A 123409-nucleotide genomic window follows, 5' to 3' on the forward strand; every position below is an offset into this window, starting at 1 on the left:
TTTTACTAGACCACCGCAAACCACATGCCCTGCATAAATGGTGTAACGCTGAACTCGTACCTAGGTCTTATCGCGCTGTGCAATTATTTTTGGTTTACATATAATACAGTGGGCTACCCTCCGGGAAATGGGGGGTGGTCGCTTAATAGGGGTTGGCCGCTTAATAGAGGTTGGTGTACCTTGAATATCTTTTAACTACCTGGTTATAAAATTTCTTAGTGAACATGGAGTCAATTTAAGACAATCATTATAGACGTCATCCTGAGAGACCCAGGAGCAGTTACTGAGAGCGGGGAAAAGTCTAAAAGGGTGAGAAAAAAGTTCGCGAAGACCCGTTTAGACTTTTTCCCCGCCCCCACTAACTGCCCCTGGGTCTCCGCTAAATTTCGTAGTAAACATGGAGTCAATTCAAGACAATCATGATAGACGTCATTCTCGGAGACCCAGGGGCAGTTAGTGGGGGTGGGGAAAAAGTCTAAACGGGTCTTCGCGAACTTTTTTCTCACCCGTTTAGACTTTTTCCCCCTCCCACTAACTGCTCCTGGGTCTCCCAGGATGACGGCTATAATGATTGTCTTCAATTGACTCCATGTTCACTAAGAAATTTATAACCCGATAGTGAAAAGATATTCAAGGTACACCAATCTCTATTAAGTGGCCAACCCCTATTAAGCGGCCACCTCCCATTTCCCCGGGGGTAGTCCACTGTATTATATGTAAACCAAAAATAATTGCACAGCGCGAAAAGACCTAGGTACGAGTTAAGCGTTACAGTATTTACGCAAGGCGTGTAGGTAGCGGTGGTCTTGTAAAAGATGACAACACAGGCAATGGTTAACTATTCATTCCTTTCATTGTTTAATTTAATCTCTTCCTGCTTAACAAGATTATGTGCTCCCTATGGTTCCAAGCCTTACGGAGCCTTACTTACTAGGATAGAATTGTCCTACCCCTACCCTCTAAAATAGAATGACAACATTGCGTGACGAACAAACGAGGAACCGCTGCAAGCAAAGATTCAAGCAGGAATAGATCAAACGATGATCAAACGTAATATTTTGGTGTAGTGCAAAGCAAGCAGCTATCAACAAATCACTCAGCCTTTTTTGACTTAGATGCAGTGGTGATCATATGTGTGGAAAGAGGGTCATAGATTCATGGTATTCGACCATTAAATAAGTTGACAGTTGGCGATGTACATCGGACGTTGCGTAAACAAAAGCAAACTTCTGCTTTATGTGCGAGGAATGCAGCAAATAAGGTTAGAACATTTCGAAATTATCAGCTCTGTGTCTATTTCAACTTAATATAGCTCAAGACATGTGGTGCGTGCTAAAACATATGTCTAACCCGTAAATTGACATTTGACGACGGATGGTCAAATATCTGCATTTTAAACATACTTTGAAAAGCTCTCGCGTCGCTCACAATCATTTGCCCAAAGCAATTTTTACAGGAATCTGTAGACCATCCTTCTGCGATTCAACCACAAGAAGCTTAAGCCATTTGAAGGTTTCGCACATAGTGAAAATCAATTATTTTTACGAAGTACTTTTAAGTGAATGAAATACATGTCTTCGAAATTTAATTATTTTGCACCCAATAAAAACCGCAACGTTCCGTAAAATCAACCTAGTACTCAATTAAACATTGCATAAAAATATTTGAGTGTTTTAAAGACGGAAGAATGATATGGTTTTGCATGCGAGGCTCTCAAACTTGTTTAATAAAATGGTGCGTCAGATGACGATTTTAACCGAATTTGGTAATTGGCATATTTCTTTGAAATAAAAGGATATATGGCAAAAAAAAACTATCCAGTAGTTTTTGTCATGCCCTAGCCTATCTACCGTAAAAACATAAGCGGAATCGAATTTTTGACCCTTGCCGAGTTATTTTCCATAATCCCATCCCCGTAACAACAGAACTTTTAATTATTATTATTATTATTATTATTTTTATTTTTTTGTTGTTGTTGTTGTTATTATACAAATTTCAGAAAGATCAATTCCTGTCTACGGCTATTTAACAATTATGAGCACGGGATTTCTATCGCGTTCACGCATAGAAATCAAGAGCGAAAAATCTAATTGTTTTAGTATAACTGTAGCAGTCGTTCAAAACTTTATCCAAAAACTCTTCACAGACACTTCGAAAACGCAAAGAAGCGGTCGCCAGTTTGTTAACAATCCTCCGTAAGAAAAAAGATGGCGACTACTACATTTACGCACAATTCTTAGAGCACGAAAACCTTAACAACGTTTTAAAAAACGTACAGAAACGTTATAAAACCTTCAAACCTGGCCTTCTCACTCTTCTTAGTACAGGAACAAATATTGTAAAAATTTGGCTTTCTTTGTGCCTTATAGGCTGTGCTAGGTTCGCAAGGCATCGTGATAAAATGTACCGCCGCCATCTTTTTTCCTATGGTGGATTAAGCGCTCATTGCTACGTTACTCAACAGAACAGAAATAGGCTGTGAATAACGTATTCAATAAGAGAACGCCATTCGTATTAAAACGCCAGTAGAATTCTACTAATCTATATTAGAAAGAGTGAAACCTTTTCCAAAGTAATTAAAGTGATCTATCGCTGAGATTGAGATACGCATCTATATTAATTTTTCGCGGGTTAGCCGAGATCGTAACTCAGTCTTGATCTTTGAATTCTTTGTTACATGTTTCACTTCGGTTGTCACAATATATGGATAGATTTGAATCAGAAGATAAATTTGTTTGTTGTAATATTTCTCTTCAGTTGTTAATTCTCTTTAGTCCTCATACAATATACTGACTCGAACAATATCTCGATTCTCAGATATAATAATTATAAGTTATTAACGTTTATTTAAATAGCGCCATTCATACGCTCATGGCTTGGCGCTCCACAAGGAAATGTGAAAAACTATGAAAGCTCTACTCGATTGAATCGAATTGAATACCGAACACGAATCGCTATGATAGAAAAAGTGAAAAGAAAAGGAACTGTTACGTTTCAAAGAAAACGCAAACGTTAAAGAACGTTGACGCTATAACAGGAATATATTGAGTTGCCTCGAGAACAATCAGTATATAGTATGTGCTCGTGTAGGCGGCGTGGACTTCTGGTTAGGGTACTGGAATTGTAATCCGGAGCGGCCCGGTGATTGGTGCTCCCAAATTCAACTGCTCCACGCTTGGTAAATAGTCAACTGTAACTGGCTGGTATTTTTAACAAGTTTCGGTTCAATTTAGAATCTTTGTTTGCTTGGTCACCAATTAGTGAAGCAGTGCTAACCGTTCCGACACTAAAATAAAGTGAATATTATTCATTTACATGTACTTCGACACGGATGGTGGGTGTTCTTTTGGCGGTCAAAGCATTTTGTTGCATGATTTGAAAACTACAACTAACACACAACGCAGCTGATTTCATTTTTTTATACATTTCTATCATTACTCGTATTGAGATACGCATTCGTGACTGTAGAAATAAAGGTCTATTCAGGTTGAAAAAATCTCGTTTCGTGTACTAAGAGCAGTTTCCGCTTCAGTTTCCGCTTATTTTCAAAACGCCTGAAATCTGGATTTCCGCTGCAATGCAGCAACAATAGAACGTTATGCTAAAAGAGTGATTTTAAACCAAACAAGGTGCTTTACTTAATCAATTAATCTGACATCTCTTTTCTGTGATACTCCCGATAAAGGGTATTTTGGCTGCCACGGCATGCGTTTTAACCAAATAAGGCGACGTTGTTTTCCAAGAAGCGCCTTCATCTCTGATAGCATCTTTATTATAACCGTCGGAGAGTTGTTCGAGAGCAAAAGTTGAAATCAAACGTCTTGAGGATGTGTTCTTCGCAAACTCAACTTCATTACAGTGTTGTATTTATTTATTCATTAAAAAACAATAGCATTTATTTTGTTGATTTTTATTGATCGATCACAATCAAATTTATACATTTTTGTTTGTTTCTAAACGATTATCCAACGTAACCGCAATTTTTTTTCTTCTTCTTCTTTCTTCCTGATAATATTCATTATTTCAACATCTGTAATGATTTAGACCTTAACAAATCCGGCGCTCTTCACTTAACCTGCGATCAGCCGTTCCTTTTTTGGCGCCAAAAAAAGAGAAAGGAAAAGAACGCCTGATCTTAGGTTACCCCTCACTTGTTTGTGTAGACAGTGGTTTAATTTGCAGTCAGTTAGTAAACACGATTTCACTGCGTAACATGAAAAGTCTAGACGACAAAGCTGCTTAACTGAACTCTCAAATTGAAACGGAAACTTTCAAGGGTGAAGGAGTTTCCGCCAGCAGGCAACTCCTGCCTTGTTTACTTTACGTGTTCATGGGGATTTAAATGTACCGCTGTCAAGTAACCTTTAGTACAGGCGTCACATTCTACTCTTGCCATGTCAACTTAAGCTCCTCATTCGTATGCGCCCTCGCAAACCAAACAAGCATCATGACACCCTAACCCAAAGGTACAACAATTTGTTAAAATCAGATTGGCATAAGTGGTAAAATGAGGTAGCGAGTTGATTTCCAGAACTCTTCTCTTCCATTGATTCGCGAGCTCGTTTTCCTTCAACACTTCCTTTAACTCATTTCTGGACGTCAGACTTTAGAAAGGTTCGTGAGCACAGTGAGAACTGATACCTACGGACATCCACTACGGTATTTATTGTTAAATGGCAGTCTTACTGATATAGTTAGTGTCAGCTTTTCTTTACTTCTCTCATTTAAATTTCCTTTCTTTTCTCTCCTTTAGTTTAGATTAGTGTTTCCAATTAGCTTGTCTCATTCTGTACAAATAAATACATATAGCACTGAAGTAAAGTTGTTTTCTTTATTAATTTACTTATTATTTTTCCTGAGTGGGAGCTTGTTCCGCTTAAGTTTCCGTAATTGGATAGAGTCTTCTGAAGTTGACCTGATGAATCAAAGCCGGTACATTAAGGTTACTTCCCACCTTCGCGGGTGCCCTTCGGGAAAAAAATCGGACGCGCGCCAGTTTCAATAAAACTTCAACAAACTATATATCATAAGAAAGCTTAATAAATGTACTTTACGAAAAAAATACAATTTCAGCAATGTTTTCTTTTAGGAAGTGTCAGGAGGCGGTAAGGCGTGAAACGACCCAGGCTTCTTCTATTGAATTTATCGGTTATCGGATTCCTCAGTACGAGCAAAATGGCTGCAGAGTCTTATTCACAAGGCATCAATCAAGAAACGTGTGTCGGGCTTTTTCGATATTCTGATTGGTTGTCTAGATATCCACTTCTAAAACTGGAGTAGCTAAAAATATGCGAGACGTGTTGCGTAAATGGACGCCACGGGAAAAATGTGTTAAATATCAAAATTTCCTGACACACTTTGGTTTGTCATTATCTCTGGAATGTTCTGGCGAAATTTCAGGAAAATCCGTCAAATCTGCATACCCTGTAAATTCGCTCAAAGTGGATGTATTCCTCCAAAACTCAAATGCGAGATTTTAGCTTGTTAAGGTTCGTAAACAACTCGCGCCACGCCCGGAGATTATCACGCCTCATAAAACCGCAAACCAATGGGACAACAGGACCTCCTAGTGTCTATGACAATAGCTCAAGATTTCCCGGGAAAAGCATCGCATTGCAACAGTGGAGTTCAATTCAGGATGGCAACGTAATATGGGCAAAGACGCCAAAGGCAAAGGCAAAGGCAAAACCCGCGCCAAAAAGGTTAAAGGCGGAAAATGTACCGCTGAAAAACAAGACGTTAAGGAATCGACGGACAGCTTGAGAAATACTCTTACTGCTAAAATGAGTTCCCTTGGGTACGTTTCATTTTCTTCATCACTTCCGCCAGATTCCGACGAAGAATCTTGTTCGCAGCCTGCACTGACGTTAACTTTGATTTTTAAGCTACTTGATCCAAGGATATTCGAACGCTCCGGATCTTCAGCAGATGCCGAGATTGTCGAAGGTGTTTGGCCAAACCAAGAGCCTTTGTCGCTTTTGGCAAGGTTTTTTTCCTTCCTTGACAATATGGAGCTTTTTCTGTCTTCTTTACGCCGGTTTGTTTCGTTTTCTTTACCCAAGGACTTTTTTCTGCTTTTGATTTTTCCATTTTTCCACGGGGGAATTTCTGTCAAGTGCGTGATGTAAATAAAAATATGCAAATGTCGTGAAATACGAGCGATGAGCGTTTGCCGCGAAAATTTCCCCAGGGTTCTCGCCCGTTGACAAGATTGTGACACCTTCCTAGTTTATTAACTTTATTTGAAAATACGCTTTTTCTAAATAACTCGGCCGCTTTTTGAGAATTTAAATGTTTTTGTTTTGGAAACACTAAATAAAATGACCAACTTAAATTTTGTCAAATAAAAGAAAAAACGATTTTTTTGGCCTCTGAAGGTGCGAAGTAACCTTACGCCCAAGAGACACTCGTTCACTGTTCATAACTTAAAGTACTGATCTAGTGCTATTACTAAAATCGATAAATAACAGCGACTCTGGAATATCTGTTATAACGGGTTACGCATTCACGAGGTGGTCATGTCAGATCGAAAATAGTTCACAAAGACAGACTTTTTCGCATTTTTTACCCCGAAAAATCCGCTAGATATACTTCTTCTTCATTGAACAATTGACGTAATATCTTAATTTATCATGGTCGGTATCCTAGAGTTGTAAAGCAAAGGAACTTAGTCATAATTCTAATCTCAAAACCAAAACTGTGCTAGTGCATTTGGAACGCTCGTGGATTGAAAGAATCAAAGTCAGTCGCAATGGCTACAACAAACGTGTGACTTACCTTAACTGCTTTTTTTAAGAGATTGTTTTACTTTTGTCATGACTTGTTGATTCAAACTACTGAATTCTTTAGATCAGTTTTGGCGATCGCTTTCTAAAAGCTTCGAGGAAACGCATCGTGGAGCAAATTCAGTATTGTAATTTATGTCTACGTAGAAAACACACTATCTTATTCCAAAGGGATAATCTATTTTTTTTTGCTCAAAAGGGATCCAAATATTGGAAGACCACAAAGCATGCCTTAAAGTAGCTGCCTTTCATCCTTAAAAAAAATACTGGCCCTCGCTTATCAAACGATGCCATATGGTATTTAACTGATAAATAACTAACCACTGAGCGATAGAGTGGTATGTTTTGTAGGAGGATATCGTTGTCCAAACCAAAACAAAGACATAAAAGGATTATGTTCAAAACATCCGTTATCAGGCTTCACCCAATCGTAAAACCAATAGACCCTGCAAAAAAATAACGATACTACCTACTTTATGTAATTTTCAGAATATGCTAAAATTTATGACGGAATGCGACATGTGAAAGACGAATTGGCCAACATCGCATGCGTTTTGGAGCAGGGATGCCACGGTGGCGAGAGCACTTGCTCCCACCAATGCGTCTAGGGATCGATTCCTGCCCGGGGCCATATGTGGGTTGAGTTTGTTGTTGGTTCTCGCCCTGCTCCGAGGGTTTTTCTGCGGGTCTCCGGTTTTCCTCCCGCCACAAAACCAACACCTAGCTCCAAATTCCAATTCCACCAAGAGAGAGGACCTGAACGAAAACCAGCTAAGCCTGATGTAGCTTTCTCTCCGAAATATTGTAAATTCTAATTACGTTAAGGTGTCCTTGCCATCGTTATTCTATGTGATTGGAAGATTTGAAGTTCCAAAAATTATCTTTCTCTTTCATAGGTAGAGCTACTGCGTTTTTATCTTTACGATAAGTCAAAAATGTGATAGAGATCTTTTTCGAGAGCTCTTTTCCACGCGAAACACGTATCCGGAAGGTGATAGATCTTCCATATTAGGCGAAAATAAACGAAATACGAAGAAAGTGGATCACCAACGCAAGCCGGAATGAAATTTAAGGATTCAGACATTTGCGGGCTGCTAAGGAACACCTACAAGTATGGACAAAAGTCTTGGGACAAATTTGCACTTTTGGCGCTTTTGCGTACACGCCAGGCGCGAATACAACTTCGAGCTTAAATAAAGTTTTTCTATGTATGTGTATGTATGTACCTGCCTAACCTCGCCCCCCACCTCCCATACAATGTTGAAAACTAGTACGTGCAATTTCAACTGATTGTCAACATTGTGTTGGGTAGGGAGGGGGGACAGCAACCCGTATATAAAGGATATAGCAGCGTTTTCTTCATACTTTAGTTCTAAAACACAGATAATCCGTTACATTACATAAGTGTCCCAAGGACTTTTGTCCACGATTGTAGCTATGAAACTGAACGTTCGCGGTTATTTACGAGGAAGACATAACTGGAGTGAGAAGGTGACTGGAGTAAATGAATTCGGCACGCAGTTTTCTAGTAAGTGAAAATAGTAATAGCATTCCCTATCCACGCCAAGTCATTTATGAAGACCTTCCTCAAATGACACGTTCTCTGGTGTTCCGCGATGTTGTAAGAACTGGCGTCAAGGGAGTTAATTTCTTGAGCTTTGCCCCACGCACAGGTTTTCCCGCGCTTCGCGTCAGCTACGTGTATTTGCTTCAAGGATTTGTTCATCAGATTTTCTGTGTCCTTTCTGGTTGGCTAAAGTGATCACTTTGGTTTTGGCTTAACGACGCTCTATTGCAAATTGCTATATCACCTTCTTCTTAAATGTATGCCATTTAAGCAACGAGCATGGCGTACAGGGAGCTGAATAGCCTTTAAGTTTTTCAGTGAAGTCTTAGAAAAATTTGAAAGTCTAACAAAGTTAAAAAATCCAAATATGTTACTATAGACCGGATAGGAAGAACGAGGTCTACGAAAAAGAAAATAGATTCAGTCATCTTCGAACATACAAGTAAGATGCTCGAATCATGACGTGGCCCCTTAACTGTGATTCCCTACTATTACACTGCGCACTATCAGTAACTATAAATTAAAAACATGCTAATTATTCTTCGAGTCACTTTATAAATCCATGCGGAAAATTGAAAAAGAAAAAAACTTTAAAACCAGCAGCAATTTCAAAATAGTCTCTTTTACCAACAATCTCCCTTGCATGTCACCGTCTATTAAAAAAAATAAACTATTAATGACAGTCTACCCCAAAATACTGAATAATTCTTACTGGATTCAGAAACTTCCATAAACACAAATAACGTGTCACAAACGATGAACATAAAATAAAAGAACAAAATTTAATTTGTCAATGTTCCGTACATGGCATAGAAAGAATTAGCGTTTCATCGCTTTAACGTGCAGTTTTCTGACCTCTCCTCTCTCAGGCATAACCCGAGTTTAACACCAGAAGGTTAACAACCAATATCTTTGCATATCCCACTAATCCGAGAGGTGTCTTAGATAACAGTAAAAGATAACGTGCAATATAGACGGTTGTGATATCAACATCACGGTATTTTTTAGTTATTTTGGCTGTTTATAAAATTACCTTAAAAATTGAAGAGAACTTGAAAAAGGAACTAGCATGGTTGATGATGTAGAAGATTAATACAGATTACAAACGACGAACTTGAAAAATTTAGGCTTAACTTTTTAAGAAGCGCAAACTGAGTGGGAGGGAGTCTATTTAAAATGACCTGAGTTTAACTCTGGGCTAATGAAGTTTAAACAAACAACTTTTTAGCTTCCTGTCAATTCTTAACGATCATAATTATATCTGCATTTTTTAAAACATTTGTTTCACGTCAGAGTTCATATACGTATGCCCGCGATCATGCAAACTGCAAGATTTTGGAGTCAATGGTGTATAACAACGGTGGTTTAATTACCTTCCCGGTCATAACCTAGGATGATCACTGAATTAGCTTTCACTGAAATCAAACCGATCGACAAGTTCTTTCTGAACCTTTCTGCGAGAGTCGATACTTTTTTTGAACACATTGTGTTGCGCTTTGGAAATATGTAACAACTTTGCAGATGATTTTTGTTCAATTTCCCTTTCCCATAGTTTGCTTTGCTACGGCTGTCGATTACAAATTAGCAACTTTAGGAACTTTCAGAAATAGAAAGGTCATAGAGCACTATGGCAATGCTAAATATCTTTCAACACGTCGGAAACAGTTACGATTATACCGACAGCTATTCTATAGTGATACTACAGCAATTACCATTAGATTTGTCGAAGAGGCTTTCAGGTCTGTTTCACGTTCTTATGACATAAGTGCATTCATTTGAAATTCCGAGAACAAATCTCCCAGACTACTGCATCGCTATAGCTAATTACGTGACACGTGCTCGCCCACGCGACAACATGAAATATGGACACACTCGTCAAGGTTCGTTTCTGGCTCAAACGAAAACAGTCTGGCATAAAAATAGGCGGTTATTGTAGTATCATTATATCCTAAACAAAGGTGACAACAATAAAGGAAAATGATTAAATAACAAAGTGTAAACAAGGCATAAATGTAAGTTGCCAACTACCCGATGGGAACTTCTCTTTAACTTCCCCCTTTTTGCACACACCCTCGTCAATTGGCTGGGGTCCATATCCTGGACGTTATACGGTACGTGGGTTGAGTCTGTTATTGGTTCTCTTCCTTTCCAGGAGTTTTCCTCTCTCTCCTCAAAATTCAATCAATCTCAAGAATGTTGTGTGTTACCCTTGAAAAACAAAATTAAAAATCAGTAAAAAGCAAACAGGAACTTCAAGCTAACCGCATGCAATGAACTGGAAATATACAATAAGTAAAGATTAATCACCGACTGAACGTTTTTGCCTTTTCTTCGCATGCAGTGAACTGGAGTTCTTCAATAAGTAAAGAATAGTCACCGACTGAAAGTTATTGCCACTTTTTCGTTGTCTTTTTTTGTGTTTCGGGGTGGTCCAAAATGGTTCGTGTTCGCGGTTTTTTTAACACTACCAAATGAACCTCTCCCAAAACTTCACGTACATGTGATAACCGGATGGAAGTCTAACTGAGCTGTGTAGGTGTACGTGCGTAGCGAATGACTAAGTTAATGGTTCTTTAAAAGAAATACAAATCAACACTCACTGTCCAGCAATTTCTAACACGACGTCACTATCATTGCGGGGTTGATTTTGCTACAAATGGTTACATGGTTTTGATTCAGGATTCCGTAGATTTTTAATAGGTGACATAGTGGAAATTCTCAAGCAAATTCTCAAGCACATGCCAAATTGACGCTTGACAACAGCTTCGTTCCTCAGTTCTGATTTTTAATCAAATAAGTGAACTAATTTTGACAATTCTTCAACCCACGCAATAAAGAAGGCCACAGTCCGGCACGTGTTCTATCGCAGTTACTTGTGGGAAGTTTAGCCACAAGTTGACAACGCGATATGGATTCTTGGCGAAGCTGATTAGGATAATTGAACAAGTTAAACCGGTAGTTTTTTAAGAACAGGCCAGAGCCTTCGTTGACGGAAAAGTAAATACGGTAACTAGCGATCCCTAGTATCCACCCTAAAATCGCTTTGTTTCAGTGACGGAAAACGCCGGAAGTTGCGTTCTGACACAAATACAAACAAACAATATAGAGTGGATATATATTGACACATTATTGAGCTGTTACAATTGGCAATCAAAGAACGCGGTTTCGACAGCACGATTTAACGTAACCATGTCTCAGTCTTGTTTCACGAGAAAAGGAGAAAAACAAAGGCCTGCACATGGCCCACGTTTAGAAAGTGCTTTGTAATCACGACTGAAACAAATACAACCCTTAATTGACACAGATTACGGATCGTTGCTTGCGGTTGCGCCCGATTACCCACGATATTGTTTGATTTTCAAAGTTACTGAACTAGAAAGACCGTGGTTGAAATCTTATGTACTCACTTGCCACTGATTCATTTCAGGGTTGGAAGGGGCATTAAGACCTAATCCCACCCCCGTAACAACGGAACTTTTAATTATTATTATTATTATTATTATTATTATTATTGTAATTATATAAATTTCAGAAAGATCAATTCCTGTCCAAGGCTATTTAACAATTATGAGCACGGGATTTCCATCGCGTTCACGCATAGAAATCAAGAGCGAAAAATCTAATTGTTTTAGTTTTTAACTGTAGCAATCGTTCAAAACTTTATCCAAAAACTCTTCACAGACACTTCGAAAACGCAAAGAAGCGGTCACCAGTTTGTTAACAATCCTCCGTAGGAAAAAAGATGGCGACTACTACATTTACCCACAATTCTTAGAGCACGAAAACCTTAACAACGTTTTAAAAAACGTACAGAAACGTTATAAAACCTTCAAACCTGGGCTTCTCACTGTTCTTAGTACAGGAACAAATATTGTAAAAATTTGGCTTTCTTTGTGCCTTATAGGCTGTGTTAGGTTCGCAAGGCATCGTGATAAAATGTACCGCCGCCATCTTTTTTCCTATGGTGGATTAAGCGCTCATTGCCACGTTACTCAACAGAACAGAAATAGACTGTGAATAACGTCTTCAATAAGAGAACGCCATTCGCATTAAAACGCCAGTAGAATTCTACTAATCTATATTACAAAGAGTGAAACCTTTTCCATCGCTGAGATTGAGATACGCATCTATATTAATTTTTCGCGGGTTAGCCGAGATCGTAACTCAGTCTTGATCTTTGAATTCTTTGTTACATGTTTCACTTCGGTTGTCACAATATATAGATAGATTTGAATCAGAAGATAAATTTGTTTGTTGTAATATTTCTCTTCAGTTGTCAATTCTCTTTAGTCCTCATACAATATACTGAATCAAACAATATCTCGATTCTCAGATATAATAATTATAACTAATTAACGTTTATTTAAATAGCGCCATTCATACGCTCATGGCTTGGCGCTCCACAAGGAAATATGAAAAACTATGAAAGCTCTACTAGATTGAATCCACTGGAATACCGAACACGAATCGCTATGATAGAAAAAGTGAAAAGAAAAGGAACTGTTACGTTTCAAAGAAAACGCAAACGTTAAAGAACGTTGACGCTATAACAGGAATATGTTGAGTTGCTTCGGGAACAATCAGTATATAGTATGTGCTCGTGTAGGCGGCGTGGACTTCTGGTTAGGGTACTGGAATTGTAATCCGGAGCGGCCCGGTGATTGGTGCTCCCAAATTCAACTGCTCCACGCTTGGTAAATAGTCAGCCGTAACTAACTGGTATTTTTAACAAGTTTCGGTTCAATTTAGAATGTTTCTTTGCTCGGTCACCAATTAGTGAACCAGTGCTAAGCACTCCGACACTAAAATAAAGTGAATATTATTCATTTACATGTACTTCGACATGGATGGTGGGTGTTCTTTTGGCGGTCAAAGCATTTTGTTGCATGATTTGAAAACTACAACTAACACACAACGCAGCTGATTTCATTTTTTTATACATTTCTATCATTACTCGTATTGAGATACGCATTCGTGACTGTAGAAGTAAAGGTCTATTCAGGTTGAAAAAATCTCGTTTCGTGTACTAAGAGCAGTTTCCGCTTCAGTTTCCGCTTATTTTCAAAACGCCTGAAATCTGGATTTCCGCTGCAATGCAGCAACAATAGAACGTTATGCTAAAAGAGTGATTTTAAACCAAACAAGGTGCTTTACTTAATCAATTAATCTGCGATCTCTTTTCTGTGATACTTCAGATAAAGGGTATTTTGGCTGCCAAGTTATCCTAAACTACGGCATGCGTTTTAACCAAATAAGGCGACGTTGTTTTCCAAGAAGCGCCTTCATCTCTGATAGCATCTTTATTATAACCGTCGGAGAGTTGTTCGAGCAAAAGTTGAAATCAAACGGCTTGAGGATGTGTTCTTCGCAAACTCAACTTCATTACAGTGTTGTATTTATTTATTCATTAAAAAACAGTAGCATTTATTTTGTTGATTTTTATTGATCGATCACAATCAAATTTATACATTTTTGTTTGTTTCTAAACGATTATCCAACGTAACCGCAATTTTTTTTTCTTCTTCTTCTTTCTTCCTGATAATATTCATTATTTCAACATCTGTAACGATTTAGACCTTAACAAATCCGGCGCTCTTCACTTAACCTGCGATCAGCCGTTCCTTTTTTGGCGCCAGAAAAAGAGAAAGGAAAAGAACGCCTGATCTTAGGTTACCCCTCACTTGTTTGTGTAGACTGTGGTTTAATTTGCAGTCAGTTAGTAAACACGATTGCACTGCGTAACATAAAAAGTCTAGACGACAAAGCTGCTTAACTGAATTCTCAAATTGATATAGTTAGTGTCAGCTTTTCTTTACTTCTCTCATTTAGATTTCCTTTCTTTTCTCTCCTTTAGTTTAGATTAGTGTTTCCAATTAACTTGTCTCATTCTGTACAAAGAAATACATATAGCACTGAAGTAAAGTTGTTTTCTTTATTAATTTACTTATTATTTTTCCTGAGTGGGAGCTTGTTCCGCTTAAGTTTCCGTAATTGGATAGAGCCTTCTGAAGTTGACCTGATGAATCAAAGCCGGTACATTAAGGTTACTTATCTCTTATAACGGGTTGCGCATTCACGAGGTGGTGATGTCAGATCGAAAATAGTTCACAAAGACAGACTTTTTCGCATTTTTTACCTCGAAAAAACCGCTAGATATACTTCTTCTTCATTGAGCAATTGACGTAATATCTTAATTTATCATGGTCGGTATACTAGAGTTGTAAAGCAAAGGAACTTAGTCATAATTCTTATCTCATAATTTTAATACTGTTTTGGCCAAAACTGTGCTAGTGCATTTGGAACGCTCGTGGATTGAAAGAATCAAAGTCGTAATAGCTACAACAAACGTGTGATTTACCTTAACTGCTTTTTTTAAGAGATTGTTTTACTTTTGTCATGACTTGTTGATTCAAACTACTGAATTCTTTAGATGAATTTTGGCGATCGCTTTCTAAAAGCTTCGAGGAAACGCATCGTGGAGCAAATTCAGTATTGTAATTTATGTCTACGTAGAAAACACACTATCTTATTCCAAAAAGCGCAATCTATTTATTTTTGCTCAAAAGGGATCCAAATATTGGAAGACCACAAAGCATGCCTTAAAGTAGCTGCCTTTCATCCTTAAAAAAAAATACTGGCCCTCGCTTATCAAACGATGCCATATGGTATTTAACTGATAAATAAATCCCACTGAGGGATAGAGTGGTATGTTTTGTAGGAGGATATCGTTGTCCAAACCAAAACAAAGACATAAAAGGATTATGTGCAAAACATCGTTATCAGGCTTCACCCAATCGCAAAACCAATAGACCCTGCAAAAAAATAACGATACTACCTACTTTATGTAATTTTCAGAATATGCTAAAATTTATGACGGAATGCGACATGTGAAAGACGAATTGGCCAACATCGCATGCGTTTTGGAGCAGGGATGCCACAGTGGCGAGAGCACTTGCTCCCACCAATGCGTCTAGGGATCGATTCCTGCCCGGGGCCATATGTGGGTTGAGTTTGTTGTTGGTTCTCGCCCTGCTCCGAGGGTTTTTCTGCGGGTCTCCGGTTTTCCTCCCGCCACAAAACCAACACCTAGCTCCAAATTCCAATTCCACCAAGAGAGAGGACCTGAACGAAAACCAGCTAAGCCTGATGTAGCTTTCTCTCCGAAATATTGTAAATTCTAATTACGTTAAGGTGTCCTTGCCATCGTTATTCTATGTGATTGGAAGATTTGAAGTTCCAAAAATTATCTTTCTCTTTCATAGGTAGAGCTACTGCGTTTTTATCTTTACGATAAGTCAAAAATGTTATAGAGATCTTTTTCGAGGGCTCTTTTCCACGCGAAACACGTATCCGGAAGATGATAGATCTAAACGCGTCAAGAAACCGAACCAGCCTGCTTGGATGACTAAAGAGATCTTGTCGTCTATGAAAACAAGAGACAAACTGTTGAAAACGGCGCGAATTTCAAATCTGCCTGCAGACTGGGAACGCTATACGCATGCAAAGGGTAAAACTACAAGTCTCATCAAAAAAACAAAGAGAAGTTTCTTCCGCAAGAAAATCGACGAAAACAAAGGAAATCCAAAAGGAGTTTGGCAAGCACTCAAAACATTAAGTGGGACTAGTAAACCTCGAGTTCGCATCGATGAATTAAACACAGGAAACAACATCATTAGTGACGAAGCTTCCATTGCAAATGAGCTTAATCAGTACTTCGTAAACATCCTAGATCAAATTGGCAAGGAAAACGACGCTGGCGTAGAGTTTGATGACACCAAGCTGAAAAATTTTGTCTCTTCGCGATTGAATGATAATGTGGCTTTCAACATCCCTCCAATAACGCCTAAGCAGATCATTGACACCATAGGGAAAATCGCTTGTAACAAGGCCTCTGGGCACGATGGCATAAGTATTCGTGTACTCAAAATTATTGCACCAGCGTTTGCAAGTCCATTATGCAAATTGCTGAACCTTTCAATATCGACAAACAGTTTTCCAGACCGTTGGAAAGTAGCAAAAGTTACACCATTGCACAAGGGTGGCGCACGAAACGATATCAACAATTACCGCCCGATATCAGTTTTACCTGTCTTTTCGAAGATTATCGAAAAACACGTAGCCAGCTGTCTTCTTAAGTTTTTACATGACAACAACATGTTATATGAGTATCAATGAGCCTTCAGGTCAGGTCACTCTACAGAAACAGCTCTAATCAGACTTACGGATCACATCCTGAAAAACATGGACAATGACGAAGTGACCGGTCTGGTATTTATAGATTTTCGTAAAGCTTTTGATGTTATAAATCACGAACTTCTTCTAAAAAAGCTGTCTATTTACGGTGCAAGCCCTCCGTCTGTTGCCTGGTTTCAATCGTACCTGTCTCAGAGAAAGCAATTTATTACATTAGGGAAAACCACATCTGAACAGCTGACTATCAGACAGGGCGTTCCCCAAGTATCAATATTGGGACCGGTGCTCTTCCTCCTGTTTGTCAATGACATGCCTCTAAACGTTCACAAGTCAAATATGGATATCTATGCAGACGATACCACCTTGTCTTTAAGCTCAGACTGGAAAGATATTCCTGCACTAAACAAATCATTAACAAAGGACTTGACAGAAGTTGAGAAATGGGCTAGTGAAAACAAAATGTTTATAAATACCAAGAAAACCAAAGCGTTGTTGGCTACGGGAAAGCGTCTGCGCAGACGTATAACCCATGACGCAGGAAAATTTGAAGCTAGGATGCAAAATGCAGAAATTGAACAAGTTGGTAGCCATAAACTTCTTGGAGTGATAATCGACGAGAACCTAACTTACGAAGCACATGTTGACGAACTATGTGACAAACTTTCAAAACGAATTGGTCTTCTACGCCATATAAGCTGCTACTTGAAAAAGAATCAAAAATTGATCTACTATAACGCAGTAATCAAACCACTCTTCATGTATGCAAGCACAGTATGGACATCGTGTAACAAAGAGGCACTCGAGAGAGTTCTCCGTATGCAAAAACGGGCTGCGCGTATTATTCTTGCTGCACAACGTACTAGTCGAACTGTCACTTTATTCAATAAGTTAAACTGGATCCCCTTTTACAAAGAAGCTTATATAAATCGATGTGCACTGGCCTACAAAAGGATAAACAGAACTTTACCTGAATACATGAACACATCTTTAAGGAAAAACTCTGACGTCCATTCGAGAAGTACTAGAAATTGTAATTTAAATTTATTATGCCCCTCTCACAGAAACGCCTCTGAGGGAGGACGCACTTTCGCCGTCAGAACTATTACAGATTGGAACAGTTTACCCCGGTCTTTAAAAACAGAGAAGTCCGTTAAATCGTTTAAGGCTAAATTATGTAATACTATTCTTAACTCTCAGAAAACTAATGGAATTTTTTAACTCTTATTATTCGTAGTATGTTTGAAATTGTAAGTCCAGTTTATTATTTGTAACCATTTTAAATAGTAACTTAATTAAGTATTTTATTGTAAATAATATCGTATTTTAGCATTTTATTGTAAATAATATATTTTTAGCATTTTAATTATTTTAAGCTGAGGGCCCCAAGTTTATCAGTAACTTAAGTTACTGTCACGGGTCACCCTCATTAAATAAAGTCTTTCACTTCACTTCACTTCACTCCATATTAGGCGAAAATAAACGAAATGCGAAGAAAGTGGATCACCAACGCAAACCGGAATGAAATTTAAGGATTCAGACATTTGCGGGCTGCTAAGGAACACCTACAAGTATGGACAAAAGTCTTGGGACAAATTTGCACTTTTGGCGCTTTTGCGTACACGCCAGGCGCGAATACAACTTCGAGCTTAAATAAAGTTTTTCTATGTATGTGTATGTATGTACCTGCCTAACCTCGCCCCCCACCTCCCATACAATGTTGAAAACTAGTACGTGCAATTTCAACTGATTGTCAACATTGTGTTGGGTAGGGAGGGGGGACAGCAACCCGTATATAAAGGATATAGCAGCGTTTTCTTCATACTTCAGTTCTAAAACACAGATAATCCGTTACATTACATAAGTGTCCCAAGGACTCTTGTCCACGATTGTAGCTATGAAACTGAACGTTCGCGGTTATTTACGAGGAAGACATAACTGGAGTGAGAAGGTGACTGGAGTAAATGAATTCGGCACGCAGTTTTCTAGTAAGTGAAAATAGTAATAGCATTCCCTGTCCACGCCAAGTCATTTATGAAGACCTTCCTCAAATGACACGTTCTCTGGTGTTCCGCGATGTTTTAAGAACTGGCGTCAAGGGAGTTAATTTCTTGAGCTTTGCCCCACGCACAGGTTTTCCCGCGCTTCGCGTCAGCTACGTGTATTTGCTTCAAGGATTTGTTCATCAGATTTTCTGTGTCCTTTCTGGTTGGCTAAAGTGATCACTTTGGTTTTGGCTTAACGACGCTCTATTGCAAATTGCTATATCACCTTCTTCTTAAATGTATGCCATTTAAGCAACGAGCATGGCGTACAGGGAGCTGAATAGCCTTTAAGTTTTTCAGTGAAGTCTTAGAAAAATTTGAAAGTCTAACAAAGTTAAAAAATCCAAATATGTTACTATAGACCGGATAGGAAGAACGAGGTCTACGAAAAAGAAAATAGATTCAGTCATCTTCGAACATACAAGTAAGATGCTCGAATCATGACGTGGCCCCTTAACTGTGATTCCCTACTATTACACTGCGCACTATCAGTAACTATAAATTAAAAACATGCTAATTATTCTTCGAGTCACTTTATAAATCCATGCGAAAAATTGAAAAAGAAAAAAACTTTAAAACCAGCAGCAATTTCAAAATAGTCTCTTTTACCAACAATCTCCCTTGCATGTCACCGTCTATTAAAAAAAATAAACTATTAATGACAGTCTACCCCAAAATACTGAATAATTCTTACTGGATTCAGAAACTTCCATAAACACAAATAACGTGTCACAAACGATGAACATAAAATAAAAGAACAAAATTTAATTTGTCAATGTTCCGTACATGGCATAGAAAGAATTAGCGTTTCATCGCTTTAACGTGCAGTTTTCTGACCTCTCCTCTCTCAGGCATAACCCGAGTTTAACACCAGAAGGTTAACAACCAATATCTTTGCATATCCCACTAATCCGAGAGGTGTCTTAGATAACAGTAAAAGATAACGTGCAATATAGACGGTTGTGATATCAACATCACGGTATTTTTTAGTTATTTTGGCTGTTTATAAAATTACCTTAAAAATTGAAGAGAACTTGAAAAAGGAACTAGCATGGTTGATGATGTAGAAGATTAATACAGATTACAAACGACGAACTTGAAAAATTTAGGCTTAACTTTTTAAGAAGCGCAAACTGAGTGGGAGGGAGTCTATTTAAAATGACCTGAGTTTAACTCTGGGCTAATGAAGTTTAAACAAACAACTTTTTAGCTTCCTGTCAATTCTTAACGATCATAATTATATCTGCATTTTTTAAAACATTTGTTTCACGTCAGAGTTCATATACGTATGCCCGCGATCATGCAAACTGCAAGATTTTGGAGTCAATGGTGTATAACAACGGTGGTTTAATTACCTTCCCGGTCATAACCTAGGATGATCACTGAATTAGCTTTCACTGAAATCAAACCGATCGACAAGTTCTTTCTGAACCTTTCTGCGAGAGTCGATACTTTTTTTGAACACATTGTGTTGCGCTTTGGAAATATGTAACAACTTTGCAGATGATTTTTGTTCAATTTCCCTTTCCCATAGTTTGCTTTGCTACGGCTGTCGATTACAAATTAGCAACTTTAGGAACTTTCAGAAATAGAAAGGTCATAGAGCACTATGGCAATGCTAAATATCTTTCAACACGTCGGAAACAGTTACGATTATACCGACAGCTATTCTATAGTGATACTACAGCAATTACCATTAGATTTGTCGAAGAGGCTTTCAGGTCTGTTTCACGTTCTTATGACATAAGTGCATTCATTTGAAATTCCGAGAACAAATCTCCCAGACTACTGCATCGCTATAGCTAATTACGTGACACGTGCTCGCCCACGCGACAACATGAAATATGGACACACTCGTCAAGGTTCGTTTCTGGCTCAAACGAAAACAGTCTGGCATAAAAATAGGCGGTTATTGTAGTATCATTATATCCTAAACAAAGGTGACAACAATAAAGGAAAATGATTAAATAACAAAGTGTAAACAAGGCATAAATGTAAGTTGCCAACTACCCGATGGGAACTTCTCTTTAACTTCCCCCTTTTTGCACACACCCTCGTCAATTGGCTGGGGTCCATATCCTGGACGTTATACGGTACGTGGGTTGAGTCTGTTATTGGTTCTCTTCCTTTCCAGGAGTTTTCCTCTCTCTCCTCAAAATTCAATCAATCTCAAGAATGTTGTGTGTTACCCTTGAAAAACAAAATTAAAAATCAGTAAAAAGCAAACAGGAACTTCAAGCTAACCGCATGCAATGAACTGGAAATATACAATAAGTAAAGATTAATCACCGACTGAACGTTTTTGCCTTTTCTTCGCATGCAGTGAACTGGAGTTCTTCAATAAGTAAAGAATAGTCACCGACTGAAAGTTATTGCCACTTTTTCGTTGTCTTTTTTTGTGTTTCGGGATGGTCCAAAATGGTTCGTGTTCGCGGTTTTTTTAACACTACCAAATGAACCTCTCCCAAAACTTCACGTACATGTGATAACCGGATGGAAGTCTAACTGAGCTGTGTAGGTGTACGTGCGTAGCGAATGACTAAGTTAATGGTTCTTTAAAAGAAATACAAATCAACACTCACTGTCCAGCAATTTCTAACACGACGTCACTATCATTGCGGGGTTGATTTTGCTACAAATGGTTACATGGTTTTGATTCAGGATTCCGTAGATTTTTAATAGGTGACATAGTGGAAATTCTCAAGCAAATTCTCAAGCACATGCCAAATTGACGCTTGACAACAGCTTCGTTCCTCAGTTCTGATTTTTAATCAAATAAGTGAACTAATTTTGACAATTCTTCAACCCACGCAATAAAGAAGGCCACAGTCCGGCACGTGTTCTATCGCAGTTACTTGTGGGAAGTTTAGCCACAAGTTGACAACGCGATATGGATTCTTGGCGAAGCTGATTAGGATAATTGAACAAGTTAAACCGGTAGTTTTTTAAGAACAGGCCAGAGCCTTCGTTGACGGAAAAGTAAATACGGTAACTAGCGATCCCTAGTATCCACCCTAAAATCGCTTTGTTTCAGTGACGGAAAACGCCGGAAGTTGCGTTCTGACACAAATACAAACAAACAATATAGAGTGGATATATATTGACACATTATTGAGCTGTTACAATTGGCAATCAAAGAACGCGGTTTCGACAGCACGATTTAACGTAACCATGTCTCAGTCTTGTTTCACGAGAAAAGGAGAAAAACAAAGGCCTGCACATGGCCCACGTTTAGAAAGTGCTTTGTAATCACGACTGAAACAAATACAACCCTTAATTGACACAGATTACGGATCGTTGCTTGCGGTTGCGCCCGATTACCCACGATATTGTTTGATTTTCAAAGTTACTGAACTAGAAAGACCGTGGTTGAAATCTTATGTACTCACTTGCCACTGATTCATTTCAGGGTTGGAAGGGGCATTAAGACCTAATCCCACCCCCGTAACAACGGAACTTTTAATTATTATTATTATTATTATTATTATTATTATTGTAATTATATAAATTTCAGAAAGATCAATTCCTGTCCAAGGCTATTTAACAATTATGAGCACGGGATTTCCATCGCGTTCACGCATAGAAATCAAGAGCGAAAAATCTAATTGTTTTAGTTTTTAACTGTAGCAGTCGTTCAAAACTTTATCCAAAAACTCTTCACAGACACTTCGAAAACGCAAAGAAGCGGTCACCAGTTTGTTAACAATCCTCCGTAGGAAAAAAGATGGCGACTACTACATTTACCCACAATTCTTAGAGCACGAAAACCTTAACAACGTTTTAAAAAACGTACAGAAACGTTATAAAACCTTCAAACCTGGGCTTCTCACTGTTCTTAGTACAGGAACAAATATTGTAAAAATTTGGCTTTCTTTGTGCCTTATAGGCTGTGTTAGGTTCGCAAGGCATCGTGATAAAATGTACCGCCGCCATCTTTTTTCCTATGGTGGATTAAGCGCTCATTGCCACGTTACTCAACAGAACAGAAATAGACTGTGAATAACGTCTTCAATAAGAGAACGCCATTCGCATTAAAACGCCAGTAGAATTCTACTAATCTATATTACAAAGAGTGAAACCTTTTCCATCGCTGAGATTGAGATACGCATCTATATTAATTTTTCGCGGGTTAGCCGAGATCGTAACTCAGTCTTGATCTTTGAATTCTTTGTTACATGTTTCACTTCGGTTGTCACAATATATAGATAGATTTGAATCAGAAGATAAATTTGTTTGTTGTAATATTTCTCTTCAGTTGTCAATTCTCTTTAGTCCTCATACAATATACTGAATCAAACAATATCTCGATTCTCAGATATAATAATTATAACTAATTAACGTTTATTTAAATAGCGCCATTCATACGCTCATGGCTTGGCGCTCCACAAGGAAATATGAAAAACTATGAAAGCTCTACTAGATTGAATCCACTGGAATACCGAACACGAATCGCTATGATAGAAAAAGTGAAAAGAAAAGGAACTGTTACGTTTCAAAGAAAACGCAAACGTTAAAGAACGTTAACGCTATAACAGGAATATGTTGAGTTGCTTCGGGAACAATCAGTATATAGTATGTGCTCGTGTAGGCGGCGTGGACTTCTGGTTAGGGTACTGGAATTGTAATCCGGAGCGGCCCGGTGATTGGTGCTCCCAAATTCAACTGCTCCACGCTTGGTAAATAGTCAGCCGTAACTAACTGGTATTTTTAACAAGTTTCGGTTCAATTTAGAATGTTTCTTTGCTCGGTCACCAATTAGTGAACCAGTGCTAAGCACTCCGACACTAAAATAAAGTGAATATTATTCATTTACATGTACTTCGACATGGATGGTGGGTGTTCTTTTGGCGGTCAAAGCATTTTGTTGCATGATTTGAAAACTACAACTAACACACAACGCAGCTGATTTCATTTTTTTATACATTTCTATCATTACTCGTATTGAGATACGCATTCGTGACTGTAGAAGTAAAGGTCTATTCAGGTTGAAAAAATCTCGTTTCGTGTACTAAGAGCAGTTTCCGCTTCAGTTTCCGCTTATTTTCAAAACGCCTGAAATCTGGATTTCCGCTGCAATGCAGCAACAATAGAACGTTATGCTAAAAGAGTGATTTTAAACCAAACAAGGTACTTTACTTAATCAATTAATCTGAGATCTCTTTTCTGTGATACTTCCGATAAAGGGTATTTTGGCTGCCAAGTTATCCTAAACTACGGCATGCGTTTTAACCAAATAAGGCGACGTTGTTTTCCAAGAAGCGCCTTCATCTCTGATAGCATCTTTATTATAACCGTCGGAGAGTTGTTCGAGCAAAAGTTGAAATCAAACGGCTTGAGGATGTGTTCTTCGCAAACTCAACTTCATTACAGTGTTGTATTTATTTATTCATTAAAAAACACTAGCATTTATTTTGTTAATTATTGATCGATCACAATCAAATTTATACATTTTTGTTTGTTTCTAAACGATTATCCAACGTAACCGCAATTTTTTTTCTTCTTCTTCTTCTTTCTTCCTGATAGTATTCATTATTTCAACATCTGTAACGATTTAGACCTTAACAAATCCGGCGCTCTTCACTTAACCTGCGATCAGCCGTTCCTTTTTTGGCGCCAGAAAAAGAGAAAGGAAAAGAACGCCTGATCTTAGGTTACCCCTCACTTGTTTGTGTAGACTGTGGTTTAATTTGCAGTCAGTTAGTAAACACGATTGCACTGCGTAACATAAAAAGTCTAGACGACAAAGCTGCTTAACTGAACTCTCAAATTGATATAGTTAGTGTCAGCTTTTCTTTACTTCTCTCATTTAGATTTCCTTTCTTTTCTCTCCTTTAGTTTAGATTAGTGTTTCCAATTAACTTGTCTCATTCTGTACAAAGAAATACATATAGCACTGAAGTAAAGTTGTTTTCTTTATTAATTTACTTATTATTTTTCCTGAGTGGGAGCTTGTTCCGCTTAAGTTTCCGTAATTGGATAGAGCCTTCTGAAGTTGACCTGATGAATCAAAGCCGGTACATTAAGGTTACTTATCTCTTATAACGGGTTGCGCATTCACGAGGTGGTGATGTCAGATCGAAAATAGTTCACAAAGACAGACTTTTTCGCATTTTTTACCTCGAAAGCAAATTCAGTATTGTAATTTATGTCTACGTAGAAAACACACTATCTTATTCCAAAAAGCGCAATCTATTTATTTTTGCTCAAAAGGGATCCAAATATTGGAAGACCACAAAGCATGCCTTAAAGTAGCTGCCTTTCATCCTTAAAAAAAATACTGGCCCTCGCTTATCAAACGATGCCATATGGTATTTAACGGATAAAAAAATCCCACTGAGGGATAGAGTGGTATGTTTTGTAGGAGCATATCATTGTCCAAACCAAAACAAGACATAAAAGGATTATGTTCAAAACATCGTTATCAGGCTTCACCCAATCGTAAAACCAATAGACCCTGCAAAAAAATAACGATACTACCTACTTTATGTAATTTTCAGAATATGCTAAAATTTATGACGGAATGCGACATGTGAAAGACGAATTGGCCAACATCGCATGCGTTTTGGAGCAGGGATGCCGCAGTGGCGAGAGTGCTTGCTCCCACCAATGCGTCTAGGGATCGATTCCTGCCCGGGGCCATATGTGGGTTGAGTTTGTTGTTGGTTCTCGCCCTGCTCCGAGGGTTTTTCTGCGGGTCTCCGGTTTTCCTCCCGCCACAAAAACCAACACCTAGCTCCAAATTAAAATTCTACCAAGTTAGAGGACCTGAACGAAAACCAGCTAAGCCTGATGTAGCTTTCTCTCCGAAATATTGTAAATTCTAATTACGTTAAGGTGTCCTTGCCATCGTTATTCTATGTGATTGGAAGATTGGAAGTTCCAAAAATTATCTTTCTCTTTCATAGGTAGAGCTACTGCGTTTTTATCTTTACGATAAGTCAAAAATGTGATAGAGATCTTTTTCGAGAGCTCTCGTCCATGTGAAACACGTATCCGGAAGGTGATAGATCTTCCATATTAGGCGAAAATAAACGAAATACGAAGAAAGTGGATCACCAACGCAAGCCGGAATGAAATTTAAGGATTCAGACATTTGCGGGCTACTAAGGAACACCTAGCTATGAAACTGAACGTTCGCGGTTATTGGCGAGGAAGACATAACTGGAGTGAGAAGGTGACTGGAGTAAATGAATTCGGCACGCAGTTTTCTAGTAAGTGAAAATAGTAATAGCATTTCCTATGCACGCCAAGTCATTTATGTAGAGCTTCCTCAAATGACACGTTCTCTGGTGTTCCGCGATGTTTTAAGAATTGGCATCAAGGGAGTTAATTTCTTGAGCTTTGCGTTAGTTAAGGAAGTTTTAACTTGAACGTCGAAAGATATCAGTATTTGATATAGTTTTGCATTAGTACACTACACGATACTTTTTCATCCAATCAGAAGTAAAGCCACTCGTGAAACCCCACGCACAGGTTTTCCCGCGCTTCGCGTCAGCTACGTGTATTTGCTTCAAGGATTTGTTCATCAGATTTTCTGTGTCCTTTCTGGTTGGCTAAAGTGATCACTTTGGTTTTGGCTTAACGACACTATTGCAAACTGCTATATTACCTTCTTTTTAAATGTATGCCATTTAAGCAACGAGCATGGCGTAGAGGGAGCTGAATAGCCTTTAAGTTTTTCAGTGAAATCTTAGTAAAACTTGAAAGTCTAACAAAGTTAAAAAAGTCTAAATATGTTACTATAAACCAGATAGGAAGAACGATGTCAAAGATCGAGGTCTACGAAAAAGAAAATAAATTCGGTCATCTCGAACATACAAGTAAGATGCTCGGATCATGACGTGGCCCCTTAACTGTGAATCCTTACTATTACACGGCGCACTATCAGTAACGATAAATTAAAAACATGCTAATTATTCTTCGAGTCACTTGATATATCCATGCGAAAAATTGAAAAAGAAAAAACTTTAAAACCAGCAGCAATTTCAAAATAGTCTCTTTTACCAACAATCTTCCTTGCATGTCATTGTCCATTAAAAAGAAATAAACTATTAATCACAGTCTACCCCAAAATACTGAATAACTCTTACTGGATTCAGAAACTTCCATAAACACAAATAACGTATCACAAACGATGAACATAAAATAAAAGAACAAAATTTAATTTTTCGATGATCCGTACATGCCATAGAAAAAATTAGCGTTTCATCGCTTAAACGTGCAGTTTTCTGACCTCTCCTCTCTAAGGCATAACCCGAGTTTAACACCAGAAGGTTAACAACCAATATCTTTGCATATCCCATTAATCCGAGAGGTGTCTGTGATAACAGTAAAAAAATAAGACGCAGAATAGACGGTTGATGATGTAAAGAAAGAAGCCTTCTTAGAGCCGGAGGGTTTCAGCATTCTTCTAAAATAGTGACACCTCTCTAAATAAAAAGCTACATTTGCCGCGTTTCTTAGTACACTCAGCGTGTTATATAGATTTTCCCCGAGACCTGACTGGCTCTCACGCTTAGTGCTTAAATGACAATATGATATAGTGCCCGTGCTGCTCTTCAAAGAGAGAAATATTCTTCAATTTTGTCTTTAATATACTGAAAATTGTATGGTTTGGAAACAAGAGTGTGGCAAATATGGACAACCCGTAGCGCATAAACAATGCGCGTGCCCTATTCTATGGTTCACAAATATTATCACTCACTCGTCTCCCCGCCCGAGACAACAGTGTTGTTATTTGGCAAGCCAAGGACTCCTTTATTTAACACCGCTTGCATAGAAAACTGATTATACAATCTTACTTATCCGTGACTAATCGACAGACAAACATCCCTCGGAAGAAAATAGTCTGTGCCTGAGTCACTTCGCTGGTTCGCGTGAGTTATGTAAAGTTTCATGACTTTCGATTCACGGCCTTGGAAGAAGTGGGTTAGTGGGCTGGAAAAACTAATTTCAACGTTATCCAATACACAAACTAAGTAAGAAACGAGATTGACTTAAAGAAACTCAAAACAATTTATTCTGTATTGATTGATTCTGTAGGAAACTTTGCATGGCTATTGAATCATTCAGTCAATGTTCTCGGCAAGAATGTTCACGCCATGTCTAAGGTGTGGTTTTACGGGGGTGTAGCAATGAAAAAGGAACAAATTGATATACCATCCTACGTGATTTGTTGTCTACGGCGTTTGAAATTTGATATCAACAGAGAAATCCGTAAAATTATTGTGACCCAAATGGACCAGATATGTTTGTTTTGCCACTTTGTTTACATTATGACCACGATCGAGTCCCAGTATTGGATGTTTAGCTAGCTTTATGCGCAACCTCTCTATTGGCCTTCGTATTAAAAATACACCCTCTTCGTCGAACGATCTGTGAGGTAAAAAGTACTTAAGACCCTTAATTATTTTCGCCCACGTACCTATGTATGTGGGGGCTGATGGGTCAGTTCTTCGTCGCGTCGCTTTGGTTTTAACATAGACTGATACTTTTTTCATTAGTAATCTATTTTATTTCAGCTACATGCAGGATGAAATTCTTTTCATTTTTAATCAATTACATGTGCAAGAGCGGTTAAAATAAATCGTACATACATTAAAACCTAACCGTATAAATAGACACGCTCTAAGCGTTAAGACCATCGTAACTTCGATCTAAAAGAACAAGCTTATTACAAAGAGGGCAACATGGATTTAACACATATCTTTCTAGTAAGGAAAATAAGCATCAATGACTAAGTCATTAGTTGCAACTTTTGATACTTTGATTAGGGATTCTTTTTATGTCTGAAGTCGACGAAAGTATCGTCTGATTTTGCCAGCATTGTTTTTCATCCCTGTCTGCAATAGCTGTTTCGTTTTTAAAAAAAGGATGTGCTTTAGCCTTCCTAATTTTACGACAGTATTTTCCCTGCACTACAAATGTCCTTGTCAAGCACATAAAAACTAAATATATATAGCAATGCTTTCTGAGGCTCTTCCAGTAGATATTAAAGTTTTGTTTCTTAATTTACTAGACTGTGAAAAAATTAACTTTCATGGTAATTAATTTTATTTGCAACCTCTTACTTGAAGAAAAGTAATCAATTTTATCCAGACATTGTTACCACTGTACGTGTACTGTATGCAAAATCAACTAGCAAAACTGGCATCAGTTGATTGGTTACCTTGGTTACTGTACATGTTAATATATGGGGTGTATTTTTATATCCGTAGACCGTGGTAGTATTCTTGTTGGCCAATGTAGAAGTCGGATCAACGTATACAGTATACAAACCACGCGCACGCCCTATGCAATCATTTTTCAGACTAAATGAGAACTGCAGAGGAGGAAATCTCCTTAAGATTCACACTAATAAATGTACCAACGGACAGTGTGAGGCAAAGTTAGATGGGGCGTCGACAAAAGAAAGTACAGCAAGTAAGTGTTGCTATAATGCTACCGTCCGCGTTAACACAGGCTACGAAATTGCCGAACGCTGATTGATCAGATAGTCACATAGCAGAGGAAAATTACAGCAAGTTGAATTAAGTCCAGACTGAACGAATTGGGATGGATGCAAGGATCATTAGATTTAGTTTTCGCTGATTTGAGATTGCTTTGAGTTATACGCTACTGAGCTCCTATGAATTTGACAGCAAGATTAATTAAAATTTATCTGCTTTAAAAAAAGTAACGACCCGATCTCTGCTTTTGGAGAAGGAAGGAAGAGGGAGGGACTGAGGGAGGGACTGAGGGGGGCGTCGGTAAAATATTCTATTAAAATCACCAGACAAGGGCCTTGGGCAGATAAGTTCACGGCAGAAATATTTAACAGGGAATTCAGAACCATTTCCGTTTATTGTATTTGCATACAACAGAAATTTTGTCAGCTTTCAAGATTAAATTTGTGTCAGCTTTTCGCTAATAATGTATTTTTTATTATTTTTTATAAGAAGTTAGGATCAAGACTATCAGTGCTACAATCAGTGCTACAGGAAAGAAGTGCATTGAGTTTCGTGGTCATAAATACACTTACGCACTAAAGGCGGCCGTCAACAGCAACAATGTTACTTTCATAGAGGTGAGCGTGACAAAAACTAGTTTCAGCTAATCAGTTTAAAGTGGTTTTCAAATGAGTGTCACAAAACTAGGGAAATTACTACGCTGAGCGAGTGCCTTCAAATACTCGCGCTACTTTGTCATAGAATCAGTAGTAAAATCAAAAGGAATTGTGATTCACTCGATTACGTTTCCCGGGATTTATGATTGGTTCTCTGGATTGTCTGAGTCCTATGTGATTGGCCAGAATTGTATCTGATGATTATTAAAACTCAAAACAGAATGCCAAACAATATACAGAAAACCTCACCGCAAAGTTACAAAACTCAAATCAAAATTCTACCTTTTCCTGGGTTAGCTTAACCGGGCTCTGAACAACCCGGCCCAGGAGCTACGCTTTTAGGCTGGCCTAAATTTTTATATTATACGGGATGGTTTGTCCAAAATGGTTCCCCGCGAGGTTGAACTGACAAGAATTTGGGTACCTATAGGACTGAGTTGGCACTTTGTGACTGCATGAGATTTATCGAGTTGTATGTTCATGTCAGTAAAGACGTGACAAACTGAAACGAAAAGAATACTAATAATACTAGACGCTCTGAGAGCGTTTGCTCAGGCTTCGTACCGCAAGTAAGCATATTGAACACAACAAAAACTTTACATTGTGTCTAGACACCCGGCAGCCGGGAGGGGTTTTCAGAAAACTAGTACTAGATACCCGGCAGTCTGAAATTATTATAGAATTAACTTATTTAACACCCTTTTAGATCAACGCCAAGTTCTTTGGGATCACGTGCACTAAATCAGCTTTTTCTATTGGCTACGTTTGTCGTACGTAGTGGTGACACACCTTTTCCGGGTACGATTGCGCAACTTGGCATTTAAAGCAAAACACCCTTTTAGATCAACGCCAAGTTCTTTGGGATCACGTGCACTAAATCAGCTTTTTCTATTGGCTACGTTTGTCGTACGTAGTGGTGACACACCTTTTCCGGGTACGATTGCGCAACTTGGCATTTAAAGCAAAACACCCTTTTAGATCAACGCCAAGTTCTTTGGGATCACGTGCACTAAATCAGCTTTTTCTATTGGCTACGTTTGTCGTACGTAGTGGTGACACACCTTTTCCGGGTACGATTGCGCAACTTGGCATTTAAAGCAAAACACTCTTTTAGATCAACGCCAAGTTCTTTGGGATCACGTGCACTAAATCAGCTTTTTCTGTTGGCTACGTTTGTCGCACGTAGTGGTGACACACCTTTTCCGGGTACGATTGCGCAACTTGGCATTTAAAGCAAAACACTCTTTTAGATCAACGCCAAGTTCTTTGGGATCACGTGCACTAAATCAGCTTTTTCTGTTGGCTACGTTTGTCGCACGTAGTGGTGACACACCTTTTCCGGGTACGATTGCGCAACTTGGCATTTAAAGGAAACATCCATTTTAGGTCAACGCCAAGTTCTTTGGGATCACGTGCACTAAATCAGCTTTTTCTGTTGGCTACGTTTGTCGCACGTAGTGCTGACACACCTTTTCCGGGTACGATTGCGCAACTTGGCATTTAAAGGAAACATCCATTTTAGATCAACGCCAAGTTCTTTGGGATCACGTGCACTAAATCAGCTTTTTCTGTTGGCTACGTTTGTCGTACGTAGTGGTGACACACCTTTTCCGGGTACGATTGCGCAACTTGGCATTTAAAGCAAAACACCCTTTTAGATCAACGCCAAGTTCTTTGGGATCACGTGCACTAAATCAGCTTTTTCTATTGGCTACGTTTGTCGTACGTAGTGGTGACACACCTTTTCCGGGTACGATTGCGCAACTTGGCATTTAAAGCAAAACATCCTTTTAGATCAACGCCAAGTTCTTTGGGATCACGTGCACTAAATCAGCTTTTTCTATTGGCTACGTTTGTCGTACGTAGTGGTGACACACCTTTTCCGGGTACGATTGCGCAACTTGGCATTTAAAGCAAAACATCCTTTTAGATCAACGCCAAGTTCTTTGGGATCACGTGCACTAAATCAGCTTTTTCTATTGGCTACGTTTGTCGTACGTAGTGGTGACACACCTTTTCCGGGTACGATTGCGCAACTTGGCATTTAAAGCAAAACACCCTTTTAGATCAACGCCAAGTTCTTTGGGATCACGTGCACTAAATCAGCTTTTTCTGTTGGCTACGTTTGTCGTACGTAGTGGTGACACCTTTTCCGGGTACGATTGCGCAACTTGGCATTTAAAGGAAACATCCATTTTAGATCAACGCCAAGTTCTTTGGGATCACGTGCACTAAATCAGCTTTTTCTATTGGCTACGTTTGTCGTACGTAGTGGTGACACACCTTTTCCGGGTACGATTGCGCAACTTGGCATTTAAAGCAAAACACCCTTTTAGATCAACGCCAAGTTCTTTGGGATCACGTGCACTAAATCAGCTTTTTCTATTGGCTACGTTTGTCGTACGTAGTTCTGACACACCTTTTCCGGGTACGATTGCGCAACTTGGCATTTAAAGCAAAACACCCTTTTAGATCAACGCCAAGTTCTTTGGGATCACGTGCACTAAATCAGCTTTTTCTATTGGCTACGTTTGTCGTACGTAGTTCTGACACACCTTTTCCGGGTACGATTGCGCAACTTGGCATTTAAAGGAAACATCCCTTTTAGGTCAACGCCAAGTTCTTTGGGATCACGTGCACTAAATCAGCTTTTTCTATTGGCTACGTTTGTCGTACGTAGTTCTGACACACCTTTTCCGGGTACGATTGCGCAACTTGGCATTTAAAGCAAAACACCCTTTTAGATCAACGCCAAGTTCTTTGGGATCACGTGCACTAAATCAGCTTTTTCTATTGGCTACGTTTGTCGTACGTAGTGGTGACACACCTTTTCCGGGTACGATTGCGCAACTTGGCATTTAAAGCAAAACACTCTTTTAGATCAACGCCAAGTTCTTTGGGATCACGTGCACTAAATCAGCTTTTTCTGTTGGCTACGTTTGTCGCACGTAGTGGTGACACACCTTTTCCGGGTACGATTGCGCAACTTGGCATTTAAAGCAAAACACTCTTTTAGATCAACGCCAAGTTCTTTGGGATCACGTGCACTAAATCAGCTTTTTCTGTTGGCTACGTTTGTCGCACGTAGTGGTGACACACCTTTTCCGGGTACGATTGCGCAACTTGGCATTTAAAGGAAACATCCATTTTAGGTCAACGCCAAGTTCTTTGGGATCACGTGCACTAAATCAGCTTTTTCTGTTGGCTACGTTTGTCGCACGTAGTGCTGACACACCTTTTCCGGGTACGATTGCGCAACTTGGCATTTAAAGGAAACATCCATTTTAGATCAACGCCAAGTTCTTTGGGATCACGTGCACTAAATCAGCTTTTTCTGTTGGCTACGTTTGTCGTACGTAGTGGTGACACACCTTTTCCGGGTACGATTGCGCAACTTGGCATTTAAAGCAAAACACCCTTTTAGATCAACGCCAAGTTCTTTGGGATCACGTGCACTAAATCAGCTTTTTCTATTGGCTACGTTTGTCGTACGTAGTGGTGACACACCTTTTCCGGGTACGATTGCGCAACTTGGCATTTAAAGCAAAACATCCTTTTAGATCAACGCCAAGTTCTTTGGGATCACGTGCACTAAATCAGCTTTTTCTATTGGCTACGTTTGTCGTACGTAGTGGTGACACACCTTTTCCGGGTACGATTGCGCAACTTGGCATTTAAAGCAAAACACCCTTTTAGATCAACGCCAAGTTCTTTGGGATCACGTGCACTAAATCAGCTTTTTCTATTGGCTACGTTTGTCGTACGTAGTGGTGACACACCTTTTCCGGGTACGATTGCGCAACTTGGCATTTAAAGGAAACATCCATTTTAGATCAACGCCAAGTTCTTTGGGATCACGTGCACTAAATCAGCTTTTTCTATTGGCTACGTTTGTCGTACGTAGTGGTGACACACCTTTTCCGGGTACGATTGCGCAACTTGGCATTTAAAGCAAAACACCCTTTTAGATCAACGCCAAGTTCTTTGGGATCACGTGCACTAAATCAGCTTTTTCTATTGGCTACGTTTGTCGTACGTAGTTCTGACACACCTTTTCCGGGTACGATTGCGCAACTTGGCATTTAAAGCAAAACACCCTTTTAGATCAACGCCAAGTTCTTTGGGATCACGTGCACTAAATCAGCTTTTTCTATTGGCTACGTTTGTCGTACGTAGTTCTGACACACCTTTTCCGGGTACGATTGCGCAACTTGGCATTTAAAGGAAACATCCATTTTAGGTCAACGCCAAGTTCTTTGGGATCACGTGCACTAAATCAGCTTTTTCTATTGGCTACGTTTGTCGTACGTAGTTCTGACACACCTTTTCCGGGTACGATTGCGCAACTTGGCATTTAAAGCAAAACACCCTTTTAGATCAACGCCAAGTTCTTTGGGATCACGTGCACTAAATCAGCTTTTTCTGTTGGCTACGTTTGTCGCACGTAGTGGTGACACACCTTTTCCGGGTACGATTGCGCAACTTGGCATTTAAAGGAAACATCCATTTTAGATCAACGCCAAGTTCTTTGGGATCACGTGCACTAAATCAGCTTTTTCTATTGGCTACGTTTGTCGCACGTAGTTCTGACACACCTTTTCCGGGTACGATTGCGCAACTTGGCATTTAAAGGAAACATCCATTTTAGGTCAACGCCAAGTTCTTTGGGATCACGTGCACTAAATCAGCTTTTTCTGTTGGCTACGTTTGTCGTACGTAGTGGTGACACACCTTTTCCGGGTACGATTGCGCAACTTGGCATTTAAAGGAAACATCCATTTTAGGTCAACGCCAAGTTCTTTGGGATCACGTGCACTAAATCAGCTTTTTCTGTTGGCTACGTTTGTCGTACGTAGTGGTGACACACCTTTTCCGGGTACGATTGCGCAACTTGGCATTTAAAGGAAACATCCATTTTAGGTCAACGCCAAGTTCTTTGGGATCACGTGCACTAAATCAGCTTTTTCTGTTGGCTACGTTTGTCGCACGTAGTGGTGACACACCTTTTCCGGGTACGATTGCGCAACTTGGCATTTAAAGGAAACATCCATTTTAGGTCAACGCCAAGTTCTTTGGGATCACGTGCACTAAATCAGCTTTTTCTGTTGGCTACGTTTGTCGTACGTAGTGCTGCACACCTTTTCCGGGTACGATTGCGCAACTTGGCATTTAAAGGAAACATCCATTTTAGGTCAACGCCAAGTTCTTTGGGATCACGTGCACTAAATCAGCTTTTTCTGTTGGCTACGTTTGTCGTACGTAGTGGTGACACACCTTTTCCGGGTACGATTGCGCAACTTGGCATTTAAAGGAAACATCCATTTTAGGTCAACGCCAAGTTCTTTGGGATCACGTGTACTAAATCAGCTTTTTCTGTTGGCTACGTTTGTCGCACGTAGTGGTGACACACCTTTTCCGGGTACGATTGCGCAACTTGGCATTTAAAGGAAACATCCATTTTAGGTCAACGCCAAGTTCTTTGGGATCACGTGCACTAAATCAGCTTTTTCTGTTGGCTACGTTTGTCGTACGTAGTGCTGACACACCTTTTCCGGGTACGATTGCGCAACTTGGCATTTAAAGGAAAACACCCTTTTAGATCAACGCCAAGTTCTTTGGGATCACGTGCACTAAATCAGCTTTTTCTGTTGGCTACGTTTGTCGCACGTAGTGGTGACACACCTTTTCCGGGTACGATTGCGCAACTTGGCATTTAAAGGAAACATCCATTTTAGGTCAACGCCAAGTTCTTTGGGATCACGTGCACTAAATCAGCTTTTTCTGTTGGCTACGTTTGTCGTACGTAGTGGTGACACACCTTTTCCGGGTACGATTGCGCAACTTGGCATTTAAAGCAAAACACCCTTTTAGATCAACGCCAAGTTCTTTGGGATCACGTGCACTAAATCAGCTTTTTCTGTTGGCTACGTTTGTCGCACGTAGTGCTGACACACCTTTTCCGGGTACGATTGCGCAACTTGGCATTTAAAGGAAACATCCATTTTAGGTCAACGCCAAGTTCTTTGGGATCACGTGCACTAAATCAGCTTTTTCTGTTGGCTACGTTTGTCGCACGTAGTTCTGACACACCTTTTCCGGGTACGATTGCGCAACTTGGCATTTAAAGCAAAACACCCTTTTAGATCAACGCCAAGTTCTTTGGGATCACGTGCACTAAATCAGCTTTTTCTGTTGGCTACGTTTGTCGTACGTAGTTCTGACACACCTTTTCCGGGTACGATTGCGCAACTTGGCATTTAAAGCAAAACACCCTTTTAGATCAACGCCAAGTTCTTTGGGATCACGTGCACTAAATCAGCTTTTTCTATTGGCTACGTTTGTCGTACGTAGTGGTGACACACCTTTTCCGGGTACGATTGCGCAACTTGGCATTTAAAGCAAAACACTCTTTTAGATCAACGCCAAGTTCTTTGGGATCACGTGCACTAAATCAGCTTTTTCTGTTGGCTACGTTTGTCGTACGTAGTGGTGACACACCTTTTCCGGGTACGATTGCGCAACTTGGCATTTAAAGCAAAACACTCTTTTAGATCAACGCCAAGTTCTTTGGGATCACGTGCACTAAATCAGCTTTTTCTATTGGCTACGTTTGTCGTACGTAGTGGTGACACACCTTTTCCGGGTACGATTGCGCAACTTGGCATTTAAAGCAAAACACCCTTTTAGATCAACGCCAAGTTCTTTGGGATCACGTGCACTAAATCAGCTTTTTCTGTTGGCTACGTTTGTCGCACGTAGTGCTGACACACCTTTTCCGGGTACGATTGCGCAACTTGGCATTTAAAGGAAACATCCATTTTAGATCAACGCCAAGTTCTTTGGGATCACGTGCACTAAATCAGCTTTTTCTGTTGGCTACGTTTGTCGTACGTAGTGGTGACACACCTTTTCCGGGTACGATTGCGCAACTTGGCATTTAAAGCAAAACACCCTTTTAGATCAACGCCAAGTTCTTTGGGATCACGTGCACTAAATCAGCTTTTTCTGTTGGCTACGTTTGTCGCACGTAGTGCTGACACACCTTTTCCGGGTACGATTGCGCAACTTGGCATTTAAAGGAAACATCCATTTTAGGTCAACGCCAAGTTCTTTGGGATCACGTGCACTAAATCAGCTTTTTCTGTTGGCTACGTTTGTCGCACGTAGTTCTGACACACCTTTTCCGGGTAGGATTGCGCAACTTGGCATTTAAAGCGAAACACCCTTTTAGATCAACGGCAAGTTCTTTGGGATCACGTGCACTAAATCAGCTTTTTCTATTGGCTACGTTTGTCGCACGTAGTTCTGACACACCTTTTCCGGGTACGATTGCGCAACTTGGCATTTAAAGCAAAACATCCTTTTAGATCAACGGCAAGTTCTTTGGGATCACGTGCACTAAATCAGCTTTTTCTATTGGCTACGTTTGTCGCACGTAGTGGTGACACACCTTTTCCGGGTACGATTGCGCAACTTGGCATTTAAAGCAAAACATCCTTTTATATCAACGCCAAGTTCTTTGGGATCACGTGCACTAAATCAGCTTTTTCTATTGGCTACGTTTGTCGTACGTAGTGGTGACACACCTTTTCCGGGTACGATTGCGCAACTTGGCATTTAAAGCAAAACATCCTTTTATATCAACGCCAAGTTCTTTGGGATCACGTGCACTAAATCAGCTTTTTCTATTGGCTACGTTTGTCGTACGTAGTGGTGACACACCTTTTCCGGGTACGATTGCGCAACTTGGCATTTAAAGCAAAACATCCTTTTATATCAACGCCAAGTTCTTTGGGATCACGTGCACTAAATCAGCTTTTTCTATTGGCTACGTTTGTCGTACGTAGTGGTGACACACCTTTTCCGGGTACGATTGCGCAACTTGGCATTTAAAGCAAAACATCCTTTTATATCAACGCCAAGTTCTTTGGGATCACGTGCACTAAATCAGCTTTTTCTATTGGCTACGTTTGTCGTACGTAGTGGTGACACACCTTTTCCGGGTACGATTGCGCAACTTGGCATTTAAAGCAAAACATCCTTTTATATCAACGCCAAGTTCTTTGGGATCACGTGCACTAAATCAGCTTTTTCTATTGGCTACGTTTGTCGTACGTAGTGGTGACACACCTTTTCCGGGTACGATTGCGCAACTTGGCATTTAAAGCAAAACATCCTTTTATATCAACGCCAAGTTCTTTGGGATCACGTGCACTAAATCAGCTTTTTCTATTGGCTACGTTTGTCGTACGTAGTGGTGACACACCTTTTCCGGGTACGATTGCGCAACTTGGCATTTAAAGCGAAACATGTTTTGCGTTGATCTAAAAGGGTGTTTTGCTTTAAATGCCAAGTTGCGCAATCGTACCCGGAAAAGGTGTGTCACCACTACGTACGACAAACGTAGCCAATAGAAAAAGCTGATTTAGTGCACGTGATCCCAAAGAACTTGGCGTTGACCTAAAATGGATGTTTCCTTTAAATGCCAAGTTGCGCAATCGTACCCGGAAAAGGTGTGTCAGAACTACGTGCGACAAACGTAGCCAATAGAAAAAGCTGATTTAGTGCACGTGATCCCAAAGAACTTGGCGTTGACCTAAAATGGATGTTTCCTTTAAATGCCAAGTTGCGCAATCGTACCCGGAAAAGGTGTGTCACCACTACGTACGACAAACGTAGCCAATAGAAAAAGCTGATTTAGTGCACGTGATCCCAAAGAACTTGGCGTTGATCTAAAATGGATGTTTCCTTTAAATGCCAAGTTGCGCAATCGTACCCGGAAAAGGTGTGTCACTACTACGTACGACAAACGTAGCCAACAGAAAAAGCTGATTTAGTGCACGTGATCCCAAAGAACTTGCCGTTGATCTAAAAGGGTGTTTTGCTTTAAATGCCAAGTTGCGCAATCGTACCCGGAAAAGGTGTGTCAGAACTACGTGCGACAAACGTAGCCAATAGAAAAAGCTGATTTAGTGCACGTGATCCCAAAGAACTTGCCGTTGATATTAAAGGATGTTTTGCTTTAAATGCCAAGTTGCGCAATCGTACCCGGAAAAGGTGTGTCACCACTACGTACGACAAACGTAGCCAACAGAAAAAGCTGATTTAGTGCACGTGATCCCAAAGAACTTGCCGTTGATATAAAAGGATGTTTTGCTTTAAATGCCAAGTTGCGCAATCGTACCCGGAAAAGAAATAACTTATTACTTAGAATAGCAGAGCTTTGTTTAGAAATGCCAAGCGATTTCAGGTATTATTTTTGTAGTTGAGGAAATTTTCCAGCTTGGACATACTATAAAATCTCGATTTTTTACATTTTGTCCACAATTCAATGAAAAAAAATATTTTGTCAGAAATGCCAAGCAACTCTAAATAACGTTTTGTTTTAGTAGTGGACGAATTCTCCCGGCCATACTACAAAAATCTTCACTCACGGGCAAGGTTGTTCAAAATACTAGTTACCCGGCGGTCAAAAATTCATAGATAATCAATTTCCGCGAAGATCATCGTTATTATTTGAAACCTCGCGAGAGTATATGAATATTTTGATCTTTGGTCATAAACACCACGCGATCATGTTATTCAATGATTTGAGTTTGCAAGTTGTCTGATGAACTTTGCGTGACTTACAGGCACGGATTTTCAAGAAAATAAATAAGCTATATATACCCGGCAGTCAGAAATTCTTTCCGCAAGTTCGAAATGTCCATTCGAACCTGCTGAGAATGCTCGATCTCTGTTTGGAAATGTCAAGCAATATAATTCGTGGGCCAAACCGTTCCGAAAACGATCGACATCTTCTTCGAGTCTTTCCCAACCTTTTTTCAGAAATCACAGCATTCTCACGAAGGGCGAGAGCTGTCACATTCTCATCCCCAGTTTCCTCGCACTACGCTAGGAACGCCTGGGACTATGTCCCCCCCATTGGGCGACCAAGTACGACGACGACGACGACGAACGGCTTGCATTTTTAGACTCAGGCTTTCCTACGGAACTCTGAGTAAAAAGCGCTGCTTACTGTAAGGTTTGGCCTGATTTAGAAGGTTGAATTTGTTAAATTTGTCTTTTTCGTTCTCTTTTGCATTTTCAGAATCAAAGATGTGTCGACACTATTAGCAATGAGTTCCAGTTTGAGGAGGATATAATATCTGGAAACCACAGTGTATACCGTGTATACAAATACAATATTGATAATAACATTAAGTGTCTAGGAGTGAAGGATGGCTGTGATGATGCGACCTTATATTTAATCAGCACAACGTCGACTGGTCACGATAGGCGTTGTTTCTTTCAAAAACCATGAACACCAACACGGTAGTTCTTTTTCTTGTATTTGCAATCATTTAAACAAAATAAAAACCAGCAGTTACGATAAAGATTTGTATTTTTTGTGGAATTCTCCCTACGTAATAAAATGTTTTTGATTCATACGTAAGTTTGGTGATACTGTCTTACTGACTTTCCATTTGTATTATCAAACCTTTTTAAACCACTCCTTCTGATTAACACACCACTTGACGCCGACCAGTTTTGGAGACTTTATTCTACATTATAAATGTGGTTGTACAAAACAGCGTCCCGGAACATTTTTGCGTATATTTTCTTGCGTTTGACCGGTATTCTAGTCATGTTATTAATTGAATTATTGTCTTATCTGGAGACCTGAAAGAAAATCATTAGTAGAAGAATCGAACCAAGTCGATGAGGTACAGCCGAGTTGAAAGTCAGGGCAATTAGGCAAAAGGTTTAGTACGCACTGCAAATGACTGCAGTTCAAAACCTACAATTTTCAATATTTTATTAACGGCAGAATTGAAGAACAATTTTGCATTTCATAAGCAGCACGTGCACCATTGACGGTAAGACAACGTGTCCGACTTTTCTATGAGCAGGAGAGCCAACCAGATTCGCCTTTCTAAAGAAACGAGATAAAAACTAAGAAAATTGTTTGTATAATCTTATTAAACAGCATTTCGCTAAGTGAGGCAAGAGTAACCAATCTAGGAGACATAAATTCGGTTACTTTCAACTATGGGATGTTGGGCATTCTGTCACATAAGTCCAAATGGGGATCGATATTTTACATTTACTTACATCTTCATGGTTATCCTTCATCACCCATGGGGGAGCATACAGTGCTTTGCCAATGCTTTGGCTCTCTCCTAGGAGTAGCTTACTCTTTCCAGCGGCTGCAGGATGGACAACTTACGACGGTGTCAAATTCTCAAGCACATGCCACATTTACGCTTGACAACAGCTTCGTTCCTCAGTTCTGATTTTTTATCAAATAAGTGAACTAATTTTGACAATTCTTCAACCCACGCAATAAAGAAGGCCACAGTCCGGCACGTGTTCTATCGCAGTTACTTGTGGGTAGTTTAGCCACAAGTTGACAACGCGATATGGATTTTCGGCGAAGCTGATTAGGATAGTTGAACAAGTTAATCCGGTAGTTTTTTAAGAACAGGCCAGAGCCTTCGTTGACGGAAAATTAAATACGGTAACTAGCGATCCCTAGTATCCACCCTAAAATCGCTTTGTTTCAGTAACGGAAAACGCCGGAAGTCGCGTTTTGACACAAATATAAACAAACAATATAGAGTGGATATATATTGACACATTATTGAGCTGTTACAATTGGAAATCAAAGAACGCAGTTTCGACAGCACGATTTAACGTAACCATGTTTCAGTCTTGTTTCACGAGAAAAGGAGAAAAACAAAGGACTGCACATGGCCCACGTTTAGAAAGTGCTTTGTAATCACGACTGAAACAAATACAACCCTTAATTGATACAGATTACGGATCGTTGCTTGCGGTTGCGCCCGATTACCCGCGATATTGTTTGATTTTCAAAATTACTGATCTATTTTTATTCCTACAGTAAACGGTCGTCGCTAAACAATTTCGGTATCAGTTGAACTGTCGTAGTTCATATCCATGTCTTTAGTCGGAACCGCCAACCGGAAACTCCTCGTAGCCAGAATTGATTATCTTATAATTTCTCTACACGGGAAGTCTGTTTGCTTTGAGTAGAGTTCTTAGTATTTCCTGCCTGCGTTTTAACTTCTCATTTAAGTTTTCTCACGTATGAAGACCGCAGTTATACAAAAAGTATCCTTTTAAACTATTACCTCATGTCAATTCAACGCAAGACATAGTCCTCTCTATCCGTGGTGGCAAACAAAGGTAAAGTCTGCATACGAGCCAAGTGGCCCATCAGGCCGGAGCTTATCCCGGTTTCTGTAGCATGAAGCGACTAGGAGTATTTCTACTCCTCCGTGGATAGGATGCTAGTCCATCGCAGGGTTACCCCCAGCATTAAGTTCGCCGGTACCCATTTATATACCTGGGTGGAGAGAGGCACTGTCAGAGTAAAGTGTCTTGCCCAAGAACACAACACAATGTCCCAGCCAGGGCTCGAACCCGGACCGCTCGATCCGGAGACGAGCGCGCTAACTATGAGGCCAGAGTGCCTCCCGTTTGCAAACAAACAAGCACAAAAATACAACATCAGGCTAACTTCATTTTGAATATTGGTCTGATACTGACTGTGATTTCTCAGTAGTACTGCACTTCGGGCACTCAAAATTGTCCCTGTACCCCAGCAGACATTGCAATACAAATGACTTGTAAAACAGTGTAATATTGCTGACAACATTCAGACAAAATTCAATGTCAAGTTCCACTCGTTCATAGAAAAGAGGGCCACCCTGTGTCCAAACAATGAAATAACCATGACTGGCACCAACAACCCACATCTGAGCCTGCATTTGGGTATAATATTTGTGGGTGCGTTTCAGGCGAGGTTTACCATTAAAATCTTCAAGGAAGTCAACACGGTCATATGTTTCCTTGACATGAAGGTTGTCATTTCTCACTGAGTAAGGGCACTTTGCTTCAATGATTGAAAGGCCATGGCATCTGCAGTAAAACAAGCCATCTGGTGAAGCAGCGAGGTAGGGGTAGTCAGGCTTTATAAACAATCCACACTGTTTAAAGCCCTGCAGTCCACCATCATGTTGTGAAGCAACATCAGACATAAAGGATTTGATTGCATCCTTCTCGTGGGAATTTCCCCAGTTGATCTGAGGCAGGTGAGAGACATCATCATTTTTGTTCAACAGGCTTGACACAAGTGAACTGTAAACCGGTTTCTTGTCACTGTGGCCTTTCCGGTTAAGAATGGTTTGTGCCTTTGTGTGGAATGTGTGGAAATTGGAAGCTGTTACTCTTCCAATCCTCTGCTGATACCACAGTTCATTTGTGCTCTGGCCACGGGTTTCAACTTCCACTCTTGCAACTTGGTCTTTTGTCATTTGGCAGTCTTTGAGAAATAGTGGAGCTGTCTGCTCTAGTGGCTTGCCTTTCATTTCCTCAGATGCCATAAAGGTTAGGGCTTTCTGAGGGAGAGGTTCGGGAAGACCATCATCTTTTGTGTGCTCTATGGAATAGAGGACGCATGCTGATGGAATATTTTCCATAACGCTAGTGACCAAGGCTGACACTCTTTCATTGGTCAACTGTCTGTCTTGAGGTTTCCTTGGGTCAAACTGGTTCTTTAACTTTAAACTCGCCTCTTGATCTCTCGCACTGTTCTCGTGAGTTTTCTGGTCTTTGCGAAAGAGAAGGTTCTTGATCTGGCTTGGCTGCACATCTTTCTTTGTTCCTCTGTGCCATCCCTGCGGAACACTTGTGCAAGCTGGGGAGATGTATGCTTTCTTATAAGCAAAGTTCACTTTGTACATCAAAGCAATAACATGATTGCAGACTTCTGCAGTACCAGCAGTGCATGTATACCATGAAGTGACAATTCTGCAGTCGCTTTTCGTGCCCTCCAAACAAATCCATACTTTGTGTGGGTCATCACGAAGCTTCTGGGAGGGAGAAACAGACCCCGTAAGAAAGATTTGTTTGCTGTCTACAGGGCATGTTGTAAACAACACAGTGTCAACAAAACCACTCATCCAATATGAGTAGGCTTTCTGATCCTTGTACTTTCCGATGTATTACACATCAACAGCTTTTGTTCGCAAAATGTAGCTGAACAGTTTACCGTCATCTATTTCTGGCCACTGTTTTACGTCATCAATCCAGGCGTCATGCGGTATGTTATTGGGGTCGCTCTTTATTTCATTTGACTTCAACCTTCGTGTATATTCTTCTTTGATCTGACGGTAGATTTGTTCTTGAGTGAACTTTATGGGTGCATTAAGTTCATAAGCTCCAAATGCTCTATTAACAAGCTCAGACTTACGGCCAGTTTGCTTCAGTCCTCTGAGGGAGAGAAAATCCTTGAGCGACGACACAGTCCAGCCGAGGAAGTCGTCATATTGCAGAACTTCTTCTGCTTGTCGAGGCATCTAAAAAGAATATTTCGCCAATTACACCAGAGCTGAAGTAGTGCAAATTAAAAATCAAAGTTTCGGCAAGATATTTCTCATATCAAGAGATACTGTAGTCTTTTTTTCCGCGGAAAGAATAGCGAAGCACTTCAGCTATTCTTCTACGTCATTTGCAATTTCAGGCTTGGCCGCGCGCTCGCCCCAGTAGTTTTGCACCCCCGGCAAAATGGCGTTGGTAACTTTGAAATGGTCTATTAGTCGCATTCCAGTGTATGAGTGTATTATCTGAAGTCCTCTTTGTAAAATCAGCCTGCCTAGCAGGGAGCACTAGATTCATTAGCAACATGATCTATTTTTATTCCTACAATAAACGGTGGTCGCTAAACAATTTCGGTATCAGTTGAACTGTCGTAATTCATATCCATGTCTTTAGTCGCAACCGCCAACCGCAAACTCCTCGTAGCCAGAATTGATTATCTTACGTTTTGTCTGCACCGGAAGTCTGTTTGCTTTGAGTAGTGTTCCTTAGTATTTCCTGCCTGCTTTTTAACTTCTCATTGAAGTTTTCTCTCGTATGAAGACCGCAGTTATACAAAAAGGATCTTTTTAAACTATTACCTCATGTCAGTTAAACGGCAAAACATAGTCCTCTCTATCCGCGTTTGCAAACAAACAAGCACAAAAATACAACACCAGGCCAACTTCATTTTGAATATTGGTCTGATACTCACTGTAATTTCTCAGAGTTTGCTTGTTTGCTTGTTTTATCGTTATTATATGTAGCCTAGATGAAGACGTCCGATTTCGTTAACGAGCGATTAAGGAATCGGGAAGTTGACATAACAACGCAAAATATTAAACTGTTTGTGGTCACAACAAGGCCATTTACTCAATATAGGAGGTAAATATCGATGAATAATGAAAGATGGTAAATTTGTAGCTCGATAATAAAATGGTAAAGATGAAATGTTCATTTGTCACGAGGGTAGGTCAAAAAAAGTCTGAGCCTCCGACAGGATTTGAACACAAAGAGTGACGTTTTCCTAGCAGTATACAGGACGCGTGTCGCTTGTGATCCTAGTAAATGGCATAGCTTTAAACTCTTTTTCTGGCTAACGGCTAACTCATTGAGTCCCTCACCGAGAGCAAGTAAAATTCTTTGCTATTTGAATCAGCCATATTTTCACATAATGTAGGATCTATATAAAGACCAAATATCACATAAAAATTTAAAGGAACGAGGAAAATAAACAATTAAATGAATAATCCAATGAATGAATGTTCCAAATAGCGATTTTAAGTTCTAAGGTAAGAGGTTGATCGATGTTTTATTGTTGTGGAATGTTCAAAGGAAACCGAAACCTCCCGGTTGTTGAGCCACCAAAGATAATAAATCGGAAACGTTACGTTGACTGTGAAGCTTGCATGACATTTTTTCAGTACCTTGGCTTTAAGGCGCTCGTTTTGAAAACAAATTATTGCCATTTTTGACCGGTTACATAGTGCAACTTCTCAAAAACACATTGGTATAAATAACGGTAACCTGATTAAAACAGTTTTTAAGAAAGTGGACTAAATGGATAAAGTACCGTACATTTTTCTCGTAAGTACATATTTTTCATCTTGGAATAGGAAATAATTTAAAACAATTTGTGTTATAATTTTCATTTCTAGTTTTCTTCTACCTTTTTTACCTTCGGTACAAATTTGATATTTTCCTTAGTTCTGCTGAAAGGAAAATACCAAATTGTACCAAGGGTTATATTGACCCACGACATTAACATTTATAGCCTGTTAGCCAGTTATTTCACTTGAGCAGTCCTTGATTAATGGTTTGTAGCTTAAGATGGGTAAGTGAGAAGGATTTCGGTCCTTGGCAGTGTCTCGAAACAAGTTTTCTCTTATCTATACCATGTTCTGAAAACACCCCTTTAGTAGCGCGTGGTTGACTGAAACATGTACATCCGTTTATTTGTAGATTGTAACCGGGTATACTTTCTCACTGAGCCCAGTGGAGACCAAGTCACGAAGTGCCTGCTTCAGCTCAGTTTTCAGATATAAAGAAGACTGTCGTGAAGGCTATCTTTTGAAGATTCACACAGGCAGACGTAGAATTTCTTGAGGTGTGAAGCGCCAATTTTTCAATTGACGTATCAGTAACTGAAACAACCACCTCGGACAAAAGGAATAGCAAGTTAATAAGAAGTATTAGTAAAATAGTGTGGAATTCCTTTTGGAGAAGTATTGTACGGGTCCGACAACAACGACTTACTACTAAGTATATCTGGTGACGAGGATGTCAATTACACAGTCCCAAGAACACCTTCTTACTGTCCTCCTACGGAACAACGAAGAAGACATGGCGGAGGACAAACAAAGTGATGCTTACGAAGATTCACTATCGCAACCCAGACCACTTTTGTCTGGGTTGTAATACAAAACCAGCCGTTGCTGAAAAGCATCTATACTAAACCTCCGATTTTATCATATAAGAGAGGCAAATCTCTAAAAGATACGCTCGTTAGAACGAAAATTTAATTGAAGGCTAAAATGCATCGCTATCGCAATTCACGAGGGGAGTCCGTGTAGGCCTGTCATATCTTTTGTTTTCAGCACTAAAATCGAACCATGAAGCAACTATTACAGAAGACGCTGTCACCCGAGTAGACCCACAAGCCTACAACGCTTCATCACTCTGTAAAACACCTAGTGTGTAGCACTGGAAACTTGAACAAATTTATTTTGTAATTTTTCTTTGGTCGTATTTTGGCTTTAATTCCTCGGAAATGACTACTTAATTATTCTAAGAAGCCAAAATTCCAAGCTATAGTTATGAAGTTCAGCTTCATGACCAAGCAAGGCCAAGGCTTGTGCTTCGTTTTGACAATTAGCTGTTTGATAGATGTTTGATACTATCGCAACCGGGATTTCGAGAATGTTTACAAGTATGTGTTTTTCTAAGACTTCTAATTCAATAGATCGTCTTCACGTGACGTTTTTTTATCCTCATCAGGCATAAGAGGCGGTATATTTATATCTGTTTTCAATTAGCTTGCTTCGTTCGGACTCCAGAGCATTTTGAATTTTAGGGTTATGGAGGTTGCGTGACACAAGGCTACGATCGAGTTTGTTGAAAAATATATACTTATCTCATGATTTTGAGCCTTTTTAGAAGTTAGAGAATTAGGAAAAGTGCTTATATAAATGCTTTTTTGTTTAGTACTGATAATCAGTCGCCTAGAAAGCATAAGTAAGTTCCAGAAGTTTACACTACATTCCGGCCGCCATATTGATGTTCCACGGATGTACACCAACATGGCGTTTTCTTACTGGGCTCTGTAAATTTCTGGGAAACATTTACGACGAATATCTGAAGTTTGGGGAAACGCACAGGCCTAAAACTTGGAGAAGTGTCTTATTTAGTTATCTTCTATAGCGTACATCACAATTTCTTAGTTTTTTCAATTGTTTGGTTTTCTATTTATTATTTTCTTTTATTGCGTGACAGTGAAAACGATCTGTACTCTTCGAAGAAAAACACAGCAGCTGTGGAATATTTTTTTGTAAAATGATAAAACATGTTTTTTAGTTCATAATTTTTGTACATGTTGTCACCTTCCTCTGATATAAATCCATGCCGTTCCTTATTTTTTGATCGGGATCGTTTGCGGTCCAATATGGGGATCATTTCCGGTCTGGGATCATTTGCGGTCCAATTTGGGGATCATTTGCGGTTCGGGATCATTTTCGTTCCTGGGATCATTTGCGAACCCGCACAGTAAACTACTAAAAGAATTGTTAGGAATAACCATCGTCCCTTTGACACAGTTGCAGGAGGCTGTAACGACGATGCCAATGCCGAGGACAACGTCGATTAAAAAAATGAATTTATATTTTACCCACGAATCTCACGATACTCTTAATTCATTTAGTTTGTTTCTCTTGTCTCGAAACTGAATATGGAATACACCGTAAGATTTGACATATGAATTTTAAAAATTATCCGCCGTAGTTCACTTTCTCCACACAACGCAGAATTTGATTATTTCACGTTGTTCTCTTGCAGAATGGCAAAGAAATGTACCAAGAGTTATAACATACGTGCACAGCCATAGTATTGCTCTTTAAACCTTTTGTACGTTTAGCGACGTTCTCTAGCCGTTGCCGTTGTGGTTTTCTTAAAACCCCTAATAAGTGGCCAAATTTTGCTTCGCGAACTTTGAAGCAAAACTGCCGCCAAGTGTAGCCAAAGCATTGTCTAGTTGTGAGAATTTCTTGGAATCATTCTGATGACTCTAAGGATAAATGGAAAGAATGTCAGCTGTGTTTCTTGTTTAAATTCAGACATGTTTAGTATAATTTTTCATTGCTAATCGGTTTTAGACCAATAACTGACTGATCAAATCATGTATGTTCTTCTTGTGGGGTTGGCGAATGGTCCTTTCGCCGAATTTCATGGGTGTCGCAATCTCGGTTATGTGCGTCTCGCAGTCTCGATTTTTTCACAAAGCTGTCACGCAATTTCGATTTTTTTTTTTTTTTTTTTCAAGGCTAAGAGAGCCGCGAAGCACCAATTTGTTTATTTATTTATTTATTTATTTATTTTTATGTAAGCTTAAATGACATCTTAGAACCTGCACGTCTCGAGCTCGCATTTAAAACACTTGGAAGTCTCGTTCTTTGAAGTCTCGGTCTTGCAAAGAAAAATGCTAGTCTCACATTTGCCATTCACTACTACTTCTTGTTGAACACGCCTATAGTCTATACGTGTTAAAAAGGTTGTCTAAGCATAGTAAAGCGTGCATTTAGCCTAGCAGATTAAGCCCTGGTCCAACGACACCTAACAATCAATAATAGTTGATGATGGTCAGTGATAGTTAAAAGTCGAGCTCACGTTTGACCACTAAATACCGTAAAATCCCATGTTAAAGCTCCCCGGTTATAAGCCCCACCGGATATAAGCCCTTCTATTTGCTAACAAAGATATTATTCCGGATATAAGCCCCCGCCCCGATATAAGCCCATCTAATGTGTAAGCGAGTTCCTTTTGCATTTCTTTAAAACATCAAAATTTTCAATCGAAAGTTCTAGGGTAATAAGGTAGTAGCTCTGAATGTAATAGTATGTTATCCTTAATTCGTTTCTCAAATATGTTTTATCTCGTCGTTTCGAAACATGTTTTTATTACGCTTATATGCCCCCCGTTTATAAGTTACATGAGCCCAGGGTCAGTTAATGTGGGATTTTACGGTTCCATGCTCTATCACTGACTATCTCAGTACCATACAGGTTCATCTTGTCCAATTTCTTCATGATATTCGGTGATAATCTTCCCGTTTGGCCACTCTCATAGGCATGAGTTCAAACTAAGCGCAACAAAACAAAACTGCCGTTTTCCTATAAGAAGAATAATTAACACTTGTTAACGCAACGTTATTTTACTTTGATAATTTACGCCGAGGGAGCATGGTAGGCAGCGTTCGCTTGTTGCAAACTATAGTCGACAATGGTCAATTCGCTTTATGAGACCGACCCTGCACGGAATCACGGTAGCTGTATTCATCACAACAAATGATATTATTATCTAATCCAAGATGATTAACAAAACTACCATGACTTCCTGCAAGTACATCTCATAGAGGGAATAGACCGTTTTCGATATATTAAAATTCAGCTTGGCAGCGAGGGCTGAAGGACACAAACAAAGGAAATCGAATGAACATGTTTATTCATTTCTTTTGTCTGTGTCCTTTAGGCCTCACTATCAAGCTGAATTTCAGTATATCGAAAGTGGCCTATTGGCGATTGCAAACGACTTCGCGCTGATTAATCAGGTGCACAATCATGTGTGTGATAGTTCAACTATAATTGTCTATCATGCTACGTTAGAATATCTGAATATTTATGGCCCTGAAATATACCCGATTCCCAGAATCTTATTTATCGGCTTAGATGTATGCATTATATGATGAATATAGGGTGGTCAGGATCAGAGGTATTTAACCGGACAATCCTCCATGTTTTTAAAAGATAAGTAAAAAAAAGAATTATTTATGTGATTTTCAACTTACAAAAGTAAACTTCCAACGGTTGCTTATAAGAGTATTGAAGATTCCAAAGGAAATGGTGAAAACTGTTTTGTGTCTATCATCAATATCATTTCCTTCCGGGTTGTAAATATCCAAGATTATTCACCTCCACTTAGTTGAATAAATGTTGAGTACAAAGATACAGCGATTTAACAAAAAAGGGATCCACTGCGGCCCATTATCCATCTCCTAAAGGTTATACCTTTATCGCTGTATTTTTTCCAGAAAGATCGTTACTAGGAAATGAGGTCGTCACTTGGAAATGAGAGGTTTGCTTTTAAGTACGTGTAAGTTTCCAAGCAAGTTACTAAGTTACTAATTCTACTGTTCATTGTAATGCTTCACTAATGTTGTTTTGTAAGCTTCCAGAACGTTGTACGATACATAATAACTGTATACAAGGACTCAGCTAGCTAGTGGAGGGGATTGTTGTTATATATCTGCAGAGACCGACTGTTTGGAAAAGCTATAATTAAGAGACCTGTAGAGCGATTTTGAGGCATATTCCACTGGAGACATCGATGCTTACTGTGAGTTTTGTCAATAGTGACTAAAGCCAGTTTAGTAGCAAGCTAAAACTAGTTTAACTGGAGTGAATTGATCGTCAGAAATCACTCTTTTGTAATTGTAATTTTCCCGCGTATCGTACTGATAAATCCATTGGGCTCTAATTACTTTATCAGGTCTCTTTTTAATGTATCAGTGTGGAGTGCTTTGTAGCGAATCCTTTTTATCGGTTAAATTATACCGTAACCATGCAATTATCGTACAAGTATATTGCACGACTGCTAAAATCACTGAGCTGTGGTGATGGAAACCGTAGATAAACAAAGTTTTTCTTTTTCTGTTTGTAAAATTACAATAATTCTCTCAGTTCCCAGACCCACTTACAGACCATCTACCTGTCAGCAAAAAATACACATTTCGGGTCTCCGTTAAAAAAAATAAAATAAAATAAAAAAATAAAAAAAAAAAACCACTTGCACAGAACACTTTATAACTTCAAATGGACTAGTGAGTGTACAATGCAAGTAGAACTCTGTATGCATGATAGCACGCGAAACAATATAATTTATATTACGCTGAAATATGTCTTAAATAACATTTCATCCGAAGAGTTATGAGCATCCCTTCAATGGGCCTCACCTTTTTGTAAAACGTTCAGAGAAGTTATAGGAGACTTATTTGATCGTATTTCCAGCGACATTCAACGTAAAGTTACAGCGCAAATCGATCTTAGCTTGTTTGAAATCACTATACTGTACGTGAAGAAACTTAGCCACACGCGATTGTGTTATGCATTTGCTGAGATGAAATCCGTAAGACAAAAGCTGGTTACGGTAATAGTTGTGGACCTATCCCGCTCTTTTCTCTCCTTGCTACTTCATGCCTCGTGCGGAACGCTTCCCTTTCCAGCGAGGTCACCCTTCGGACGAAGATAATCGTCGGCTCGTGTTATTGATCCAAAATTCAGAAATAACTTGGCACCCATGATATTGCAAACTAAATTCACCGGCAAATCGATCTTTGTAATTCAAATAATAATACGCGATCACACTTTGATCAAGATTTAAGTCAAGCGATCGATAATCTTACACGCGTCGATCTGCTGAAATCCAACAAAGAATTACAGATCAGAATTGCTATAGTAACGTCGTCTCCATACAATAAACCAGTCGCAGAGATTGTGGGCGCAATTTGTTTCCCATTATAGTAATACTGGTCGTAATTTGTTATTCATTATATTGAACGTAAAGGCTCGGAGATTATTAGAATTTGAACAAAACGCGCGGGAAATGATTTATTAATTTACGAGTATCCTATGCCATGGCCATTTAATTATCCACTTAAATACCGTCAAAAAACAAGGGGTCAGAGTTTCTACTAGCAACTTGTTTCGTATCATTCAGAACATAGTCAAACGCCTTTTCTATATGTACAGATCTTATACGCCCCTACAAACATGTATTTCCACCTATAATGGGAATCAAAATATCGTTTTGCCTAAGTTTTACTGTTTTACATTGACATTTTTAAACTTAAGAATTTTTCTCACACATTCGAAGTTGCTACTCGCTCCATAAATCAGCTAATCGTGATCGGCTGGTAACCAATCGTGCGATCGAGACATTCTCGTGTAATTCTGATTGGTCGGGACGAGTGCAACCCAGGAGCAGACAATGTTGCGAGATCACGGTTTTTCGAAACCTCAATTTTTGGAATCGCCAGATTATTCGAAGTAACGGTTTGTTCTTTTGGTTACAAGTAGTGAGAACGCACCCTCGATTTCTCAAACCTCCCGTTGTTTCAAACTAATTTCCGTTTCTGACTGCCCCGTGGCGGTTCGAAAAATCCTTCCTTTTACTGTAATTAAACTGCTGTTTACCTGAATAAATCTCGGCTATTGTTGCATAGACCGTTTCCAGTCATATATCTCTGAATATTATCGTTTTAGTCCCAAATGACGTTTTGAACGAGAAAAATCGGAGTTTCCATACCGTAATTCGAAACAAAGCGGGTAATTTTCAAATTTTCGAAACCCATTGATGTTCACATTGGTGGTGTGAAGAGGTCTCAATAAATTGAAATACGAACCGAACATTCACCAGTTGCCGTCAGAAATACTTACAACTCCTATAACCTTAATCACATATGTTTCAGCTGCTGGACTAAGACCGTTTTCAGTTGCAATTGGCGTTAAGTATGCATAAGACATTCCTGTGTTTCGACCCGATGTAAAATTTCTTCTACTAGGATATTTTCCTGGCCGACGGGAGCAATAAATCAAGCAATAGCTTGAGAGCAGCCGACAAGACCAGCCGCCTTAAGAGGAGCCGAGAATTATCGTGGCCCGAAGCTAAGGGTGAATTCGCTGGAAAGGGAAGCGTTTAATTGACTTTTAAAGACTCTTCGAATATATTACACCTTGAGATCGCGTCGTGAACATTCTCAGGTAGCCCACACAAGCGTTGGCCGCTTTATTTTCCCTAATTTGCTGGGCGGACTTAAGACTCCTGCTAAATTTAGATTCCCAAACATTTATTCACAATAATTTACCCAGATCAGAGGAAGGCTTAGGTGAATCTTGAGCAAACAGGGTCACAGGAAAAAAAAGAGTTCTTAGAATTCCTTTGCCCCGTTGGTTTTTCGGAAAGGGTTGCAATAGAACCGAATACAGCGGACCGTGTGGGTACGGTTCACATATACTACTTTGAGCCTTTGTCGGTAACTAAAGATGCTTATATATGGAAAATAAAATCTAGCCTAACGTGGAACTACCTTTAGCAAATTATGAATACTCTAATGGTGAGATTTAGTAAAGTAAAAAAACACGCATTGAACCTATAAGAGTGAAGCGGGCGGCCGGATGCTGAATACAAATGAATGTAGTTTTGTCTCTTTCTTGGCTAGTGTTGGACATTTTTTAACCAAAACGTTCCAAGAAATTACACATAACAGTGGTAGTTTGTTTGCTTGTTTGTTCAGTATTTTCTTTTAACCGGCCTTTTCTTATCTTGCCTACTATTTACTATTATTTCGCGGCGAGATCATCATGTATGCAATCTCGGACCGGATGCTTAAGTTTAAACGGGGCACTTAAACATGGGTGTAAAATATGCTAATTACATGGAACACGGTGCATGTCGCAATAGTTGAGTTATCTCGCCCAACATTGAGTCTTTTGAAGGGTAGCGTGGGTGGGTGGATATCAAAAGATAAACCTGTTGACTTATGACAAAACGTGCGAAAAATTCAATGCGCAGTATTTGCAAGGCCAGTCGAGCATGATAATTAATGATCACGTTCTCAGGACAAAGTTCTGAGAAGGGAGGAGTAACCATACACCATTCAAATGATCGGAATTACACGGCCCTTAAACATGCTTTACGTGACCGTAAACGGTGTTTACCTTGTTAAGATTGTAGACTGATGCAACACATCCGATCCGTCAGTCTTTCTAGACCCAACTTAGTGGCAATCGGTAAATGTTTACGTATTTCAAATATTTGAAAATAGGCGAGGCTTTATAGATGAATACCTTTGATGTCCGTTAATGATGTCCAATAAGATTTGGCCTCAGTTACCCCAGTTTTTAGTTGAAAGTGAAGAAACTCTTTTGTACGCAACATTTACACGAAAATTTAGTGAACTGTAACCGAGAAATACTTATATCAGTTTATCGCAACTAATGTAAAGTCTACAGGGGCAAAGAATTTTGGCCCAAGGTAGACAAATGGATTGTTATATCGGACAATGATGAATTCTAATTTTTTGAACTGGATGAAAACAGAACAATATTTCGATCGAAGACAACTTATCTGATAAACGCAGAAAACGCGATGACATATCGTTAAAAGACTACTGTGCTGTCAAGATATTAAAGTTAATATCAAGTGGTCAATAAACTACTATTGTGCTATCGTTACACTTCTGTCCACTTGACCTCAGAATGAAGGTATACTTTCTCATCCACGCGGGTTAGCGACACGCACGCGAGAACGGAAGTTTGCGCAAAGAGAAGACTTGAATATAATCTTTGATCCTTATGGCAGATTCACCTCACGCGCACGAACAGAATATCGGTAGAAAAAGATTAAAATGAACAGATAAAGAAACTGTATTTTTTAAGCTGTCATATTAGCTTTGAAAAACGCCATAACAAGAAGCCAAACAATGAACGCGGCAGTGCCGGTTTTTTCGTCATTGAAACATGTACCACCATATGTGTACAGGCAAACCGTGATCTATCTTCGCTCTGAATTAGAAACCTAAGACCTAAGCAATCCACTGCTGCTAATTTCTGTCCACTAAAGGCCGTTAGTAAACATACGGCCAGCAAAAGGAAACAAACAAACAAACGATATAAAAACAAGTTCAGTTTGATCCATGCGCGTTATTTGAGGTGCCTTGTTAGAATTTATCTGCGCCAAGTCTCGCAAAATCAGCAGGGACAGGTCTGAAAGGCGGTCCTTCAGCTGCTTTCACTTTTCGGATAAAAACGTACCATCTTAGAGGCAGCTTTTTGTATTTTTTCTAGCGAATGCACATCAATTGCGACGCTTCAGCCGATCGTTCTAAATAACTAAACTTTTCGGGCTGTGTTCAGGGTAGTCTCCTCCGCAGCCGTTTTTGGGATGTCACGCAACGCTCCCCCCAAAGAAACGGCTGCTCACATCCAAACAACATTCCTTTCACGAAATTAGCCAATCACCGCTTCCGTTCCATTTTCAAGAACGTTTTCGCGCCAAATTCGCCCTTTGAAACTTGTCCAATCAGGGAATGTTTTTTATCTTTGTATCCCGTCGTGGGAGATGTCACAAAGAAACATACAGATTTCCGGCTTTTGTTTAGGGACGCCGAAAAATACCGGCGACGCTTGAACGAGCTTTCTATGTAGCTGAAGACTCTTCAAACTTCAAGTTAATTATTAGAAGCTTTCAACTCAAAAAATTACTGTCGAGAAGGAAGATATCTATTTTAACCTAATAAAGGAACCAGGAAATCAAGTAGCTTCGCTCGATTTGTTGGCATCGAGTTCTGAATGCCGCTCTTTCCGGCCTGATTACAATCTGTAGGAAGCGTTTGGCCCTTGATTGACGCTTACAATTTGACATTTCGAGAAAATATATATTGTCTCATTTATAGCTGAACATAGCGATGAGCACATGAAGCACTTGTACTTAGGACTTTCATTTACAATTTTTTTCGTCCGTCATGATCGTAACCTGCGAACACCGCCTATTTTTGGCGACGTGCCGCGTGAAACAAAAGCCAGAAATCCCTCGCGTGTTCGCACCGCAGACCTTTCCGCGCGAAAGCTTACGTCATTCACACTTTGCTATTATGTGATTGGTCTGTTCAACGGAGCGCAAACAAACCACAAACACAAAAGGAAAAGAATGTGGTTCGGATGTGAGCAGCCCTTTCTTTGGGGGGAGCGTTGCGTGACATCCCAAAAAATGGCTGCGGAGGAGACTATGTTCAGGGGCGACTCTTTTTCTACTTGGTGTTAGTGGCACGGAACTTGCTGCTGCCTTTGTGTTTTTATTTTTGAAATTCTATGAGAACAGGGCTGTACTCCTCTAAGGCTGTGGGTGTAATTCGTAAAAACACTGAGTCGAGTTCTTATAAATCGTTTTGAAATTCTTCGTTCCAGTTCAAATTTATGTCGTTGGCGCATGGGTGGGCACTTTATATGTAGACCGTGATGTAAGTAGTCTGAATTCCAGCCGTCTCTTCCCTTGAGCAGTTAAATGTTTATAAGGCAGACTAACGTAGCAGTGCATCATGAACGGCAAAAAGGTATCTTACATCATAGTCTGAATTTCAGCCGTCTCTTCCCTTCACCCCGCGCCCCACTCGCGGTAAAGGGAAGAGGCGTTAATCATTCAGGACTAATATTTGTTCATCTGCTTGTCACAATCTCAGTGGAACCCATTCAATTCACCCCATCCACTATCAAACTCGATGTGTACCCTTATTTGACAACTTCGTAAACCTTTACCAAGTAACGTCTAAACCACTTTACATTAATAAAGGTAAATATAAATCACTAAACAGCAGGGAAAGAGTCCCTATTTTAAAAGGCTAAGTGAGAAATGAATTCCGGGCACATTCATTGTACATTTTTTCACGGTCTACTAAGGCCAGTTAAATAATAAACACTATGCTGTCAAATGTATAATTTTTCACTCATTTTCGTTTTCTATACTAAGTTTAATTTGGCTCGACGGTTAAAATTAGACAGCGACACAACATTGTGTTTCACCAGGTGGTCCGTCGTATGAACCGTTTACTTCGAATTGAATGATTGGGTTTAATTGTTGTTGACATCGTGATGGTTTAACAAACGACGCTAAATTAGCTTAAATTAACATAGACATGCAACTGGGGGCTCCACGTTCTGAAATCACGCAAAGGTCACGGTGATAAAACATGCATTATGCTACGATCTGCTACAATAAAGACAAAGTGGGTCTTGAAATCTCTTTGTCTTCTGTGATGTCTCAGTAACGACTGCGGATTTTGATTTAATACCCCATTACTTTTTGTAGAATTAGAACGATTATATTATTTAGATAACATTACGTCAGTGTGAGGTTTGTTAAATCTTAAATTGGTAATTACCTTAATTTTCCAGCACGTTGGACGCCATGTTCACGCCGCCTCACATGCAAGATTCAATTTCTAATAAAACTGGGTCGTGCAGTCCCACGAGCGCTAGTTTCTTAACTACAAAACTGTTATCGAGTTCAACTTTGAACGTAAAATTAAGTTCATTTTATTGAAGCAATAAAGTTACAATGTTTCTGTGCATTTACTTTAGTCTATAACGGAGTTTATACGCAGTTATAACGCGTTCAGTTTAAAAGTAAAGCCTCTTCTGTCTTTGCTTATCAAGCAGATCTCTATTTTATTTTTATTTTTCTTACAGCAGCTGATGATTTGTCGGCAAATCGATTTCTAGCCAGGACGGATAATTATTGTGTATTTTGGCATCAATCAAATGCAACAGACCGTGACATCAGAGTTTTTAGGAGTTTGAAATGAAAATATGTAAGACATTTGTAAGAAAACTTTTTTTCATAACACGAGCAGTACCGGGGGACAAATCGGTTACGAGCCGGCAAACTACATTGATAACAATTATCAAATTATCGTGTAACTGCTGTGTACAAAAGAGTTTCTTTACTTTCAGCTTAAAACTGGAGTAATTAAGGCCAAAATCTTATTGGACATCATTAACACACATCACTGAAGGTATGAATCGAAGCTTCGCCTATTTTCAAATATTTGAAATGCGTAAACACAATTTTACCGATTGCCACTAGGTACGGTCCAGAAAGACTGACGGATGTGTTACAAATACAAAACACTATTTACGGTCACTTAAAGGATGTTTAAGGGCTGCGTGATTCCAATCATTTCAACGGTGTGTGGTCACTCCTCCCTTCCCAGAACGTTGTCCTGATAACGTGATCATCCAGCTGACTGATGCTCGACTGGCCTAGCAAATACTGCACGTTGAAATTTTTGCACGTTTTGTCATAAGTCAAAAGGTTGATCTTTTCATATCCGCCCACCTACTCTACCCTTCTAGTGACTTCATGTCGGGCGAGATGCACAGGGTTCCATGTAATTATCATATTAACCACCATCCGGTCCGAGATTACATACATGTATAGGCGTGCGGATACCTTTGGGAGCTGTGACCTACTTGCCCGAAAAATTTACGCAATGCCCGAATGCAAAAGTGTTGAAATCGGGATGCAAACGAACCCAAATAACATAAAAAACAAAAAATGTTCACAATTCCCACATCTAACGAAACTACTAAAAATAGTTATATTCAAAGCTTACACAATCAATCAATCATACTCTGTCAGCAGTTTCAATCCGAGTAAAATCTACAACTTGTTAATAGAAAAATTCTAAAAAAGGTAACTAACTAGAAACTTTATTAACGAGTTTTGGAAATCACGCAAACAGCATTATTTTTTAATGTTTTCTCTCAATTGTCGTTGTCCCAATCATAAGCGTTTTGCCCGCAGTCCCCCTTACCTCCACCCCCCCCCCCCCTCGCTCGTGCGCCTATGCATATATGATCCCGCCTTAAAATAACAGTAAATAGTAGGCGATGTAAGAAAAGACCGGCCGCCCACTCCACTCATAGGTTCAGCATGTTTGTTTTACTTTATTAAATCCTCATTCTTGAGATTCACAGTAGTTCTCTATAAGTTACATTTTTATTTCCATAGGTATCTTCAGTTACCGACAGAAACTAAAACTAGAATATATGCCGACCGTACACACAGGCGCCGCCGTATTCGGCTCAAGCCTTTCCAAAAAACCAAAACGGCAAAGAAACTCCATTTTTTCCAGTAACCCTGTTTGCTCAAGATTCACCTGGGTGTTCCACTGATCTGGGTGAAATGCTCTGAGGAACTGTTTCAAAACTAAATTTGAGCAGCAGTCTTAAGTACGCCTAACAAATAAGGGAAAATACAGGAGCCAACGTTTCGTGGACTACGTACCTGATCACCTGAGAACGTTCACGACAATCTCAAGGTTTAAAATATTCGTATTGTCTTTGAAAGTCAATTAAACCATTAGAGGAAAATCAATGAAACGTCTGAAACGTGGAGATGATACGATATTTTCTCTACGTAACCACGGTCCTGCCGCCGACGCAATGCAAAAGATAAGCGGTAGAGTTGGTTACGTTGAAATCCACGTAAATGCAGCTTAAAGTAAAAGAGGACAACGGCCTCGGGATATAGAAGCTTTACGATAGATAATAAACAGAGAAAGTAACCAGTTCAATTCCAGTGTACTGAGCAAAGAAATTGTTTCGTGCCCTGTTTGAATATTTACAATTAGATGTTGCCAAGCGTGCAAAGTAAAGAAAGAAGCCTTCTCAGAGCCGGAGGGTTTCAGCATTCTTCTAAAATAGTAACGCCTCTCTAAACAGAAAGCTACTTTGCGGCGTTTCTCAGTACACTCAGCGTGTTATATAGATTTTCCCCGAGACCTGACTGGCTCTCACGCTTAGTGCTTAAATGACAATATGATATAGTGCCTGTGCTGCTCTTCAAAGAGAGAAATATTCTTCAATTTTGTCTTTAAAATACTGAAATTGTATGGTTTGGAAACAAGAGTGTGGCAAATATGGACAACCCGTAGCGCATAAACAATGCGCGTGCCCTATTCTATGGTTCACAAATATTATCACTCACTCGTCTCCCCGCCCGAGACAACAGTGTTGTTATTTGGCAAGCCAAGGACTCCTTTATTTAACACCGCTTGCATAGAAAACTGATTATACAATCTTACTTATCTGTGACTAATCGACAGACAAACATCCCTCAGAAGAAAATAATCTGTGCCTGAGTCACTTCGCTGGTTCGCGTGAGTTATGTAAAGTTTCGTGACTTTCGATTCACGGCCTTGGAAAAAGTGGGTTAGTGGGCTGGAAAAACCAATTTCAACGTTATCCAATACACAAACTAAGTAAGAAACGAGATTGACTTAAAGAAACTCAAAACAATTTATTCTGTATTGATTGATTCTGTAGGAAACTTTGCATGGCTATTCAATCATTCAGTCAATGTTCTCGGCAAGAATGTTCACGCCATGCCTAAGGTGTGGTTTTACGGGGGTGTAGCAATGAAAAAGAAACAAATTGATATACCATCCTACGTGATTTGTTGTCTACGGCGTTTGAAATTTGATATCAACAGAGAAATCCGTAAAATTATTGTGACCCAAATGGACCAGATATGTTTGTTTTGCCACGGCTTTGTTTACTTTATGACCACGATCGAGTCCCAGTATTGGATGTTTAGCTAGCTTTATGCGCAACCTCTCTATTGACCTTCATTTTAAAAATACACCCTCTTCGTCGAACGATTTGTGAGGTAAAAAGTACTTAAGACCCTTAATTATTTTCGCCCACGTACCTATGTATGTGGGGGCTGGTGGGTCAGTTCTTCGTCGCGTCTCTTTGGTTTTAACATAGACTGATACTTTTTTCATTAGTAATCTATTTTATTTTAGCTACATGCAGGATGAAATTCTTTTCATTTTTAATCAATTACATGTGCAAGAGCGGTTAAAATAAATCGTACATACATTAAAACCTAACCGTATAAATAGACACGCTCTAAGCGTTAAGACCATCGTAACTTCGATCTAAAAGAACAAGCTTATTACAAAGAGGGCAACATGGATTTAACACATATCTTTCTAGTAAGTAAAATAAGCATCAATGACTAAGTCATTAGTTGCAACTTTTGATACTTTGATTAGGGATTCTTTTTATGTATGAAGTCGACGAAACTATCGTTTGATTTTGCCAGCATTGTATTTCATCCCCGTGTGCAATAGCTGTTTCGTTTTAAAAAAAGGATGTGCTTTAGCCTTCCTAATTTTACGACAGTATTTTCCCTGCACTACAAATGTCCTTGTCAAGCACATAAAAACTAAATATATATAGCAATGCTTTCTGAGGCTCTTCCAGTAGATATTAAAGTTCTGTTTCTTAATTTACTAGATTGTGAAAAAATCAAATTTGATGGTAATTAATTTTAATTGCAACCTCTTACTTGAAGAAAAGTAATCAATTTTATCCAGACATTGTTTCCACTGTACGCGTACTGTATGCAAAATCAACTAGCAAAACTGGCATCAGTTGATTGGTTACCTTGGTTACTGTACATGTTAATATATGGGGTGTATTTTTATATCCGTAGACCTTGGTAGTATTCTTGTTGGCCCATGTAGAAGTCGGATCAACGTTGCAACTATACAGACCACGCGCACGCCCTATGCAATCATATTTCAGACTAGAGCGGGATTGCAGCGGAGGAAATCTCCTTAAGATTCACATTGATAAATGTACCAACGGACAGTGTGAGGCAAAGTTAGATGGGGCGTCCACAAAAGAAAGTACAGCAAGTAAGTGTTGCTTTAATAATACCGTCCACGTTAACACAGGCTACGAAATTGTCGAGCGCTGATTGGTCAGATTGTAACATAGCTGAGGAAAATTACAGCAAGTTGAATTAAGTCCAGACTGAACGAATTGGGATGGATGCAAGGATCATTAGATTTAGTTTTCGCTGATTTGAGATTGCTTTGAGTTATACGCTACTGAGCTCCTATGAATTTGACAGCAAGATTAATTAAAATTTATCTGCTTTAAAAAAAGTAACGACCCGATCTCTGCTTTTGGAGAAGGAAGGAAGAGGGAGGGACTGAGGGAGGGACTGAGGGGGGCGTCGGTAAAATATTCTATTAAAATCACCAGACAGGGACCTTGGGCAGATAGGTTCACAGCAGAAATATTGAACAGGGAATTCAGAACCATTTCCGTTTATTGTATTTGCCTACTACAGAAATTTTGTCAGCTTTCAAGATTAAATTTGTTTCAGGTTTTCGCTAATAATGTATTTTTTTATTATTTTTTATAAGACTTTACGATCAAGACTATCAATGCTACAGGAAACAAGTGCATTGAGTTTGGTGGTCATAAATACACTTACGCACTAAAGGCGGTCGTCAACAGCAACAATGTTACTTTTATAAAGGTGAGCGTGACAAAAACTATTTTCAACTGATCATTTTTAAAGTGGTTTTCAAATGAGTGTCACAAAACTAGAGAAATCACTACGCTGAGCGAGTGCCTTCAAATACTCGCGCTACTTTGTCATACAATCAGTAGTAAGATCAAAAGGAATTGGCATTCACTCGATTACGTTTCCCGGGATTTATGATTGGTTTTCTGGATTGTCTGCGTCCTATGTAATTGGCCAGAATGGTTTATGATGATTATTAAAACTCAAAACAGAAGGCCAAACAATATACAGAAAACCTCACCGCAAAGTTACAAAACTCAAATCAAAATTCTACCTTTTCCTGGGTTAACTTAACCGGGCTCTGAACAATCCGGCCCAGGCGCAACGCTTTTAGGCTGGCCTAAATCTTTATATTATACGGGATGGTTTGTCCAAAATGGTTCCCCGCGAGGCTGAACTGACAAGAATTTGGGTACCTATAGGACTGAGTTGGCACTTTGTGACTGCATGAGATTTATCGAGTTGTATATTCATGTCAGTAAAGACGTGACAAACTGAAACAAAAAGAATACTAATAAAACTAAACGCTCTAAGAGCGTTTGCTCAGGCTTCGTACCGCAAGTAAGCGTATCGAACACAACAAAAACTTTACATTGTGCATCGCGTAGAATGCCTATTGTTCTCGGGACATTTACTTGCAGTCGAATAAAAACAAGAAGATCTGTTAGATCTTATAACCGCGCTTTTAAAATTTAACTGTTTTCTTAGTACTACAGTCGCAACGCAGTGCATATTCCAAAGCAATCTTTGATGATTCATTGATTACTGTAGACATCACAGCACTTGATCAACACAAACTCCATTATCGCACCATCAGTCGTAGCCGTTGTGACATCTCCGATGACGTAATAGTCTTAATCTGGAACTTTCTTCGGGATATGTATGGGCATGAAGATACGAACACTATTACAAACCGCTTTCTTTCTTTAAAGTCACGATTAAATTTAACTGTTTTTTTCCCTTGAGTTAAGGGTTAGCAAAGAAGTCACACGAGTCACATAATTCAAGAATTGCGTTATCTACGGCTATCTTTAGTACGGTGGTTATTTCCCTATCAATGACGTAATCTTTGCACGTTCTGACACGTTCTTTGCTTGGCTTGCAAATATTTAATTTTTCTTCCGATCTATGAACTCGCTGCGATGAAACAGTCAAAGGATTTACTTCATTTGCCTAAAACCGCAAGAAATACTGGCAAAATTACAAATAAATTAATGACCATCGCTTCTGCCGAAATAAACTTGCTAAGTAAACACGATCTTATTTGTCACGTAGCGAAAGTGAAAGCTGCAACGTCAGCGCATTCCATGGCTGACGTAATACCTTTTTTCACCGTATTTATTATTCCCTTTAAATCCAACGCTTTGATAAAAAAAAAGAAAATATATTTTACCCACAAAAAAGAAAACAATATCCGTAAAATTGTCCGTGTATTTATGTTTTAACAGCTTCTGGCGGAAAAACATCACACGTTGCGTGACTCAAAGTTTGGCCGAGCGGAGGTCTGCGTCTGGTCACCGACAAAAAAAAAAAAAATAAACCACGGGTAAACCTAGAACCGCGCTCGGCCCATGGCCGCGCGGTTAATTATAGGTCTGTAATATTAGCAGCGAAGCGTAAACAGGGACGCTCTGATTGGTCAAAGATCACGTACGCTTTCCTCCGAAGGGAATACTGCCTTAGCTCATTAACTTGTCAAGGCGGGGCTAAGAAACAAAGGCCTCGAAAGTTATTCTTTATTCTATTGTTTCCGATATCGCGTATTTCAAGCTGGCTATTTCAAGCGTTGGACTTGTAATGGATATTTGCATCCGATTTTTACCGTAGGCCATTACATGTATCCGGGTTTTTCGTACCAACGTCTTTTCGTACCACCCATTTTCGTACCACCTACATACACGTTCGTACATGTTCGTACCACATAAACATACATTCCAAATAGCACAGATTTAGACTATCTGATAGTCTAAATGAGATTTTAGATGTATAGCATGGTTTTTGTGTGATTTCTTTACGTAAAGGATATCACAGAAGAAGTTCCGGAGAATAATTATCCACGGAATAACACTCTTATTTTCACGCGAGCGAATTATTCTGTGACAAAAACTTCGAAGATTGTTGTCACACAATAACTCGTTCGCCTCTTCGAAATTTTTCAGTAATTGGCGATGTTTCCCTTACTTTATTCGCCTTGAAATCCCCTAAAACTTTGCTAGGAATAAAAAGAATTGTTTCTTTGCTAAAGATCTGGTCTTGAAAGCCGAGCTTCTCAAAAATATCTGACTGATGACACCAGTCTTCACGCTGTTGTTGTCACATAATAACTCGCTGGCCTCTTTGAAGTTTTTCAGTAATTGGCGATGTTTACCTTACTTTATTCGCCTTGAAATCCCCTAAAACTTTGCTAGGAATAAAAAGAATTGTTTCTTTGCTAAAGATCTGGTCTTGAAAGCCGAGTTTCTCAAAAAAATCTGACCGATTGACACGAGTCTTCACGCTGTTGTTGTCACATAATAACTCGCTGGCCTCTTTGAAGTTTTTCAGTAATTGGCGATGTTTACCTTACTTTATTCGCCTTGAAATCCCCTAAAACTTTGCTAGGAATAAAAAGAATTGTTTCTTTGCTAAAGATCTGGTCTTGAAAGCCGAGTTTCTCAAAAAAATCTGACCGATTGACACGAGTCTTCACGCTGTTGTTGACAATAACTTGCTCGCCTCTTTGAAGTTTTTCAGTAATTGGCGATGTTTACCTTACTTTATTCGCCTTGAAATCCCCTAAAACTTTGCTAGGAATAAAAAGAATTGTTTCTTTGCTAAAGATCTGGTCTTGAAAGCCGAGTTTCTCAAAAAAATCTGACCGATTGACACGAGTCTTCACGCTGTTGTTGACAATAACTTGCTCGCCTCTTTGAAGTTTTTCAGTAATTGGCGATGTTTACCTTACTTTATTCGCCTTGAAAATCCCCTAAAACTTTGCTAGGAATAAAAAGAATTGTTTCTTTGCTAAAGATCTGGTCTTGAAAGCCGAGTTTCTCAAAAAAATCTGACCGATTGACACGAGTCTTCACGCTGTTGTTGTCACACAATAACTCGCTGGCCTCTTTGAAGTTTTTTAAAAGTAATTGGCGATGTTTACTTTACTTTATTCGCCTTGAAATCCCCTAAAACTTTGATAGGAATAAAAATAATTGGTTCTTTCGTTTAAGCAAAACAACTGCGCGCTGGTCGGTTCCCGTGCTGTTCTCTTTGTCTGCGTATCACAAGCTTTTCGTTCGCCTTTCTTCCTTGAAGAGAAGACGTCTGCTACGCAGGATTACAAAAAATATTGTCTTACGCTATACATTGTCTACCTCTGTCCTCGCGCTTTATATGCCTTTGCATTTCTTTAGTAGGCCAAAGGTAAAATTCTCATTGGTTACTCACTGTATTTGTGTCAATTGCCTGTATTGCTGCTTCTTTCCCACTTCTGTGTAGTCATTTCCAGAGTGGGCTAGTCTTTGCCGCATCTTATTGTAGAGATCGGCCGCCTTTTCCTCCACAGTCTCGCGAAGGTTGCTATTCTCTTCTATGAGGTGAGCCAAGACGTCTTTTGGTGATTCCGCGATCTCCTCCGGTTTCACTCCCAGCTTAATCCACGTCTCCGCTCGCATCTCTTTCCGTTTCGTCGTGCTTTTGACGTGTTGCGTCTTTCTCCAAAACCGCCTGATGCTTTCGGCCAACGCTTTTCCTACGCGCTCTCCAGCAGATTCTGTCAATCGATAGCCAAGAGACAGAATACTTAATTGCAGAGGCGCAAACACTGTGTTCGGCTGTCCACAAACTTCTCTCCATCTCCAAAGAGCTTCGCCATTCAGTTGAAATTGAAATATGCCATTGCTTTCATTGACGAACGGAGGTACTATGTTGATCAGCAGGGGATGGATCGGGGTTTCGAAGAGCTCTGAAAAGAGCTCCCGATCACTTACGATTTCGCTTTCGTTGTTCATTGAGCAACAGGTTTTCGAATGAATCAGCTGCGCCGACAGCATACTTTTGAAATTCGCGGTAATGAATATTTCAGTTACAGTCAAGTGGTTTTCTTGAATGGGTATTGTTTAGTTTTGACAGCCATTGTTATACAGACGTGTGCTTAAGACAATAGCTCTTCCATCGAAGACGCGCCATTTTCAAATGCAACTCCAAAGAAGTTTTCAAACTCAAAAAGCTACAGGTTCCTGTGGACCGATTTTCAAATTTGAAACGGGTTTTGTTTCAGTAAAAAGCCATCTTTCATTTGCCGTGCGTGAAAATTAGGAAGGCCGGTTTAGATGGTCTGAAAATTGCTTCTGAAAACGGTCCCCATACAAAAGATGGCCAATTTTTGCCCATTTTCAAGAGCAAAAAGCTACTCCTTATACCTCATATATCAACTTACTTAACGGCTTAAATTGAAGATTCAACCTTCTTCTTCAAAAAGCCGCGCGTGAAAGTTGAAGTTTTAACTCCTGGTAACCAGAACAGTAAGTTTTATCAACGCTATTGGGCCAATTTGGACCCTTTCTTCTCTTAATCAGGGCATTTCACGACACGCAAACATTCAAATTTGCCGCTTCGCCGGTCATGAATAATTAATAATGTCCAGGCATTCTACCCGATGGTCTAGACATCCCGCAGCCGGGAGGAGTTTTCAGAAAACTAGTACTAGATACCCGGCAATCTGAAATTATTATAGAATTTCCGCGAAATAACTCATTACTTAGAATAGCAGAACTTTGTTTAGACATGCCAAGCGATTTCAGGTATTATTTTTGTAGTTGAGGAAATTTTCCAGCTTGGACGTACTATAAAATCTCGATTTTTGGACATTTTCTCCACTATGAAAATAATATTTTGTCAGAAATGCCAAGCAACTCTAAATAACGTTTTGTTTCAGTTGGGGACGAATTCTCCCGGCCATACTACAAAAATCTTGACTCACGGGCAAGGTTGTTCAAAATACTAGTCACCCGGCGGTCAATAATTCATAGATAATCAATTTCCGCGAAGATCATCGTTATTATTTGAAACCTCCCGAGAGTATATGAGTATTGTGATCTCTGGTCATAAACACCACGCGATCATGTTATTCAATGATTTGAGTTTGCCAGTTGTCTGATGAACTTTGCGTGACTCACAGGCACGGATTTTCAAGAAAAAAAATAAGCTATATATACCCGGCAGTCAGAAATTCTTTCCGCAGGTTCGAAATGTCCATTCGAACCTGCTGAGAATGCTCGATCTCTGTGTGGAAATGTCAAGCAATATAATTCGTGGGCCAATCCGTTCCGAAAACGATCGACATCTTCTTCGAGTCTTTCCCAACCTTTTTTCACAAATCACAGCATTCTCACGAAGAGCGAGAGCTGTCACATTCTCATCCCCAGTTTCCTCGCACTACGCTAGGAACGCCTGGGACTATGTCCCCCCCATTGGGCGACCAAGTACGACGACGACGACGACGACGAACGGCTTGCATTTTTAGACTCAGGCTTTCCTACGGAACTCTGAGTAAAAAGCGCTGCTTACTGTAAGGTTTGGCCTGATTTAGAAGGTTGAATTTGTTAAATTTGTCTTTTTTGTTCTCTTTTGCATTTTCAGAATCAAAGATGTGTCGACACTATTAGCAATGAGTTCCAGTTTGAGGAGGATGTAATATCTGAAAACCACAGTGTATACCGTGTATACAAATACAATATTGATAATAACATTAAGTGTCTAGGAGTGAAGGATGGCTGTGATGATGCGACCTTATATTTAATCAGCACAACGTCGACTGGTCGCGATAGGCGTTGTTTCTTTGAAAAACTACGAACATCAACACCGTAGTTCTTTTTCTTGTATTTGCAATCATTTAAACAAAATAAAATCCAGCAGTTATGATAAAGATTTGTACTTTTTTTGTGGAATTCTCCTTACGTGGTAAAATGTTTTTCATTTATACGTAAAATTAGGTGATACTGTCTTACTGACTTTCCATTTGTATTATCAAACCTTTTTAAACCACTCCTTCTGATTAACACACCACTTGACGCCGACCAGTTTTGGAGACTTTATTCTACATTATAAATGTGGTTGTACAAAACAGCGTCCCGGAACATTTTTGCGTATATTTTCTTGCGTTTGACCGGTATTCTAGTCATGTTATTAATTGAATTATTGTCTTATCTGGAGACCTGAAAGAAAATCATTAGTAGAAGAATCGAACCAAGTCGATGAGGTACAGCCGAGTTGAAAGTCAGGGCAATTAGGCAAAAGGTTTAGTACGCACTGCAAATGACTGCAGTTCAAAACCTACAATTTTCAATATTTTATTAACGACAGAATTGAAGAACAATTTTGCATTTCATAAGCAGCACGTGCACCATTGACGGTAAGACAACGTGTCCGACTTTTCTATGAGCAGGAGAGCCAACCAGATTCACCTTTCTAAAGAAACGAGATAAAAACTGAGAAAATTGTTTGTATAATCTTATTAAACAGCATTTTGCTAAGTGAGGCAAGAGTAACCAATCTAGGAGACATAAATTCGGTTACTTTCAACTATGGGATGTTGGGCATTCTGTCACGTAAGTCCAAATGGGGATCGATATTTTATATTTACTTACATCTTCATAGTTATCCTTCATCACTCGTGGGGGAGCATACAGTGCTTTGCCAATGCTTTGGCTCTCTCCTAGGAGTAGCTTACTCTTTCCAGCGGCTGCAGCATGGACAACTTACGACGGTGTCAAATTCTCAAGCACATGCCAAATTGACGCTTGACAACAGCTTCGTTCCTGAGTTCTGATTTTTAATCAAATAAGTGAACTAATTTTGACAATTGTTCAACCCACGCAATAAAGAAGGCCACAGTCCGGCACGTTTTCTATCGCAGTTACTAATGGGTAGTTTAGCCACAAGTTGACAACGCGATATGGATTTTCGGCGAAGCTGATTAGGATAATTGAACAAGTTAAACCGGTAGTTTTTTAAGAACAGGCCAGACCCTTCGTTGACGGAAAAGTAAATACGGTAACTAGCGATCCCTAGTATCCACCCTAAAATCGCTTTGTTTCAGCGACGGAAAACGGCGGAAGTTGCGTTTTGACACAAATATAAACAAACAATATAGAGTGGATATATATTGACACATTATTGAGCTGCTACAATTGGCAATCAAAGAACGCAGTTTCGACAGCACGATTTAACGTAACCATGTCTCAGTCTTGTTTCACGAGAAAAGGAGAAAAACAAAGGACTGCACATGGCCCACGTTTAGAAAGTGCTTTGTAATCACGACTGAAACAAATACAACCCTTAATTGACACAGATTACGGATCGTTGCTTGCGGTTGCGCCCGATTACCCGCGATATTGTTTGATTTTCAAAATTACTGAACTAGAAAGGGCATGCGCTAAAACCCAGACGGTGGATTCTGGACGATAGACGATGGACGATGGACGATGGACGATGGACGATGGACGATATCTCTGACATTCATTTATTTCTCTCAGACAAAGTATAAAATTGTCACACAATCTTTTGCTCTTGTCACGCGATGTTAAAATATTGAACAGCGAAAATTCGTGCCCTCCCCCTCCCCCGAGAAAAAATCTAACTTATTTGAACTGGACAAAGTTATGATCGCGAATTGTTCGTCACGCAATTTCACGAATTCCTTCTTTTATCACGCGATGTCACCATGGAATTTTGAAATAGTGCACAGCGAAAATTCGTGCTCCCCAGCAAGAAAAAAAAAACAAACTGATTTTGACTGGACAAATTTTGACCGCGGATTCTTTGTCACACAATGTCAGTTATTCATTTATTAAATGCTGACAACAAAGTATAAATGTGTCACACAATCGTTTTCTTTTGTCCCGCAATCGATTGCTTTTTCACATGAATTATTCCAGACTGCACGCAGAAATGACGCAGGAGAATCGTATCCCATACGGCAAGCACGTGGTATGTTTTTGCATGAGTTGCCGTGGGGTGGGGGGGGGGGGGTAAATAAGCAGCCTCACCTTAGTTTTTAAGCTGTTTTGGTGAAGCTTTCCAGAAGCGGTCTGCCAGGATTATCGGTGCTTGCCATTACCAGTTTTCCCTTCCTTTCCTTACGTGTTTCAATTTCATTTTCGCCAGCTCTGAAAGTTTTTATTGCAAAATACCAGCGCTTACACTTGCCAAAAGGCCAGAAGATTTTTTTTTCGAAGCATGAACTTTTACACCAAGCGAACCCGAAAATGGGAATCGTGATAATTTGTCCATTCCCTTAAAGTTAGATTTTTGCTGGGGGAGGGGGAGGGCACGAATTTTTGCTGTTCAATATTTCAAAACTTCATGGTGACATCGCGTGACAAAAGCAAAAGATTGTGTGCAAAATTTATACATGTATATGTACTTTGGCTGAGAGAAATAAATGAATGCGTGACATTGCCTGACGAAAAATCCGCGATCAGAACTTCGTGATAATTTGTCTAGCTCAAATAAGTTATATTTTTGCTCGGGGGAGGGGAGGGTGGAGGGCACGAATTTTCGCTGTTCAATACTTTAACATCGCGTGACAAGATTGTGTGACAAGATTGTGTGAAAATTAAATGAGTGTCAGAGACATCGTCCATCGTCAATCGTCCATCGTCTATCGTCTATCGTCCAGAATCCACCGTCTGGGTTTTAGTACATGCCACTAGAAAGACCGCGGTTGAAATCTCATGTAATCGTTTGCCACTGATTCATTTCAGGGTTGGAAGCGGCATTAAGAGTGCCTGCCTGTAAAAATCAGACAAATTCTTAATTTCGCGGCAAGGGTCGAAAATTCGATTTCGCTCATATTCCTATGGTAGATAGGCTAGGGCATGACAAAAACTACTGGATAGCTTTTTTGGCAAAATATTCTTTTATTTCAAAGAAATATGCCAATTACCAAATTCGGTTAAAATCGTCATCTGACGCACCATTTTATTACACAAGTTTGAGAGCCTCGCATGCAAAACCATATCATTCTTCCGTCTTTAAAACACTCAAATATTTTTATGCAATGTTTAATTGTGTACTGGGTTAATTTTACGGAATGTTGCGGTTTTTGTTGGGTGCAAAATAATTAAATTTCGAAGACATGTATTTCATTCACTTAAAAGTACTTCGTAAAAATAATTGATTTTCACCATGTGCGAAACCTTCAAATGGCTTAAGCTTCTTGTGGTTGAATCGCAGAAGGATGGTCTACAGATTCCTGTAAAAATTGCTTTGGGCAAATGATTGTGAGCGACGCGAGAGCTTTTCAAAGTATGTTAAAAATGCAGATATTTGACCATCCGTCGTCAAATTTCAATTTACGGGTTAGAGATATATTTTAGCACCCGCCACATGTCTTGAGCTATATTAAGTTGAAATAGACACAGAGCTGATAATTTCGAAATGTTCTAACCTTATTTGCTGTAAAAGGCAGGTCCAAAAGCCGATTTGACGTGTTTCTGTCACCATTCCTCGCACATAAAGCAGAAGTTTGCTTTTGTTTACACAACGTCCGATGTACATCGCCAACTGTCAACTTATTTAATGGTCGAATACCATGAATCTATGACCCTCTTTCGACACATATGACCACCACTGCATCTAAGTCAAAAACGGCTAAGTGATTTGTTGATAGTTGCTTGCTTTGCACTACACCAAAATATTACGTTTGATCATCGTTTGATCTGTTGCTGCTTAAATCCTTGCTTGCAGCCGGCAGGTATATTTTGCAGGGTGCAGGGTGCAGGTTGCAGGTTGAAATGTAATTATAACTGGAAAACCGCTGGCACTTGAAAGAACGTACAGTTGGTAGAATTACCGTGACTGTTACATGACGCTGTTTACAGTCGCTCAGAAAGGTGGCTTCCACCTAAGTGCCAAACCGGCCGAAGCGATGGAAGGAGAGTACATTCCTATTATTTGAAGCCTGCAATGAATTATTGTTTTTGAAGAAACATCTGAAATATCATCTGAAATATCTGCTGAATTTGGTTTCTTCCCTGTGAGTACCAAAATGAAAGCACACTGAGCTTGCGTTAGTATATTCCATCGGTTAAAATCTTATATTATTTCATTTCAATCCTCTGTTGTAGAGGGAAGACTCGAGCCAAATCTGGAATCGATGGAGACATCTGTGGAGCGGCCATCCAGATGGCTTTGAAGAGATTTCACCAGTCTCTGCGTGTCGATCGATAAGTACTTATAGCGGATCGATCGTGTTTTCGATGGACATGAGAACATCGCTCAAACCAAGTGCGATCACAAACATGTTGAGAAGTGTACGAAGTCTCTGGTTTCTGTACACGGCGTAACAAGTTAGAAGATTGCCAAAGAAGGCCTAAATATTAATAACAGCGTGTTTTCACTACGTAAGAGGGCCACTACTTTATGTAAGAACCCCCGACGAGTATATAGGTTATTAATTATTTTTAGTGCCAGCGGTTTTTCAGTTATAATTAAATTTCAACCTGCAACCTGCACCCTGCACCCTGCAAAATATACCTGCCGGCTTGCAGCGGTTCCTCGTTTGTCCGTCACGCAATGCTGATATCCCATTTTAGAGGGTAAAGGTAGGACAATTTCTATCCTAATAAGTAGGGCTCCATAAGGCTTGGAACCACAGGTAGCACACAACCTTGTTGAGTAGGAAGAGATTCAATTAAGCAATGAAAAGAATGAATAGTTAACCATTGCCTGTGTTGTCATCTTTTACTAGACCACCGCAAACCACATGCCCTACATAAATGGTGTAACGCTAAACTCGTACCTAGGTCTTATCGCGCTGTGCAATTATTTTTGGTTTACATATAATACAGTGGGCTACCCTCGGGGAAATGGGGGGTGGTCGCTTAATAGGGGTTGGCCGCTTAATAGAGGTTGGTGTACCTTGAATATCTTTTAACTACCTGGTTATAAAATTTCTTAGTGAACATGGAGTCAATTTAAGACAATCATTATAGACGTCATCCTGGGAGACCCAGGAGCAGTTAGTGGGAGCGGGGAAAAGTCTAAACGGGTGAGAAAAAAGTTCACGAAGACCCGTTTAGACTTTTTCCCCGCCCCCACTAACTGCCCCTGGGTCTCCGCTAAATTTCGTAGTAAACATGGAGTCAATTCAAGACAATCATGATAGACGTCATTCTCGGAGACCCCGGGGCAGTTAGTGGGGGTGGGGAAAAAGTCTAAACGGGTCTTCGCGAACTTTTCTCTCACCCATTTAGACTTTTTCCCCCTCCCACTAACTGCTCCTGGGTCTCCCAGGATGACGTCTATAATGATTGTCTTGAATTGACTCCATGTTCACTAAGAAATTTATAACCCGATAGTGAAAAGATATTCAAGGTACACCAATCTCTATTAAGTGGCCAACCCCTATTAAGCGGCCACCTCCCATTTCCCCGGGGGTAGCCCACTGTATTATATGTAAACCAAAAATAATTGCACAGCGCGAAAGGACCTAGGTACGAGTTAAGCGTTACAGTATTTACGCAAGGCGTGTAGGTAGCGGTGGTCTTGTAAAAGATGACAACACAGGCAATGGTTAACTATTCATTCTTTTCATTGCTTAATTTAATCTCTTCCTGCTCAACAAGATTGTGTGCTCCCTATGGTTCCAAGCCTTACGGAGCCTTACTTACTAGGATAGAATTGTCCCACCCCTACCCTCTAAAATAGAATGACAGCATTGCGTGACGAACAAACGAGGAACCGCTGCAAGCAAGGATTCAAGCAGGAATAGATCAAACGATGATCAAACGTAATATTTTGGTGTAGTGCAAAGCAAGCAACTATCAACAAATCACTTAGCCTTTTTTGACTTAAATGCAGTGGTGATCATATGTGTGGAAAGAGGGTCATAGATTCATGGTATTCGACCATTAAATAAGTTGACAGTTGACGATGTACATCGGACGTTGTGTAAACAAAAGCAAACTTCTGCTTTCTGTGCGAGGAATGCAGCAAATAAGGTTAGAACATTTCGAAATTATCAGCTCTGTGTCTATTTCAACTTAATATAGCTCAAGACATGTGGTGCGTGCTAAAACATATGTCTAACCCGTAAATTGAAATTTGACGACGGATGGTCAAATATCTGCATTTTAAACATACTTTGAAAAGCTCTCGCGTCGCTCACAATCATTTGCCCAAAGCAATTTTTACAGGAATCTGTAGACCATCCTTCTGCGATTCAACCACAAGAAGCTTAAGCCATTTGAAGGTTTCGCACATGGTGAAAATCAATTATTTTTACGAAGTACTTTTAAGTGAATGAAATACATGTCTTCGAAATTTAATTATTTTGCACCCAATAAAAACCGCAACATTCCGTAAAATCAACTTAGTACTCAATTAAACATTGCACAAAAATATTTGAGTGTTTTAAAGACGGAAGAATGATATGGTTTTGCATGCGAGGCTCTCAAACTTGTGTAATAAAATGGTGCGTCAGATGACGATTTTAACCGAATTTGGTAATTTGCATATTTCTTTGAAATAAAAGGATATATGGCAAAAAAAACTATCCAGTAGTTTTTGTCATGTCCTAGCCTATCTACCGTAAAAACACGGAATCGAATTTTTGACCCTTGCCGAGTTATTTTCCATATTTATGGACAGGGACTCTTAAGACTTAATCCCACCCCCGTAACAACAGAACTTTTAATTATTATTATTTTTTATTATTATTATTATTTTTTATTTTATTTTTTTTGTTATTATACAAATTTCAGAAAGATCAATTCCTGTCCAAGGCTATTTAACAATTATGAGCACGGGATTTCTATCGCGTTGACGCATAGAAATCAAGAGCGAAAAATCCAATTGTTTTAGTATAACTGTAGCAGTCGTTCAAAACTTTATCCAAAAACTCTTCACAGACACTTCGAAAACGCAAAGAAGCGGTCGCCGGTTTGTTAACAATCCTCCGTAGGAAAAAAGATGGCGACTACTACATTTACCCACAATTCTTAGAGCACGAAAACCTTAACAACGTTTTAAAAAACGTACAGAAACGTTATAAAACCTTCAAACCTGGGCTTCTCACTGTTCTTAGTACAGGAACAAATATTGTAAAAATTTGGCTTTCTTACTGCCTTACAGGCTGTACTAGGTTCGCAAGGCATCGTGATAAAATGTACCGCCGCCATCTTTTTTCCTATGGTGGATTAAGCGCTCATTGCTACGTTACTCAACAGAACATAAATAGGCTGTGAATAACGTATTCAATAAGAGAACGCCATTCGCATTAAAACGCCAGTAGAATTCTACTAATCTATATTAGAAAGAGTGAAACCTTTTCCAAAGTAATTAAAGTGATCTATCGCTGAGATTGAGATACGCATCTATATTAATTTTTCGCGGCCGGGTTAGCCGAGATCGTAACTCAGTCTTGATCTTTGAATTCTTTGTTACATGTTTCACTTCGGTTGTCACAATATATAGATAGATTTGAATCAGAAGATAAATATGTTTGTTGTAATATTTCTCTTCAGTTGTCAATTCTCTTTAGTCCTCATACAATATACTGACTCGAACAATATCTCGATTCTCAGATATAATAATTATAACTTGTTAACGTTTATTTAAATAGCGCCATTCATACGCTCATGGCTTGGCGCTCCACAAGGAAATGTGAAAAACTATGAAAGCTCTACTCGATTGAATCGAATTGAATACCGAACACGAATCGCTATGATAGAAAAAGTGAAAAGAAAAGCAACTGTTGCGTTTCAAAGAAAACGCAAACGTTAAAGAACGTTAACGCTATAACAGGAATATATTGAGTTGCTTCGAGAACAATCAGTATATAGTATGTGCTCGTGTAGGCGGCGTGGACTTCTGATTAAGGTACTGGAATTGTAATCCGGAGCGGCCCGGTGATTGGTGCTCCCAAATTCAACTGCTCCACGCTTGGTAAATAGTCAACTGTAACTAGCTGGTATTTTTAACACGTTTCGGTTCAATTTAGAATCTTTGTTTGCTTGGTCACCAATTAGTGAAGCAGTGCTAACCGTTCCGACACTAAAATAAAGTGAATATTATTCATTTACATGTACTTCGACACGGATGGTGGGTGTTCTATTGGCGGTCAAAGCATTTTGTTGCATGATTTGAAAACTACAACTAACACACAACGCAGCTGATTTCATTTTTTTATACATTTCTATCATTACTCGTATTGAGATACGCATTCGTGACTGTAGAAGTAAAGGTCTATTCAGGTTGAAAAAATCTCGTTTCGTGTACCAAGAGCAGTTTCCGCTTCAGTTTCCGCTTATTTTCAAAACGCCTGAAATCTGGATTTCCGCTGCAATGCAGCAACAATAGAACATTATGCTAAAAGAGTGGTTTTAAACCAAACAAGGTGCTTTACTTAATCAATTAATCTGAGATCTCTTTTCTGTGATACTCCCGATAAAGGGTATTTTGGCTGCCAAGTTATCCTAAACTACGGCATGCGTTTTAACCAAATAAGGCGACGTTGTTTTCCAAGAAGCGCCTTCATCTCTGATAGCATCTTTATTATAACCGTCGGAGAGTTGTTCGAGAGCAAAAGTTGAAATCAAACGTCTTGAGGATGTGTTCTTCGCAAACTCAACTTCATTACAGTGTTATATTTATTTATTCATTAAAAAACAATAGCATTTATTTTGTTGATTTTTATTGATCAATCACAATCAAATTTATACATTTTTGTTTGTTTCTAAACGATTATCCAACGTAACCGCAATTTTTTTTCTTCTTCTTCTTCTTTCTTCCTGATAATATTCATTATTTCAACATCTGTAATGATTTAGACCTTAACAAATCCGGCGCTCTTCACTTAACCTGCGATCAGCCGTTCCTTTTTTGGCGCCAAGAAAAGAGAAAGGAAAAGAACGCCTGATCTTAGGTTACCCCTCACTTGTTTGTGTAGACCGTGGTTTAATTTGCAGTCAGTTAGTAAACACGATTGCACTGCGTAACATGAAAAGTCTAGACGACAAAGCTGCTTAACTGAACTCTCAAATTGAAACGGAAGCTTTCAAGGGTGAAGGAGTTTCCGCCAGCAGGCAACTCCTGCCTTGTTTACTTTACGTGTTCACGGGGATTTAAATGTACCGCTGTCACGTAACCTTTAGTACAGGCGTCACATTCTACTCTTGCCATGTCAACTTAAGCTCCTCATTCGTATGCGCCCTCGCAAACCAAACAAGCATCATGACACCCTAACCCAAAGGTACAACAATTTGTTAAAATCAGATTGGCATAAGTGGTAAAATGAGGCAGCGAGCTGATTTCCAGAACTCTTCTCTTCCATTGATTCGCGAGCTCGTTTTCCTTCAACACTTCCTTTAACTCATTTCTGGACGTCAGACTTTAGAAAGGTTCGTGAGCACAGTGAGAACTGATACCTACGGAAATCCACTACGGTATTTATTGTTAAATGGCAGTCTTACTGATATAGTTAGTGTCAGCTTTTCTTTACTTCTCTCATTTAGATTTCCTTTCTTTTCTCTCCTTTAGTTTAGATTAGTGTTTCCAATTAACTTGTCTCATTCTGTACAAAGAAATACATATAGCACTGAAGTAAAGTTGTTTTCTTTATTAATTTACTTATTATTTTTCCTGAGTGGGAGCTTGTTCCGCTTAAGTTTCCGTAATTGGATAGAGCCTTCTGAAGTTGACCTGATGAATCAAAGCCGGTACATTAAGCCCAAGAGACACTCGTTCACTGTTCATAACTTAAAGTACTGATCTAGTGCTATTACTAAAATCGATAAATAACTGTAACTATGGAATATCTGTTATAACGGCTTGCGCATTCACGAGGTGGTGATGTCAGATCGAAAATAGTTCACAAAGACAGACTTTTTCGCATTTTTTACCTCGAAAAAACCGCTAGATATACTTCTTCTTCATTGAACAATTGACGTAATATCTTAATTTATCATGGTCGGTATACTAGAGTTGTAAAGCAAAGGAACTTAGTCATAATTCTAATCTCATAATTTTAATACTGTTTTGGCCAAAACTGTGCTAGTGCATTTGGAACGTTCGTGGATTGAAAGAATCAAAGTCGTAATGGCTACAACAAACGTGTGATTTACCTTAACTGCTTTTTTTAAGAGATTGTTTTACTTTTGTCATGACTTGTTGATTCAAACTACTGAATTCTTTAGATGAATTTTGGCGATCGCTTTCTAAAAGCTTCGAGGAAACGCATCGTGGAGCAAATTCAGTATTGTAATTTATGTCTACGTAGAAAACACACTATCTTATTCCAAAGAGATAATCTATTTTTTTTGCTCAAAAGGGATCCAAATATTGGAAGACCACAAAGCATGCCTTAAAGTAGCTGCCTTTCATCCTTAAAAAAATACTGGCCCTGGCTTATCAAACGATGCCATATGGTATTTAACGGATAAATAACTATCCACTGAGGGATAGAGTGGTATGTTTTGTAGGTGGATATCGTTGTCCAAACCAAAACAAAGACATAAAAGGATTATGTTCAAAACATCCGTTATCAGGCTTCACCCAATCGCAAAACCAATAGACCCTGCAAAAAAATAACGATACTACCTACTTTATGTAATTTTCAGAATATGCTAAAATTTATGACGGAATGCGACCTGGGAAAGACGTATTGGCTAACATCGCGTGCGTTTTGGAGCAGGGATGCCGCAGTGGCGAGAGCGCTTGCTCCCACCAATGCGTCTAGGGATCGATTCCTGCCAGGTGCCATATGTGGGTTGAGTTTGTTGTTGGTTCTCGCCCTGCTCCGAGGGTTTTTCTGCGGGTCTCCGGTTTTCCTCCCGCCACAAAACCAACACCTAGCTCCAAATTCCAATTCCACCAAGATAGAGGACCTGAACGAAAACCAGCTAAGCCTGATGTAGCTTTCTCTCCGAAATATTATAAATTCTAATTACGTTAAGGTGTCCTTGCCATCGTCATTCTATGTGATTGGAAGATTGAAAGTTCCAAAAATTATGTTTCTCTTTCACAGGTAGAGCTACTGCGTTTTTGTCTTTACGATAAGTCAAAAATGTGATAGAGATCTTTTTCGAGAGCTCTTTTCCATGTGAAACACGTATCCGGAAAGCGATAGATCTTCCATATTAGGCGAAAATAAACGAAATACGAAGAAAGTGGATCACCAACGCAAGCCGGAATGAAATTTAAGGATTCAGACATTTGCGGGCTACTAAGGAACACCTAGCTATGAAACTGAACGTTCGCGGTTATTGGCGAGGAAGACATAACTGGAGTGAGAAGGTGACTAGAGTAAATGAATTCGGCACGCAGTTTTCTAGTAAGTAAAAATAGTAATAGCATTTCCTATCCACGCCAAGTCATTTATGTAGAGCTTCCTCAAATGACACGTTCTCTGGTGTTCCGCGATGTTTTAAGAATTGGCATCAAGGGAGTTAATTTCTTGAGCTTGCGTTAGTTAAGGAAGTTTTAACTTGAACGTCGAAAGATATCAGTATTTGATATAGTTTTGCATTAGTACACTACACGATACTTTTTCATCCAATCAGAAGTAAAGCCACTCATGAAACCCCACGCACAGGTTTTCCCGTGCTTCGCGTCAGCTACGTGTATTTGCTTCAAGCATTTGTTCGTCAGATTTTCTGTGTCCTTTATGGTTGGCTAAAGTGATCACTTTGGTTTTGGCTTAACGACACTTTGCAAACTGCTATATTACCTTCTTCTTAAATGTATGTCATTTAAGCAACGAGCATGGCGTAGAGGGAGCTGAATAGCCTTTAAGTTTTTCAGTGAAATCTTAGAAAAATTTGAAAGTCTAACAAAGTTAAAAATCCAAATATGTTACTATGAACCAGATAGGAAGAACGATGTCAAAGATCGAGGAAGAAAATAGATTCAGTCATCTTCGAACATACAAGTAAGATGCTCGAATCATGACGTGGCCCCTTAACTGTGATTCTCTACTATTACACGGCGCACTATCAGTAACTATAAATTAAAAACATGCTAATTATTCTTCGAGTCACTTGATATATCCAAGCGAAAAATTGAAAAAGAAAAAAACTTTAAAACCAGCAGCAATTTCAAAATAGTCTCTTTTACCAACAATCTTCCTTGCATGTCATTGTCTATTAAAAAGAAATAAACTATTAATCACAGTCTACCCCAAAATACTGAATGACTCTTACTGGATTCAGAAACTTCCATAAACACAAATAACGTATCACAAACGATGAACATAAAAAAAATAAAAGAACAAAATTTAATTTGTCAATATTCCGTACATGGCATAGAAAGAATTAGCGTTTCATCGCTTTAACGTGCAGTTTTCTGACCTCTCCTCTCTCAGGCATAACCCGAGTTTAACACCAGAAGGTTAACAACCAATATCTTTGCATATCCCACTAATCCGAGAGGAGTCTGTGATAACAGTAAAAAAATAACATGTAGTATAGACGGTTGTGATATCAACATCACGGTATTTTTTAGTTATTTTGGCTGTTTATAAAATTACCTTAAAAATTGAAGAGAACTTGAAAAAGGAACTAGCATGGTTGATGATGTAGAAGATTAATACAGATTACAAACGACGAACTTGAAAAATTTAGGCTTAACTTTTTAAGAAGTGCAAACTGAGTGGGAGGGAGTCTATTTAAAATGGCCTAAGTTTAACTCTGGGCTAATGAAGTTTAAACAAACAACTTTTTAGCTTCCTGTCAATTCTTAACGATCATAATTATATGTGCATTTTTTAAAACATTTGGTGTATAACAACGGTGGCTTAATTACCTTCCCGGTCATAACCTAGGATGATCACTGAATTAGCTTTCACTGAAATCAAACCGATCGACAAGTTCTGTCTGAACCTTTCTGCGAGAGTCGATACTTTTTCTGAACACATTGTGTTGCGCTTTGGAAATATGTAACAACTTTGCAGATGATTTCTATTCAATTTCCCTTTCCCATAGTTTGCTTTGCTACGGCTGTCGATTACAAATTAGCAACTTTAGGAACTTTCAGAAATATAAAGGTCATAGAGCACTATGGCAATGCTAAATATCTTTCAACACGTCGGAAACAGTTACGATTATACCGACAGCTATTCTATAGTGATACTACAGCAATTACCATTAGATTTGTCGAAGAGGCTTTCAGATCTGTTTCACATTCTTATGACATAAGTGCATTCATTTGAAATTCCGAGAACAAATCTCGCGCACTACTGCATCGCTATGGCTAATTACGTGACACGTGCTCGCCCACGCGACAACATGAAATATGGACACACTCGTCAAGGTTCGTTGCTGGCTCAAACGAAAACAGTCTGGTATAAAAATAGGCGGTTATTGTAGTATCATTATATCCTAAACAAAGGTGACCACAATAAAGGAAAATGATTAAATAACAAAGTGTAAACAAGGCATAAATGTAAGTTGCCAACTACCCGATGGGAACTTCTCTTTAACTTCCCCTTTTTGCACACACCCTCATCGATTAGCTGGGGTCCATATCCTGGACGTTATACGGTACGTGGGTTGAGTTTGTTATTGGTTCTCTTCCTTTCCAGGAGTTTTCCTCTCTCCTCAAAATTCAATCAATCTCAAGAATGTTGTGTGTTACCCTTGAAAAACAAAATTAAAAATCAGTAAAAAGCAAACAGGAACTTCAAGCTAACCGCATGCAATGAACTGGAAATATACAATAAGTAAAGATTAATCACCGACTGAACGTTTTTGCCTTTTCTTCGCATGCAGTGAACTGGAGTTCTTCAATAAGTAAAGAATAGTCACCGACTGAAAGTTATTGCCACTTTTTCGTTGTCTTTTTTTGTGTTTCGGGATGGTCCAAAATGGTTCGTGTTCGCGGTTTTCTTAACACCACCAAATGAACCTCTCCCAAAACTTCACGTACATGTGATAACCGGATGGAAGTCTAACTAAGCTGTGTAGGTGTACGTGCCTAGCGAATGACTAAGTTAACGGTTCTTTAAAAGCAATACAAATCAACACTCACTGTCCAGCAATTTCTAACACGACGTCACTATCACTGCGGGGTTGATTTTGCTACAAATGGTTACATAGTTTTGACTCGGGATTCCGTAGATTTTTAATGCGTGACATAGTGGAAATTTAATAAAGAACAAATCGTATAAATAAAGGCACTTATTCCTGAAATTTTATAACTTTGATCTCGAACTTAAATAGCCGATCACAGAGTTGACGAAATGGATTTAGCACGTATCTTTCTTGTAAGTGAAATTGGTCAGGTCATGACCTGATTTTAATTGTCTTTTTAACCATTTTCATTCATTTAATTGATGTGTAAAGCTTTTTTTTTATACTCGAACAATTTATAAGTATTGCTCAAGTCAGTTTCCACGTGTATTTTATTTTCTGTACGGAACAAGGGTTTACTTAAGAAAATTTTATTTTTCTGTATGGAGCAACTGTTTTCGTTATATGAAAACTGCATTTCCCCTGCCGCTAGAATTTTCCTTCTCGTCCATTTTCTTTGTAAAGTACCAAAGCAGGGGTTTCAAGGTTATTCAGGAAGATTTTGATACCGGTTGTATTTTAATAGATTAGAAAAAAAGTAGGAACAAGTTAGATGGCAATTCACATCGGTAAGTGCAAACCGTGATGTAGCTTCTTTAACGTGTCACATCATTTTCTTTATCTGTAGGCCCTGGCGCTATGCTTGTTGGTCCGTGTAGAATATGCATCATCACGTTTTCCCGTCACTCTTCAATCACATTACAGAGTGAAAGATGAAACGTGCAGCGGAGGGAATCTCCTAAAGATTCACATAGATCCACAGTGTAGAGTTTCCAACGGACTGTGTGATGTAAGATGTAATGGGGCCTCTACCAAAGATGTTAGAACAAGTAAGAAGGGTCGCAGTGCTACTTTGATCCAATTATATTACAGGCGAGGAAATTACTGGATAGATTGCTTGCTTAGGACGAGTTCTTAGCAAATAATGAAAAATTACAACATGACTGAACTGACTAAATTGAACAAACATTCACAAGAGATAGAGGCCCAATCATTGCACTGGATTGTCGATGCATGGGTTGTTTAAAATCGGTTATAACGATTGTCTAACAGAAATTTTTAAAAACGCAGTCCTCACTAAAACATTTTCGAAGCGATCCACTTTCGAGGGTTGTTTCGTTACGAAAACGTATCAAAAGTTTCGTTTTCACGCTTGTACCATTTTCGCAACGTTTTATCCGTCCGTCCAAACTAAAACGGACAGAAACGCTGATACGCCATGAGAAAACGCTAGAAGCCGTTATTTCCGCTCGCGCGACTTGACGTCCGCGTATTGGAAAAGCCTCCTTTTTCGTTGTCCACACTGACTAGACAGAACACCACGATAAAAAGGGCCCGGGTGCTTTTTCTCTCTTATTTGTTAGAAAAAACAATTAATGTTTGTGATAGAGAGTTTTGAAAGGCTTTCAACACGTTTTCGCTAATGGTGTATTTTATGTCTCAAAGGATTTAAGATAAAGAAAATAGGAGGAAAGAAGTGTATTCAGTTCACTGATACACAAGACGGTAGTAAATATGCGCTGAAAGTCACCAACGGAACAAATGTCGCATTTGAGGTGAGTTGAAAAACATAAAAATCAATTACTTACTTCTTATATTGATAGGCGCCAGCCGTTATTAAATCATGGCTCGCGCAATCATTCTTATGTATACTAATTAAATGTTACAAGCACACCTTTTTTTCGCCTCTTTAGAGACTTGAACGACTTCAGTTTGAATCAGAGACGAAATATACATAGAAAAATGATACTTCGAGACCCATCTTAAAGTGTCCCAAGCTTTTAGAACGAAAATCACTGTTAGGCACAGTCAGTGTAGTCTGTGGTTGCACGCTTGTAGAACGCGCGCGTACGTGGCGTGTTTGTGGCCTAACGTTAACAAAACGAAGAATGCACATACAAATATCATATATGGAATTTGGATATAGGGTATATGGTAGCTAACTGTGAGTAGGTTAAATTCGTGTTGGCGTACAAAACAGAGCTGTATTTTAAATTCCATATGTACTCAAGATCTGAGTAGTCTTCCAGCAAATTTGGTTAAATATAAACATCATGCATGTTTGTGGCGTGCAAAGAATACGCCATCACGATCTGCCTTTTGCTATATATCTGCGGGGTGGTTTTGGTCCCAGTCGTGTCATCACGATCCGTCAAAATATTCAAAAGTTATTTCCAGCTTTTAGCTTGGTAAGACTTCCAGACTCCTCACGCCCCTCAGGTCGGGTGTATATATATGTATTGTACATGGGTGGCACTTGTGACGATGTTTGTTATAGAATGATCATATAGGGATAAAAGGTGTTAGGCACACATCACTGATTTTTACTGGCTAGTTGGCCGGAGAAAAGGGGTTTATTTTTAATTACCTTTTCCTGTAGGAACATACTCTTAACTCACCACCTCCATTAGAGATAATGCTCGAAATTTAACCTTTATCCGCTCAGTTTAAGTTAACAACTACTAGGGTACGTGCTTTCTTGCCCGCATACACAACACAATAAATACTCAGTAATAACTTCATTTGGAAGGTTTTGATCTATTTGTTAAATCGCTGTTTTGTTTTGTTTTCTTGTATTTACAGAAACGGCCATGCGACAACACAGTTACTGATGAATTCCGGTTTGAAGAGGAACTGAAAAATGACGCGGGAAAGAGACTGTACATATACAAACACACAGTTAATAGTAACACTATGTGCTTAGGGGTATCTAGCAACTGTAACGATAAAACTATATCTTTAATCAGCTCTAACAGTAACGACAGGCGATGTTTCTTCGTTAAAAGACGACATTGAGCCCTTGGAATTTTTTGTATCTACAATTATGTAAACATAATAAAAAAGTTAAACAGTTGTGATAAATTTGTATACTCCGTGTTTGTTGTTTTGTTTCATTTTTTGTTCATTTGTACATTTTTTTTCCCCTTTAAAAATTACATTTCGCGCAGCACTTGAATGAATTCAAATGAGTCCTTTTATTAAGTAAAGAAACCTAAAATTTGGTTTTTCGACCTCGGCTGCAACATTCGACCCATTTTGGCCTTCTAATGACACAAAAAGTTATGTTAATTCCATTTTTAACCAAACTTAATTACCTTAATCCAAGGACCTGTAATTAATCTGTCTATTTTTCTAGAACTTCTTATTCACCCACTCTTGAGCCCCGGCCAAACGATCGTAACATTTCAACGTAACATATCGCAACATTGTTGGGGCGCAACATGTTGCGCACGTTTGGCCACAATGTTGCGACGTGTTGCGACATGTTGGATGTTGTTGGCTCAAGTTTGAAAATGGTCAAATTTGAGCTAACAACACCTAACTTGTCGCGACATGTTGTGCCTAACAATTTTGCGCTGTTGCTGCAACATAGGATTAAGGACCTATATTGACTTCTTTCAAGAAGATATGTGAGACTAAATCTGCTTAAATATGTCTTTCTTCCCAAGGTTAAAAAGTTATTTGAACCTGAGTAAAAGTTGGCTTAAGAATTTTAACAGTCTGAACCAATAACTAAAAGCGATGTCAGTTACAAAGTGACTCCTTAATTTGAATTTAGTCTTAGGTAATCATTACTTAGCACATTGTTGAATGAATCAACTTTACAAATAGCAAGGATAAACACTATACAATAAAACACTTGACTTTAGAGAATTGAGAACTTTTAAGAGTTTAGAAGTGGGTTGATGGCAATATTTCCGTACTGAGCCACACCCTGATTACCATAGTAACAAACTCTGACTGAGCACTCTCTAAGGTTACATAAAGCCATTTCGTCTCATCTTAAATTCCTTCTCTCGTCAAATAGCACCTTGATCAGTCGGGCACGTATAGCCAACCCAGTCTTTCAGACCTATTGGTGCCTCCACCGCCGAGTGAGTTCCCATGTTCACTCATACATCGCTGTCAAATTCTCTTGAACACCGGCTTAATTAATAAGTGGATTTTGTTGTACATCAGTAGTTAGCGAATGTCCTTCAGAGGAGTGAGAGAAGAATTAAACTGAAATCACCTTCGTTCAGTTCATTCAGTAATTTTGCAAATTGCAAAATGAGTCGGCGCAAAGACCACGCACTCTATTTATGATCCTCTTAACAACAACGCCTAATGTTTTTCTTAAGTATTCAATATTTTTTGGTCAACCGCCCTTAAAATGCGAGAATCTCAGCGGTGCCGGTTAAACGTACCTGCATTTGACAGTACTGAGATAGGAAATAAAAGGGCTATAAGGTCAGAGTAGACATTTTTAGACATTTTTGTTTATTTTTATCAACTAACAGTGCTTAACTTCAAATTGGATTATATCCACAAAACCTTGGCGGCAAATCAAAGAAATACGATTTCCGAGCATTGCAAATAACACTAATTCACACAAATCGATATAACGTGAAAAGTCAGGTCTTTGTTTTTCAGGTTTAACCTGATGCAATCCGTTTTAACCTTATACAATTTTGTCCACCCATGCCTATTTTTTGCTTCCCAGTGTTTCTTTTGGGTTCTTCTACAGTTTTAAGCCGTTACTGTGCTGTTTCGGTTAATTTCATGACCATTTGGTAAGAACTGGAATTGCCTTAATTTGGATGACGTTCGCTGACGGACGACGTAGAACCGCCATCACAAAAGATGGCTCACGCTTGTTGAATGACATGCACTGTTTGCCATAGCCGAGTCAAGACACATTTTTTCATCTGCACTTGGGTGACAACACAACCTGTGGTCTACCGATAACTGAAAGAGATGTTAACGGCCATTCAATTCACTAAATTATTTACGCTTCGATTCGGTTGGCAACTGGTAATTCTCGTATGCTGCATTTTGGGAAAATAAGAGAGAACAGCTACAGCTAAAAATAAAACCACTGAACAACGACTCTCATACAACGACAGTTACATATTTCTTGAAATGCACGACCATTGTGCGGTTACCGAAGGGTTAGCTTTTAATAATGCAAAACTAATATGACATTGACCGAGTTCCTAACCGATAGAGGCAAAAGTCCGTTAAAATCGAGTTTCGTTGAGTTTAGTTTAACAGTTTTTCCTCATATCACGTTAGATTGCTTTGCTCCAGGCAAATAGATGTACGCCCACGTGACTATAGGATATATGAAGCTCCCAAGTTCCGTTGTCGAGACTCCATTGTCCAAAAAAGAGAGCAGTAATTTAACGCATTTACAAAAACAGAATGATAAATGGCTTAACCCAGTTCTCGTTAAAGTAATTTTTTTTTTGTTGATCAGTAAACTCAAGACCTTTTTTTCTGTTTCGTGCAGTTCTAAGTTGCCGCTATTGGAAATCCTATTATCTTTAAAGTATTGTTTCCGTTTCTACTTAAAACGCAAGACGTGAGTTCTGTCTCGTTGTGAGGTCCTGATTAAACTTACCACAATTTTAAAAGTTGCCTAATCCTCAAAAGATCTCAAATATAAGCCTCACAAGTCTTAGATAATTTTTGCAATAAACTTCATGAATAATGTGACAGGTTTTTTTGCTTGGCACGGGAATTTGTCAAAATCAGATTGACGTAACTGCTGAACTGAGGAACGTTAGCATATGTCTACACAGATCCTTTGTTTTTTCCGGCCTGCTGAAATAGCACCGTTATCATTGATTCAAAAGTTCATTTCATTTACGTCCAGTATTTCCGGGCATCGGTCTTTGAAAACGTCCGTGAGAGATTGTGTTAGGGTTTATTGTATCCGTAGTATCACTCATGGGTGGAAACCATTTCCATTTTAAGTTTCCGTACTTTAAAATCGGATGAAGGCTGCCTGTTAGCACGTACCTGCCTAAACAAAGTGTCATAGGATGATGCGAAATTGTTCATCCATTGCACAGATTAAAAGGTGGGCAAACTGAGTCGAAATGGGAGCATGTTGAGAGCAATGGTATAATGAAACATATCGTGATAACTCGTCGATTATCGGTCCCACTATGATCAAAAGGAAGTGACTTTACGGAAATGATGCCGTCATACCGCTCCTAGTTCTTGATTTCAAAAGATCAAAAGCTGTGATCGATTATTTCAGCTCGTTATTGTGTTACGGCTTATTGATTCATATTACTGCATACTACAATTAAATTTTACTTGACCTTTTCGTTTGAGCACGTACGCACATTATTAAACAAATTATATTCAGGGTGGCATTGAACCTACATTCTACAAGTTTTATCCATTTGTTCAAAATTCAGCACTTTTGTGTCAGACTTTGTTGGGCAAACAATAGTATTTATTATCGTCCAAACGTCAAACGACGAAAAGCAGCCAAGAAAAAAATCAAAAATCTAAACTAATCTTATTTTCGTTTATTTCGTTTAATACACGGTTCGAATTTAAATTAGTTTACCTAGGTGTGAAAGATTGAAGAAAGATGTCAGCTATGAAAACAGTTTTGAACAAATGGATCCCGTATGACTTGAACATCTGCATTTGATAATTGTGCTGGAGACAAGATGACTTCAAAACGTCATGTATCAGCATTTATATTTCTTTTATAAGGTTTTTTCTTTATATCTTCCTTAATCAGTCAATCCGTGCATATTTATTATTGTAATTGGACGCCAGTTATATTCGGTTACGTAACGTTAAATATTGTCGTGTACATTTTGTATCCATTGTTTCTGAAAAGCGTCTTCTGCAGTTATTTTTTTAGTTGTCGTTGTCAGTGTGTTTTAGTCTTCTTAGTAGCCACACGAATTTTGTAAGTTTCGTTACCGTTCCGTTATTTTTCGCTTGCTTTACTTATATTTTGTTTTGTTTCTTGTTCTGCATGTTTAGCTTATTTTTATTTGTTTCAGCGAATCACTGGTTAAGGTGCGAATAAACCAGGTGTGTGGAGCTCGACTACAACCAGTGGACACTCCGTCGGACGAGGTCAATAGATTCGAACACTGTAGAGGTTAATTGGATGCAGCTCTTGCTGTGGATAAACAGTTCAATTTGAGATTTACAGGTGCGAAATGGCCTCAGTTCTGGGAGACGAACTGTGCCTCGTGTATGGTTGACGAGAGCTCGCAACTGGCCTTCCTAGCTCTTTTTGCCTCTGCTGCCAGGGTGAGGTGTTATTCTTCAAGTAGGAGTACCTTGCTCTTGCATCGCTGCTCCCAAGGTCTCTGTCACTAACCGGTACTTTCCACGTCGCTCTGTTCAAGCCGGTGGACTTCATGAAAATGTAAGCATTAGCTTCTTTTCAACAATTTAGTGACGTAGAAATTAGAAGGTAGCAGCTCTACCGTTGGAAGACAAGGATAATTTAGAGAACTTGCAGTTCCTTACTAAAACAGCGACAGCAGCGCCATTGCTGTTCTGTAATGTACCACGACGCATGCGTTTGCTATTGACGCACCCGGGTTTAGCGCGCTGATGGCCCTCGGGATGACGTAAGCGTTAGGGTCTTATTCCGTCATCAAAACTTCGCCGACTAATGTTCAGCACACAAGGGAAAACTAGTGCGGATGTGTACAAAGGAGACATGACACCTACGTTTTACAGAGCATTGCTTCATTTGAAACGAACGGGAATGGAAGCGAATTTCCAAATCAGGCCAATAGAAAATGATTATAAAAATTCTTGTTTTTCGGCCATTTCAATTTCGGGACATAGAAAAAACAAGCAGCGGTTACAAACATAGCAAACAGGTTTCGCATGGCATATTAAAGTTGACGTTTCGTATGCTACAACCATATATACATCTTCAGAAGTGACGGTTACAAAATATGACAAGATTTAAAAAGACTAAAACTAAAGCGAGGTATTGGTAACTAGCTAGACAACAATGAACAAAAGAAACTACATCCGGTGTGAATCAATAAAGAAAGAGTTTTTCAATACCGACGTTTTCATAGGGCGGGTTTTAAGTCCCGTATTAACAATGTTTCCTTGATAAATGTGGGAGTGAGGTACGTAACGGAAAAACAGACAAGCTGAAGCAGGCAGGCATTTCTGACCGCTCAGAAGCATTTAGTCGGTTTCAAACGTTCGTTGTCACCCATATTCAGAAGTGGATGATATAGCTGGAGAGAGAGAGCAAATTAAATGGATTTACCACGCAATTGCAATTTTCTCGTAAGTAAATATAAATTTTATATTATGTCAACGCTAAACCTTTAAAGTAGCCGGTTGCTAAAAACACTTCGTCATATGTTGCTTTTGAAATGTTTAAAGAGTTAACTTGTTTTAATTTTGCAATAAGTTTTGTTAAGCTCTAGCTTGTACAAAATTGGACTCACATCTAAAAAAAAACTTGATAGTTTTACTCAAGCAAAGTAGGAAAAAACTAATGAGGAGTAAGGATGGCTTAGATTGGGAGGTACTAAGGAGCTTAAGAAAACCACTCCGGCAACGCCGGGCAACGTCGCTAAACGAAAGGTTTAATGGGGATAACAATGGCTGTGCACGTGCGTTATAATTCTTGGTACATTTCTTTGCCGTCCTCTGCAAGACAACAACGTGAAATGACCAAATTCTGCGTTGTCTGGAGGACGTGAACCACGACGACTATTTTTTTAACTTTTATTTCAAATTTATCGCTGTGTCCTAGATTCAGTTTAGTGATAGCTTGACAGTGATAAACAAATTAAATGACTCTAGGGTATCGCAAGATTCGTAGGTAAAATATAAATTCATTTTTTAATCAACGTTGTCCTCGGCGTCGCCGTCGTGGTTTTTTAAGCTCCCTATTGAGACAGATAACGAAGGTCCACGAAGGTAGAATAAATCAAAGCAAAGTGTTTTAAAATCGGCACCAGCAATGCCTTCAGTGCAATTACCATTTCATGTACTTCACTGCATACCTTTACTGAGCAAACTTTCGCACGTTGCGGACGCGCACGTTCGGTTCTGATGGCATGGATAATTTTGGGCTAAATTTGACAGGGAGAAAAAAATCGTTCGTCACAGTTTCAGCTTTCAGAGTAGCTTACAGATCGAAACATGATGCTTATACCCCGAAATAGAGAAGTGTTTAAAACTAAGAGACTTAAACTGTTGATAAATCGATTAGTATGCTTACAATTAGTACTTTACAAATTTTATTATCACGATAAAAATTCATCACTTAATCATTCTTCCCAAGCCTAAGGAAGCCCCAAATCTGCAGGGAACTGTATTGGAATCCAAACCTTCCAGCAAACTTTCTTAAAGAAAACCGACAAGAACGTCCTTTAAGCTTCGTTTTTTTCTGCTATGTATCTCGGTTTAATTTTTCGACTGGATTCTGTATCCCACTTTTCGGTCCAAAATTATGCCTGCAGTGGAAACCTCAAGAGCACATGTACATGTCTTGAGAAAGAAGGGATAATTAATTCGAAAATTAAGTGCTTCACCTGTGACATATGCCTACTTCCTACTTAGCTTGAGGTCATTCTTTTCAAGGAGCACTTTCCGTTAAAAAGTTAATCTAATTTAAATTGTATTTTTACTGGTCTTAACAACAAGAAACGTCAGTGTAATTGCGCTTACTTTTCCTCGGGTCGCATCATTAATAAATTTATGCAAAAATAAAGCCAAATAGCACAATCTTTGCGATGAACACCAAAATGGTCTCTTTCACTCAGAAAACGGAAACAGTAATAATGCCATTAAAATTTTCTTCATAAAGGCCCCCCTAATATTTTTTCTGATTGCAACAGTGATGCTGTATACAAGAATGATTAGGGTGTGATGTGGCCGAGACGCGAATTACAAACGAAAAAGTGGAAACAAAACAAAGATTTAAAGACGTCTTTTCTGTTGCAAAGAATTTTTTTTTTACAAATTGAAGAAAAACACAAAACTGACAAGAAAGATAGTAAGCACGTAAAAAGAATTTAAGTCCGAGGGACTATACGAACTAAACCTGAAAGAAAGTGGATGACCATTTTTTCATGACGAGGCATCTACAGAGAAATTTTTTTCCTTGTTAAACGTCAAGTATGGTCAGCTCTTCTTCTTAAAATCAACAAAAACAACAACATCCAAATCGTCTCTATTACCCTAGCCTTTAATAAATTATTCACTCTTTCTATTACATAGATATAATTTTAAGAAACAAGGGTGCTGCAACCCGAAAGAGCCATTTGGTCAAAAATGCTAGGTTGTCAATTTGTTGGAAGTTAATTATACGGTTTGACAATCAGGAGACCACAAGACATTTCTTTGCATTTTCTACTAATTAATATGAGGATATTGTGGGATAATCCTATAAAATTGTCAAGTGATATTGACTCGTGTAATGCCGCCATTTAAAAACCCAAATCAATCTCAAGTACTTGAAATAACGCGATTTTAACTCCTCGCCTACGCACTCTTTAACCTTTCTGCCCGGATGAAATAGTACCCAATCCTTCGCGCAAAACCATTCCTATGAAAAATGTGTTTCCACTACAGGTTCTTTTTTCATATGAAATGTTTTGAAAGATGACTCGCTTTCAAACAGAGGCACGAGGTAACTCGGAAATGGCCTACTGTTTGGCTCCTATGGCAAACTTGTTGTCAAAGTGCGTTTTACGCGCATTCGGTGTTTGTAAGCTAAAAATTTTGATTACTTTTAATAGAATTTGGAATTTATGTAAAGGTTATGACTATGTACGCTCATTCTTGACCTTGGTGTATAAATAAACGAACAATTATTCTTGTCACAAGGTCTGAAAAATTTTTTGTAAACGAAGCTTTCGACTGTATCGCACAGTCTTCATTAGCTGATGAAGACTGTGCGATACAGTCGAAAGCTTCGTTTACAAACATTTTTCAGACCTTGTGACAAGAATAATTGTTCGTTTATGTAAAGGTTGTTCTAATTTCTTATATTCGTACACTGCATATTTTTCCGGAATTTCGGATCGGTTTTTTGTTCGTCTCCCTTATTCAAGTAATGCGTGAAATTCAAGAAGGTGCATCCGAGATAGCAGACGTTTTGAAATGTGTGACGTCATTTTGGAGCTTTGGGACATCCTGACTGACACGTGATTAACACTTAAGTAAAGAGTTTTTTTAAAAAATACTTTGCACATAATCAGATGAGTTTGATTAGCACCGATTTAATGGTTTTGGAGGTACATTGGGAAAAGTTCCCGCCTACCTAGGTGGAGAAGAGTTTTAAATGTTCTGCGTCCACAGTTAATGCTACATTCACGAGTCTGAAGAATAACGCCCGACAAAATTTTTCGTTTTCCGGTCGCGCGAGCAAATCAGTCAGTCAAACTTAGACAATAAAGTCTTTGATACATTGCCTAATGCTATTTCTCAGGTATCTGACAGCATATCTAATTCAGCCCTCAGAGCGAAATCTTCGAGCGCCTTTCACGGTGATAGTGGTAACGACGCACAATGGCAGGCACAAGGAAGACTATAACCAAGACTCGTGTAACATTATTCATTTCTTATAAGCACAAAAGTTAAATACTAGTTGAAGAACTGATGTATAACTTTTCAACTGAAAAGACAGTCAAGTAACAGCATGTCGAAAGACTTTGTCTATATTTATTTTTGTCCACATTCCTTTTATTATTTTGTTATTCTTACTGACTGAGCAACCAAGATAATCGAGTCGTTATTTCCGGAAGAGGCCGCGGTTACATGTTCTGTATAACATAAATCAAGAATTGAGCAGATTTGCACAAAAGCTCTTCGGGCATAAACTGACTGTTAATGTTTCGCAATTTAGATTAACTAATATGAAACGAAGTTCCAAGCTTATGATGCACTCCCTCCTGTGAAACCATTGTCTTTTGTTTCGTTAGAATTTCCTTGTCCTCGGCATGACCCATTGCACTTCTACCAGCTGCCGATATAGAAATTACAAAACAGTCCAAAGAAATATTCAACGAGGTATTAAAAACAGATAAAGTCAAGTGTATTAGGAAAGAATCAAGTTTCTGAAAAGCGTCCAAGGTAATTAGTCTTATTAAATTCTCAACCTCGGATAATGCAATTCTAGCTTTCTGATTGGTTCACTGGATCTCGGTTACCAGCCATTATACCTGCGTTTGACCTTATATGGAAATGATTGTAGCAAATTTCGCTTGGCATAAAAGAAATATTCAACAAGGTATTGAAAACAGATAAAGCCGAGTGTATTAGAAAAGAATCAAGTTTCTGTAAAGCGTCCAAGCTAATTGAGTCTTATTAAATTCTCAACCTCGGATAATGCAATTCTAGCTTTCTGATTGGTTCACTAGATCTCGGTTACCAGCCAGTGTAACTGCGTTTGACCTTATATGGAAATGAATGCAGCAAATGTCGCTCGGCATACAATTTTTCGCGGAAAGCCAAGTTTAGTCGACAAAAATAATGGATGAAAAAAGCAGATGCGGTGAGCTATCCACGGACCGGAAGAAATACAAGAAATTATGGACAAGGTCGTCCCAGAAACAACAAGAGAAGCCACAAAGTTCGGGATGAGATTATTTAACGGTGCGTATCTGTTCAAAGTTTCCCTTAAAAGTTGAAAAAATTTCAAATATGTCTGTTGAGATTTTACGCATTCGTGGAGGTTACGTAACAACAACAATATTTACCTTAACGTTACAGAATGGCGTGCTAGTCCTGGTGGCACCACATTTTCGAAACCAATAGAAGAAATGTCAAAAGAAGAACTGAATATTTGTTTGAAGTGTTTTTACACGTCTGCGAGGAAGAAAGATGGCACGTATAACAAAAGTTCATCCACGAAATCCATAAGAGCCGCCATTGATCGTTTCCATCGCTCGCCACCACAAAACAAACCGTTTTATTATCTCTGACCCGGCTTTTACTGAAGCAAATAAAGTTTTTGACGCTTTCGTGAAAGACCGAGGGAAAACGGGAAAAATAGCTGGCGTCGTCCAAAAAAAAGGCAATCTCGAAAGAGCAGGTGAAGAAACTATTTGTGAGCGGCGAACTCGGTCCGGTCGACAGCTTGAATCCTGCTCAGTTACAGAGGACCGCTCGCATGGTCCTAACTCGGCCTCTTTTTTGGAAGGCGGGGACGTGAAAACCAGCGACAGCTGACACTGGCAATTCTTTCTCTACGAAAAACTCCACAAGGGGTTGAATGCTACGAACTGAACAGAAGTCAGCCTGGTTCCTTTCCGCCAAAAAAATCACCAGGGCGGCCTCGCAGACGCTGAAGATAAATCGAATGCGAAGATATTTTCCGTACCGGGATCTGAAAGATGTCCAGTAAATACGCTCAAGAACTACTTAGGCCATCTCAATCCAACGTCAGGTGCTCTGTTTCAGAGACCAAGAGATAGTCAAAGCAAGAAAGACGACAAAATCTGGTTTTGCACCGCAGCTTTTGGTACAACTACGCACGGCAATTTGGTGAAAGAGGTGACAAAGGGAGAAGGTGTAGAGCCACATCTCACAAACCACTACCTCAGAGCTACATCTGTCACAGTGCTCTCCGACCATAATTGCGAGACGAGGCACATCAAGTCCATAACGGGACACAAGTCCGACCAGGCAGTTGAGTCCTACAACGAGCGGCCCTCAATGGAACAACAACAGTAGATGTCACTCGTTCTTAGTGATTTTATTGGAAATTCGTCTCCTAGTAATGCCACTTGGGTGCAGGGGAAAGAAAACGAAATCCAGTAGCAGTGCAGACCAGTCCCAGACGAATTTCCACATCAAAAACCAGGGAAAGCAGTTCTTGTCGAAAAAAATTTTTCAACCAGTTCAAAATCCGTTTCACGGCATGGCGATCAGAGAAGCTTCCCCAGTATTTTCACAACTGTAGTGTAGATGTCCACAATTATTACTCTTCCCGATGAGTTTGAACTTGGAACACTTGAGAACACTGCAGTAAGGTTTTACCCGTACAAAACAGTACCGAGAAGTTTGGATTAGTGTAGTTTCAGTTCAACTGTAATTTCAGTTCAGCTGTAATTTCCCTCGCTTTTGGTTTTTCATTCAACTGTTCGCACGACGGTGCGCCCATCATGTGATCGTGAGATCATGTGGTTTTGGCGCTCGGAAGTCACGTCACTTTCCGGTCGTTTGTTAAACTTAAACAAAATTTAACAAAACCAAAGGTTGAGAATTTACTAAAACAATTATTCCATTCGCGCCTGTTGGATATGAGATTGGTCGTAGGCAACTCGGCGTTTGCTATTTACCATCTCATATCCAACGCGCGCTCATAGAATAATTTTTGATTATCCCACACCCAATTTAAGTCATGTTCATAACGTCTTTATGACAATATAGAATAGAATAACTATTGCATTCAGCTTTAAATGATATCCCAAGATATCAGTTGGCCTCATGCAGATCAGGAGGGAGCTTCAGCAAAGACGACGGCGACCTCGAGGATAACGCCTAGTAAAAACTGAATATATACTTTATCATCGAATTTTGCAGTTCTGTAGATCTGTTCAGTGCACCTGACGGTATCAGAAATTGCTCAAGCTAAATATGCAAGGCCAGCGTTCAATTCCAAATGAAAATACAAAAAATTAGCTGTCGTCGTTCGCGTCAGCGAAAATCCGCAGAACTTATCTTTTGACGTTGTTGTTGTTTTTTGCTGAAGAATGTTAAGAAATGTACAAATATTTATAACGCTCGTGCACAGCCATAGCTCTTCTGTTCATCCTTTTGTTTTGTGGCGTTCTCGTTGCCGTTGCCATCCTGGTTTACTTAAGGTCCCTATAAAGTGTTATAAGCCTCCACTTAATTTCGACTGGCAGCTTCTCCAATCCTTGACTATCATGGATGGCTGAGAAAACGTTTTTTTTTTTTTTTTTTTGAGGCATTCTGAAGTTATGGTAAAAGGATTATTCACATCCAAATTAAGACGGAATCCACCAGAAGTTTGAGTAACGAGTGGATAAAAACCTACTTACCAAGATTATTTACATCGTACTGCAAACTTCTGTATGACTGTTTTAAATATCTTTTCAAAAAAATCATTTCCAGCAACACCAAACGTCGAAAACGAATGTTGAACTTGGTATGAAACACTTGAAAGTACTGGTGAAATGAAACCGATGATGAAATTTTGCTTGTGTTTGCACAAGTTCTCTGAACTTTGAAATTCATTTTCTCTCGTTCCCATGGGAAATTGTTTTCGGTGTTATTTCAGGCAATTATTTATGTATTTACCTTTAAGAAAATGTACAAATGACTGTAAAATACTTTAAATTATTCTGGTAACAGATTTTTGTCTACTAAAACCTGAAATTGCTCGATTTTTCATCGGATGTCGTCTTAAAGTCTTTCGAGATGAGATCTGGAAGGTTCTCTGCTCAGCATTGCGTCAGCATGATCATTTTAATTTCGTTGCCATCACGTTTAAACTTTGACCCTAGCACTAACATTAAACAAATCAATAGGAAAGCTTTGTTCAGTTCACCGGGATATTGGCCTAATTCGATCGTGCGGTCAGCTAACAGACGTAAGCCGCCTACATACACCAATCTAAATGCTTTAGTTCAGTGATCCTTCATGCGGGCAGAAACAGGAAATTAACAACCATAAATCTTCCTTTGACAGGCTTGTCAGGTTTAAGAAATAAAGAATCAAGTTCTAAACCATGTAATGGGCTTTTTAAAGAAACGAATGACGTTCTTACAAGGGCGGCTCTAAACGACACGCATGGGTGTGCGCAAGCCTGCTGCGTTATTCCTGAAATAAAAGTCTTTATTATGACTACGCTAGTTAGAAGAATTTGACTTTATAACAACGTAAACTATTGAAGCTAACTGCAATGGATGTTTAAGAGTGGTTTTAAACTAATTTTCTACCTGAAACCTATAAAACGCAACATTGGTCGAAATTGCACGCATACCCTTAGACATATCTGCTCTGTATTGTTATATATTTCCGTTTATTAACAGTCTAGAAGACGAAAGACGCTGAAATTTGGACAGTTCATGGCTTGGTAACAGCTGGTTGAACTGCAGCTGAAAGTCCTAACTGAAATGTGCCTTTTCAGCTCAGTTCTATTTAGAGATAAAAACGGTGTTTTGCTTGTTTCTATAGCGTTGTAGTTAGACAAACTTATAGATCACTTTCATGAAATAAAGACCCGGAAAATCTGTTGACATTATCAAAATGCCGTCAGCCTCATGTATAGATGCTGAATAGCGCCTGCTATGGTATCCGGCCTGCAAGCTAATTTGACACTGTTATTATCGTGGACAGAAAGACAATATGGCAGCATCCGGTTGAAATGATGGCAAAGTTAATTTTAGAGCAGCGTTTGAATAACTGACCAATGATTAAGTCAGCTTGTCAACGTTATCACTGATTGTGAGGATGAGGAGTTTCATGTGCCAATAATACTCATCTATAATCTATATAATCAATCCCTTTTCACCTAAGCAACGGCTCCAATGATGCAACTGTTTAAAAAGTCGCATAGCGACGGACAATTGATTTAATATATGAATAAACACAGGGAAATGGTTTTTTTGCACCATCATTTTCTTGCTTCAGTCTACTAATCATGGCGGTTGACGTAATGAGAGCGAACCGGAGGCGTGTGATCGACATTAGATTTATCTCGTTTGTACTCTCTATCGCTATGGATTATGTATATTAGATTATTTTACAATATGTGGTTTCTAAATTGTTGGAAAATCACGGAACGATCAGCACCCTGAAGGTTAAAGGTTGATAATTTCCAGCGTGTCCTACGTCAAGCAGGCTTTAATCTGAAGAGTGGTACAATTGTTATTACGCCCTTTATGCAGATGTGGATCTCACGCGTAATGCATAATAGTATAAATATAATAAGCAACTCAGAAACTTTCATGATGATTGACCTTACTACCAATTGCAATTGAAAGAACAGTGAACAGAATGGATTTGTCAAGTATTTTACAAGTACATGTACTTAAAACTAGTTACGCTGTTGCTTCATTGAATTTTTAGTTGTGTCAGATACACTCTCAGATACAATCATATATATTTTCTTCAACTAACATTTAATTTTTGCAATTATGTCTTCAATTTTCAATTTCTATTTGTTATCCTTAGATTGTAATGTCTTGCCTGCTGGTTTGTGTACAAGTTGGATCGACCTGCTGTCAAACGATACCTATCCGGTCCGAATACAGACGCGACAAGCACTGCAGTGGAGGAAATCTTATTCGGATTGACACTGACCAATGCAAAGTTTCTTCTGGGGTAAGGCGTCAGTGCAAAGCGAAATGCAACGGCTCATCTACAAAAGACCCAAATGCGAGTAAGTAAAAACTGAGAGAAAAGTCTTCTGTGCGCGTGTTATGCTTTGTGATTGAGGAATCTAGAGATGATCCGGAGACAGAAACACATGTACAGAGAAAATAGCGAGGAGTTGCACCTGTAATAGAGAGAAAAAGAACGAAAGATATATCCAAAAAGCTTGAAAGATGCAGAAGGTGATTTATTGCAATACATCCTTGCACGAAAATTATATGTCGATAACCGAACACTGATAATTAAAAGATGTTCAATTTGAATGTCCAATAATCACACTAAGAAAAATGAGAGAACGCAAAAACCAAACAAAAAAATAACTGTCGATAAAGCGCCTTCGAAAAGAAAAGGTTGACTTCTTTAGTGACTTACTCACAGCTACTGAATGACAATTACCAACGTTGATCTTTTCTGATCGCGGGAGAAATGCACCACAAAACTCAGACACACTTACGAGATCTTCTAATCTCAGTAGGGTCACACCCCTGCCCAATATTTTGTATCGGTATAAATCTACTATTGGGCGTTCTATTGGTTGCACTACTCACTATATACCTTGTTGTAGGTAGTGAGCAGTCTAGCAGTGTGCCGCTGTTAACAAAATGGCGACCCCTTCTTTGCGCTTTTGAAGTGTCAGAGGAGAAAATCTAGTTGAAGTTTTGAACGAGTAGCAGATTTGTTATATTGTAGTAATAATTAATTAATTAATTAATAGTATAATATTATTTCAATTATTCCCTCTCGATTTTTATGCGTGATAGTTAACTCGGGCAGCGCCCTCATCAACTATCACGCGCTAGAAATCTCGAGCTCATAATCTACTTGTTGAGTAAAGCAGGGTAACATATTGTCCAGCAACCGTTGAGACATATAGCTACAAATTTAGCTTACATGTAGCCCAACCGTAGCCTCTGGGACGAAGTGGTACACGAATTATACGGATTATATCGCCTTGCTGACGTAAATTTAATTTTTCACAAATATTTGTATTTTGAAAATTCTAAATGTATTCGCACTGTGTGTGCTTGTATCCAAAAATCTTCAAAAATATCTTAAGCGTGGGAGCTTTAACAGTACACACCGGGTGGAACAAAAGAAATTCTCTATAATAAGATGTCTGGCGGAAAAGGTGTATTATCAGAAGATTATAAAGTGCAACATTCGTCAACAATATAAACAAATAGCCACTTAAGTTTAACGATGAGGAAGGAAGTACTTATCATACTGGTCCCTACATTACTTTACTTTCATCGAAAATTTCGAGTATTTGTTCGATACAATAAAAAACGAGTAAGATACATCGGCGCCTAATATGGCAAAACATTACGTCTTGACTTGTTATATTGAAGACTCGACCTACCGAGTCCAATATCAAAATTCTCATTAACCCGACAATATACCTTCAACCGTGACAATACCCCTGGAATGGGTGACAATATCTAATAACCGTACCTTGTTTACAGGATTCTCGTTTGTTAAAATCAGAGGAAGAAAGTGTATACAATTCACTGACGACCGAGATGGTACCAATTATGCACTGAAGGTGATCAATGGGACGAATGTCGCGTTTGAGGTGAGTAATATAAACGACAACTCAACAACAATTCAAAATACAACTTAATGTGCAGTCGACCGACCCTGCGTCGATTTATTGCAAATGCACTTATGTAGAATTTTTAAAGCATTTAAAAACCTTTGTAAAATTACTGTTCATTTATTCATGTTAATGGCTCATAACTGACTAGTCAACTTTCTAGTTATCACATTTCCTAATAAAAGAAGCTTTTGTTTTCAAATTTGTTGAATTAGTATCAATATTTGTTTCATTTGCATTCGATCGCAGGTGCAGCGATGCGACAATACAACGGAAGACAGTTTCCTGTTTAAAGAAGAAAGAGTTAGCAAACTTTATCAATATAAACACACAGATATTAACAGGACTTTGAAACTGGGCGTACCTAAAAACTGCGATGAAAACTTATCCCTTATAAGTACAACCAAAATAGATAGACGATGCTTATTTAGAAAACTGAGAAGAAGAACTTCTAAGAATGGTTAAACAAATTGCCAGGTTTGTTGAAAGAAAAAACTTTTGAAGTGCTGAATAGTTTGTTTAAAACTCAGTTAATATAAGCCCGTCTGTGTTCACCAAATTGTTTCAATCTTGTATCGTACTCTCGTCACAGGCTTCACGCATAGATGAGTTTAGACTCTCATTTTATTGATTAATAAACATAACTGAATAGCCCGGTTACATGTAGTTATCACATTTCCTAATAAAGAAAGCCTTTATTTTCGACTTAATTGAATCTGTATCATTATTTCTTTAATTCGCATTCACAGGTGCAGAGATGCGGCAAAACTGACAGAAGTTAAATAAAATTTAAGACTAAATATCTTCTCTCATTTAAAAAGTAAAGAGTTCTTAACCTTGTAATAAACTTACTGGTTTAAACCAAGGACATGAATACAATCTTAAAGAGATTTGTTTACATTGCAAGCGTGGCTGTATAGAAGTCCTGCTCGCTGTTATAATCTTTGTCTCAGTGTAGTTCGTATATAGAGAAGTAGTTTTTCAAAAGATTGTTCAAGAGTTTTCCGAAGGCCACACGAACTTTCCGCACATTAGCAAAACATTCCTTAAGATTTCCGAAGATTGCCAAAGAGAAGAAGATGAAGTTGTTTCAATCATACACCAACAAATTTAAGTACAGTTAAAGGGTCAAACCTGACATCAAACTTTACGTCATCGATATCATCACAGTAAAATTATTGTCATATTACACGTGTTCAGTTACGACTTCAGTCCCAGGGATGGAAATCCTTGTAAAACACCCCAGTTTATAGAGCGGTTATGTAGTGTCCCAAACCAATCCCGTGTGAGTTTAAGATGATTTCCGCAGAACGTTCGAGCAACAACGGCAAAAATTAAGTTACTAAAAAAACCTCATGGCATGATAATATTTAAAATACGGTTAAGAAGAAGTTATCGAGAGAGAAAATTGAACTAGAAGTTATTCATATTTCAATTAAAACAGACGTTTCGCGTTAGTTAAAAACACAATAACACACCCTTTTAGCATTCTTACGAGGTTTGACTTTAACATTCTCGGGAATGCTTGGGAAATTAATCGCGGGGTCACTTAGAGAAATGAACTGAAGTGAGTTGTTTTAAATAGTATTTCAAAAGCTACCGATCTATGAGTACATTTTTAGTAAATAATTTTTGCACTTATTGCTCGAGCTTTGAACGGAATCGTTCTTAACCCTTTTTTAAAGCAAACACTTTGTTTTGTTCCGAATAATTTGAATGGTTATTGGCCACGTGAGTGAAAATACTCTATTTCTCGTTGAAAGTGACTCTAACAGTACAGTGGAGTCAACTTTGGAATTAATTTCTCTTTTAATCAAAATTGCCAAGCAAGACTTATCACTGTTATAGCTTGAAAACCATTCATGGCAGAGCAAAGTTTTAACCTTTACAAGTAAAATGAGGTAGAATATAACATGATCACGTGTCTCCGTCAATATCTTCTGCGGATGATAAATGGCTCATCAGTGTTGTGTCAGAGTAATTACAGGGTCATGATCTGCAGGCCATTTTGATACTTGGTTACCATATCAAAAGAGAAAATGTCCCAATATCCAGTTGTATTGATCGCAAAGTGTATTCTATAGCGAAGCGTATGAATGATTTGGTCAGCTTGTGGGAAAATGATAATAGTAGACAAGCTTCGCCTTCAATGAATTCGAACTAATCATTATCTTCAAACTTGTTCATGATCCGTCTCTTTCGAGATAAATTTGACAATTGAAAAGCTAGTTACATTTTATTTCAAAGCAACCGTTTTTGCGTGGTAGTACCGGATTATTGTTTTAAAAGTCGCTTAGCGACAGACAGTTTATCTACAGTGGAATCCAGATTTCTGGAACCCTCGATTTTTCGAACCCCTGATAGCCTGAACTGTCAGTGATCTTCCGCCATTGCAGGCTAATCCCTGATAACTCGAACTAAAAGTCGTTTCCCTCTGCTGAGTCGAACACTGAATTTTCTAGAAATGCAGCAGCTCTCGTAAGCTTGTAATTCTCTTCATTGTTAGCAACTGGTATTGTTTTGGGGCTAGGGGCATTGTTTCTGTTTTTTGCTCTATTGTTCTCCCAGAGAGTATCAAGCCATTCATGTGAGACCTTACGTGAGTTGCCACATCACCCGAATTTTCACCTGATCCCTCAAACTACCCGACTTTTCAAACCAATGTTCGTTTCCTTTGGAGGTTCAAGACACCTTTACGGATAACACCGTTACTTCATTTGCTTACTTATATTTCAGTTCCTCGTGGATTGTGCATACTATTATGTAACTTCATCTTTCACGCAGACATCTCAATTGTTGGAACATCGTTAAACGCTCAGAGGTTGTCTTATACTGTACTTCTAAGGTAGTCTTACTGATTTCTAGTGTCTTCCATGCCGTCAAACTGGTCTTGTATGTACGTGGGCGCAGATGTGTTTCAAATGCGTCAGCACAAATTAGGTAAAAGTCACGAATGGTATAAATGTGGTATACTACCCGGAACATTTCACAATGATTAACCTTGTTCCTAAATGCCATGAAATCAAAAGAGCAGTGGACAAAATGGATTTATCAAACATTTTCCAGGTATGCTATTACTTCACTGACCTTTTAATTGTAATAAATATTACACTATGATTTCTTCAAATGATATTTTATTTTTGTAATAGTTTCAACTTTCATAATTAGTTTTAATTTTACCCTCAGATTGTAATCGCGTACTTTTTGGCTTACATGGAAGTAGGATTAAACTGGCGTTTGTCGACTCCTATGCTACGGAGCATCCGCTCGCATTTTAGACACCACGAGCACTGCAGTGGAGGCAATCTTATTCGGATTGACACTGATCAGTGTGAAGTTTCTCCTACAGGGAGGCGGCAGTGTAAAGTTAAATGCAATGGCTCGTCTACCAGAGACCCTAGAGCGAGTAAGTGAATGCCGGAACGTGTAAATAAAATTTTTCGGTTGCGGAATTTACAGTTTATGAATAAATGATTTATGACTTTAAAAAAAAAAAAATTCGAAAAAAAGACAGAACAATATGGTAAGAATGGGAACACTATAATTATCAAAAAGACCAAAGGAACTCAAAACAGAAAGAAAGTGGTATCCAATACATCTATGCACAAAGGCATGCTTCAACTCTTCGGTCCTTTTCTTAAGATAATTAAGACGAAATCCGATTTAAAATCGAGCAATTTCGCGTTTTAGTGGACAAAAATCTGGTACCAGATTAATTTTAAGTATTTTACAGTCATTTTTACATTTTCTTAAAGCTAAAGATATAAATAATTGCCTGAAATAACACCGAAAACAATTTCCCATGGGAACGAGAGAAAATAAGTTTCAAAGTTCAGAGAACTTGTGCAAACGCAGGTAAAATTTCATCATCAGTTTCATTACACCAGTACTTTCAAGTGTTTGATACAAAGTTCAACATTTGTTTTCGACGTTTGGCGTTGCTAGAAATGATTTTTTTTTTTTTTTTTTTTTTTTGAGAAGATATTAAAACAGTCGTACAGAAGTTTGCAATACGATGTAAATAATGTTGGTACTAGGTTTTTGTCCTGTTGTTACTCGAACTTCTGGTGGATTCCGTCTTAATCCTTTTGAATTTTCCAATAACATGCAGAACTATTGATTTAAACTTTCTGATTTTGTCTTATCGAGTGTCGGTTACCGCGAATAAAATTCACAGTCACTTGAATGACAACGATAAAATATGACATGTTTTGACTACGGAAAGGCTGAGGGTTTCGCCGGCCGAGTACATATGGGTTTTTGACCAAATATGAGGTCAAGATGGCTGGATATTGACCAAGTTCTTTTTCTGCGTGTTTATGGACCAAGACGAGGGCACGAGTCTAACTGTTATTTTACATTATTGTGTGGTCGCGTCCCGCAAGGATTGGGATCTGCCAAATTCGCCAATATGATTGGCTAAATTAATAATGACCACGGTCTAAATTTTCTTATCAAGAACGGCATCTAGATCGCTCCACCTTCAGTTACTTTTTCAGTGAGAAAGTTGCAAACAAAAATTACAAAATCCTGTCTAACTGCTAAAAAAAAAATACTAAATAGAAGAGCCCCAAAAGAAGAAGAGAGAATGGTGCATAAAAAGAGTAAAATTTTTTAATGTAAGTTCAACTCAAGCAATCAAAACACCAATGGAAAACCGAGAAGTGTTTCATTTCCAGACAACGGTGCTCAATACAAGACTAAAAGCGACTTAAATACCTGCAAGAAATTTTGTTGATCAAAAAAAAAAAAAAAAAAAAAAGCTAGAGAAATTGAAAGCATACCCGTCAGTGAGTTCGACCCTCTCCTGACCAAAGTTCATGCCAATTCGCAAATGACTTTCAGCGAATTGTAGTTTTCTCGTTTGGCCATACAATAAGCATCTTATTAACTGATCGATCTGTATGGGAGAAAATTGATCTCAGTCGTGAGTACAGACCTCGGTCAAGTTTCTCCCCTACAGACCTGCTGCTTGGTTACTAAGAACTAAGTATGGGCGAGTAACTTTTGGCCATAAACAGAATATACCTAATGACCGTATCTTGTTTTCAGGATTTTCGTTTGTTAAAATCAGAGGAAGAAAGTGCATACAATTTACTGACGACCGAGACGGTACTAAATATGCTCTGAAGGTCGTCAGTGACATGAACATCGCTTTTAAGGTGAGTTGGATAATTAGAAACGGCAACTCAACAACAATGTTGACACGAACTTAATCGCACTCGACCGACCGTCGCTTTTTGTAGATTTACTCAATTGTAATGTGCAAATAATTTAAAACTCTTGTGAAATTTTTGTTCACTTTTCGCAATAGTCGGTGCTAACTGTCTAGTCAATTTATGATATTGTCTTATAGGGAGTGACTCAATATCGTTATTTGTTTCATTTGCACTCACAGGTGCAGCGATGCGACAATACAGCGGAGGACAGTTTCCTGTTTAAAGAAGAAAGAGTTGGAAAACTTTATCAATATAAACACAGATATATTAACAGGACTTTGAAACTGGGCGTACCTAAAAACTGCGATGAAAACCTATCCCTTATATGTGCAACTAAGCTAGATAGGCGTTGCTTATTTAGAAAACTGAGAAGAAGGACTTCCAAGAATGGTTAACAAATTGTAAGGTTTGGTCGAACGATATAAGGCATAAGGTTTCTTCTGTGTTATAAGGCCTCAGTTGATGGAATCAAAACTAGTGAGGGGGTGGTGAATGGTATAAGCGAGATTTGGCAAGAGGCGAGACAGTTGCATGGAACAGCCATGGGGTCGCCTGTTTCTGTTGTTGTCGCAGAAATTGTGATGAAATACGTAGAGGAACGCGCCCTCGCAGCTTGCCGACAAATGATACCGCTTTGGTTACGCTACGTTGACGACACTTTTACCGCCGTTCACAAGACGAAATTGACGCTTTCCACGACCACCTAAGCGAACAGAACGCCGACACCCAGTTTACTAAAGAAATCGAAGAAAATGGAAAACTTTCTTTTCTAGACTGTTTGTTAAGCCGCGACAACAACGAACTGCGAACGACAATGTCCAGAAAACCGACGCATACCGACAGATTACTTGACGAATCATCCTGCAACCAGACTTCACACAAAGCCACGACTATAAAGACTTTGACGAGACGAGCGCAACTAGATACCTTGAACGCGTTTTTCACAAATACAACCACAACGCTGACTTTATTAGACGAAGCATTTACCGACCCACTGAGGCTGACGCAACGAACAGGAACCCAACGCCTGTTACTACCGTGACTATACCTTACATTAAGGGCACTTCTGAGACCATCTCACGGATCCTACAGCCCTATAACATCCGTGTAGCCCACAAACCTACAACTACGTTACGACACTTACTGACCAACGTTAAAGACAGGGACGTACCTAACAGACAGGGAACAGTTTACAAGATCAAATGCCCTGACTGCCAGCCTTCCTACATTGGTGAGACTGGCAGAAACCTTAACACGAGCGAGACTGACTGAGCACAAACGAGCTACTAGAAATGGTGATGCCAACAATCACATTGCTGTACATCACCAACTGACAAACCACAACATTGACTGGGACTATGCTCAGTGCTTAACCTACAGTACAAACTATTTTCAACGACTGACTCTGGAAATCTGGTACACTAACCTAGAACAAACGCCTCTTAACAGATGTCAACAACTACCGGCGCCTTAGAAACGACTTATCCACGACTGAAACGAAACCGACAAACGGACTTCTAACAGACCGACTTTATTTGACGAACAATATAAGGACCAAAAACCGACCTATTTGACTAAAAATAGACGGATCGAAACCCACCAATTACTGATAACAAACTCTACACGAGTCTTTCAGCCAATACCATCATAGCTAGACTGATCAATCACTTTCCACGGACCAGACAAAAAAACATCATCGACTGACAAAACTATTCACTTGACTCTGAAGATGACTTCCGTTCAGGTTGTCGAAACGTCAGTCACCAACAACAGTTCTTTCAGGTTGTTCTTTTCAGAACTACCCTTACCCGGATGATCACACTATACAAACTACTGATACTCCTGGGTTCAAACCTTTTACTATGTTTCCTAGTCGTCTTGGTAAGGCAATAGCAATACCTATATAACTTCTATTGCAACTCTCAAGTCTGGTTCTAAATGTTTAGGAATGCAGATCTCATTTGTTTGTGTCCTGTGATACCCAACATAATTGTTGCACGTTTGAGATTATGGGCAGAAAGTTGGTTCTATTTCGAAATTCGAGAGCGTCAGGATGACGTCTGCTCAACTTGTTTTTGTTTATAGTTAAAGTGATTTGATAACAATGTGTACGTACATACATACCACATAACCAAATAGTAGGCTAAAATCCTCATCGGCTATTAAAGTGCTTACTATTTAGACATAGACTAGAGCAGTATAACAATAGAAGTAAAGAGCTGGATTGGTTGGTCGAAGACATTTACTTGAAAAAACGGTTACAGGGAAAGATATTGTAGTTGCCTGATGATTGCTTCGGAAGAAGCATGAAACTCCGAGTAGCAAGTAAATGTCTTGGACCAACTAATCCAGCTCTTTACTTCTATTGTTACATACCACATACATGTATATACGTGTGCCGCTCGTTATTATCAAACCATAGAAACACATTAAGACGAAATCCGATAGAAAATCGAGCAATTTTAGGTTTTAGTGGACAAAATTCTGGTACCAGAATAATTTTAAGTATTTTAAAGTCATTTTTACATTTTCTTAAAGCTAAATACATAAATAATTGCCTGAAATAACACCGAAAATACATTTCAAAGTTCAGAGAACTCGTGCAAACACAGGCAAAATTTCATTATCACTTTCATTTCACCAGTACTTTCAAGTGTTTCATATGAAGTTTAACATTCGTTTTCGACGTTTGGTGTTGCTAGAAATGATTTCTTTTTTGAGAAGATATTTAAAACAGTCGTACAGAAGTTTGCAATACGATGTAAATAATGTTGGCACTAGGTTTTTGTCTACTTGTTACTCGAACTTCTGGTGGATTCCGTCTTAAAATATTAAATACCAAAACTATCAAATGCAAACTATGCAATGCGTTAAATAGTATGACTTAAGCCTGCACCTTCCAGTTCGTCTTTTCACAATACTTCTACAGAGTATAGGCCGCTGATGAAATCCATACAGGTCTGACAGTCTTCAGATTGTTTTTAGCTGCTCTCTTTCCGCGCGCCGATTTCTCCATCATTCGTTCTTGGCGGTGTCTTCTTAGTCTCCTTTTCCATAAGTAATCTGTGTAACCCTTAAAATTCTTCGAGGAATAGCCCATTTCTGAGTTGCTTTTTGATTCTGTGTCAAAACGAGTTTTCGAGCGATGCCATTCATAAAAAAACGAGTTCATCCACAACGTTCATTTTCATGCAAATTAAACCTATTTTAATAAGAAAGCTTTTGCACGACACAATGTAACTCGGAAATGCCTATTCGCCATTGAGTGTCTGTTCAAGTTTTATAAGGGACTTAAAAGAGCCTTTTATGACTGTTTTCTAAATGACCTGTTTCCTTTATACCCTTTCCTATATTTAACTATGAGATCCCTACGCTTTCAAATAAAAAAGAAATCCATCTCGGGAGGGGCCTTTCCATATTGTCCGGAATTTAACGAGCTAGAAAAATCCCTCCTGCCGAGATTCTTTCACAGTCTAATATGACATTTTGACGTAAGGAGGAGTCAGACGCGTAGTCCAAGCTAGTTTCTAGAATCTCTGCGTTGCGATAACCTGTGTAGATAACAGGAATATCAATAGAACTTTAATTAGCAGTTGCTCATGTTTGCTATTTCTTTGATCTGTTGAAAGCTCTAAAATGGACAAACATTCCAGTATTTGGTAGATCACGTTTTCGCATCTTTTGAGTATATGAAATATGTCCGAATGGACTCACGGAAGGGTGAAATTTTACATATCTGGAAAAGACTTCGAAGAATTCGATTTTTATCAATGGCTAAGTAAATATGGCTTCCTGAGTTTTGTTTCAGCGTTTTACCAAACCTAAACAACCCACATATGTTCACCCAGGCAAGAAATTCTTCGCGTAAGCAAAAAAAAAACAAAAGCTAAACTTGAAGATCGAACTTTTCTTATAACAGACAATGAGTGATGAGGTGGCAAAATATCGGACCATAGCCTAAGCAAAGTCACGTTCCACGAAGATCTTTTCTTTTTTTCCTTAATCTTAACCTTCTCTGAAACAACAGTGCACACTGTTGTAATGTTACCTTGGTAGCAACAGCATTCGGGACATTCCCTGAGGACGGTTTTTCAGAGGAGTTCACGAGATTGCCGAAACTACTGTAAACTGCTCTTTCTAAGTCTTAGGCTTATATAACTCCGTAAGGGTTTTTAGATGGGCTTATAAACGGAGGGGCTTGTATCCGAGGGGGCCTATAACCGGAATAAAAAACAAGCGTTTCGAAACGAGCTATAGCTGCACATGTCAGTTGATCGAAATCGATTTTACATTTACTGGATTGAGCTTTAAAACATTATAATAAAACGAACTCAAAACAAGGAAAGCTAGAGGGGGGGTCTTATATCCGGAGGGGCTTATAACCGAAGTTATTTTTTGGCTTACAACCGGGGGTGCTTATAAGCTGGGGGGGGGGGCTTATAAGGGGCAGTTTACTGTATTTTTTCAAGGTTTATGTTTCTAGCATAAGGAAAATGGCGGTCTTGAATCTAAGTGGCCATTGGCCCCAATCGATACTTCGTTGCTATATGAACATTTTATTACCGACAAAGGGAATCATCTGCTTGAATAAATATTTCAATATGATGATCTCTAGCAACAATCATGAATTTCGGGTTTGAAATCAATGTCTCGAGGTTCTGAAAATTACTACGGTCTCGTAAATCGGATACCGTCGGAACCGTTTAGCCGACTCATGCTTCATTCACTTTTTGAAAATTTTATCGTCCTTTTCTCTTTTAATTTCTTTTCCTTAATTTTGTAACCGAAGTAACAGTCATAATAGGAATCTTGCTTGAAAACCATTTACCAGGTAGAAAACATAAGTTATGACAATTGGTGACACACAATCAGTAAAATACAATCAATAAAGGTTGGCTCAAAACAATTTCCAACACTTAGATTTCGATGGGTCGTTTATAACCACTCTTTATCACTTGATGCTACAATCGTGGTATCAAAAAACTGCCCAATCATTGGTGAACATGTTGTTATCATTTCCGTGACACAATCGTTACCATAGCAACAGTATGATCTCCTAAAAACACCCTTAATTACAGCTTTAGGGGCTTATAATTCAAAAACGGCACAGTGACCACCTTAGATTTTCAAAGCTTCAAGGTGGTTCTGAACTCTATGAACAGATTTTTTTAAACTCTTCGAAACGTTACGTCTTATCACGCTTATTAAGAGTGCGTTTCTTTAAGAAAATCCAAGATTGGATTCTTAAATCCGAAAGAATCCGAAAACGGATTTTGCGTTTCTTTACTAAACAGATCAATCCAAGATCTCTGCGATCATGGTGCGTCAAAGGTACCCAAGAATCCACTCCAAGTGTGGATTCTTCGGTTCCTTTGACGGACCATGATCCGAGAAATCTTGGATTGATCTGTTTAGGAAAGAAACGCAAAATTCGTTTTCGGATTCTTTCGGATTTAAGAATCCAATCTTGGATTTTCTTAAAGAAACGCACCTTAAAATTTGATGATATAAAAAAAATTTCACGCTGCCGTTATTGAATTATAAGCCCCTAAAGCTGTAATTAAGGATGTTTTTAGCAGGTCATACTGTTGCTATGGTAACCTAGTGACCAAGTGATAAAGAGTGGTTATGATAACCAATCAAAATCTAACTGCAAGAAACTGTTTTGAGCCACCTTAACAAATAAAGAAAGAAAGAAAGAAAGAACTATAACATAACAGAAAAATTTAATTAAAATATGTGCAAATATAATACCACTTATTATAATTTTACTGCTAATATCCAGCAAGCTTCTTTCTTGAGAATGGGAACTTTTGCATTTTGAAGAAAGTCCTCATTCCAATGTGATTAAGTGATATTGAACAATTAGATTATGAGTTCGAGATTGCTATCACGCATAAAAATCGAGAGAGAATAATCCAATTGTTTTACTTACTATAAATCTTCTAGTCGTCCAAAACTTTATCTAAATCCTCTTCATAGACACTTAGAAAACATAAAAAGTGGTCGCTAGTTCGTTAACAAGCGCATACTTAAATGCTAGGCTACTTACCATCTACAACAGAATTGATAGTGAGTAGTGTAGCCAATCAGCGAACGGCATTTGTGATAGAAAGGTAGTAGATTTATATTAGCCGAGAGTTCTCTCTTGGTAGGCCACGTTCGGGCTCCGAGGCTTTCAAGACAAAATTGGAAAAACTTTTTAGTTCCTTTTGTTCCTTAATTCCCAAAAGAGACTTAACACCACCAAATATAGAAATTTATTCTGAAAGCCTCTGGGCTATGTTATAATATTGATGGCTCGAATGTGGACTGTTGTAGCTTTTCGGGATTCCGCTTGTGTGAAACTTTTTAAACGAGTTAAGCATTGCTCGAATAACGTAATGAACTTGCGCAATTGCAGTTTATCAGTGATGGAGATGAGTTCTCTCGAGTACGTACATTAATGCTTCGACTAATTTACGTTTCCATCAATTCATTATCTAATAGCTTCAGCGAAATGATCGAAAAATGTATGTCTCACTAACAACCCTTTTAATTCCGCAAACTGCAAACAGCAAATGGAACACGTACATGTTGTCGCGTGATTTTTGCCGTCAGGTCGGCAAAATATCGATTGTAAGGTAACAGCTACTTTGGTAATATTGTATGGATATATCTTGAAACACGTAAAGCACATCAGATAAGTATTATACGTCAAGATAAAAGCTGATAAGAAAAGAACCAACGTTAATATCGTCAATTTAGTTCTTTTTAATAAAAATAATGAAACAAAAATGCACACTTTTTAGACCTGTTACGTTGATGTCTTGCACTTGTATTGTGTTTTAACTTTTCTGCTCAATGAAAACAAGGAAAACGTCGTTTTCTAGAAATCTCGTATTGACTATCAGCTATAAATGCGAAATTCTGATAGTTTTATGCAGCGCGATAATTTTTTTTTCTCACTGTACTTGGAAAAGCGATGAAATTAAACTGAATCGTTTTCCACAAAAAGGGCTTCAGAATAGTGTTTTCTAAGGCCCCAAATTAAGGCTAGTCTAATAATACTGACAGAAATAAACAAATAAAATTCGCTTGTACAGCAAACGTGATATATGTAGAGTATTTTTGAAAGTATAATGATATCGATTTGCGTTGCGTTGAATAAACAAAGATGTTAACTATATCAAGCACCCAGGTGCAGTGTTTTAGCAACTCTAAAGGAATATTAGCCTTTACAAACTACAATGACCTAGTTTCAGAGGCTTGTGGCCTCAGGCCAAAATATCCAACTCTCTCTTCGTCATCTTCGACAAAGAAATAGAATTGACGAAAATAAACATTGTTGAAATATGGCTTACAAAAAAGATTTATTCACCGCGATAGATTTTTCTTTCTGCTAACCTACATATCAATGGAATCAATAGATTTACTCTAAAATAATTCGTGCGCCCTCGTCAGCTATCACGCGATAGAAATCTGGAGCTGATAATCTAATTGTTAGATAGATTGGCCGAGATTGAAGCTTTCCGAAATTCCGTTTGTCTGAAGCAATTCAAATGTATTAAGCAGTACTAGAATATCATGGCGATCTTACGTAATTACAGTTTATCAGTGATGGAGATGGAATTTCTCAGGTACATTAGTACTTCGACTATGTTTACATTTTTATCAATTCCTTATCTAATAACTTCAGCGAAATGATCGAAAAATCACTCGCTTACAGCACTTACCCTGTCATAAACTGCAAACAACAAATGGTACAATTGTTGCGAGATTTTTGCCTTCAAATCAGCACAAATATCGAGGTTACAGCTATTTTGGCAATATTGCATGGATTTATCCTGAAACGCGTATAGCACAGCAGAGAAGTATTATACGTCAAGATAAAAAAGGGAAAAGGAAGGGAAGCGCCTCTTAATCTTCGTACTTTTTGGAGCTATTACGTTTTGTTTTACACTTGTATTGTGTTTTAACTTTTCTGCTAGATGGAGACGAGGAAAAAGTTGTTTTCCAGAAGTCCCTTTAGTTTTATGCTGCGAGAGGAAATTTTTTTTTTCTCATCCTAATTGGGATAAAACGAAGAAATTAAGCTAAATCGGAATAATGAATTAAGTCAAATAACACTGACAGAAACAAACAAACAAAACGTTTTTGTGCAGCGAACGCGATAGATTATTAACAAAATATCGATTTGCGCAGGTAAAATGCATCAGAGAGGTATGATACAAAGAAAGGTTCAAGATTAATACTGTATTGTCAATTTAAGTACCTGTATTGAAACTCGGCTCAGTCATGCGTCTAAATCTGAAAAAAATTACTAACTACGTACTTTTTTAACCTATTAGACCTATTACGTTTTGTTATACCTTTGTATTGTGTTTGTACCTCTCTGCTCGGCGTCGTTTTCTAGAAATCCTGTTTTGATCGACAGCTAAAATTGTGAAATTCCGATCATCTTGTTCTGCTGGGCAAACGTTTTTGGCTGGTTTTGGGTGTTTGTTGTTGTTGTTGTTGTTGTTGTTTGTATTTTTGTCACTGTACTCGGAAAAAAATGGCCCAAAAAGAAACTGAATTAAATCCAAACAACCAATAGTTTGGCTGAACCGTTTCCTCAGGATGTTATTTCTATGAGCCCGAATTTAGTCCAATAACACTGACCGAAACAAACAAATAAAATACGCATGTGCAGCAAACGTAATATATGTAGAGCGTTTTAAATATTGATATTGATATTGATATGCGCTCAGTTGAATAAAACAAAGACATTCGCCATATCAAGCACGTGCAGTGTTTCAGCAATTCTATAGTAACATTTTCTTTAAAAATTACAATGAACTAGTTTCAGCGGCTTCTTCAAAATCATTTTCCACTTATATTTTGGCTAGGGAGTTTCTTCAATCAGCCAGAGTTAACCAAATATCATGGGTTTTTTTTTTTTTTTTTTTTTTTTTTTTTTTTTTTTTTTTACTATTTTGCCACCAATTTATATTCCATAGTCATTTATCCCGCGTATTATTCAGCACATTTTTGACCTTTCAGTAGACCCGTTTCCTGTTCTCGGTATTGGACTGGAACTAGCTTGTGACTGAGACTAATGCGGGGAGTCTTTTCATGTACAGATTACATTAACCCCTTTGTTGATGATATTCCCCCGCAGGAGGCCTCTACTGCTGGCTAGCTAGTTCCAGCGCAAAACCGAAAATGGCAATATGCCTATTATTGAAGAAAACAAAAACTTGTTCAAAATCATTTTCCACTTCTGTTTTGTTTGAGAATTTGATTCAATTAACCAGGGATTACCAGATATCTTAGATTTTCTAATATTTCTCCAGTAATTTACATTTCATTCTCAAATATTCCGCTTTCATTATTCACCAAATGTTTGACCTTTCAATTGCTGAAGGAAAAAAACACTTAACACTAAACAATTCCGGCTATCTTTGTGACAGTAGAACAGTATTAAAAACAATAAAAGGCCAGGTTTTTCGACGTCAATTAGCTTTGAGTGTGGCTCTTAATGTTGTGGTCTTGAACGTCAAAGGGACAAAATTCCTTATTCCGAAAGTATGCAAGGGAATGTTAAATGATATAAATAAAGGTTATATGAATAGGCCTGGAACTTTCATTAAACCTGATCTAGTCAAGTTTGCAGGAAAAAGAGTGAGAGAAATGGATGTAACACGTATTTTTCTAGTAAGTTGGCAACTTAAGTAAATGTGTCAATGCTGGTGATAAATTCTCTAGTGTGAAATTTAAAGTTTGAGATATTCTACGTTTGTTTTTTAGTTTCTTATGTTTTTTCTCTCTGTAATTGTTTTATTCATTTTTAATCATACCGAAGAAGAACATTTGTCAGAAATTCACTCTGAATAGCTCATATGGAATGTACGTTCTTCTGTCCAAAAAGCATAGTTTCAGAGTAGGAGTTTTCTTTAGAATTTTTTTCCATGTACGCTCAATTTCGTAATTATGAATCGATGGTATTCGAAGAAAAAACATAGAGGATAGTTCAACCTCAAACAAATTTCTCACTGCAAGAAACACTGGTGTGTCACGTCATATGATCACGTCATATGGGCCTCTAATGCCTTGTCTAAACAGAAAATGATTGGCAACCAAACACGTTCAAACATTGTTTGGTGACCAAACATTTTCCCGTTTGGACCCCTTGTTTGATCGTATCCTATGGTGTTTAATCTTGTTTGATAAAATTTGAACGATGACAAACAGTTAATCAAACGTTGTAAGTTTGGACGGCGATCAAACATGTTTGATACGGTTTGGCACTCAATACAACATCAACATGTTTGGTCACCAAACTATTGTTTGATCATGTTTGCTCGCCAAACATTTCCCGTTTGGACAGGACTTAACAACTCCATTTCATCTTCTTGTGCATTTCTCCTTTCCTAGACTCTAGTTGGGTGTACGTTGGCCCGCGTAGAATTAGGATCCAGCCTGCGAACGTCATTTTCAAGACTGAAGAGTCTCCGTTCACATTTTAGAAAACAAAGCTCTTGCAGTGGAGGCAATCTTATCAAGATAGATACCGACGACTGCAGGATTTCTTCAGCTGGGAAATGGCAATGTAAACCAAAATGCAATGGGTCTTCTACCAATAACGCACAGACGAGTAAGTAACAAATAAAATGGGTTAACCTCGGGGAAAATCCTATGAATTTATTCTTCGTTTTGGAGCTATTAGTTTCCTGGATTGTGTTGTTTATTGTTTGTTTTCGGTGGTTTAGGCTTTTCCACGATTTTAAGTTTGATGCTTTTCAACCATATGGTTGCCATGATCTGTGGAATTATCGAAATGCTACGTTCCTCTGATTATTCTAAAAAAGTTAGTTCCGAACAAATAATGAAAGAGTCCCCTCTAGCTTTCTCCACCCTGGCTCCTGTCTTCAACGGATAAAAAATCTATAAATACAGAATATAATTCGTGTAAATGGAAAACTAAAACTGTATGTTCAAAGAATGTTCAAAGAATACTGAAAGTGCTAATGTTGGTATTTATTTATAACAAATGCTATATCCTTCCGGAAGCGGGCACGCTCCAGGAGGTGTTTGCCCCATCACCGTCCAAAATTCCGCGCAAGCTAAGGACACTATTGCCAAGTCGAAGCTGGCAATACCCGGTCAAAGTGACGAATCTAAAGAGGACGTACGAACTTCTACGACTGCGATCCTTCAGAAGGCTTGCCCACCAAACTACAGAAACATCACAAAAGAGAAAAAACCGCATGGAGACGGAAGACGGCTTAGGAGTCATCATGGAGGCCGACAAAGGAAATTGCTTTGTAGTCATAGATTAGACTCTCTATGACACAAAAAGATGTCTCCTCGAGGCCGAATGAAATGCGTGATGAAATAATTACAGCAAGGTCTCCGCGAATGGCCTCGATGCCTGAATTTAAGAAACAAACAATTGATCGATGAATGAATTTACTTAAAACTCACATCTAATGATGGTATACATCTAATGATGGTTTAAGCGATTCTATCAAACATCACATATAGGGCCATCCGTTCAGACCCATCGAGACATGTATTCGCTCTGCAATTTATAAATGAGACAGCTAAATTCCTCAGCAACATCCTAGAAATCTATCCAAAATCGCGATAGCTTTTCAAATCCAAATTCACAGAAGATTTCCAACGCAAAATCCAAGAAGACGGAACTGTGTGTCCTTTGAGATTGCTCAAATTTTCAAATGTTCAAATGTTGTTGTTTTTGTGGTCAATGCGCTTAAATACACCAAGCTAGTAAACAGGCATGCCACTTAAACTTAAATTGTTTCTTTGTTTACTGTTGTCCCTGTCGACAAAACCTATTATTAACTCAGGAAGAAATTGGATGATGACGCTTGTCTCCATTCCAAAACCAAACTAAACTTTGTCGACATTATTTCTTTGTTTTTATGATGTCTTACAAATATTCTATTTAAAATGATGTCGAATTCTTAGAGTTTATGGCCTTCAAATCACTAATAAACCAACCAGAAAACATCCTTTCTGCCCCGTGTTCAGGGGTTACATTGTTTAAAACCCGAAGAGAAAAAGCATACAACTACATAAGAATGTGCATGTGCTAAGGCTTCTAAAATTGAAACCGAAGCATGGACTCTAGATCATACAACTGGCAATTTGGCAACAATTATTGAAAAATGAAATAATTGCATTAGAAAACCTTCAAGTCATGGAAGAGGGCAATAACGATCGAATCTACAGCTGACAACAATTCCTGCCCACCTCCGAAACAACATGGTATTCTCTCAGTTTCGGTCAACACTTAAGGCTACCGTCCACACTAATCGGTCACGAAAACGGACCTTTTCGAATACGCTCTTCAAACCGGAGGAATTTGAAAACGCCGGCTTTTCGTTTTCGTATGGAGGGAAAACAGCACGGTTTGAAAACGGAGCTTTTTGATAGTTGAAGAGATCGAGCAGTCGGCCTATATCAAAAGTTCATAGTCAATGTTAATCCTTAATTTTTACGGCAGAACGCTTTTTTGAAATTTGCATTTTGAATATTGGCCATGGATCCTCAAAATTAGTTGAATAAAATTAGTCATGGAGAAACTACATGAACTGCTGAAACCCACGGAAACTTCTTTTCGTAACTAATTGAAATACTCGACCTACATACATGCACATCAGCTAAGTCTACGCCGGACCTAACTCGACTAACTGCAAGATCTAAATGACCGACATATTTTATAGAAAAGTACAAACGACAAAATAATGACGTATGCCGACTAGCGAAACTCATAAACTATATAGTAATCAAGTAAACTACGGACGACAAATTATGACTGCATGACCTACATCAAACAAATAATGCGATGGCGGATCCAGACCTTCAGCTAAGGAGCGGGGAGAGGTTTGCTTGCCCTGCCGGCTTTTCTTCCTTCTGCGATTTTTTCTTTTTTTACCCAAAATAAGGGGGACCCGGGCCCCCGAGGGCCACTCCCCTAGCTAGATCCGTCACTGTAATGTAAACTTCACAAACTCCATGGTCTTCAGTACATAGTAGCTCAGAGTATTAAAATTACCTTTAGGGAATCATTTTATGTAGATTGTTAAGTACTAATTACCGCGTACTAGACCACAACAAGTCAGTGTGTTCAAAGCTTTAATTTTACTGATAAGTGAATTTCATTCATAAAAGGATTTATGATTGTGAAAACTGGAGGAAGGAAGTGTATTCAATTCACTGATGAACCAAGCGGCACTGTATATGCCCTGAAAGTCGTCAACGGCACGAGTATCACTTTTGAGGTGAGTTAAATCAGGCCAAATCGATGGCATGAAATGACCTTTCGTCGTGAATTTTCAGTGAATTTTTGTTAGACCCCTCCACAATATGCCGAAGGAATTTGAAAACGGAGATTTTACTCCTGAAAATGCATCAAATGTTTTCCGTCCACACAACGCCGGAGGAATTTAAAAACGGAACAATCACCGGTCATTTTCGATATTTGTTTGAGGAAAACTCGGACAATGAAATCACATGATAATCATGACGCCATCGTTTTTGAAAAGCTCCGTTTTTAAAATGTTTTCTGTTCCCACAAAAGCGGAAAGCCGGTGTTTTCAAATTCTTCCATTACAGGCCAGAGTGCTTTCGTAACGCTCCGTTTCCGCGACGGATTAGTGTGGACGGAAGCCTTAACAGGAGAAACAAAGCTCCATTTTCAAAATGCTCCAGCGTAGCGTGGACGGGCCTTAGAGTTCGCCTCAGGCTCAGTGAGTCTTAATCGGCAAATACTTCATTGTTGCTTATTTTCGCGTGAATTTAATTTCGCAAAAATGGAACGGGGATATATTGCGAGAATTAAATTTCTCGATTTGGCAAAAAAAAATCGGTAAAAGGAACTAAATCTCGCCAAAATTGTCAAAATCTGGCACAATTAACTTTCAATCAATCAATAATTCTGTGTTTCATTTTGACTATCTTGACGGCTATTTCGACTGTGTTGGACATCTAAGTTATATTCAGATAACTAAAAATCCAAATTAATTGAGTATTCTTAACAGCATTGCACACGGAACATCGGCTCGCATTCCGACAGGCCCACTTCGAAAGAGAAAGTTCTAGGAGTGATGGTGTCAGTTGCGCAGTATTTAAAGCTAAGAAAATTCTAAAATAGACTAGCGACTTTTGTTTTTAATTTTAGTTTTTAACAATCGACATTTTTCCCCCCAAAGGCAAAGGTTTGTTTCAATGTTTATTGATTCGATGTTTTGGTTAATGCTTCAGTCACAGGAACAGTTGGGATGCGACAGCGCAACTGGGGATGAGTTCCTGTTTGCAGGAGAAAAAGTTGGAAGACTATTTATATATAAGTACATGGCTACTAATACACCGATGTGTTTAGGAGTTGCTAGCGACTGCGATGAGAATTTATCTCTAATCAAAAGTACAAATTTTCGGGACAGACGTTGTAAATTTTCACTCCTCACCCGACGACGTCGTTAGTGGTAGGTTTGACTTTATATGTATAAACTTGCGCCACAACTGGTGTAAGGTCAGCCACACGATATATTAAGAGACTTTTTTGTTTGAGGGTAACACGTAACAGTAAATAATATTACTGAGGAACTTGTGGCCCTCTAATAAATGCAAAAATGCAAATAATATAAACTACATTAGAAATAGATATTATTTACAGTAGAAATAGAAATAAAAATATTTCTAGAATTTGATAACGGGACAAATCGACTTAAAACGAAGAACATGTAAACATCTATCTATTGCCATTAATTTATATCAAACGATGCCTTTGGAATCAAAAGCTGACTTGCAGGAACATTCAAGCTGCTATATAAAGCGGTGAAGTTTTTATGCCGCTTTGTGATACGTATTTCATTTCATCCAATGATTCTTAGAAACAGCGATGTTCACAATATCTCAACTTAAATATTTATATTGATATTGTTAAATTTAAGAGGAAAACGCGACTTGTTGGTAGAAGCAGGATGTAATTCATTATTTATGTCAAGACTCCTGTGAAGGAAAATCGGACCCAAGACACCAAACTATATTTAGTATTTTTTGCTAGTGAAATAAAATTTCTTTCTTCGTTCATGCATTTTGTGTTCATTTGAAGACATCAATGATCATCATCTTGAATTCGAACCCATGACCTCTGCGATACCGGTGCAGTGCTCTACCAACTGTGCTATCAAGCCAACTGGGAGCTGGTCACATAGCCCATTGCAAAAGCGTGAGAGGACTGGGAAAGAGTGGGAAAGATATTCAAATGAAAGATCAACTAAACTTGAGAGTCTTAAGCAAGAATTGAAGTATTTCGAGGAGGAAAATGGCAAAATTATAGCTCTTCATATATCACCTAAAAAGAGGGTTTGTATGGATTGGGTAGACAGGCCACAAAATTGTAAGGGTTTGTATGGAATTTTGCAGCTTTTGCAAGGCTCCCATTTGGACAATTTTCCGCTGAAAACTCTCAAACTTGACTGGGTAGCTTTTCATTCAGTAACATTTCAGTTCAAACGTTTAGATTTTCAATCTAATCAATATAAGAAACTCGTGTTAGTCCTCTCACGTTTTTGCAATGGGCTATTGTAAGATCGTAATATTCCGGCCGTAGATTATAAAGAACACAAGTGAATATATAAAAGATCATATAATTGAGCTACGGAGAAAAATATGAAGACATCAAAGATCATCGTAGGCATACGCACAACTTAAGTAGTTGTGAACTGCACGGTCGTGGGTTCGAATCTCGTTCAAGCCTGAATTTTTTTCAGGCTTAAATTTCACAGCTGCTTAAGTTGTGTATATAACTGTTCAAATATATGATCTTTCATATATTCACTTCGGTCGAGCCTCCTAAGTAAAAAAAAATATGAGAAATTATAACACACTGACTGTGCCTCAGAATGCCGAAAGTCCCATTTCCGAGGACCTCAATTTTATCTCGAATCCCCTTCTCTCAGTAAAATCCTGTATGCGCCCCAACACTTGTAGTGTGTTCATTTGTTATTCCAAAAGTAGACCAGAGTTTTTCATGTTGTTGATTTCGGCGTGAAATATTGTTCGAGAAACATGCGCCAAAATATTATCCAAGTTTGTTAGGTTCAAGTGGTGCGATATTGCCCAGGTATTCAATTTGCGCAGTATAAACTAAACAGACTTTAAGACGCCCAGAAGTATTTTTAAAAATCTAAATAATTTCACTAATACCCATGCAGGCAAAAGTTGGAAATTTAACGGTCGAATACAATTCCAGTTTCAACAACTAGAAAACGTCTAAAGCCATTCATTGTATGGCAAGGGAATGTTCGAAACGCGGTCTACAAATTAAAAAAACAGAGTTATTTAAATTGTGCTTGTCGGTAAGGTGTATATATACGGTATCAAAATGTCAAAGATTCACTAGTATATTTCGATTATCAAAATCTAAAAATTCTTTGCTGTCGACATCATTATATCAAAGCTCGTGCTAATTTTCTGCTACAGGGCAGGGTCAAGAATACTTTTGGTGGCAAGAGCTGTGTATTGTAGAAATCAATTTTTGCCTCGCACAAGTTTTTACCGGCTATTGTCTTGAAGACAATCATCTGATTAGCACAAAATCAACATACACTGTGAACCAATCACATCCCTTCTTTTGGTCGAGAACTTTTCGTAAGACAATTGGCACCCAGATTAAATTAGTTATTCAAATTGTACATGTGAAGGATTCGGAAAGAAGCCGTTACGTTGGGTGAATCTTTGAAAGCCCAAATTATTGCCCAGAAATTTGTCTCTTTGCGACAACAGAACCAAGTTAAATAGTTCTAGAGTTGAAGCTCTGTCTAGAATCACAAGAAGAACTATTAGCCGAGAAAGATACGGTAGGTAAGACATTGTTTTACTGTCAGTTCATGGGAACCAAATTGTCTTGTTCTGACACTGAGTCGAAGTTAATTTCGGATGGAACAATTTCAGTCATAACTACACTGTTCTTGGCGAGATATTCAAGTTAGTTTTCTCTGCTCTTTTCAATTCAGGAAGCAGTTGAAGGAATTACTCAAAGCCCCGACAAAGCGAAAAGTCTTCCAAACCAGCCTCGCGAATTTACTACGGCGGTGAGATGTGCAAACGTTACGGTACAATTCCCGATAATCATTTCAGGTAAATGTACTTTT

General features: G+C 38.8%; 5 protein-coding genes across 5 annotated transcripts; 4 read left to right on the forward strand and 1 right to left on the reverse strand.

Moving 5' to 3' along the window:
- Positions 1-65357: 65357 nt before the first annotated feature.
- On the reverse strand, positions 65358-66742 carry LOC145487664 (uncharacterized). The gene has a single exon (XM_081466482.1). It carries the CDS (start codon positions 66288-66290, stop codon positions 65682-65684), a length of 609 nt encoding a protein of 202 aa, XP_081322608.1. The 5' UTR covers positions 66291-66742; the 3' UTR covers positions 65358-65681.
- Positions 66743-82477: 15735 nt separating this feature from the next.
- Positions 82478-83929, forward strand: LOC145487910 (uncharacterized). Its single transcript, XM_081466682.1, has 3 exons — positions 82478-82501; positions 82936-83137; positions 83754-83929. Exons 1-3 carry the CDS (start codon positions 82478-82480, stop codon positions 83870-83872), a joined length of 345 nt encoding a protein of 114 aa, XP_081322808.1. The 3' UTR covers positions 83873-83929.
- Positions 83930-88964: 5035 nt separating this feature from the next.
- Positions 88965-101800, forward strand: LOC145487439 (uncharacterized). The gene is made up of 4 exons (XM_081466213.1): positions 88965-89478; positions 99249-99456; positions 100913-101022; positions 101293-101800. The coding sequence occupies exons 2-4, from the start codon at positions 99255-99257 to the stop codon at positions 101506-101508; spliced, it is 528 nt and encodes a 175-aa protein (XP_081322339.1). The 5' UTR covers positions 88965-89478; positions 99249-99254; the 3' UTR covers positions 101509-101800.
- Positions 101801-104034: 2234 nt separating this feature from the next.
- On the forward strand, positions 104035-108132 carry LOC145487911 (uncharacterized). The gene is made up of 4 exons (XM_081466683.1): positions 104035-104109; positions 104230-104449; positions 106096-106205; positions 106442-108132. The coding sequence occupies exons 1-4, from the start codon at positions 104035-104037 to the stop codon at positions 106655-106657; spliced, it is 621 nt and encodes a 206-aa protein (XP_081322809.1). The 3' UTR covers positions 106658-108132.
- Positions 108133-115850: 7718 nt separating this feature from the next.
- On the forward strand, positions 115851-120777 carry LOC145487912 (uncharacterized). The gene is made up of 4 exons (XM_081466684.1): positions 115851-115940; positions 116661-116880; positions 119424-119533; positions 120516-120777. The coding sequence occupies exons 1-4, from the start codon at positions 115851-115853 to the stop codon at positions 120732-120734; spliced, it is 639 nt and encodes a 212-aa protein (XP_081322810.1). The 3' UTR covers positions 120735-120777.
- Positions 120778-123409: the final 2632 nt, after the last annotated feature.

This window comes from Orbicella franksi, chromosome 5 (genome assembly GCF_964199315.1).
Source record: "Orbicella franksi chromosome 5, jaOrbFran1.1, whole genome shotgun sequence".
In the NCBI taxonomy this organism is placed as follows: Eukaryota; Metazoa; Cnidaria; class Anthozoa; order Scleractinia; family Merulinidae; genus Orbicella; species Orbicella franksi.

Bases quoted from the DNA above. Each gene is read 5' to 3' on its own strand.
- LOC145487664 (XM_081466482.1), bottom strand. From the start codon at position 66,290: ATGCTGTCGGCGCAGCTGATTCATTCGAAAACCTGTTGCTCAATGAAC.
- LOC145487910 (XM_081466682.1), top strand. From the start codon at position 82,478: ATGGATTTAGCACGTATCTTTCTT. The intron at 82,502-82,935 runs GTAAGTGAAATT...CTTTATCTGTAG, and splicing joins ATTTAGCACGTATCTTTCTT to GCCCTGGCGCTATGCTTGTT. The intron at 83,138-83,753 runs GTAAGAAGGGTC...TATGTCTCAAAG, and splicing joins TACCAAAGATGTTAGAACAA to GATTTAAGATAAAGAAAATA.
- LOC145487439 (XM_081466213.1), top strand. From the start codon at position 99,255: ATGTCTTGCCTGCTGGTTTGTGTACAAGTTGGATCGACCTGCTGTCAA. The intron at 99,457-100,912 runs GTAAGTAAAAAC...CCTTGTTTACAG, and splicing joins TACAAAAGACCCAAATGCGA to GATTCTCGTTTGTTAAAATC. The intron at 101,023-101,292 runs GTGAGTAATATA...ATTCGATCGCAG, and splicing joins GGACGAATGTCGCGTTTGAG to GTGCAGCGATGCGACAATAC.
- LOC145487911 (XM_081466683.1), top strand. From the start codon at position 104,035: ATGATTAACCTTGTTCCTAAATGCCATGAAATCAAAAGAGCAGTGGAC. The intron at 104,110-104,229 runs GTATGCTATTAC...TTTTACCCTCAG, and splicing joins ATTTATCAAACATTTTCCAG to ATTGTAATCGCGTACTTTTT. The intron at 104,450-106,095 runs GTAAGTGAATGC...TCTTGTTTTCAG, and splicing joins TACCAGAGACCCTAGAGCGA to GATTTTCGTTTGTTAAAATC.
- LOC145487912 (XM_081466684.1), top strand. From the start codon at position 115,851: ATGAATAGGCCTGGAACTTTCATTAAACCTGATCTAGTCAAGTTTGCA. The intron at 115,941-116,660 runs GTAAGTTGGCAA...CTCCTTTCCTAG, and splicing joins ATGTAACACGTATTTTTCTA to ACTCTAGTTGGGTGTACGTT. The intron at 119,534-120,515 runs GTGAGTTAAATC...TTAATGCTTCAG, and splicing joins GCACGAGTATCACTTTTGAG to TCACAGGAACAGTTGGGATG.